Source organism: Achroia grisella, unplaced genomic scaffold, assembly GCF_030625045.1.
Source record: "Achroia grisella isolate CSIRO2021 unplaced genomic scaffold, CSIRO_AGI_Agris_v1 utg4223, whole genome shotgun sequence".
In the NCBI taxonomy this organism is placed as follows: domain Eukaryota; kingdom Metazoa; phylum Arthropoda; class Insecta; order Lepidoptera; family Pyralidae; genus Achroia; species Achroia grisella.
The window spans coordinates 57,690-201,868 of NW_026712852.1; the positions used below are offsets into that span (position 1 = coordinate 57,690).

A 144,179-nucleotide genomic window follows, 5' to 3' on the forward strand; every position below is an offset into this window, starting at 1 on the left:
CCGTTAGCGTATGCAGGTGCACCATTTTATTATCATCCATTAAATAAAACTATCTTTAGCTAGCCGACATATTCTATGTGAGTAGGCCTTCATGCATTACCTTTTGCTCCTGTTAACAACCTATTGCGTGATTGCAACGTTTGATGTGACCTGCAATTACGAGTATGAACAATGACGCAAACACGGCACGTAACTATTCATTCATGCTGGAAAAAATAAGATTGTTTTAATTTGTTGTCATCAGGATCTACTACATCCTGATAATTAGGAGTCTACGGTTCATTAATGATTTTGTCGCAGTAAAAAGTTTTCGGTAACACCCGGAACAGTTATTGGTCATTTACCCCCATTAATTAAGCGTGCAACGATTAAATCTTTGTGTTTAGATACTGTGAGAAAGCTATGTGCACACAATTGTATCATTGTCTGCTTTTTACATTCTGCCGACTTGATATATGGAGCCGAGATATGCAGAGTGTGGGAAAAGTTCAGCGCTGCTCATGTTTTCTAACATGTCATCTCCAGCCGTGGGAGCGAATGGTAAACTCTGCATGCAGATATATAACGATTTGCATGGTTCAAAGGAATTTATATACATACTCCTAAAAACTTATTATGAAAAAGCACCACCATCGAGCAATCCCTCACTCTGTAAAGAAAGTGACTGATAGAGAATGCAGTAGGCGGACTGAATGCTGTTAGTATACAAGATGTCAATAAAGTTTAAACAAGTTGAAACTCATAACTATTGCCTGTACATGAAAATTAATTACCACCCCTTGTTACCTCATGAGCTATTGCTAACAATATACAATATTACGTCAGGTCGAACTCCTTGTGAGAGTGTTTTCACTGCAGTAGACTGGCTGACCTGATGTCTTATTTATTAAAAGATACCGCAGGAAATTCTCATTCTTAGGCTGCAGAAATTGAGAAGGTTGCATTTCCTGAGGACTTCGTTGTTGTGCCAAAAGCCTGTAATTTTACTTGCATATCATGCGTTATATCAACATGGCATTATCGATGTAAATATCTAATCTAGCAGTAGATTATTATATCAAATCATGTTTTACTTCCTCTATCTGAATGAGAGATCGTTATTATACAAGTGATTATAGTGTCATGTGACGCAAATGTGTATTATACGAGACTAAAGGAAGTGGATACTTAGCTACCACCTTAATATTTGCTACTCATATGATTTTCCAAACAATGCAACACTGTAAGTAGCGGTAATATTTTCAATTCATAAATTTTTCATTAAACTAAATCATCGTTTTTAAAAATTGTATTACTTTCCAAAGTTCTGTTTGATTTTTCTATGTCACCAGATACCATACCTATAACAAAATAAATAAAATATACAAAATCTAATGTGCTTAAGTCATTGAATGATTCTGCGTAATAGTACCTACCTATCAACCGACGCAAGTCTCTTTTTAACCCCCGACTTAAAAAGAGATGTTGGTCTATGTTTTCGTGTTTCTGTATGTCTGTGGTATCGTAGGTCCTACTAGAATGGAATATGAAATACAATTGTGAAGTGGTTTTTTTTTTATTGCAATATGGTTATTAGTAACTATTTAATAGAGCTTTTATTTATTCAGCGATTGCCATAGATAGAAGGTAGTATCACTGCCATATATCAATGCGGCAGTGATACTACCTTGTCCATTATAAAATAAACAATTTTAGAAATGTATTCAAACCGACACAGCTTACAAAGCAAGTTGCTTAACGACAGCAATCTGTGAGACAGATATCCACGCAGACAACTTTGTACATAGACTTTAAGTAGATTCGGGTGACGTTTACCTCTCGGCAACTGACGAGTTACCAAGCACTGTGTCTAACTGTGTAAACCTAACCTAACCTGACCACGAAATGTAGTCCACATTTCGTGGTTAGATATATATGAAACAGTTACATATGTTTAAGAACATAAAGGAAGGAAATTGACGGCTTATATATATGAGCGAAGACAGTGCTTGGTAACTCGTCACTGATACTTGTGTAGGTATATTTGACTCCCAGTATGCTCGAAATAGAGTGATCTTTACCTGCTAAAAGTACCTAGGAAACCTTCGCTTTAGCATACTACAGAACTCTGGTCTCATATAATAATATCCTCTCAGTCAAAAGTTTTATAATTATGACTTATCAGGAAAATCTAAAAATACACGAGTAGGTAAATACTGTTTTTTATATATACAATGAACACTGAAGAAAGTTTAAAAAGTTTAATAGTATCTATTTATTGAAATATGCTGAAAGAAAAAAAAATATCAATTTAGTTAGCTCAATTTTGTAAATATAATAAACTGTGGAAATAAAACAATAAAATTGTTGATTATTACCAACATTTTATAGGATTATTTTAGAGTATCACAACTAATTTATGTTGATATTTTCTTACAGTGTAGTTTCTTTTTAAATAACCGAAGTTATTTTAGGAGATATTATTTTCTAAATTATGTGTAATTTTAAATTCATAATTGACATAGACAACTGTCGTTATAATCATTCCAAGAAAACAGTTTCTTTAATAATTGTTTGATTACTAAACTACGCGGCCATTGTTCTCTAGATTAAATAGAAATCGCCTAATTATTAACTACTGTATGTCATACAGTTTTTTTTATAGAGAAGTCATAAAGCATATTTGTAGAGTTTGTCAGTTAATGATCAACTTCATGTACTTCTTACCGTCTTTGTGCTATTAAATAATAATCCCAGCACTATTCACACAGTGTCATCTAGACCCAAGTTAACCTAGCTAAACCTTGTGTTATGTGTATACTAGATAACTGATACAAGTACATAGATATTTTCTTTTTGTAAATATATACATATTATACATAGAAAACACCCATACCGATACAAACAATCGCACTCATGATTAACTCATGATAAGGTGGTGTGGTAAACCACTAGACCACCGAGGCTGTCGACGGTTAATACAGTCGGATTACAACTAATATCCAAATGGACGACAATGGTAGATTTTTTAAAGGTGTTTTTATATTATGGTCTCATTTCAGTACAGCGGTTGCGCTATCTGTATACGCTCGTTAGTGAAGTGAAACACAATTTATTAATTTTGAATACACGTTTTTGCTAATCGTGGAGACAACATTTGGAAGGCCTGTTATTAAAATAACTCGGGCTGTCAGCAGGTAGCGCAATCGTACTTTGTTAATACAACTGTACAATCAACCACCGACTCAACCATAAGTCCGACACTAAACGTTGATTTATGCCTGAATAAAATGTTTTAGTACGCTGATAATATAATATATGTGACATAAACTTATATGTCGTATTTTCCTAAGTTTTTATTTTTTTTATATGACTAGGGATCTGTAATATTTAACAATCGGCATGCGCTTTCTGGATGGTTCACCAGCAGTGTACGAAGCAAATGGTTAAAAGGCCATATTCGGAAAATAGAGTATGTAATGTAATGTGATGGCGTTACATTGCATATTCTTTCATGGATTAATGACGATGGCCTGCAGGGGGACCGCGTGGACGAACCTACTAGTAGAATTGCAATGGGAATACTTATGTCCATTACGTACAATATCTTTTTCGGATATATAATGATTTTATCTCACTCTCCTACTGAATGAAGAAGGACTCTTTTTGCGGTAGTACTGAAGCATAACATCTTAGTCTTTCGAATAGCAACATATGAAAGGTTACTTTTATCGAGTACACACATGTATGGGAAAGAGATGGTGGAGCCAAAGTTGTGTGTACCTATATAGTATACGTATATACTTGGTGGTGAATCTTATTCTTATCCTATCAGTTTGACCTCCACGTGGTCATACTAGAAACTATCGTAGCATGGCATTTAAAGGGAGACACAGTATTAATAAAAATTAATATTAATAGCAAAACTATTTTTTGTATAGTACTACTGTAATAGGATGAATTTGGTCAGTACAGTATTACTTAAATGTCTATAGAGTTGGTTGACATTTTAAAACACCTATTCACCGTAAATAGGTATACCTACAAAGTCGCGTCACCCAAAATTGCACACTTTAGGATGAGAAATCAGACACGAAATTGCTCTAAACACTCATATTCTTGATGTTAGATAAATGACTTCCTGCTGGTTGCCACAATAGAGGCATCATTATTCCTCGCTCTACAAGAATAGGCCCCGCTACCGTGGGAGACTCTCACGACTTTATTACGGATATATTTTTATGTTTGTTAATAATTAACAGTTTTTCTAATAGTCTAGTCTGCTTTTACCTTAATTGTTCGCGTTTAATACCGCTACTCGAAATTATACTTGCCAAATATTAAGTTCCTCGGTAGGGCCATTATACATAATTTTTCACAAAATTAGAATGAAAGAAGGATAAATGTTTATTTGCCGAATACAGTTTACAAAATATAGACAACACATTAATTGATGTAAATGCACTTAAATTAATGAATTAATAATTACAGCTTCGACCAAATTAGTTTGTCTAGGCGCTGATTTTCAGTGGAACCAGTGGGAGTAATCAATGGCTTTATGAAATAAATGAAGAACGTGTATGTGCTCTAAGCGGTTATTGGGCTTCCTATAATATGGTCAAGCATACCTAGTGGCTGGTTGATTCGTCACATTCATAAACGAGTGCTGCTTTTAGCGACTGGTCTGCTCTAATCACTACGACTGATATAATCTAATTTAGTTACTTAACCTGTTGATCGTGTATTTTGAATCTATTGAATTAGTGTTAATTGGTAGTTTGTATTTACACATATTTCAACTTAAAACGATAAAGATACAACAATAATTTTAAAACGTTCTTCTTTTGATACAGTTTATGTGATGTTTCCGTGTCAAGTTTCCGTGATGCAAACTCTCTTCATGTGAAAATTAAAATCTGTTCAGCTGTTTAGTCGACTTCAAATATAAAATTATTATTTCATAAATTGACTATGTCAATTGCCAAGTCCGCGTCCCCGTTTTCGCAACATTTTTTAATGCAGATCTGCTTCTATTGGAAAATAATTTTCAAAATTACTTTTATCTCTCCCACCATAATCTCCTGAACTTTACCGCTTTATAATACTAGTACAGATAATTTTTTTTATATCCACAGATAAAAGGCGCCTTTTGTCTGTGGATATAAAACAATTTATTTTTTTCATACAAAATGTTCGATCCATCGAAATATGTGTAATAAAAAAAAATTCTTAACTTTTTAGTCGTTTCGAAGTTCACCGGGTCAACTAATCATTCATAAAAAAATACACCCAAATGATTATAGTCACGATTATACGCGCATTTGGACATTGCAAGAATTGGTTTTAGTATAAGCTGATTTTTTAAAAATATAAGTAGGTCTCCTCTCTTGTCTTATCATGCATATCTAGCTATAACATTAATATCCAAGTTTATATGAAAATTCAAGTAGCAGGAGTTCGTTTGGTCTACTTTTTTTACAAAAATACAATGATTTTTATAAACAAAAAAGCTTTAATAAATTTCAATGTAACCTAATCCTAAATTTTTAAACAACCCCTGAATTAAATAAATAACTATAATATAGGGTAACCAAGAACAATCGATCACGCATGTTTTCAAAGAAAAGAAAACCCAAGATAAAAAATAAATCATTTAGGATCTACGATACCACAGACACAGACTTAGAATATCACATTTTATTGTATCAGGGATTTAAAATGGGGAGCTGTAGAACAAAATAAAACACTGAACTCATTGTGACTCATGTTTATAACCACTCACAAATGCAACTTTTGACTTTAAAGCGAAGTAGATATAAAGATTAGATATTATCTATGGACTCATGGCATAACACAGATAAATCCGTATTATTTTTAGTTTGAGATAACTTTGTATAATAATAAATACATTTCTATATCTACTCATACATACAAATATCTGTTTCAAGTTAATATAGATAAGTAGGTACTTACACAATTCATAGTGTTAAAATTTTAATACAAAAATAATTCAACTTCTTCGATACATTAAATAGGTAGTAGCTACGTATTTTTTTATTGTATTCTTATTACTGTAAATTTATTTATTTATATTTTTATGATGCAAATAATTACGTAAGCTTTGCCGTGTGTACTTCTTTATTTGGAAGAAAATAGGTTTTTCAATTCCATTGTTACATTTCATACAGAACACGTCGTGGAATAACCATAATTAATTACGTAAAGCATTTAGGCACTTAAAGGCAACAAATAGCAAAAATAACAAAACATTATATATTTCTTTAATCTAGTCTTACCATTCACCTACATTAAATAATAACAGATCTTTAATATCAAGTTAGTACCTATAATGGACAGATTAAACACATATTACTCTACACTGAAGTCAGTTCAGTCCACGCTTCATACATCAGTACCACGTACTTATGAAAATAATATTCTATATTCAAAATATGATCATGACATAACTGTATTTTATCGGGCACTATATAAAAACGTGCCAGATAAATACATAAATTATCTTGTATACAAACCATCAAACCAGGATACCCTGTACTAAGAAACAAGACTACATAACATTTTGAAGTTATATGTATTTCATTGAACATCCAGATTCCAAACTCGTGTCACAGTAACATATCCAATTTGACTTTACCAATAACCGAACTTGGCACCGTTTTTATGCAAAACATGCTCAAATACTATGCTACCAAGACGGTGAGGCATAATAAGATAGTATATAATCTTATATTCTATTTAAATATGGATTACTAATTGTACTTATAATAAATAGTTTAACAACATGATTAAATACATCATATTCAGAAATTCAAACACTGAATGAATGAATATAGCGAAGATTGTTACCTACACGGAATATACAATGTATAGCTATTGTATTAATATTTTGTTGGACGGACACATTAATTATATTTTTTTTATCTCTTCAACTATTCTCTACAAATTTGGCCAACCCACAAAACATGGCCACTCTCACAAATTGTGCATTAATCTAATGTTATTTTTACACAAACATTTTACAACGAACTTGTGATGTACAAATATAAAATATCATGCAAAATAAATTCAAGCTATTAAATGTATGCGAATTAAATTAGCAACTTCATGCTTATTTCTTGTAACTAACTACTTACAAGTCTAGTTATAAGACAACCTTTAACCATGAAACATCTGTTGCACCAATTCAGTACTTAAATACTATGCACTAGTGTTTAAATTATATAATTAGTACAATAACAACCAAAAGAACATTGTCTATATGTTTAGAAACAGACCAAGCAGTTTATTATAAGCTTGGTGTTCACTTAACGCGCACCGATCGTTGTTTATTCATGTTGGTAAGCATCAGAGATATGTATGAAGTGAGAAGGTCGTCCATTTTGTAACCAAGCGATGTCTCGCAGAGAAGCTTCGAGCCGCGGACTAGGTTCCCAATCGTCATATGGAAGTATGTGTTACCGGATGACCAGTTTGATATTCTGGTAAATGGGTGCGTTACCAATATATCCTTGAAAGAAATAAAGATGACATTGTAGTTTATTGCTCTTATTTGAGAATCAGGAAAATAAGATTATGGACGTGAGTAGAATAAATAACCACGTTAAAATGTAGTAAATTGTTAAGAAGTAAAGAATAAAATAAAAAGACATAGCTAATTAATTAATATAAATAATTATTAAAAAGTAAAATATAAAAATTAAATACAATATAGTCTATCGTCAGTTATCATCGTGTTATGAGTGTGATTTTCTCTCTTCATAGACTTTTCTATGGAGAGAAAGAATTGAAAAAGAATCGTTTATATTTTTTTTTGCCAGAAGTTTAATGTCAACCTTGTTGTAAACTTTAATAGTGTTACACGGGTCAGATTATTAGAATAGTTATAATATAGACCAGTCAGAATCCGATAACAAACAAATCGTCAGTTTTAATTGACTATGTTAACTGATTGTTGTTACATTAAATGTAGTACGAATAAGATCATTGCGCACATTTCGCTATGCCTACCTAAGGAATTTTTGAAATAGTCATTTAATGCAATGAATAAAATATGTTCCTCATACCTTTGTCTGTGGATGAATCAAGCTGACTCCATGTTTGTTTATGGCTATTAACAATAGTTCCGGATAGTTCGGTTCCGTAGTCTGTTTAACTTCGAAGAAAGCCGATCCAAATGTGGGCCATCGGTATATTACTTTCAGGAAGGTTATCTTCGCATCTTCTGGAGTCATACCAGCGTCCTGATTATACGAGGCGACAATTGCTCGTTTCCAGTCTGCTGAACTTTGAAGTTTTATTAAATCCGCTGGTACAAGCTCTCGCAGCATTTGTCTGGAATGTAAAAAACATTTTTATAATAATTCGCAATTAACAGTGTCAGGAGCCTTGGCGAGGTAGTTAGTAGATGAATTAGTAAAATAATATATCAAATTTATTACAACACTCCATTGTCCCATCGCTGGTATTTAGCCATAATAAGATAATTGAGCCAAGTCTTGCCAAACTAGCCAGGCGGCTTGGAATACAGTGTAATATCGAGATTTCCTGTTCTAGACTGATGCACTTGCGCTTTACCAGTGACCATCTTATATGCAGCGAAAGATACAATAAAAAGTACAAATAACTACCTATAGTTTAGAAATTTATTACTAATATTATATTTGTACTCCATCACGACACGTATACTTAAATTTTCAATGCCTAAATACTTAAACTCCCACACACTCATTTTGACTAAGGTAGTAGTGTATAGTTACTTTTTTTAGCTCTAAAGAATAAGATTGAACTTGAAAATCTAAAATGAGATTATTACATGATTAGCGTTATAAATATTAATAATTATTTATTATATGAAACAGAATATTGGTTTTAAATTAATACTTACGGTATAGCTTGTAGTTCTTGTTTATTGTCTCCAAATCTGGCACGATAAGCTAGTGCGGCGAGTCGTGCGGCTTCTTCGCGCCCGCAACGATGGTACCCTCGCAGCAGCTTAGGAAGCTCCTGATGGAAGTGGAAGATCACGTCTGCAGCTCTATCTTTTCCCGGTACAGTGTTAGTCCATAATTTTTTCATGAAAAATACCTAAAAACAATTAGAAATATTAAACTTCATTGAAAGACTTATTATTATTATTCTAAATAAAGCAAAAAATAAAATTTATGTTGTGTATACCTCATAAAAATATAATATTCATATATTATAATGACGCATTCATACAGCTCCATATAATTCCAAACTAAGCTGAGCATGCGTTATGTGTAACAGAAAATAACTAATTAATAGACAACGTATAGAATAGGAATACTTATTTTTTTGGAAATACATAATATAAGTACTTATATAGGAAACACCTTGACTAACAGTCAATTTTAGTGGATCAAAATTGATTTGTCTAACAGTTACAGAGACTACAACATTATTACGATCTCAAGTATTTAGTAAAAGTACATAATAAGTAGTGAGATACATATCTATACTATTATCTAATCATAAGTACTCTGTTATTTTTTTTATAACGACGTAATTTTGTGTAGGTACGGACGCCGATATAAAACGGTAAGCATCACGTCATAGAAGTTTTGGGTTTGTATGATTTTATCAAACTACCCTAAGGGTAGGCAGAGAACACCGAATGACATACGTTTTTCTCCCTACATCATCTTTTGCTTCATCTCTTTTATAACGCACTCTCTTTTTTATACTCTTTATATGCACACAATCAAATTTCGGAGACAACTCCGCCATAAAACATACTATCTTATAGATATAGATTAGACCTTTCGGTTGATGTTTATTCTGATCCTCTATCTTTCGGCATCTACATATTTTATCACGATTTCGACATTCTTTTTTACACAAGAAATTTCAATAACCAGATATCTCGTTTAATCGATGTTCGTATAGAATTATAAAGAAAAAGCAAATTCATCTATCTATCTTAATACAATCTACATATTCTTCATACCAAATTTAATTAAATTACGTAAAGCCGTTTAGTACAAGGTTACCAGCAGACAGTCAGCCAAAATTTTTAATTAACAATGAATTAATATTTTATCGAATATTGAATACACCAAGTAACAATAAAAAAGTTTAAATAACGTACCTGATATGTAAATTGTGCTGTAACTCCGTCGCGAGTGGGTCGTGTTTTTTTTATCCAATCTGTTAAATGGCGAACAAAATCGAAAAAGAAATCGCCTTCAGGCACTGATATTACTCGATCAGCTATCTTAACAAATAAACTTAATCCTTCACTAGATCTGAGATTCAGTCTCTGTGCAATATTTTGACAAAAGTCTTTTGCTCTTGTAGAGGAATCGACTTCGAACGCTTCATCTGTGTCATCAGGGAAATACACTTTGTGAAATATTTGAGTTGTCTTATGTTGAATAGCTTCTACTTCAACTTGATGAGGGGGATACTTCCTTTGCCCGTTCCTCAAAGTCTTCTGAAGTCTCTGTAGAGAGTCTTGAGCAATTGGATATCTCCTAGTCCTTAAAAACAACGTTAATTCTCTAAGTAAACCTTGACTACAGGCAAACAAGCCGGTAGCTAACCACATCAGTTCCCAGCCTCTTTCTTCGGACATTCTATTTCTGTTTTCAGTCAATTGTTTCATAATTTGACAATATATTTCATCTCGTAATATTTCGTGTTTTAAGGGACCATCAAAAATGTGATCCGTATATTCGTTGCCTATCCGCGGTCGCTTTGAAGGTAAGTCGCCCATATACTTTAACATCGCTGTAAATGCGAAGCAAGCTTCATCAGCCAACTCTTCTTTAGTTTGCAACTTTTTTAATAAGGGTAATTTTATAGGTTCCCTAGCATGTCGCCATAACTCTTCTGCACCTCCACGTTTTGCTGTGGACAATGTGAGGGCTTTGGATACTGTTCGTTTAGGTGGTAGTCTGAAGTGGTCTAATGCATATTCGAGTAATGTATGTGGTTTATCTCTAGTCTCTGTTCCATTGAATGTAGTCGCTGGTATACGCCGACCATGCTGTGCACCTTCTTTACAGAATAAATTCAGTATGTCCGGGGGAGGTTTCGTTAATGCAGGTAAAACATATACTGTTTCCGCTGGGAAGTCACCTCGTTCCATTGTCCTCTCACAACGTCCAATGCACCAACCATTATTCAAAACAGATTCACCTGTACTATCTTCTTCTAAAATTATTAGATCTCCTTTTTGGAACGTCAAGAAACTGGAACCTTCTCCAGGTGCTTTATAATCTTGCAAAGCGATTACAAACTTTGATCGCTTCTTTAATCCTTCAAGGAAATATACTACAAGATCTCTTATATCTTCTGCATTTGGACTTTGGAATGTAAATTCTTCACCTCGAACTGTCGATAAGCTGAATGTCTGTGTAAATACTTTATTGGTTTTTTGACTTGATACTGTTGTGATTTCGGGGAATGAAAGTTCTAACAAAACTTGTTCTTGGTCATCTACAACATACACGCCAGTCCAGTTCACAGCAATAATTACATCATTTTTAGGTAAATTTGGACCTGAATTTCTATATGCTTCGTAAAATCTTGAGAACAATAACGGCCACTTAAATTTTGCGTAACTAACAACATCTTCTTTGACTCTGTATGCAGGAATTTTTTCTTTGACATAATAGCTTTTTTTATAAGCCTGCACCACCAACGAACCCCAACGATCTACGGCTTTTTCAACACCTGTTAAACAATAGTCTGGTATATAGTTGGGTAACAATGTATAAAGGCGTTCTGTGTTCATATCTTGTCCATACTCGATATAATATTGTTGGGCAGCAATCATAGCTAAATCTTCTTCTTTATCACATCTATATTCACCAAATTTGACTCCTCTGACAACTTGTTGATATATAAGATTTGTTGCAACTTGATCTTCAGTAGGGTCATGCCATGGAGCAAATATTTCTTTTCTAAAGAATAATCTCCACGGTGCATTTCTTTCCTGTGCTCCCTGTTCTTTAGCATATTGTTCGCATTGTGATATTGCGTCCATTACGTGATCACCACCGCTGCCCAATGAACTGACTTTGTCGAACAAAGCTATGTACAGTGAAAATCCAAACTGGTCACGTAATCCTATTTTATCGGACAATTGATTACACAACTCTCTAGCCGTTGTAGCCGAATCAGCTAGCAGCGTCTTAGTATTACCATCCATGAATGTAATCGGAAGCATTATAGGTTTCTTAGATTTTGTAGCTTGAAGTTCTAACCAAGATGGCGGCTGGTTTCTAGTTCCATTATTAAAAGTTCTTTTTAAACGGTCCTCACAGTATGGCGCATAACCAGGTGGACCTTCTCGTATGAAAGCTCTAAGATAATTTACAAATTTTTCACTAGGCGCAAAACACCCGACACATAACGAGAGTAAAATCCATCCTCTAGCATGAGATGATTTAGAAGGATTAGAAGACAATTGTTTACATATTTGGCAATATATTTCATCTCTTAATTCAGCCCGGAGAATTCCGTGTCCAATAATAAAATGTAGTTTCTCCAAATTAGAAGTAGGTCTTGATTCTAACCATGATTGGTAGCTATCAGCAGTATACTCTTCATCCTGAAAATAAAAAAAACATAAATATGAAAAAAATATTATAATTAATTAATAATAAATATAATTGGAATTAAAATAATTAATATAATTGGATTGAAACTTTCTGAAATATTCTATATAAAAGCTATTCTATATATTCTATATCTTATTCTATAGTAAAAGCAATTTCATTTTAAATATATCATAACTAACCTGTAGCTTCCTTCGAACATCTTCACCGAGTTTATTTTTCCTTTTCAACGTTAGTGACACGAGCTTATGTCTTATTGACCTCGGTTTTTGTTTATTCAAATAGGCATCCGGATCTACTCCCATCAACTGTGCCTCTTGAAATTCTTTGGATCTGATGAAATTTCTTCCAAGTGTCGCAGTGACCTTTGACATCACAGAGGTATTGTCTCGTTCCATAGTATGAAATCTTGGTTCTGGCAAATCTCCAGTGAAGCGTAGTATAGTGATCCATAGTGCTTGTGCAGCCTGCAACGGAAATGTTGTTTACATAATTAGAAAGATTTCACATATTATGCAGATAATATTTTATAACAGGGATTCTTTATATTAATCTCCACAATGTCTTGTTGCTATCGAGAATGTCATTGACGTACCAATTGATCGCCTTGGGTATGTAATGGCAGCAACGGGTGTTTTAGGGGCTTCTTGGAGTACTGATGAGTGACATTTCCTTGAAAATATGTGGCCGCAAACTTTTGGAATTTGAATTCTGACAGATCTTCCTCGTCCTCCGATGTTGTTTGCATAGGAGTTACCATCTGTTGAATCGCAATTTTTAATTAAAAACCATAAAACTTTCCAAATATATTTTTTTAATAACAGTTGATTGAAATAAATAATACCTACACACAGTTATTATACTGTTTTAGAAATTACAATTTGTAAAAATAGACACAACACAAATTATTTATTATGTTAGACCTCTTTTTATCAGGAGGACATTAGAGGTATAAAAATAATAACAAATTATATAAATAAATACTTACCTCTTGCTGGTCAGCTCTTGGCTGCGGCAAATCGCTAAACACGGATGTATCTTTAGGTGCCGGTGCCTCACTACTTGAGTCGGGTAGGAAATCAAACATAGCCTCCACCAATTTGCTGTCATCCACAGGCTCTTCCTGTTTCCGAGCAGCTTCTTGTAGCAATGTTCTCTTAACTTCTAGTTGACGCTTTTCTTCTAATATTAGCTCGGCCTCCCGCCGTTCTAGTTCGTACATACGTTCCTGGTAAAAAAAAACATAAAAAAGTTATATATCGTATTGTTTATTTTAATTAAAATATTATTTTAATTACTTTCAAATTTCAATAATATGCAAGTAATAGAATACAATATTAAGTTTAAGATATAAAAAGATCTTGATTTATACAAATTATTCATACGACAACTAATGCAAATAACAACTGACATAATAAATTCCTTTAGTTTCTTTATCATTAATGCAATATAACCAAGTATATATCATTGCTCTACTGTTTGGTCAGTAAATACGTTTACTTTAGCAGGCTTATTAATTTAGATTGAGTTGTATTTGGTCTGATTATGTATTCTGCCTGGCTAGACTAAACTTACTTGTGTATTACTCAAGCACCAAGCATGCTTGTGTAATGTTAACGTTTCTGCATGAGTGGATCGCTGAATGAGAACAAATTATATTACCTGAAGGATTGTAATGATGATTATATGCCATTATCGTGTCAGTTAGTTATGTTATGTATATATATGTAGTGCGAAACCACAATTATGCGGTAATTCCTTCATACTTAAACACTTGATTATACACGTACGGTAGATATAATTAATTTATATATAGAGATATAGCGGTTATATGCTCAATTGCCACGATGATTTGGGTGGTATAAAAAATAAATCTGGGAACTGTGATATGGTATCTAACAGAAAGACTGTCATACATTCATTTACTGCACTCCTTCTCTATATAATCTATAAGTGTGCGAAATTATAATAATAACATGAAGTAATAATAATAATATAAAATAATAACCTCCGTCCGCGCACTTTTGCCTAAATGGCGGTACAAAGTTTTTACTTCACGTATTAGGTATTATGATTGTAATACACACATGCAAAGATAGTTCTAACTACATGATGATGTAGTATCTTTTAAAAGTATGATAACACACAAAGAATTTTCTAAAGCTTAGGTGTTGCCTGAATTAGCTGATGATATTGAGAATTAGTACCGATTTTTTTTGTAAAACGAATGTCTACGCCATATAAATTTTACAGAGTACCTACTCTCTAAAACTTTAGTGTTGTCGTTGTATTCAGTTTTTATTAGACGAATTAATTTAATTTCATAGATAATATCTAAATAAACAATTTGTACATCTGTGAAATGCGTCGGGACTCTTTTGTATCTATGTAAACATATTACTTTATTATGTAGATAAGTCGATAATATAATAATTGTACTACATTATTGTCTTTTAACTTGATATCGACGTAGTATCAGATTATGAATAATTTTTTTTATTTATATATAGCTTTATTGAACATTTCTACATAGTTTTTTATATTTAATTGGATGGCAAACAAGTTGAACGGGCACAAGATAGGAAATGGTAACTTTCGTCAATAGGGGGAAGGGATAGTAATGTGGACAGATGATCCCATTGCTAGCAATGTGCCATTTTAGGTTGATCTCCACGCTTCCCCCTTGAAACCATCGTGATAAATTCCTAGTGAATTTACTACGATGGGCTAACTGGCCTGACCTCATGCTCATCCTATTATCCTCGACTGGTGCCCCGCCTGCACGGCCCGCCTGCGCTAACGGTTAGCGCTGGCGGGTGAATTATAACACTATCATCCATACATATAGGTATATACATCCATTAAAAAAAGAACTGTCGTCCATATGCACCACGGACATCACATTAACATGTATGTGGCGCGCCTTTTTGCCATTCCGAGTATGATACCTCCGTATTCTATAGTTTTACTGTCTTATCTTACACTACGATCGAAATACATTGTAAAAAGCAAGATGTTTGGCGGGTGAAAAGGGTATGTCAGGGGTATTCACGTGGACGTGATTTATATTACATTACAAACACTTTGCACACAATATATAAACGGATGTTTACCATGATAATATTATTAAAGAACTGCCGATATTTCGACGCTGTTACAAGTCTTGGTCACGGGTCGACTAAAATACCTACCTAGTTTATATAATGTACCTACCTAATATAACAATACCACAGAACGTTAAAGAACGTGTATTCTTGAAAAATTATTCAATTAATGAATTTCTTAATGACTAATGAACTAATAAACCAGTAATGTGATTGTGATGCATTTCAAAATGGTAACAATATTATCGTTTAGAATAATATCTAATATTGACATCTATTATATTCCATAATGTTTTTAAAATGACAAATTTGTATTATATAATGAATATTTGTACACTGGACGCAGCAGAATATGATGAAACCTATTTTTATATAATTACTACCATTGTTCATACCATATTCTGACAAATAAATAACAAAATAATAATAATGATTAAAAATATAAGCAAACGTGAAAAGTGTAGGTAGTACTAATACTTAGGTAAAATATTCGACTCCTAAAAAACCACATTTTCATTTAAATCTAGTATTTAACGTCACATCACATGCCTACAATTAAACAATTTTATACGTATGTATCTATTATCAATTTTATACATATAAATTTTTTTTCTTATACTTCTTATGCTAGGTAATTAGTTATTTATCATTATATATAGTCATTAGCAGGTTGTAAATAAGAGAGTTTTACTATTTAAAACATGGTACAAACAAGGTAAAATTAAGGTTGACCGATTTTATTTGTAACTATCCTTGTAATATTTGATCCTATATTTAGATATTTAAATAATCAAAACTAAGTACGTACCTATCTAAACAAATACAATAAATCTAAATACCTAGTTCCTTTTCGTTACATACTATCTAATCGCCTAATGGAATAGTCTAATAGTTTTTATTAATCTTAATTGTAGGTATATACCTACCTACTTAGATATACAGGTACATATGTATATTACATATATACGTACAAAAAATAAGTTTTATAGTAGAACAATGATTAATTTGTAAAAGTTACGGTTCCCTCCCAATAACAATTTTTATTAGAATTTTTAATCTGTTTTTGGTGGTGCTAAGCCTTAGAACTATTAATCGTAGTAGGTAGTAGGTGTTAGGTATACATAGTTCGTAGGCGGTTTACAATACTAGCTAATACACCCAACTTCGTCTGTTGTTTTCGAAGTAAAAAATAAGCAATGTCCATTCACATGAGACACATGTACCTATCTTCAAGCTGAAGATCATTTCAGCCATTAAGTCTTGAAAAGGTAATAAATAGACAAACAGACAGACACACTTTCCTTTTATAATATTTGTTTAGATTTGCAAATGTCTAAGAAATATTGGAATTATAACTTTGTAAAATAAATGTCCATGAGTACAGGTTTAGAAACAAAAATAATCGTATACAAACTCTTTTTTTACCTGTACAGCTTTTTTGTTTATTAATATGTACGTTTGCAAAAAACCTCATCGAAATCGGTCAAGCTATTTCCGAGATTACCGCTCACAAACGCTTCGACAAACAAACAAGAATTATAATGGTAATTGTTTTAGGTTCTATCACGTTATTGAAGTCACCCATTAACAGGTTTCATATATTTTCCATGTACAGACAACGAACAGTTACATTTTTATTATATGTAAAGATAACACAATGGCTGTTGTGTTGAAATTTGAAATGTTCGATATAAATTATGATTTTTACGTGTCCCTTAAAAAATTGTCGTTCTCGTTTAATAATAATTAAAAGTGAGAAAATAAATTATATGAACCTACATAGCTAATATATTTTAATGAAGAACAAGTATTATCAAGTTTCTATTAGGTATACTAGCTGTGCCCGCGACTTCGTTCGCACAGAGCACGCAACGGAAGCCCTCAAATATTAATAATTTTCCCCGTTTTTGCAACATTTTTCACTGATGCTTCGCTTCTGTTGGTCGTAACGTAATTTTATACAGCTTAAAGCCTTCCTCGACAAATGGACTATCCAACACAGAAGTATTTTTCAGTTCGAACCAGAAGTTGCTTAGATTAGCTCGTTAGTATAGACAGACAGCCTCATTACCATTTTTATATTTTTAACATTCAGAGACATTTGTCTTAGAAATATTATAGAATTTATAGGAATGTCAACCTATAACTATCATTAGTTATCTGATAAAATTTAGTATTTTAGATATATTACAGAGTTCATAGGCATGTGATCCTTAAGCTATCATGACGTATTTGAAAAAATCAGTTCTAGCAAAATATTGCTAGAACTGTATAAAATTCTCGTGATACAATGTTAGTTACCATACTCCTCTGAAACGGCTTGACCGATTTTTATGAAATTTTATATGCATATTCAGTAGGTCTGAGAATCGGCTACTAATTATTTTTCATACCCCTAAGTGATAAGGGTTATCCACCCCTAACATTATTTTTTTATTTTGTGGGCAAAATTTTTTATTTACATTTTTTATTAAGTGTCATTAAAAATACATACAACCTTAAATTTTCACCCTTCTATCACCAACCCCTATTTTTTATAGCGTTATTAGTTTACATTGCATAACAACGTTTGCCGGGACAGCTAGTACTACATAAATTATTGCGGGGGGAATGGGATTGTTAGTGTTAATGTGTGTAAATAATAAACCTATAGTTAGCAATATTCCATGTCAGGTAAACCTACACACAGTTTCTCTTGGAAATCATCATAAATTTGGAATGTTGGGCAAACTGACTGAGCTGACCTGTTCTGGCCTGAGCTCATCATATCTCCCCTGACCTCGCCAACGTAAACTGCGCTTACGGCAGGCGGGACACAATTCCATTATCATCCATTAAAATATGCTATTACCTACATAGTGAACCAAGTATTAAAGGTGCATAAATATCCAAATACAAAACAAACAAGTAAGTGAGTCTCACCTCATTGTCATTTAAAGAACGGCTTTCCATCAGTACTGTATAAATACAAATTTAATTTCCTTTGTTATGGCACTAAGTTGTATTGTCTGTTGCTATTATTACTACTAGAATTACTACTAATAGTCAAAACACAAAAATTTAAACTTAACTGATATAATTGTAACGCACATTGGAACATAAAATAATTAAATAATTACCGCGATTACAAATGCAAGAAGCATGTAACAAGCGCGCTACTGAATCGGTAAATTAAAAAAGAATTTCTTTTCGATAGAGATTTTATCGGGATGAGATAAGATTTCAGGTATGAACCTCATTTGGACTGTTATTATGTACATAGCCTGATAAGAAATCGCTTCAATCAGTGTCAATTATCGATTGATTTATTGCCGCCAATCTAAAAATACCTCATTCACGAAAAAATGTCTGCGTCTTTTATTGTAAAGCAGTAAGGATGGAATTACAAAAATGCATGTACAAAGCTAGAGATTGTTGTAGATAATTAATATAAGTTATTTAAGTACTTAAGATATAAATCACTAGAGAATAAAATAACTGAATTAACTTACTATCGTTTCCACTCAATATAATACTTACGCACCTAATTACTCGTAAATATGTGTAGTCGAAAATATACTTAAATGACGTGTAACAGATATCAGACAGTCATAATAAGAAACGAAATAATAGCAAATACAATCAGCTTCATATATCCTAGCGTCAGGACAATCAACAACGTCCTTAAAAATATTTAGACTAGTATCCGCCCCGGCTCCGCATGGGTGCCTTTATTATAGGGACCTCTATGTTTTACAATAAACCACATCCCTGTCAAAATACTGGATGCACTTACTTTACAGTCAATAAAAAAAATATCTATAGATCATATATATCATTACCGTCTTATGAGACAGTACAACTTTTTCTTTCGTATCATTTTAGAATTCCTACGTTTATCCATAACAAAAATTTAATCATATCCTTGAAATAGAATTTCAAGTTTTTTCTAAAATATTTTATATAGCTAATAGATGATTTTTGAGTCATGGAACTACTTTAAGATGATGGAAAACATTGTATAACGAAACAAACTGAACCAAAAGCCATTAAACTTGCTGCTTCTTATATATACTAAATACATGGCTGTCTACTTCAGTTTAAAGTGACAGAGAGAGAGAGAACATTCATATCTATACGTTTGAGAGCTAGTAATAACAACAATCAAATAATAAGGACTGACCGACCCATCTGAAATTAGTCTAGGGCATATTGTGTCTGATTTTTATCAATCACATGTCATTGTTATGATGATGTATTGATGATTACAGCACAGCGATTATTTTATACTACCAAAAGATAACTAACTGGTTGTCAGCAATAAAAATATACCTATCATGTGAATGATTACATTGACGAAATATAAACACTATTTAGTATAAAGTAAATTCATTGAATTATTAAATTGAATTAGCAAACCATATGTTTGGACATCTACGGGTCTTTAATATATCTCGTACATTATCACTAATTGATCCGAGAATTACCATTTATATATCATTGTAATAAGGTGTTTCAAAAGTATATAATTAGATAACAGCTTTATTTTATAGTAACTGTTATTGCAAAATCTAGGAGTAGTGAAACCTAAGCTTCACATGATCGGAGAGTATAGATTTATGGAACATTAAATCTTAGTAGAATTAACTCAGATAAATATTAAATTACTCACCCTGTAATTTTGTTCAGCAATTTCTTTGGCACGTGAATTGCCCTGGTGCTGTAGCCGCTGCTCTTCCTGTCGGCGCAAGCGTAGTGCTTCCGTGTGCGCTATTGCATCCTGCTTCATTCGCCGGTAACGCCGCATTGCGATCAAACGTCTCACATGGCTCTGAATCTTAACGATTGCCCACATCTTGTGTCCATATGAACGACGGACGAGATATCCACGTGCAGCCGCCTAGTGGTCAAAATTTGAAAGTTATTAGGAAGAACAAACAACCAAAGTAACAGTTGTGCACAGAAATAAATGACCAGAGGAAAATTCTGTAAAAAGTCGTCTGCATGAGAAGTACCTGTCTCCTCCAGTTCACCCCGTCACAAAGAAATTTCTTTATAAGCTGTGATTTGGTTGAAGGGTCAGACAGATCAGTGAAATAAAAAAGTACGGAGGCATAATATCTGAGTCCTCTGGAATGGCCACGTATTATAGGTACTTAGGGCGTTACATGATGCTGTGACATTCATGACGCTATTCATGAATATATGCCGCGGCTGCCACTTACTATCAGGTAGTCTGTTAGCTAATTTACGCTTCCAGTTACTTAAAACAATTGACAGCAGCAAAGATATTACATACAATATATAAAGATAAATATCATATGTCTACGACATGCAAGGGGAATTGAGAACTTATGTTCCGAGATTTCTGAGGATTATAGTATGACGACTCTCTACCCAATCATCATACTGCCATAATATCCTTCAAACGTTCAATGTTCAAAATGTTGTTATTTAGTCTTGCTTGAGACTAAATAACAACATTTTGACGGCTAAAATATCAGTTCGACAGATGTAATTAAACGGAGAAGATTTTCTATGAGTGAATGATTTCTCCTACTAAACTAACCAGTTATATTTAATTTATGTAAACGAAATATCTTCTACATGCTAATTACATAAATAGATACATACTTGTAAGGAAACTATATGTCCTCGCAAATGACGGAATCGATGAGCGAGCACTCTTGCTCGTATCAGTGCTTGTAATCTTGCATATCCCACTTTCATTCTGTTGTATCTAATCCTTTGTAATTTCCCTCGCCAGTGACGCTGAATTAAGACAGCGGCTGCTCTCATTTTCAAAAATCGTCTTCTATAAACCCAACCTCGTATAGATCTTTGCAAAATCAATATCTTTCTAGTCAACACTCTGTCTCTTTCTTGTTCAAGGAATAAATCGTGAGCATCCTTCAAAAATACTTTAGTATGACCCAATTGATAATCAGACTTTCCCAGAACATTCGCACATATCTTTGAAGTAGCTGCTCGACAATCAGTCTTGTGTGCTGGCGGAACACCCGATATCAAAAATCGATACCTTTCGACAAATTCTTTAAAACTGTGACGGATTGGATAGCCGGCTCTTCGGATTCTAATAGTTTCCATCATACCAGAATACCTAAGTTGCCTACAACAAAGTCCACGATCAAACATCATGGGTTTTTTAAACTCGTTTGGTTTTATACATCGAATAAAGAAGGGCTGACATGTGCCTAATGTTCTCATCAGTAAATCTAGAGACTTTTTAAATTGTGTCGAAAGTGTTGGTGTACGTTTCCGTGTTTCAGATCCCATTGCAATATCATCTTGAAATATGTGTTGTAAGAATTTATTCGTTGATATATGGATTAGTTGTAGCAAGTCGGCACTAAATGTATCTCTATTCTTTTCTAGAAAACCTCGTGTATCATAAAATACGATTCCAGCAAAATGATTGAGGCCGAAGCTAGTATTAATGTCTGATTTTGGTTTGAGATAGTTTCTATGAAGACCGTGTGTCTTGTGTAGTTTGGCTAACATTGTTTGATCAGTGCCTTTTGGAAATTTAGATTCCTCGTCTATTAAAGCCATAATATTTAATTGTTTTAGCGCAATTAAATCTAACGCATCTTGATTATCGACGAACTCTATATGTTGCCAATTAATTCCCTCGTGATTATATTCTTCCTGTTCCAGTTTGAAAATATGTCTAACAAAAAACTGCTGAAGGTTTTCATTAGCAAAATTAATACAAAATTGTTCGAAGCTATTGTGATCAAAGTTTTCAAAGCCGAAAATATCCAAAACGCCAATGGCTGTACGCGTAGTAGATTTAGGTTTATATATTGCAGCATTAATTTTCTTTACAATTGTGACGAACAAGCGTCCATAAATTCCCTTTACAAATGCATCACGAATGTCTACAGACTGATCTCTACTTAGAGTAGACACAACAGTTTCACCATGTGCGAACAATGTCTTTCTTGTTAGCGCATCAATTAACGATTGCATCGGTACACCTAATAGAGTGGCTACTCGTCTCACATTAGCCTGCTCTATTATTTCAGTTGCATCTAGATTGTCTACGACTGTCGCCTCATATTTAATATTTCCACAATGGAGGACAGCGGCTAGCAACTTTAAAATCTCCCATATTTCAGGTTCAGTAAATAATAATACTTTCATTGCTGACCGGATGTCAGCAAATTCAGCAGCATCGTCTCTGCCGTCGCATGTAAAAGTGTCACCCTGAAAAGTTATTATGAATAAATTAGTTCTACAATGCAACCTTTAACTAAATATTTTATAGTTTAAAAATAAATACGAGTAAAGCACTTAGTAGGTACCAAACGATACGATAACGTAGGTAAAAATGTTCTAAATACAATTTAAGAAATTTTTGGGACTCAACTGAGAGAGAGAATAAAATGCAAGCACTTGTTCCTCAAATAAGAGTAAAGAACATGCTAAAAAGAAATGCGATTTCTGGATTTATTTATATTTAAAAAAATTGCTGATGTAATAAAAGCTTACCGCAGTCAAATATCTATATTCTGATGGAGTTCCTAGTTCCAATTTCTTTTTTTCTTCTTTTGATAGACCGGCGAGTAGACAATAGAAAACATGATAGTTTCTCTCCTGTGTACCTTGAGAGACTATTCTAGACTTCTCTAATAAATACTGCTCAATTTTAGCGCCTTCTATAACACCATTATTGTTGAAATGTATGTCTATATATTTGCCAAACCGCGAAGAGTTGTCGTTCCGTACAGTTTTGGCATTACCAAAAGCTTCCAAGATTGGATTGGCTTCTAAGATCTGTTGAAAAAGAATTAAATTAAAGAAACTAAATATTTAATACCTACTGTAAAATTTTATTTGCGGTTATTGAAACCTTCCGTTTACACCGATATAGACTTGAAAGTCGTCTGTATGAACTTACTTGCTTCGTAAGTAGATTTTCTATGTATGGTGAGGGAAGGCAGTGCAATTACAAGATATGGAAAAAGAACATTTTATTGTTATTGTGGAATGGTAAACGCATGAATGGATTATGGGTGTCACTTGATGAAGTTATGTCCTTGGCGCTGTTCATGTATATAGGCTGATGTTACTACTACCACGTACCAACGGATGGACTTGACAATTACTATCAAATATATTTAATTAATTAATTGCAATATTTACTTTGACTATTCATTGTGCTCAACATATTATAAATACCTGTTGTTCTATCCACGAATGTTTCCCACTGATGGCTGCCAAATACTGCAGAATTAGCTTTGTGGATTCCGTTTTCCCTGCTCCTGATTCTCCACTGATTACGATGCACTGGTCCTGACTGTATCGCCGCATATGCGCGTACGCATTATCTCCTATTGCGAATATGTGAGGTGGCAATTCGCCGATCTTTCGCTCTTTATATAATTTGATCTGGTCTGCTGTATAAATTGGCAGTATCTGGTATGGATTCACGGCCACTAATATTGAACCAGTGTATGTCTGTAAATTAAGAGTACATAAATTTATTATTATTTGTATGCCAAAATGGAAAAAACTTCATAGATGAGTCGAGTCATCCTCTTAGTACTCGTAGCATCCGGCAGTATTACTTGTTATAGTTCTAAGACACATGCTGTAAAACTTTAATTTTAAAACCGAAGTTTTAACTCGTCTCCTTTTTCTATGACTATGATTTCTATTTCCTCAGATATAATCCTAATAAATAATTAGAATTTATTTTATTCTAATACCTACCTATAATTTATTCTTGATTATATTAATGGACGCATAGATTATGTCAAAAAATATATGATAAATCCATTTGTGTCTACTGAACGTGATTGAAATTCTTTTAATAATCAATCAAACTGTGCTAATTGACAGTAGGATAGGAATTAGAAGTGGCAACAGAGTAGGATAACAAGTTACTACTTACATAGATGAGATTCTCGTTGTATCTAATAAGGAGATTCCTCAATATGCCAGCCTCGTGTAGGTCTCCCAACGAGATCATGTCCTCGACGCCATGCACAGAGGTGGCGTGCATGGCTTTGATTCGCCTCTCCGGTGGTAGCCATTGTTCCTGACCGTCGTCGTCGCGGACCCTGATTCTACGACCCTCTGCAGCGAGTACGCGCGCTCCGATGGCCACATCGAATTCGCGCCCTGACACCGGTTCGATCCATATGTAATCGCCCTGCAATTTAAAACATAGCTAATAAGTAACAATCAAGAGGTAATTACAATGCTTGGAAACGTTTGGTGTTAATGAATGCATCATTAACACCAAAGAGTCTTTTGTCTTCCAGAAAATCAAATAAAACGTTTAAAAAATATAAAGGTTTAGTTAGATACTTGGTTCCCAGATTTTCTCCAGGATGAAATAACTATTCAATATAAATAAACAACTAGAAATTGAATAACAAGAAAAAGTTATGCGCAGTGAAATATAATTTTATTGGTCATTCTGTAATGAACTGATGAATTATGTTTCTACAAACTGTATCTTATACAGAAGTAGGTATGCAAGTATTCTAATAATATTACTGTAAGAAAGATTAAATTGGATGCTAGAGTGACTAATCGACATCGATCCGAAACCTCTATGGCTATTAGATTTGAAAAACTCGATTTCTTTAATGAAAACGTAGGCAAGTAATAAGAAGGTAGAATCTAGGTAAAACAATTTTTAAATTATAATTCTAATGGCAAAGAAAAGTACTGGTGCCGTGCCAGTAGCTTTATAAAAATAAAACTGCTAATTTAAGAACTAATCAATGATGATTTGCCGTAAAGTGACTACGTCTTTTAGAAAATAAGCTGCTAAGAATATATATTTATGACAAAGGTAATCGCAACAATCTTTTTAACAAAGAAAGGTAAATAAGATGCAAAATGTAAGCAGCGAGCAGCTGCATCCTTACAGATTCTTATCTGTCTATATCGTTAATTATCGGGGCTGACTAAGTGCTTAGAAGATACTCAAAAGAAAAATAAAATAATTATTAAATTCCGCTTTGCTTCATATCCACTTTATAGCACCTATGAGGATCTCATAAGACATGTGTACAGGTTGCCTCTTCATCTGCGCGATATTTATTCTGTACTTTGTTATACTTGTACTCACTTATCTGTACGTCCTTTTCTTTATTAATATGGTTGTCTGAAACCCTGGAACTTAAATATTTTTGTGCTATGGCGCAAATTTATCATAAAATTGTAAATAATTATTAATAATTTTGCCTATACTGTTAAAAAAGTGCCAGAACAAAATATGCATTAACTTTTCAGTCGCGTCGAAAATTACTTTCAAGTGAAAGTAATAAGTACATAAGCATGTACTGTTTTAGGTATGTATTGTTCTACATCGTTCATAAAACAAATAGGCATCTAGTGTCTTGCCTACCGAATGGAATAAACAATCAATATGGAGAAAGTAGTTTCGTCCTTGTTTGTCGATGCCGAACATTAATTCGTCTACCGGCATTCATACTGAGTGGCCATGTTATCTAATTTAAGTAGAAAGTAGACACTAAATGTGTCTATACATGGTTATTATTAGGTAGCTGTTACTTTTATACTATTTAATAACTTATTTTATTTTTGCGTGTGAGAACTCAGTTGAATGACAGATTTAAAAATAGATATCTATTTTCACAACAATATTGTACAGTTCGATTCTATTCACAGAATTAAATTTATACAATGTAGATTTCAAATAAAATTGTTGTAAAATAAATATACACGATAATACTGAATGTTAGAGTAGGGAAGAGGATTATTTATTTCTACTATTGCGGCAAATATTATAACCATAAAATTATTATATAAAATATTTGGTGTCGGTCAAATGTCATAGGAAGATTGGAGTATGCATGGCCCAACTAATGTATAGTATGCATGGCAAAACATAACTACATTTTTTATTATACCACTAACTAAAATTAAATATATATAATTATTTTAATAAAAAAGCCAGTTCTTCAGTAAATTATAGCACCTACCTCAAAAATTAAACCGGTTTCCATTTCACTTTATTACTATTAGTAATATTATTAACTAATATCCAAATATATCATAATTACACATAATTAATTTCATAGTAAGAATCTTGTCAGGGTTCAGACGTTACCTACACGTAAAAGGTAAAGTAGTCTAGTTTCTAAAGGGACATTAGCAAACTATTCGTGCACATTGTATGTCGACTGTTTGTATTAAAATACTAGTATCGGTGAATAATCGATAAGTTTATCACAATTAGACTGACCGCGGACCAACTGGGGTCGTATTGCGTACTAATACCTATTATAGATACTGTATGAATATTATTAAATTACGCTATTTATCTCATTTCATTCAGTATCTAATGTTAAGGCAAGGATCGATATTATGTGTTTGTCGCATGTTCATGTAGTTGATACAAAAGGAAGTTTTGCTAAATTAAAATTAACATTAAACCACTTTCACTATGACATCAGTTTGCTAGTAAAGTATACTAAATAGAAGTGAGAAACAACAATATATACAAAATATGTGTTGCTTTTTTTGCAAAATATAGATATAATGCGACCTAGAAACATAGAACTAAACAGACTGAAGGTAATATACAAAATATTAGTAAAATTACATGTTAAAAAGAAATCGAACTTTGGAATTGATATCCCAAAATATTCTGTGGATTCTCATAGTGATTCTAAGGACTTGTCATTCTACAAAAGTAAAATATGACTCATTAAACCGAAATATACTTTATATCTACATATATGCAATAAAGTAACAAACTTTAATCTTAAGCTGGTCTTAATTAACTTTCTAAATTATTTGTAATATCTCTTAAAATATGAAAGTATTACTAGTTATCTAATCATATCAATATAAATCAATTGACATATTAATATGCGAATGAATTATTGACATACCCAGGCAAGAGCATAAATATATTATATAATAGTATGATTTTTCTTAAACTATTTGTATACATTCACTTTCATTATAAACCTACTAGAGTATATAGCTTAAAAATATTATTATTTAAATTCATAGAGAGATGGCGCCACCTTATGATAAAAATTTTGATGTATAACTCTCAAAATATATAATTGTTTTAATCACCATGTCTGTTACTAATCATTCAAATGATATCATTTTAAATTAATTTAACAGGCTACTTTAATGCCACCTCATTTAATATTGTTTGTGACAAATTTGTTAGGTGTTCTGCAATAAAAATACGGTAATACACTAAGTAATACCATGAGGTAACTAATTAGTGTACTGCCGGATATTAAGGATTATACAAGCAAAATTATTCGAAGATATGACTATCTATTTGTCAGACTTTGAGTATTTAATGTAAGTAGTTGGAATAGCAAATCAGCTGACCGCCCACCTGATGGCAAGTGCTAACTAACAGCTTGGATATTCAGTACCTACACTAGTAGTACCACTCAGGCATTGGCTATTCCGGACTACTAACAGTTATTCCTTCGAACCAAATAGAAAACTATGTACAATATGTACCTACTATAATTCATAGAATTTATTTCAAGAAGATACAATAAACAGTACATATGCATATATAAAACTCCGCTTTGCAATCCAGTCTTTTAGTCTAGGTAGGTACTTGTTCTTTTTGTTGGGCAAATACGTAAACAAATGTGCATATCTTTTATTGCAGATGTTATATGACAAGTTGTCTAACACTAACCAACTCAAATATAACGAGTTTCCAAGTATTTGCAACAATGTAGAGAACAAATTTGCACTTGGCAGGTGACTCGTGATGAAGTTATTTGCACTCGATTCTATGAACTCTAGCAATCCGTCCTAGCTATACAAATGCAGTTATTGTAGGTAATTTAAAAAAAAAACTATAGCTAACATAAATAGGTTATAATGTACGTAAGACACTTTTTAAAATCGGTTATCCATTAAATAATGCAATAAAAAAAAATTCTTTATAATATTACTATAGCTCAGTTTCAAAATATACATTTCCAAAATTATATTTTTATAGTGTATAATTATACGTTACGGTATAGAAATGATGCTATCAGTATACTATGTTTGAAGTTACCATTAGGGTTCATTCACACAACACCGAGACGTCGGCGACGTCATAATTGATTATGTAGATATAGATTACTTTATTTGTTTGAATAATTAGTACGGGTACAATAGACAATTTACGAATACGTTAAAATACAATGTAGCTACAACAGAACTCACAAGAATCACGCAAGACTTTAAATATGATATGAAGATTTCTTGTGTTTTTAAGTAAAAGAGTGAGAACGAATGAAACTAATTCTTATCGTTAAACAGTTATTGTGATGTTTCTTTATTATGTTTTATTTCTTAAAGTCAACTAATAATAGAACATTATTAAGATTAAGACTATTTTGTTACCTTTTTTTAAGAAATCTGTATTAGGCTGCTTAAGTGGCGTCACGGAACTCGTATAGGTATAAATGTTCTTTTAGAATCCATTATCCCTGATGAATATAGGCGATAGTATATTTTAAAAAACGTTGGTATGAAATCTGTATGAAAAATTCGATAATTTAACAAAAAAATTATATCTCGTTCGCTGCGAGTAACTACTTATACTATAACTATTAACAATAGAGTGTGAAACAAAGTGAAATTTTATTGAGGACAGCAATGTAAGGGTTTTTTATATGTGCGTGCGTGTGTCTGTGTGTATTATAAATTTATAAGTTTTGAGGTTTTGGTTAAATTACCATGCGAATCCGGGGGAGCTACTGGGCTAATGGCGTTCATGACGAAACACAGATTGATAAACTGCTTTCGCCAGAATTTGGTGTAACAGAGGTACACAAATGTCTTTATATAAATTATAACTTTAAAGGATAAAATTTAAATAGAAATATTACTTACATAACGCCGCCGACATATCGTTTTATGTGTATTGTATTGTTGTGCACGCATCCTACTATACCATATATATCCTATTAAAAATATGTGATGACGTCAACGCTTAGTCCATAATTTTCAAGGCGAGTGTTACTTATAGGGTAATACAATCAACATTTCTCAAGATTATGTTACGGAACCCGATCGCTCCTAGTTTAGCTCCCACATAAACTTGAATTTACGATTCATTGTGTGCAAGCCCAACTACTCTCGCTCTCGTTTTGGTAATGCACACTGTTTCCCTTGTAAAGAAACTAACTTTAATTCGCGACTTTGCCTGCTTTTTTATTTAACATTTCCTTTCATTTTAATTTTGAAATGACTTTCGCATTTACATATTGTATTTGATATAATTAAAAAGTGATTGCTCGTGCCATTTAGATCGGAAAATATGCCAATCAAAATTAATCACATATTTTGCCATTTTTGTGTGATATGAAAAATATGAAGATAATGACACTGCCTATAAAGTAATCTTCTATTATATTATAAATAGGTACTGGGTAATAAGTACCTAATTTTCTATTTGTTTTGATTTAACAAATAAACGAGTTACTATATGTCTATATGTACGACTACAACGTCCATTGCAATTTTAAAAAAATCATCAAAATCAACCGATTTGAAGATACGATAACTTTTTACATACGATAACGTGTATCTGTGTCCATGTACCATGTCTGCTACCTCATCATCCTGGTAGCAGACGTGGTCACCAAATTAATTAAAAATCTTTTATCTTGGAGTTGATTAAGAGTACTTTAATAGCTAATAATATATTACCTAGAAATATTAAGTGTTTAACAGATTTACTGCGATAGTATGACATTGTGTGGGAAACTCTCACTCTCACTTATTTCAGCTGCCAACTACACATCAACAAAATAGCTTGTTTTGTAGCTAGATTGCGGTTTTATAGTTTATTGCGTGAGATATGCTAGGGAAATTAGTCCTTCAAGATGATAACGCATGAGTAGAATGACGACCTCGGTGGTCTAGCGGTCTAGCACACCGCTTTACGTCCGATTCCTCGCACGGCACAAACATTTGTATTCATGAGTATGATTGTTTGTATCGGTCTGGGTATTTTCTATGTGTAATATGTATGTATTTACGAAAAAAAATTATCTATGTATTTGTATCAGTTATCTAGTACCCATAACACAAGCTTTAGCTAGCTTAACTTGGGTCTAGATGGCGCTGTGTGAATTGTCCTGAGATTATTATTATTATTACTGTCTCATGACGACATGATGTTTGTGATACTGTTCATGTATATAGTTATAAGTGATGGATGGTCTTACCATCAGGTGCGACGTTAGTTTAATTATATTCTAAATACTTTAAAAAGATAATGCAGGTGTTACCAATTTGTGTGAGAACGATTTTAATCCACTTTTAAAATATTTCAACCTCGATACAAATATGTGAGATAAATATTTAATAATTGGTTTGCCACACTATTACAGTTAGGGTTGCCAACTGTTTGAATTAAACTGGGGTGTCCCGGGGGAAAGGTGACTGATGTTCCCATTGACCGTCAAGTTGACCTCCACACGGTTCCCCTTGGAAACCATCGTTATAAATTCTTGATGAATTTGTCACGATGGGCTAACCGACCAAACCTGATGCTCATCTTATTATACTCCATTGGTGACCCACCTGCATAAACCATTAGTAGTACCATTCCATTATTATCCATAAAAAACCAGGGTGTCCCGGTTTCAATTCCCATTACTCTGGTCCAACGAAGCGACTGGCATGATGCGATTAATGCTGGTTTTCAGCGAGTTTATGCGTAAATTTTACATTTCAGCAGGTATAGCGGCAGATGATCGGTTGGACATACTAAGAATAAAAGCGGGTATGCATGTACAATAGTTTTTTAGGTACCTATTATTATTTCAATTTGACAGTAATGTAGATCTTACTACTATGACACGGATGATCAGACGCCAGAAAGGCTAACTTTATTTTAATAGTAGTAATTATTTGTAATGTTAGTAGTAGTATAAATACCGATTTTGACTTTTTAGGTGAAGCATTATTAAAAACGTTTTTCTAGCATTCCGATATTTCTTTACTTACCATTTATTCCTGAAAAACTTATAATCAGAATTGGTCATCCTAGTTACAGCGTGTGTAACGTCAGTGCTGTGTATGGCCGGCGAGGTGAATGCCCTCTTGGGACTGGACGCAGAAGCAGACTGGCGGAATGTGCTCTTGCCAAACGCACCGATCGGAACTCGCCGAGAAAATGTGTCATTCCACTAAACGGGATGTTGATATCAAAAGAGTTGACACACTATCCTCCATTTTTTTACGTAAAACTAGTTGTTACTCGCGATTTTGTTTAGCTTTTATTTAGGTAAAATAGGACCTGTCCACTTGATCTGATCTATATTCACGACAAATTTCATTCAAATTATCATCAGTTTAGTCGTTCTTTTGTTTCGTCCTTGACAGAGTTTGTGATATCTACTGTTGGTAGTATTTCCAGATTATTAGAAATTATAAACGCTGACTAAATGTGTGAGAAAGTGACAAAGTGTTTGTATGTGTGTAACAGACACATTTTAGTTTACTTATGTATGCAAATATCTCTGTACCGCAAAGTAAACATCTTGGTTGTTGCGGCATCTTTGACAAGAATGCTTGTTGGCCGCTTATAAGACATATTACTACAGACAGAACTATTGACTATATACTGATACGACAATTACGACGTACGATTGGGAGGACTTTAGAAAATATATTTGATTATCAGACAATTCTCGTTTCAATACATACCGACGATAATCTTATGTTCATTGCTGAAGTCAGAAATTGTTATGTTGTTTTCTGATCTTATAATTGTAAAGTTTGTGGCGAAATAAATTCGATTTAGGAATAATCCGCCTCAGCTAAATATTTCTTTAAAAAATTTGTTACAAAAACACTGACTTTCTTCTTAACAAGCGAGCTTACAAAGGAATCTTAAGAATTCTATTGAAAGTACGTACCTACCTACTCACATACAACTATTGGTTAATAATTTTTCTATAAAAAATAATTTCAAAAGTCGCTTCAGATTTAAAGGTGATAATGCGAATTATCAAATTGAGAAGTTGAAGCATAATTGAGGTCAGTAAAACATTAAGTACGTAAGTATAATTTTTTATTTTAATCAACAACTGTGGAAACACAAGAAATTAAAATTCCCAAATAATAATGTCACCAGTTTAATTCCCATGTGCATTAGTGTCTGTTTTACTGTTATCACTTTGAAACAGTAGGCGCCTGTATGCTGTGAGAATATTAAAATTTCTACACTTTATTGTAACTTGCGCACGTTCAAAGTGAGAGTCTTCAAAATTTCACCTTCACCTTCGCCAAAAATTAGGGTGCGTTCAAATCGTATACGTTTGAGGCTGTGCATGTCAACGTGTTCGTATTATTATTATTTTAACACAACAGATTATATTCTAGCTTGTCTGTGACTCTAATAGGCATTCGATTAAATTGTAAATTAGTTTTAGATTTATATTATTCTAGAAGCAAACAACCTACATCGAACAGATCATATGCTATAGTTTGTCCAAAATTCTCATGAAATTGAATTCTTAACATTTCTTTAAAAGAGCAACACATGCAAGCTTTTTGTTCAAACTGCTTAATTTATTTGAATGAAGATTATTTCTATTAAAATCTTATAAAGGAGACCTAATATTATATCTCTATTTAAAAAAAAATCATAATATTAATTATATTAAATATACTCAATAAAAGTTTAATTTGATACTTTTATTTGAGAGGAAAACCACTGAATTTTTTGACGTTATTAAAACGACCCGAGTTAATAATTTTTCTATAAAAAATAATTGACCTTCAGATTTAAAGGTGATAATGCGATTTCACACTAAAACAACTTATATTGTAAAATGATTGTTATTCCGCCATTGTATTTGGTGATACTCTTATAATGAAATTAGGTATAGGATAAGAGACATGCCACTTAGTAGTCTGTAACAGCAGTATCGCGAGTATCACATGATACTCTGATGTCAGTATGGTTCTTTATTGCATATAGCATAAAAATATGATGAATTAAAATAAACTCAAGAAGCCACAGATAACAAAAAATTAAAGAACCAGAAATCCAACAAACTGCCACAAAATAGAAAAATAACGCTCCAATTGACCGACTTTTCAGTTCGAAACCCTAAGTATACGATGGCAGGTCGAAAAATTACGAAACCACTGTTTACATAATATTTCACGCCGAGTGCTTTCAAGATTCATTGTCTTAAGCGATAGACCTTGAACTTGTCACTATTATTATGTGGTGGCCACTTACCGACTATCATATGTGTAATTTTCATACGTTTTTTTATAATAGGCTTTAGGTTTAATAGGCTTTTCAAATGGATGAACGAACGAACGATTAATCGCAATATAGAAATCACAGTAAACAAAAATATTTCTATAGAGCTATTATTTTGTGGAACACTTAGAATATGGAATAAACTACCTGTTGAATGGAATGAACTACCTGCTGAAGTTTTGTCTTGACATTATGGAGGAATAAAAATAAATAAGGCAAAATTTGGTAGTCAATGAACACCAATCAGAAAACATTATGTCACGTTGGTCAAACACCATTATTGTTTGTTGACATTAAATCTCCTTCATTCAACCGGTGAAAGCTATGTGTTTTTATACTTTTTTATCTACATAGGCGGTTAAACAATAAACTTTAACAATAGATATAATAAAACCTAAACTTATTATTTTAATTTGTAGAATATAATTTTTTAAATAAATAGGTACATTTAACTCATAAGTGAAATATAAAGCAAAATGAAAATACGAGGAAAACGCTAATTTCCAAAGACTAGTGTTAGTAATGTACCAAATCAGGTTGACCTTATTACGGCCTCTCTGCAAAACCATCGTGGTGAATAGTTCACGAAGGACTAACTGATTTGATGTTCATTTTATCATCATCCACTGGTCATGTTAGCATATACCTTTACTATAGCTCAGAATATAGTACATTCTATAAACAAAAGGTATCCTTATTCACCCATAAAAAAATAGGTGAATACATTCAGTATTCATATAAAATAAAAATTTTTGTTATTGTACTTATATGTACCTTATACCGGTAACTATGTTCTAAGAGATAATATACGTAAATGTTATTCTGATTTCTTTTTATTTATACTAAATCAAATAAGCTGTCTTTGTACCACATACTATGTACGAATTTATAAAAATGAGGATTTTATTTTAATTATGATGCATTCACGTATCCTATTGAATTGGAGTCGCGTCGTATTAACAAATAAAGAGGATGATGGAAGATCTTGGAAGGTGGCAAGACCTCCACCAACAAGAGCATGGTTTCAAATTATGAATGATTCATTCACGTTACACTATGAAAATGTGTCTTAGTAATAGTGTAGTAGATGTTATTGTCTGTGGTTACACTCACCCTAGTAACGATCACCATGATGACGACGGCATGTGGACACCGACCCGATCTGTAACAAAGCATTATTATTTTATTTTGTTTCAAGGTTTCAGACACGGTAAGCTTAAGCCTGTTTAGGTACAGCTCACAGTACATAAAATTGTATTTAAATATAACTATGTAGAATCAATCAGTCAAGAAAACGGTGAACAAGTGACTTCATTTTATATCTATTATGCAAAGATTATGTCTTTTTTTTTTATAAATATGTTTTCTATCTATCGGTAGTTCCTCGAGTTAATGAATATTGCTCCTATCGGCATCTCTAGAAAGAAATTATTCTAGTAAGAGATCAGTTAAGAAATCTTATAGGGATGCAGTATTTATTGTTGTATTGCACATTTACTAAACGGCAGTGGTAGTAAGTTAGTAAGCAAATCAGTAGATTTCTTAACTCCCTATTGTTCATTAATGGCAGTCGTTTTCATTGTTCGTAATATGCATATTGGTTTCTTGAAAACAAGGTCATCATCATTGTTTAATTTACTTACAGCGTTCAATACAACGTTTAATTTTGTTCAGTAATAGAACCGCATTTATCTTATTAGTTACACAACTTAAAATTTACTTGGAGAAGACTTTCAATACAAAAAAAAATCTTATTGTATTTACGAGAATTGAGTACAGTTCTATTATAATAACATTGAAAAGAAATCTAAAAAGTGACTATCTGCACGAAAATACTAATTAATAATTGCTAAAAAATAAAAATTTTCATGAAACTAGACTAGAGTGTTAGTTCTTAATATTAATAACTTGATAATTTTGATGTTATTAGACATTTTTTTCCGTAAAGTCTCATCTTCATATTGAGTATTATTTAGATACTCTAGATGAACATAATAATTATATCCTAATACGTTAATTTATATATTTCATAACTACATTTTACAGTAGTCTACTAGACAGGTAAAACTAGTCTAATTTTATTACTATTTACCTTATCTGTGATAGTATTACTAGGTGGTAATATGTGGTAAATCTACTAAAGATCTTATTAAGTAATTCTTTGTCATATGTTTATTAAGATCTTTATAGCAATGTGAACACTAAATAAATAACAATATTCCGTTTAATACGACATGCTAGTCTCGTCGTTTTTTACCTAAAAGTATTTATAAGTACCTATATGCATTACACTTTGAAGAGCATCTTAGTTGTACGTGAAATATTAAAAAACCCGAAGTACAAACGTTGAGTGTAAAAAGAAAAACCCGACGAGAAACGTGAAACAAGTACCTATATGGTATACCTACGTAGTTCACATATGCATGTTGCCAAGTCGTGATCAAGTTGCTACGATATGGATTACGGCTTTTTCTCTCTGGATATGGAGAGCTGGGTTCCGTGACAGGGAAGTCAAACGTATTTTTTCTAAATAGTGCAAGACGTATGACGTAAAAATCAAACAAAAAGTAATAAATTATTTAGGTAACTATAATACAAAATAAAAATATTATAAATAAATCCATTATTAATAGTTGTTTAGTACCTACCCATAGGCTTTGGTTACTGCTGAGTTATGCCTTTTTATTTTTCTCGATAATATTCACATTTTATTATAATCAGATTAAATACTTAATAAATAGACGAAAATGAAATTATGACTTTTAAAATTTAAGTCGTGTACCTACATACATAATATAAGGTAGGTAAAGAATTTTAAGCTATTAATATTTAAGAATTGAGCTTATGAAGGATGTCACGATTACGGTTGACAGTAGATAACCCCAATTACTATATAAGTATACGTGCGCCTGCACATACATATTTCCAAATGACCACGTGTAAGTGAGCAGCGGAACTAATCACGACGGAAGTTCTTTATCCGCAGGCCGTTCATCTCCCGGTTGGGGTACTACGTTAGGTACTACGTACACAATGAATCACTTATGTACCTCTACAAAATATTCGATTCTCAACTTTATTGCTCAATAAACAAGTATTACACGATGGCTATAATCGCCCTCTTACGTGTTTTAAGGTATTATTTCAGCAAGCAACGTAATTTGATCAGTTTAGAACAACGTTTGGATTACACGGTCGTTGATGGATTAATGATGTGGTTATTTTGAGATTCCAGAGAAGATATTATGATGACAAGAAAAAGAAAATCACGATTAATATCCCGTTACATTATGTGTATTTTGGTATAATCATTTGTAAAACCGAATGTTATTTTAAATAGTTACTGGATTATTAACATTATTTAGTTTATTTATTAACTCTTTGTTGTACCGAGTATGTACTACAAGAATTATACTTAACAGAGTAATTAAGATACAAAACACAGTCTTGTCGCTAAAGCAATCTTTTTCCAGACAACCTTTTGGTTGGGGAAAAATATCAGAAAGTGGTACATTTTTAATAAATATAACTGATCCTGTTTATAGTAATGTATATACTCCCTAAGGTTGATTTCGATACAACTTCACGATTATTCGACACGTTATATATAACAAATTCCCAAATTATAATAACTTCCAATTGATCAATTGTGAATGTTAGGTAGATCTCCACGAACTCCATCTAGAAAACCATAGTGGTTAATTTCTAGCATATTCACAACAATGTTCCTACACTAATGTTCTGATAACAAATGCCGTTACCACAGGCGTATGACAGTTCCATATCCATCCATCAAAAATATGTTAAATATTCATAAAATTTAAGATTATAGTAGGTACTTACTACTACTTTCTACCTAATATATATTAAGGCTAAGCTCGTCATTGACAGCACCCCAGTTTATTCACAGATTATTAACAATTTATAGAAAGAAAACAATAAGTCACGATAATACTGAGACTATTATTTAATCTGTACAGTAGATAATTACGACCAAGGCTACAACTTATGAAAACATCATTGTCGTTCAAACGAAATCGTTTTCATAATAATTATTTTGTATTGTATGTACAGAGAAGAGAAAGCAACCAAAAACTAACATAAAAACTAACACGGCTTGTGATTATAGTGTCTGGGTTTCCTTATATTTTAAGATGTAATTGGGTAGCACGAAATGTATTTATAGTTCTATTAATTTTAATAGATTTTAAAAAGATGGATGTTCTCAATTAGACTGGATTTGAGTGTACGCGATATCTCTATCAATTCACATGATTTTTTATTAGTAATTTTGCATTTAAAAGAGTTTTCTACTATTGCCGTAGTTATTTCAATAAAAATATGCGATTAATATAAAAAAAACACAAACTATGGTTTATCTTGCCTGGCTTGTTCGCTGTGAAATTGAACAGATGCCAATCAAAATGCAGCTCAGGTGGCCAGTTCTCGACTACAAACCATAAATTGCTTTGCTATCGATCATTTCTCGGCTGAGCAACTGCCACCAATGACTTGTAAAGAAGATTATGTGATAGGTCTAAACGTCCATCTCGTTTAGTTATTCCGACGGCCTCGGTGGTCTAGCGATTTAGCACAACGCTCCATTTCCTATGGTCGTAGGTTCTATTCCTTACACGCTAGAAACATTTGTATTCATGTGTATGATTATTTGTATTGGTTTCGAAGTTTTCTGTTATTTTATGTATGTATTTAGAAAAAAAAATATGTACTTCTGTCAGTTGTCTAGTACCCATAACACAAGCTATGTTAGCTTGAGATATGATGGCGCTTCTGGCGCTGAAATTGTCCAAGCCTATTATTATTATAAAAGAAATTACTATATACTATTGTAAGAGAAAATATTGTTCCAAAAAGATTACTCGAAGACGTTCTATAGATATAGTCTTGCAACTGCGAGTGCAACTGCAGTCGGAAACAGCGGTAAGGAGTTCCGGTTCAGCGCAGATTGCGACACTTGCGACTTACTTAGCTGTCTGCGATGCTCCAGCTAACATATTTAATTATTTAGAAACCAACTACATGCACAATATATAAAAACAAGAATATATTGTGTATAGCTTCAATATCAAAGATTTTTGTAAGAAGGTCTGAATAAATAAATAATATTTCTCCTCATTTCTTAACGTTAAGTTTAAATATTTTATATATTTTTTCATGCTGCTTATGTCGAGTTATACGTGAAATAGTTTATAAGCGACTAGAATTTCTTACATTATTATTTTTTAGAATGTCTCCTTGTAATTTTACCACCGAACTACACGACGAACAATATAGGACTTCATCCGTACTTCGTGGAAATTCCACATATTCGCACTGAGCGGTTCGCGTCATCCTTTCTAATATGCACTGCCAAAGAGTGGAACACACTTCCAGCTTTTGTGATCCCGGAAAAATACAACGCCGAATTCTTCAAGTCTATGATGAATTGATTTCTTATGAGTAAGGGCGCTACATCCTAGATCTTACCATCATTTACCACCAGATGAGGTACGACCGAGCGTAAACCTATTTATAATAATAAAAAAATAAAAAGAACTTTGTTGACAACACTACACAATACGGCCGGTAGTACCGGCGGCGGAGCACCGTCCGTGACCCGCACCTGCGGTCACGGGTGAATGAAGCCATGCGAGCTGCCATACACCTTCCCTACACGCCTCTATTATCATTACATTGCACGATACCTACGTTATTGCTATAATAGGTACTCTTGGACTATATGTTTGCACTTTTGTTGCTAACAAATTTTGTATTCTTGAGTTTTAAATTTAGACCTAATTTCACTTAATTCTATTTGTTGTTTTTATATAGTTCTAGTTAACTATCAAATAGTGTGTAGTAGTTAAAGTTCTGTTTGTAAGTTAGAAAACTACATACAATTTATGTACATATTTTTCCGTTGACGCAACTCAATGTGTAATTAGGTAAGTAATTGTAGTTATTAACGATTAATTAAAAACGGATGACACATTTCGTCACAGTATCTATTTGGCAAACAAACATTTCCTGTGGGTGCATACACTTTACGGTGGTAACTCCATTAGGAAATAAATTATTTATTTATTTCCTAATGGAGTTCATCATGTATTAATCCTCATGTATTAATTTTTTCAAGCGTTTCGGTCAAATGGACACTGCCTGCTGTTTCAATAATTTTTTGAATCAGGAATAAATTCTATTACCTAATATTGTTAACGTAAAACTATTGTGAAGAAGGATGGATGAGCAGACAAGAAAATGAACAAACAAACTAGAAAAATTTCGCAATTCTTATTAAAAAAAATCTTACTCTTATTAGTCGCCAACAATAAGTACGTACCTAATTCTCGAATAACCAAACAAATATCAGATCGCAAAACAAAACCGGTATGTTATTCAATGTCTTCACCAATTCATTGGATCATTTCAATAGGACCTTCCAATACGGAAATGCTGTTTTCTCTTAATTTTATCATCATTGTAATCGGTTTTCAGTCCGAAATATTCTTTAGGTACGTAGATAGGCTTGCACATATAAAACTGGAGTTATATTGATTTTATATTAAATCACTTGTTATTTGTCAACAAGACACTAATGTCTGAATATCAAAATTATATAATATTCAACTTTTACTTTGTGACATTTTAGGATTTTATTGTAATAATCATGAAATTATCTAGACCAATACATACTAAGAAATAAACATGTTTGTATATAAACTTCTACATCATAGTTTCTAGAATTGGGCTAAATTTTTTTACGCGTCGTATCATCGCATCACATGATAATGATGTTTATGGAGGTACTCAACTCTTTATCAAGTCATGAGGTTAACATATACAACATTTTACAGAGCATAAGCCCGCATGAGGAGATAGATTGATAGTATTGTCTCCGAGGAAAGTATTTTATACGAGAAATGAGCGTCATACGCTACCTCGCTTGTGTCGTTTGACCTACATACAAATTACACACGTGCATTTAAAAAATAGACTCGCCTACTATGAATGATGAAAATACAAACAAGAAAGCAATACCACCATAATATTTAAATGTCAATGAAAGTTATATGCGGAAATATTCGTTACGAAATCAAGTATTATTAGGTAGTTTACTATGTAAACTTATACTACTCGTAAATAATATTGTTTTATCCCATCAAAACTAATAACAAGATTGGCGACCTTAAAATATTTAGGCCTTACGAGGCCTAAATATTTATATATAGGAAGAAATAAAGAAGTCGTATTTATGCTCAATTTGTCTCTATAACCTCATCATCGTATATACGAGAACGAAACATTTTTATTGATACGAATCTGTATGAGGACTTTTACTATTGGCACCCCTGCTTCACCCTTGAACCAAAACACATCTTATAAGCAGCTGAATTAGGTAGACAGAGGTAGTCACGTAGAAGACTTTGTATATAGTATGGATAATAAACAAAAACAATGTATATAAATACATTTTACTAAATAAGAAAATAATGATAAAATTAAACAAATACGTAATAATTTCTTGCAAGTTGCTTTCTCGAATCCTATACAAAAATACATAAAATATATTTTTATTCATATTAGTAAATAAGACAAAACAATAACTCCTATTCACAAAATTATAGCAACTCTATTCCTGTTTATATGTAGGTATATACTGTGCTTGCTCACAACGTGTAAAGCCTGATTGTATTTGCACAAGATACGTGATGATTATACAAGTATACAGAGATGTTGCGATGTCGGTTTATGTACACTAGGACCTGTTTGAGTTGAGTCACTTTTCACCTCTCTACGTTTGAAATGGATCTATTTCTTAAACAAAGGATTCCATACACTGTGTAATAAGTCCTCGCATATAATAGTAACAGGTCCATATCCAGAATGACTACTATTTACATTTCTTTAACGTTTCAACATTTTTTTTATTTCAAGTCTCATTAATATTTATATACCTACTATTTGATTGATGATACTAGATTAAATTGTAACACATTTTTGTATACCTAATATCTCGTAATAAAATTATTGTAATTATTGAATATTAGGCGTTAATTAGGTTTTGTAAAAAATAGTACCGAAAAATGCTCATATTAAATTAATAATTATTATTATTTCTATATCTGATGATAAATACACACATGTTCTATTTCAATACTACTGGTGACGGTTTTGCAAATGGAAAACCAAAAAAATGTAGACATTGACTTTTAATTGTAAAGAAAATACAGCCATATTAGGTACTCACTGATAAAGTAGCTTTCAGAAAGATTTTTAAATCAATCAAGTACCTATATTTTAGTATTTAGGCATTGGAAATAAAAATCAAATATTTCGTTTTAGGTATATACTTGTAGATATATAAACTCGTAAGTCCTGAAATAAATATACTTACATAGAAACGTCGGGACGTAAAATAGCATTACTACAGATCAGTGTTCAGTTATAAAACAGTTTCATGGCTTCCGAGATACAAACACACTTCGTAACGTATGTTTAATGTAAATAATATATAACGGTATGCATGACCAATATTTAAATACATGACAATATACAAGTTATGTTTTAGCAAGTTCTCTCTAAAGTAACTGTTTACTACTACTATTACTATTACCATAACTGCAGTAGAATCATCGAGGTTTGTTCAATTTACACGTAAAGAGTTAGCGTTTTATCTTCAATCGGTTGGAAATGGATTACAAAATAAAACAACATAAATGACAGCTTCTGGCTGGAAAGAAAAGATGAATATATATATATATTTATATATATATATATATATATATATATATATATATACATGACGACTTGACGACCTCGGTGGTCTAGCGGTCTAGCACATCGCTTTACGTCCGAATTCCTCGCACGGCACAAACATTTGTATTCATGAGTATGATTGTTTGTATCGGTCTGGGTGTTTTCTATGTATGATATGTATGTATTTACGAAAAAAAAATAATATCTATGTACTTGTATCAGTTATCTAGTACCCATAACACAAGCTTTAGATAGCTTAACTTGGGACTAGATGGCGCTGTGTGAATTGTCCTGAGATTATTATTATTATTATTATTATATTTATATATACATATGAAACAAAAAAAAAGCTTGTAAAAACTTGATAAATTTTAATTAATTTATTACACAAGTCACGTCTCATGGTCGCGTCGCGTGTCAGCGCGACCCTCTTCCAGTGAAAGTCGTGGCGTGCAAGCTATTATAAAACTAACAAAAACTGTTACAATTTTCAACGCTTCTCATACATTTGGCTGTATGATTACGGGTAAATATCACACAAGTGGTTACTATGGCAATTAATTGCTGCTGCAAACTATACTAAATGTCAGAGTTCTGTAAATAATAGGAAATCATTTTCTTATGGCATTATTTTTAACTATGTACAATAGAATGTGGTGGTAAAATAGAGTGCGTAGTAACGTTTTGAAGTTCGGTAATGTTTACCTAATTATGTAAACATTATTATATAAGTGACCAAAAATGAAATAATAATTCTTTAGTCGACGTTTCAGAATATATCTCTATAACTTTGATGTCACAATGTTACGCTTAGGTTGCATATTTACCGTCTGTTAAGATTAGATAGAAGAACAGTTATTAAAACATATACATGATGTGAATAGTAACGACTCGCTAGAATTTCACATTATATAGAGTACAAGAAAACAGAATTCAGTAACGAAAGAAAATTATTCCAATATTCCGTTAGTGTAAGTGCCTACACTCAACACATTAAGTACGAGTACATTCCATAACTGAATTATGTTTACAAAGCTGGCTTACACTTACATGTTATTAGCTGTCTGACATAGTACCTACATAGTTTTCTATCTCAGTACATATAAAGTAATAATGTAAAAATTTAACTGTTGCAATTAACAATTAATACGAAAAAACTATTAAATATAATAATATAAGTAGGTAGTTGATAAATACTTTTGAAAACTTAAATTTCAATATTTGTATAAAAATAGTAAATGGCAAAAGAAACAGGAAATCATCCCTAGTCCCGATCCCAGTCGTCGATCGTTGAAATCTTTTGTATGAACACACTAATAAGAATAAAGCCGATGATCGATCGCGCAGGAAAGAGTTCTTTAAATTGTGGCATAATGCTTTATAGTCTATTAAGATTGTGTTTTATTTACTTGCAACTTCATTTGAATAAAATTTGAATAATTGACTTTGGGATTTTTTTTATGATAACCATGATTTTTACATTCTCAAACTGGTGTGAATTAGTCGACGCGCAAATTTAGTTTGTTTAGAGATTTTAAATGTCATTCTTTTTCTTAACTTATCATACAGAGAAAAGATTTTAGTTTTGTATGTAAAGTATACTAAAAATAGTTTTTTTCCATTTGTAGTAAATTACGTTATCTACTAGAAACAAGGACTTTTTCTCGCGGGCAGACACGTGGAATCAGGTTGTATAGTATATAGATTAATAGTAGTCAATGTGTACATATAAATATTCAACAACCAGTCGATGAGTAGGTACGGACCCAACACCTCTCGAACTATCTCTCAAACCTCAAGAACATTATACACTTATATTTGAGAATTTGTTTGAGCGAAGGTGCTAAGTCTGAATTTTACTACTACTGTTCTTATAACAACTGAATCCTGAAATTATGTTCCTATTTAACCATTTATGGTGGTTATATGGTAATAAAGGCTATAATTTAGGTAGGTATATATATTATATGTATATTTATCTATATTGAAAAGTTGTCAGTTAACTTTTTATTTTACATTATACTACCTATCAAATTACATAAGCAAAAAACACAAACTAGAATTCATAATCAGCCGAACTAGTTCTTGTAAACATCTGCAAGTTTAATTCATTTCGTGACATTTCTTATCATTTTGACGTAATGTTCCGACATCCGTGTGTGTCTACACATTATTTATGTAGTCTAGTAAGCTATTTTATTCCAAACTTATTCCACACCATAAACAAATATTTTCCACCATAAGTTAATGGCACATACATTATTTTTTGCCCAAAGGTTGTTTTATAATTTTCTAACTGTGCCCGCGGTTTCACCCGCGTGAAATTTACAGCCTATATGTTATTCTGATGTATAAAGCATGTAGGTACATACTGTAAACTTTCATTAAAATCCATTCATTAGTTTTTGAGTGATAGAGTAACAAATATCCATCCAACTACACTCACAAACTTCCGCATTTCTAATATTATTAAGATATAATTTTCAGCAATTCCATCAGTATGATAGAAAGTCGTTATTCTGAATCGAATAAAGCATACTTCAGTTATGTATTGTAAAATACTATTTAAATATTTGAAATGTAGGTAGGTATGTATACAGTTTATAAGTAAACATTCTCTGTACCATGTCAATCTTAATTTAATCAAACTTTATATGAATGAAAATCTGTCTTAATTTTTAAAATAGACGCTGTTCTAAAACCCATGACACTTGTTTATTTATCTGTTGCTGTAGTATTTGTCAAGAAACCCACTAAACATGAAATCATTATTATATATGGAACGGATCCTTACCACATAAGTAAGTTCAGTGTTATTATTTAGTTTTGATTTATAAATCCTTTTTACTATACTACCCGCAATATAAAATAAACATTTCCAGTCAAAAACATATATATATAGTTATTAGTTATACCTCTTCGTTTTGACGACATTAATGGTATAGTGGTTGAACACATCGCCTTCGATTAATCGCCCGATACAAATATTTGTATTCACGAGTAATTCTTTGCATCTATCTGATTGTTTCTTAATATATATTATCTAAGCATTTACAACAAAATTAATTTAAGTATTTCTAACAGTTATCTAGTACCCATAACACAAACTCTGTTTGACCTGGGGCTTGCTGGCGTTATTTGAATTGCTTTAAATAATTAATTCCATTAATATATCTAAAATGTAGATTTAGAGAAATGATTAAAGATATTTGCTAATGAATTTTAGTTAAATACACACTTTAAATGAAATCTTTTAACATATAGTCATGTAGGTACATGGGTGCTTTACGTAATAGGAGTTGACATTTTCTATATTGCACAAACATGTTTTGAATGGATATGTGTACGATTCGAACGGATGTGTACACACATATATTCGCTATGTGTAACTTACTATATGCAGGCTTAGACAATCCTTAATTCTAAATGAGTTAGAAGACACGATTTATTACTTACTTCATATTTATGAAGATGTAATTATCTATGAAACTGATCTTTTTCTCTGACGAATGGAAATCAAACTCTAACATGTCACTTTTGTGATAAATGAGAAAATTTAATTAAAATATTTAATTAGTTTAAAATATTTGGATGTTTGTTATGCTACTGTATCAATTTTAATTACTCTAAATTATTGATGGGTCTTTAATCATATTTTACATTCATATTTAGTCTGAAATGACATGGGATTCATTTTATCCCAACTTGCAAAGCAACGGATTACAGTTCAGATGATAATAGATTTTGAACAGTCTACCCTGGTGTATTTTTTATTACTCTTTAAACAATTGTCTTTAAAGAAATTTCAATATAGGTAAGAATTAATACACTACATGTGTCTGTTAAGCAGATGTAGTTATAAGCCAGATAGTAATAACGCTAGCTGATATGCAAGCAGGTACATACTCGTGTAATGCTTACCTATTGGAAATCACACCACTTTGTAAACATTATATTTCAAGTGATTAGGGTTATGAGTATTGTGATTTTGTAAATAAACATTCATGTTTCCAAGTTTAATATAAGCATTAACAGCGTTACGGGGACAATCGTTGTTTACAACTTTCTATGGGAACAAGATGCTATTGTTTGCGCCGAGAGAATGCTTATTAAGCCGATAACAGAGAAAACCACATCAATAGATTTACTCAAATACTAACAGCTGACAAAAATTTTAAAGGAAATCGATCGATTTTATTACAAGAAAGTTGAACAGCCTGATGTAGTATTATTATAAATATAGGTAGAAATAAATTAAAAACATCATAGTAAAAGATTACAATTTCCAACAAAATAATCAATTAGATCCAATAAGATTCTTAAGCGATACAAACGATTTAGAATGTAAAGAACCTACATACTTGCGATCTCTAACTTTCTTCTGCAACGGTACAATCTGACGCCTAAATCCATAAAATTTTAGTTAACTCGACAAAACTAATACGACTTTCTTTAAAGAAAACTGCGAGATTCCAAATACTGAGAGCTTCGTGTGATGCACAAGGATGCATGAGATACATAAATGTGTCATAATTCACGGGTAAACACCGCAAGAGGCTACGTGGAACAAAAATATCGAGCTCTCGCTATCGGATGTGGAGCGATGCGCGTGCGACTAAGTATCGATTTAATGAATACCGTGGAAACCGTTAAACAATTGATGATGAATTAAATCACCTGACCAGGCGGTAAACAGGCGGGTCACAGTGTCATGTTAGATGAAATTTACCGTTAAGATCCGCTATGGACGGTGGCTCGTTCAGTCAGTGGTGCTCCTAATCATATCACAAACACAGACACATGCAACGATCACTAAATAATCACTTCACTATTCCACCGATAACAGAAACTCGTGCATTTCGTCCGCCGCGTTTAGTATGGTGTACGGGAGGGCCGCGTCGACTGCGCATAGAAGCAGCAAATGCGGTGGACCGTGAATCTTAACCTACCTGTGTCGAAGCGATTGCGTGTGGCAGTCGGCGGATCAGCAGACCGGTGCGATCGCTTTACCGACAGCGAACACCGCCATGTTTTATAAACACTTACCTGGAAATACTACGTCAACATAATCCACTTGTAAATATTTAAACACCTTTACTTGAGTTTACAAAAGTCGTGCAGAAAATAAATTAACTAAAATTACTGTTTTTAAAAAACAGGACCAAACAATGTATATTTCGGAAATAATATATTGCGTCAAAGCCTTAATCTGTTTTATCAAGCCCACTACTGCCATCTACCGATAACTTGACTTAACTACTTTTTAAAACCATTAAGTTAACAATAAGCTGTGTTTGTAACTACATCAATTTACGTAATTAATCATTATATTTCGAAAGATATTGTTTGTTCAGTAATTCTTTTATATCCTCAAATGTCTTGCAGTGTATTTTTATAATTTAACAGTGAATATTGTTGCTTATAAGCAAAACCGATTGCTAAGCTAATAGCAAACAAAGTTACGATACAATGAATAAGCAGCCAGGTAGATCTAACTAACTCGTATAGATGGCAATGGTTGACATATTTGCAGCCTCATATCAAGAGATGGTGTTTACTTTGTTTCATATCAGGTCCTTCGTCATTCACAGATTAAAAACTAAACCGTTATTAGCTTAGCGTAGTTACAGGCGGTACCGCATCGATCTGAAGTCAATGATCGAAGAAAGCCTGTTGGATGACCTTTTGCGGGACTTCTTTATACTTATTACTAATTACTCGGTAATTCTATTTGGCTTTAACTAACGGTCGTTGCCAGATATGTCCAAGACTCCAAGAGGAGTCTGGTAACCGTTGCTTTTCGACACAAATATATTATTAAGTAAAAGAAATGAAACACGTTAACTATTAATACTCTGAGTTCCCAATCTAAAAATTATACATAAATTTCTAATTCGAACGTCGTCTTATAATATATATATATTTTTAGCTAATATATTACACATATTTCAACGTAATGATATTAGGAGAGCTAGGATTTTTATTAACGGTCAGATTGACCTTCACGCGATTTCCTCTGGAAACCATCGTAGTGATAGTGGTAAAATTTCGATTATGAGTTACAAATACGACTTAAATCTCACCTATCTCCTGGTTCCCCGTCAGCGTATCCCATTAGCATAGGCGTGTACGTCATTCCATTATCATTCATTAATGTTATATTAATATACTTAATTTAATTATCGCACTTCTAGTGTAATAATATGTCTGTTATCCCTACTACCTAATATTTAAATAAAAATACTAATCTTTGACAGGTACAATAATAAAATAGACGTAACTGTCATTTTTATTATATTATAATGTGAAATATTACAACGATATGAATGACGTATTCTACTGAAATACATTTTTATACAACGCTGTAGATACACGTGCACATACATGCACAGTTCATCTTTATAGTGCTATTTAAAACTTCTTTACTAAACACTTAACCAAATTTCGCCTAGTATGTGTTATATACACATGCCAGGCGAAATTTGGTTTGTTATAATTTCTATTAAACATCATATGATATTAGAGTGGAATATATTTTTTATACAAGGAATACGTATATCAATAATATTATAATTTTATAGTCGACTACTATTATAATATGATATTTATTATTCCACGGGAATTATTATTAATGTTTTATTTAATCTCGTTGCCAAACACCTGTGCGGAAATTTGCATAAACCACAACTTTTTTCTAGAACGCTAGGTCATTATATTATATGTAACTGTCTAAGAATAATATTATGAAAAAAATTAGCAAGCTACTAAATTATTATGGAAATTGGATTGATTAGCTATCTGTGTAACACACGGGTTTGAAAGGAAATTGTGGCCTTGTATTCTCAAAATGTTTTTATATAATACGTCAGAAATGGCAAACAACGTCCTAATAATAGAAGGTAAAAACAATTTGATGACGGCCGTGGTTTAGCACACTGCTTTACTTCCGATGGTCGCGGGTTCGATTCCTCGCAAGGTGCAAACATGTGTATTCATGAGCACGATTATTTGTATCGGTCTGGGGATATTCTAAAGCATGTATATTATGTATGTATTTACAAAAAAAACTAAATATTTATATCAGTAGTCTAGTAGGTACCCATAACAAACTCTTACCGTGAGACTAGATGGCGTTGTGTTAATTGTCCAGGATTACTTATTTATTTATTATTACTTCCTATATACGTTATCACTTTCTATCGTCAACTTCATTCGTCAAATGTCGTCGCCAAAAGCGCATTCAAACTATTTAGAAAAAATAAACACTTATCTATAAATAAAAATATTTATGTAGTAGGTACATATTTTCCTATATCCAAGAACGAGTACGTATGGGAATTTAAAGAATATACTAGGATGTCGTCTTTGCCAACAATTCTTTTGATTTCATCTCAGTGCGAGTGCGATGTCGTCGCCAAAAGCGCAGAGACTTTTCGCCTCATCTTAGGATTTCATCATCAGTTGTTAAATGGTTTGCATTCGTGTTGTCCCGAAAAACTTACCATTTGTACGCGGATGATCTTCAGTTATAGCTGTTTTACCTCCTGAATAGTTCATTAACATCTAGTTATAAAAATATTTATGTAGTAGATACATATTATGTGTTCAACATAGCTATACACTATTACTTAATGCTATGCACACTATATTCAATTCTATACGATCCTAATTATCCTGAATACATTAGTAATAAATTTCATTGGGGACAACACCTCATTTCCAACCAAAATCCTCCTTGTCCAATCCTTAGTCCTCCCCACCCTTGATTATGCTGATGTGTGCTGTTCTGACATGAACGTTGATCTTCTAAATAAATTGGATCGTCTTCTGAATAATTCTATCCGTTTCATCTTTAATTTGCGTAAATTCGATCATGTCTCTTCTTTTCGTTCTCAGCTTAAATGGCTCCCTATCCGGAATCTGAATACATTAGTAATAAATTTCATTTCCATGGGGACAACACCAATCGCTCTCTACGAACTTCCAGAAAATTCTTACTTCATACCTTGATATGCAGGAAAAGTAGGTAAGCTCTCTCTCTCTATATTTATATATATATATATATTTTCTTACTTTCAACTTGAGGCTCTACTTATAATTTGATTATCAGATAATTATGTATTTATTTATATATAATATTTATATATTTATGTTTATATTTATACATTTATTTATGTATGTTTATTATTATTATTAATTTTTATTGAAATTTATATTTAAAATATTTTTCTTTGTTCCTGACGGAAGCAGATGTAGAATTGTTCTTTCATTAAAGTTAAATAAATAAAATAAAAAAATGTGTTCAACATGTATGGTGTTGGTTAACATATTAGAAAATGTTGTTGCATATTAGAAAATGTTGTTGCATAAAGTCAATTGGTAATGTATCATGATCAACCGTGTCGTAGTTAATAGGTCCACCACGGTGGTATAGCAGTTTACTTTTCTTCTGATGGTCGCGAGTTCGATTCCTCGCATGGTACAAACATTTTAATGCATGAGTGTGATAGTTTGTATCGGTCTGGGTTTTTTATATATTAGGTATGTATTTGCAAAAAAATCCAAGTATTTGTATTAGTTATCTAGTACCCCAAACCCAAGCTCTGCGTACTTTGGGGTTAGGTAACGTTGTGTGAATTGTCCAGTGGAAAAAAATGTATATAACGAAACAATGCAAACGTAAAGAGCTAGTTTATAATTATTGCTGCGATAAAAATTACTACTGAAGCGGTGGTATCTGTAGTAGTAGATACTGATAAGGGAGAGATATCGAAGGTTTTTGTGAGGAAAACTACAAAGATAATTAAAATGTAACTTGTACGACAGCGATGTTATAATAGATTGTTAGAAAAAAGAATATGTCAAATAAATATGATTACAAAATTTAAAAAATATATAAAATCCATCAAGCAACTCGTTCCAACAACGATGAATAAGAACTATAAAAAATACACATTTTTTTATATTTAGAGGACTATGTAGAAACAAAACAAGATGCAAAAAGGATTTTATCTATATTTTTTCTCTGAAACCCAATAGATTTGAAATATGTTTTAGTAGGTATAGAATGTGGTCTATATATCATTGATGACCCTTGTTAGAAAGAAGTGTGAAACCTAGATTAGGTTTAATAAAAGAGTTTTCTGAAATATGTAGTAAAATTAGTATATACATATTATGCGAATTGTTCGCTGATTATGATTATTCTTTTTGTAGTCTACTCGTTATTTATATCATAATCTAAACACTTTATTTATTTATTAAAACTAATCTTGTAATCAACACCCAACGATAATTAAAGTAAATCAGGTTGGATTTTATTCGAAACTCACCAAACAAGAACTGACCGGACTTAGCAAAGATGTATTTAAATTAACATCTTTACAAAAGTAAACATTAAAGTTTGCCAGTAAATAATGATTAGTGATCATGTTTTGAATATTACCATCACAAGGAAGGTAGGTAGGTACATAAATTAAACATAATATGACTGAAATTTTGTACTGTGACAAAGTTTTTGTGTAGACGAATAAACATTATTATTATTTATATACAGCATACATTAATATCTACTATAGATGAATATATGGTGTGACAAAAAGTTGATGAACAAAAGATGATAGTAGCATAATTATATTACTTATTTTATTCGAACTTTTAGATTTGAGACCCTAAAATTTAAAACAATTCAGCTGGACTGAATAACAAGCCGATATATTCCCATTTAATGCTAACGTGACCTCGCGACTTCAACAAGGTGCCGCAGGGTACATTATATGGTTTTTATGATTATAAAGAATCCTCATTCTCATGTAGAACACCCGAGCCCGCCCGATGCCCTCCGCGGGTGAGGATCATTGCACAAATTTGTCACGGGTTGAAAACCCCTTTTTGTCGAGTACCTGACTCGACAATTCAGATAGAGTTCGCTGTAGAAAATGTCAGGTGGCTCTGAAAAATTGGTTTAAGGAAACGGACTAGTCACACTTGCTAATTAGTAGGTATCAGCAACTATTTCTTAGTAGCGACCCGGTTTTGCACGAATGTATTACTAAATCTTTTAAAGCTTGGTTTTTCTGAACTATAACATACCTGTATTATACATATACACCATCCTCTTGAATCATTCTATCTATTGCTGGAAAATGCATTACAATCCGTTGCGTAATTTAAAAGATACGAGTATAAGCGAACAGACAGGTGATTTTGTTTTATACTATGTAAAGATAGGGATTATTTACATATTAAACTAGCTGAAACAATGTTTAGTCCTAGCGTCTCGGGTTCATATTTTATTTTTTAAATAAGTACTAGATGCAGCGGACTTTCTACTGACCAAACATTAGCTACACCTACAGGATCCAATTCTGAACCTAAAATAACCAACCTAATCCTGTCAAACGTAAAAAAAAACTAATTCGGTCCTGCCGTTTATCAGAAAATCAGTCACATACACAAGGGTAGAAGAAATATATGACAATAAAGCTAAATAAATTATGACGGTGATATCGCTTGCAGGTAGACTGCTGCCCACTCGTGATCGTCATTTGAACAGGCGTACCATCTCCTTCGATGAGTAGATCGGTCAATGACCAATGGCCTTTCGACAAATGACAAACCCTGCCAGTTTTGTTACTCTTTGCTATAAACAAACAACCATGACTTTGCTCTCTTTGCTTTTTACAGTTTCTTATCTCCATAAACCATTCATTTAGTGATTCTCATATCATACTAGAAATATACCAAGATTATCAAGTTCGTTCCGAAGGTTTTGTGATGATTTCGTGGCTCAGTGTTTGTTATAGAAGCTTGCTCAATCGTTAGTTTTTATCAAACTGATGTAATTACGCATAGAATTAAATATACTTATAAGTTCCTGATTATATCGCACAGTTCTTTATTTGGTGACGGAGGAAGTATAGTCGAATAGATGCGTTTATATCTCCTTTTTGTGTCTAGGAAATTCGAAGTTGATGATTAAGGAAACGAATCGCAGTAAACTAGTGCAAGAGAAGGAAAACAAAAAAAACCCAACACCAAAGTTAGAGGATCAACATCACTTTGTTGCTTATGTATTTACCTATTTAGGTCGTGTCTCTTAATTAATACTCCTCTAAAAAATACATATATACGGATGTACAGATACGTGAACTTTATATTTACTTATGAATTTTATATTTTAGGTATGTATTCATACACATCTATTAATATTCTATTTGATGTTACATCCGCAATGAGCGTCGCTTTCTGAAATAGTGTCCAATTAATACTGTAATCAAAAAAATATCCAATATACGAATCATTATATAATATCGTTTCCTTGATTTTTTTTATTTGATTAACGATAAAAAAGTAGGTAAGTATTAAAAATAATGTTAAACAAAATTTACTAACTAGGTATCTACCTCTGTAACATCTTAAAAGTCATCTGGTTCTTAATCACATACCTTATATTTTGAAGACAGCATATTAGGTATAGTCCATTACTCATTTAAACTTCGAAAGGGTATGATATTAAGAGGATTTTTCCAACCCACCTTGGGTTGGAAAAATCCTCTTAATATCATACGTAAGTTTAATGAAAGTCACGTATATTCGTTTTTTTCATTGAATACACAATTTCTTTTCTATAACCGGTGGTGACATTTATTCTAAGATTGTTGTTTGAAATTACTACAACGCCTCATGCGTTGAGATAATTTAAATCTATAATTGTAATTTTTAAATATTTGTCATATTATTGTACGACCTGTATCGCCCTAGCCTGAAGAATATAGTAGTATTCAACAGCTTCTGGGAAGAAAAGTCCTAGACATAAATGTCAATTTGGACATTTTATCTTAGTATCGTGGCACTTAATTCAAAACCATAGTCGTAATACAATTGTGTTTCAACATTAAAAAACATTAATAAAAATTATATATAGTTAAAAGTCTAATTAATTTTTGTTGTGCTACCATAGCAATGATTTATTTTTAAATATCGAAACGCTGCTCCTTTAAGATTACACCGCCTTTTGTTCATCATTTTCTATTCATTGTTTTTTTCTTATTGTATTTCTTCTATGTACACAATAAAGAGTTTATTATTATTATTATTATATTCGTTTTTCGGTTAAAAAATTTAAAAAATATTTATAAAAGTTTGCAATAAATTCTACACTACTTCGTATCTATGTGTAGAATTTAATACAAAAATTTCTATCTTATCATCTAGTAATGTACGCATAAGTCACGAAAACTTAAAATGACCTATGCAGATGTAAGCAATAAATATTAAACGATGAAGTTATATCGTGGACTGTATCACAAGCTGAGGCCACACAATAGTGTCAAGAGCAAATATCTAGGTACATTTATCTGCCGCAGTTGCCGTTTTGTAGTTTGATTTTACATCTATTTCTATACAAAAATATTTGTAAGCTAATTGTAGTGTATGTGGAAACACTAGCAGTTTATTATCTATCGTCTCGAGTAAAGACGTGGAGCTATGGCTAACGAGCCGATATTACGTCGATAACAACTTACATACAAGAAGACATAAATAACAAATAAGTGAACACTATACTAATGTAATAATAATATGATTTTATCCAGTAGTCCAAACTGGACTCTCACAACTCATAATGTAGTTATTAGTAGGTATAAGATAATAATGATCAATGGCTCGCTTCGGAATATTTTAGTTTTCATATTCCATTATAACTTTCTATTGTATTCTACTACTTACAAAGAAAACTGAATTAAATATAATATAAGCTTTAATAATTGAAAATAGTAAATTAAGAAAATTGTAACTATCTATAGTTTAAAATATTATATGTATTCTTATAATATCTTAGTAGAGTAGTAAAATCAAATCAAATAAAAATAATTTATTCATGTAGTTACATTTTAGCCGCTTATTAACGTCAATTTTTTTGATTCATTCAAGTAATCCTTTAGGATGTAATAATAGGCTTTGCTCAATAACTGGTAGATAACACAGCTCCCAGCAGCAGTAGTATCGTGTTATCAATGACTAGTTGTAAGAATTATTCAACGCCATAAATAGCTAAATGGCGGATCTTACAATAGGTTAATTACATACCGCGTGCGTGCAATGCATGCAATCCGGAAACGCTGTGCTTTTCACACGTTTAGGTAGTTCCCGCATAAACTACGTCACATAATTAAATGTTACCGATATTTATAAACAATAATAACTGTTAGGTATGTACATAGAGGTACCTATTAAATAGTATCGTACATTTAGTCACAGTACGTAGGTAAGTGGCTTATAGATTCAATCAAAATATTGATTGAATCTATAAGCCACTTTGGCAAATGGCCCCATTAGTATACCAATGTATCCTATTAGGTCGAGGCCAGTGGTCACTCCTCGTTATTTCCTGGCAGTTGAATGGAGTTAGCTTATAATTAACCCTAATAATTCAAATTCATTCATATTTTTTATTTCAATTCTCATTCAGAATAAGCCGAGACACAGTTTACAGGTTGTAATTATATAAATACTTAAAATAAGTAATGTATACATGTAATATTAGTTAGGCGTAATACAACAACATTTTATTTTATCTTATATACAAATCAATAATGTTATATACGTCATATATGTTACAAGTTATAAAGTTAAATTATGTAAAGAGAATAGTTATTCTCTTTACATAACAGTAGAGTCAATATATATATAATAGTTATTATATATATATATATTGACTCTACTGTTATTATGCAATGAACCCGCTTACTTATTACTTATATTTGTACCCTAAATAAATAAATAACAATTTGAACACACTGCGTTTCTGTGTGTACACATCTTTAACGGCGCCGTGTCCTCATGGAGTTAAAGTTCCGGCTAGCGTCGCGGTGGCGTCGCACGTTTGTGATAAATCTATGAAAATGCTCAATGATATCTAAAAATTAATATGCCTTTATGACCACGTGACTGCGATAGAGAAGCGCGCTCCGCGCCGTCATCAACATTGACCGTCATTTTTATTGTTTACCAAATTAACATGTGCTGATAAACATCCGGCTTCAAAATTCGGAAATGATAACATTTCCTAGATTCAATTCAGATTGGTTTTTACTAATGCATGTGGGTATTTTTAACGTACATTTATCGTCTAGTTGTATACGACTAGTAGATTAGCATACGTTTAATGACTTCTTTTAAGCCATATTTTATGTTAGCTGTGGCCATATCATCATCAATAATAACTATAGCTAGCATATTAAACATAAAACTCACCCCTTATCTTACATAAAAATAAAAGACACCTTCGTTTCCAGTGATTCCAAGTCAAATATCCTTTTTTTAAAGAGTAGAAAATCTTATATCTTACAAATATCGTACAAGCTTTCATCCCCCGTTTTATGTAAAGTGAGTGTATTAAACAGACATACATTTTCAATTAATTATTAATCAGTATGGCTATTTTGAACTAACAATGAATATGATTTAGTTAAGTTAATTAGTGTGAGTTAATTATTATAACAATCGATTACACGGCCGCATATTACGGTAATATTTACAGACTCTTGCATATAAATAACATACGAGATCGCATATTTATTAACTGCAGACACGTGTCAGCAGTAGTTATTATATGTATACCTGCCTACATGTTGCTCATAATAATTAAGCCGCAAACCTTTATGAATTAAAAATTATTGGCCCCGCGACTAACCATAAAATATTCCGCGAATGCTTTGAGTAAACAAAAACAACTAATAAAGACCTAATCAATTTTATAGTTTTGTAGGAAATTCCAGGCTGGGGAATTTTGATGTGTAACCACTCATTGGGTCCAAAATAACAGTAGAAACATCCTGCAAGTTGTCTTACATTTACTGTCGAACTAGAACTGAGCAAGATCATTCACCTGTGAAAAAACAAACTCATTAATTCTAAAGAAAGCTATGGCATTTTTTAAAAATAAGTACATATAGGTACAACTGATACGAATATGTCATTCTACAAACTATCACCGTCATAGATAATGTTATCTATAATAGGATAATAATAATGTAGGAAATAGGTACAATATACAAATATGAGAAACCTAAATTTTCTTGAACATTTCAAGTTTTATATAATTAATTGTTCTGATTTGACTCTTGATAGAGATCTTATATCAATTTATGTGAATCAATTTATCTCGCCTCATTTGGAGCGATAAGCGAACAACGGCTTTACCTTGTGTTACAGAGGGCGATACGTATCCCAGTTATCCTGTCATATTACGCGGAAATAAAACTCACATTAAATATTTAATATATTTAGTAATAGTAATATATATCATTTTAATAATCATAATATTTGAAAAATCCTAAGAACATATTTTATCTGATATTACCTATTTATATAATAATAATATTACCTACATACATATTTATTTAAATAATTCGAATTTATAACTAATAATCATAGTTATCTACCTCTGATAAATAAATTTATAACATAACAACAAAAATAACAAAAAAAAAAGAAAAGTAAATATAAATAAGTTACTATAAATTTTGTTTCTAAATTATTTTAGTTTAACACATTGCCTATTTTTTTAACTACATTTGTAATTTCCTCGTTGACTTAACCAAGCAATATAATCTTTGACAGATTTTTTTCAGCCGAAATTACTGTGTTAATAGCGAAATACCTATAAACTTTTCTTTAATATGACGGATATAATTATTATCTACGGCATTTAGAAGGAGTAAATTCAGTGGTTTACTTTCTCTTGGTCTATTTGATATATTCTTAAATAAGTTTAGAATCGATAACTTTAAAAAAAAGAACTAGAGCTAATGGCAACACAAATCGGAGCCAAGCGAAAAGAAAAAAAAAGTTCGACAGCGAAATACCGTCAAATTAAGAACTCCCGTTTGGCAGTAAATTGAAAACAAGATTACACATAGTGTATGATAGCGGCACCGCACGCATATCGTCAGTCAAATTGACGGCAAATGATCGTAGATGCGGAACTAAGCATACTCGAGGCTATATTTATTATAATTGGTTAATGATTTGAGATAATCATCGAATAGTAATCGATTATTACTACGGATTCTTTAAAAGAAAATGTAGGTAAAGCGTAAAACAAGTTTAAATGGAGTTCGGATTTTTAGAATTATATGCGACATAGGTATTTGTATATTACGTCCAGTTGGTTCTACTGAAGATCAGAGAAGAAACATATTGCAACGCATTTGTACAACAATAAGGAACTATTTACTTCTATTCTATTATTAATATTATTCTACTGCTGGGGAAAGCTTTACCCATTTTTTTTCTTTTTCTCTGTTCACATCGAAGTAGCCATGTGTCCACGGCTTATTAAACCGTCTTCGGTGTTCGCTATACCTATCTTGAGGCACGCATATCATTAAGATTTGTCCCTTCTTTATTTAAATTACAATATTTAATTATTATATATATATAAATATGTTACTTATCAAAATCCATAGATTTCATGATGTGCTTGTGTATGGTATTGTTGCTCATAAAATGTACGCAAGGATTTCGAAACGTTACTTAGATCTCACTTATACTTATTTAGAAAATATGATTGCCATGTATCAAGGCTGTTCAACTTGCAAGAATGTGTGGAATGAAGTCATATGGGCGATCGTCGATTATGTGCGGTGATGGTTAAACAACGCAATGAGGGGCATTTACTCGAATGTTCCGCTTCTTAAGGGAATGTGAAACGCATTTCCTTTTTTTAACGATACTCGCTATCATATGCATGCAGTCTGCATAACTGGTTCAAAAAAGTTTCCACAAGCTAAAGCCAATGTTCGCATCGTTCTCATCTGGATTAAAATAAAACAATATACAAAACTGAAAATAGATTTTTGCGAATATAAATTGATTTTGAATATCAAAAATAATCTTGTTCTACTGTATCATATATGATATTGTATTTGTGAGAATAATTCTTGTGGAAGCTATACCTATACTCGTCACACATTCTCTATAAAGCTGATAGTAGGATGTTGTCTGAAAATGTCCAATAGTTATCATATTATTTGCCTCTAGTTATGTTAATGTTTAGAAGATACCTTGAAACTTAATAACAATGATAATGAAACTGTGTTGCACATAAACAATGGTACAAAAAAATAAACAGTTAATGGACCGCTGTAAACTGCGATGGCGAAGCTGTGACGTTACAAATATGAAGCAGCCTCAATGTCAAATGCCAACATCGTGTACGATTACCTTACATTACGTAAAATGTAGGCAATTACCCAATGCATATCAATATAGAGCCATTGTAAACCTTTGCGGATTCGCAGAGATTCCGGCTCAGTCTTATGGCATTTACTATGAGCTGTACCCGTGGATTCGTACACATGGTAGTTGGAATAGCAAAAGGTTAACTTCGCCTGGTATATAAACAGCTGAAAATGCTACGCACGAGTGGTATGAAGAGACCACTACTCATTTTTATTTCAAACGTCTAAGATGTCACGCTCCCTATCCTGTAAATTTATGAGAAAACGTATCAAATCAAATCAAATACAAATGTTACCTAAGTCGTATCATAGATTAACGTGTAATAAAATTCTAAAATTTATTTTTTAATCTCGATTACGCAAATACCATTTAAAAATTGTAATTTTGAAAACATATTTAATGTACAGACACGGCTCGTTTACGATTTTATTATATGTTACATTGCGCCGACGCGATACAAGTTTTTTATTTACATTTTTTTATTAAAATTTCCCACGGGTACGACAGTGGAATAGTTAATTGGGCGTATTCGTATTCAAAGTATAAAAATAAAAAATATGGTATGTTGGGTGCCATGTGAACATGCCATCTTCGCTCGAGACTGGTAAGACTACCCTACCAAGGTCTTACAAAGAATTCCAAAGTAGTGTTATTTATCAAATGTTATGTATGTATGTATGATTAGGTTACTCGTAAAGGGGTTCTTGTTTCAAACTATTCCAACTACTGGAGAACGTAGCTGGCCTTTACACTTTTAACGGACAAAAGTAAAGAATAGACATAGGTATAAACCGAAATACAATGATAGTGTTAATTAAAACGGATTTTTACAAGAAATAAAGTGGACAATAATTATTAAAATCTTCATACAAACTGCACTGTCGCGTGATCATAGAGTAACGAAGTTCTAAATTTATTTTCATACTAACTCGTAAAAATGTTTCAGTTTAATGAGTAGTTTACATGTACCTGTTTTTTTCAGAGTATATTTACTTTCTTTTTATCGAAATTTATGACCTGACTTTATGTACTGGGAGTACATAAATCCATGTACTATAATATATTCTGATAAAATAAAAGTCACCAGAAAAAACTAGGTTTAGTTGTGGAGTGGGTTAACTCAGTGCCTCACTAATTAGTTACGGGTTCGATTCCCACATAATAAATATCTGTAATCATGTGTATGGCAGTATTGGTTGTGGGGTTTACTATGTTTATTTCGAATATTTAAAAAAATATTTCAATTTTCAGTATATTTACTTGTTGGTTAGTAACCACAGTACCTACTATAATACCACTATTTACAAATTTGGGAGCAGGCGACGCTGTGTGATATTATTATGGTATACTAGCGTACCCGACAGACGCGGAGACGTCCCGCTCGGAAGAAACATTTAACTAATAAACACGCGCACAGAAGAAAAAGTGCTTTAACCCCGACTAACATTTTGGTGATTCTTTATCTGATTAATTGTGTTAGGTCTAGTATGACTAATCAAGCCTACACAAAAAAATATTTATATTTCTAATTGACTCTCCGGGGTAATGATAAACACGTTCACCACTATAGTTTCTAACACAGAACTTATTTTTCTGTTCTATGGTTTCTAATTATCAAAATATAGGTGTACCAATATACACTAAGTACATCTGAACCTACAGTACCTACCTGTACTTGATTGTAAATATACCAATACGAATGTTGACTCTCTTTGGGGCCAATGATACCGAGTCTCGGTCAAAATATTTGTCATATCCGTATATTACGAAAACATAGCCATTGTCGATAAATAGGTAACTATTTAAACAAATCGCTACCAGTCTCCGGCATTTAACTGAGTAACTGCTCTACCGGATCTTGATATTATTTAATCGTATTAAAAAACCAAAGTATCTATTCGAGACTAAAGTTTCTAAAATAAAACGCGTTAACAGAATCTCGTTTCATTCATCGCGTATGCCTGATTGATGTTACGTAACTAAGAAGATGATAAAGTTCATGGTCAGCAAGTTACCAGCAAACTAAACTGTCGGTCATTTTTACTCGAGCAACCAGCAGTCGCTCGATAAACAAGGCGTGTCTAGATTCCTAATGCGAAGGCTGCATCCGGGCCACCGCAGGGATCAGATAGCGGCGGGGGCGTGCGAATGTCAAGGAACCCTGGCATCCACTCGGTGTGAACCGCGGGCGAGGGCCTGCGTCACAGTCGCCGCGCGCCTTCATCACCATCAGTAGAAGCCGACATGTCTGCGCGGGCGCGTGCTTCGCTACGCGCGTTAGCGGCACTCGTAGCCGTCGCACAAATCACTAGTGAGTATCGAGATTTTTATTATACTTGAAATAGAAGACATCACATGATATATGTTACAAGTTATTATTTATATTAAATCAAGTTTTATTTAAACTCATACTTATTTTTTATTATTATTTTATATCTTAGATCTATAATTTAAAATAACTCAAATTATTAATAATATACACTGCGAATAGTCTTCGTAAGTATAGTCCATTTGCGTAATAATTAAATTAATCATAGTCATTATCATAATAATTTGGTTTTTAATGTGTTCTAAAAAAAGAAATATCTAATTGCAGATGCTGAAATAATACCTTGCCATAAAGACGGACTCTATGCAGATTACGATAAAAACTGTCGCGAATATGTAAGATGTACTGGAGGTATTTTAAAAGGACGTTATACATGTGGTCCTGATCGTGCGTTCAGCGAGATAGCTGGCGCGTGCGTACCCCGCCGACGACAGCCATGCATCCGACGTGTATGTGCACCCAGAGACACGTATGCCTACGCGACGCCCGGAACTGCATGCAGGCATTACTACCGCTGCGATAATGGTACAGCAATCGACCACTCCTGTCCTTCTGGTGCATGGTTTGACCTCGAATTACAAGCCTGTACTCGTGGTGCCGGTACTTGTTATGAACCTTTATGTGCTGGACTAATTGACGGTGAATATCCGGATTCGTCGCACGAGTGTCGCCGTATGATTTTGTGTCGCGGTGCTGAATTGCATGGTGTTTTTTCGTGTGCGGGTGGTGCGTGTGTGGATTCCTGCCCGGCGCCACGCTCTGCTGCTATACCTTTGCCGGCCGGAGACGCAGAGTTCTGTTCAGACGAAGCATGTTCATCATTATGTCACCAGGCAGAAGACGGCGCGTATGCAGACCGTGCGACTGGTTGCCGCGAGTATTTTGTGTGTGAGGCTAAACGAGTTATAAGACGAGGCGTGTGTGAACCTGGTTTACTATTTTCGGGTAACGGCTGCGAACCAGCAGCTCGAACAACATGTCCACCACCAGCTCGGAGTCCTTGTTACAACTGGGCTGACGGTTTGTACCGTGATTGGCGCGACTGTTCATCGTGGTTCGAATGCCGCCGGGAGAGAGTGGTCGCCCGGGGATTTTGTGAACTGGGACTAGTATTTAATGGGTCTAATTGTGTGCCGTCAAACGCATTCGTGTGTGAAGGTCCGGAACATCGATTAGAGTGTCAAGGGCTTCCAAGCGGTACATACCAAGATTTGGAGTCGAATTGCACTCGCTATTTTCATTGTGAAGGATCCATGCGCACCACGCTCGCTTGTGAACCCGGATATGTTTTTGATGGCGTAAAATGTACACCAGTGGATAATTATCTATGTCCTAGTCTGGGTGAAGATTCATGTTACGGTCGACCGGACGGTCGGTACCGTGGACAGCATACACAAGGATGCCGTGGATACTACACTTGTGCGGCTGGAGAGAAAGCAATATATGCGTGTGCGAGCGGTCGCGTATTCGACGGTGAGGCCTGTGTGCCGGCCCGGCCGGGCGTTTGCCCCATGGACGATTACTCGTGCTCGGGACTGTCTGATGGTTATCACGCTGAAATCAAAACCGGATGTCAAAGGTATGTGTTAATAGCTTGTAGTTCTGAGTTATAAAAAAACACTTCTTATATAAACGTACCTAGATTGTCTCTAGTAAAATATATGGTGAAGATAAATAAATATATATTAATTTTTATATCTCTAATGATGAATCAAAACTTTCAGATATTTCTACTGCGAGGGTGGCGATCGACTAGCTACATTCTCATGTCTTGGCGGCAAGATATTCGATGGCCACGCGTGTGTCAGTACCTCAACCCATAAATGCGGGGCCCCGCCGCGTGAGAGCGTCGAGAATGGCGGAAAATACTGCGAGCACAATGGTTTCTTCGTCCAACTGGGTTCAGGATGTCAACGGTACTATTTTTGTGTGAAAGGAATGAGAACATTCCTAACATGTCCCTCAGACAACCTTTTCAACGGTCAAGTGTGTGTTCCTAAGAGCCAATATACATGTCCTGGTTGAGGCAACGGCAGTGCGTAGCATACACTGATCTGAGGCCCGTCGGGCCACGCTGGGTACGAAACGACAAAAGAAGACGATAGCCTGGAGTTACACACGATGTACCTGAATAACTATTGTTTATGGCTGTGAATATCTAATAGTAACGAAACATTGCCCAATTATTATAAACACTATTCCCAATAATCTACCTCTGCTTTATAATATTGTAATAATACTACCTAGTTTTTTTTCTTATATTTTTATTGGCATAGAAACCTTTAAGCAATCTATGTTGTACAATATTAATCGCTAGTAATTATACAGTGACTATATTTTACATTTTTTTACTTACAAACTCAAAATTAGTAAGAGCTATATATTAGTAAAAAAATAAATTATCTTTTAATGACTTTCAAAGTATATTAAAACATAGTAATTAATAAGCAATTGATATATAATACATGAATCAACGAATTATATAATATGTTTTATTAATTAAGTTTCATTTTATACAAATTCAAGGAAAAAGTAGGTAACGTGTACGTAATAGAGAAAGCACAAAGGGGAATTCCATAAAATATTCCTTTCCAGATTCATACCTAACATAAAGTGAATTCGTATTTATAGGAACGCATATAATTATGAAAAATTGTTCCTTTAATTAATTATTACGTATGATATCTCCTACAAATACAATATATTTGTCTTTTTACTATATAAATTTATACATTTCTATACATCCATTTTAAGGTACAAACTATACGATGTTTACAACTTGTGTGAATACATGATAAATACAGTATGATACTTTATACATATTTGCGTTTCACTTGGTCCACGCAGAAAATCTCTCACATTCAACAACAGTGATGGACATGTCCATAATTTTTTTAAGTATATAAAATATAGGCGTGACTTTTATAATTACAATAGACTGTATTTCTTGCACTCAGTTTACTGTTAGGAACTTAACATTACAGCCCTGAAACATTACCATAAACTTGAGTGCGGGTTGGTATTGAGAACTCGATCTACCATTTTCATTACCTCATTATATGTGTAAGAGAGTACATAACTTTTTGGATGACACAGGCAATCTGACTTTATCTTAGGAGAAGTGACAACCATCGCCTATATGCATGAAATAAACATGTTTTAGGTTTCATAATATTTGTATTGAATAAAAATTACTAATAAAAATAATGTCATAACTGCCAAATCATTGTTACTAACAAATCTCATTGACAATACACAGATTTGCAATGATGTATTTGTTAATTCCAAGCCGAATAGAAATTGTAACTTACAAATTGTGCCTGCATAATAGCAATACTCACAATTTCAATCTCTTTCAAATAAGAACTATCGGCTACTGTGTTCACGATCCGTTGTTGATAACATAGTTTAGATAATAGTAAAAAAGATTATAGTACGCTAACTTAAAACTATAGCTGCATAATATTGCATGAAGTTTATTCTGATTAAATATGATGAAACATTTCGTTTTTAAGTGGCATATTTAATATATTACAATATTTATATGATTAAGAACGACACAATCTAGGTCTTTTTTATAGCTGTAACGGCATATACAACTCCAGAATATAAAATTTAATATTTATTATGTACGATTTTCTTATTTTTGCCTTACTTTTAAAATGTTAATTTCCAAAAGAAAACTAATACAAATCGAGATTTAGCATAAGCTAAATGCTTATAATCTGAAATATTAGTATATGATTGACAGTTTTCTCAATTAAATCAAATTTAGATCAATATATAAATAATAATACTTGTAAGTAGAAAATTCACATATAAAATATATATCGCAACATTTTCGTAATACATCACTGCTTCGCTTCACAATATTATAAAAAACTAAGCTATGCTAATGGATCTTTAAAAACAAACTATAGGTATTCTTCTCATATTACAACATTAATTACAATAGCTCGTTTGAAACTTTATAACGTATTGTAACCATTACAACAATGCTATTAATAGGTTATACTGAAAACATAATAAGGCTTATAAATTCCTTTATACAAATCCGTCCTGAAGTTTTAAAATTATTTGTTCTTATGAGATTCTGACAATTATTTATTTCAATCATAATCTTGGACTTGTTAAACAAGTTTATACAACGAAAGGCCCTGTAGAACGTATTTGATACTCTGTTAGCCCTTAGACATAAATGTTGCAAGGAGATAAAAATTTACTTCCTTTTAAAATTGACATTGTTGTATTGTATTTTTAGGAAAATTATTATGATTTTAAAAAGAGAGCAAAAATATTTAAGCTTATAAAAGTAAAATTACTAAATTTTTGATGTCGGTGGTTTCCTTTTTTTACCTTTTAAACTTAGCACCACTAACGCCAAATATGTTACACGGAACGCAGGAGAACGGCTACACAATCAATGCTTTGATCTCATTTTGTAATATAGTCGTGAGCATATATTGTATGTCCCTTAACTATCATAATTGTGTGTGAGTGAGTTTATAGAAAAAAAATCACTAATATGTTTTAATTTATACAAAGAAACATATTATTTTTAAATCAAATGTTAGCAATATATAAATAATTTAGTAATATAAAATTAATATTATTTTAAAACTCATGTTTTTTTGCAGCAATATTTTATAACTATGTAAATTAATCGAATGAACTTACTAGGTTAATTAACAATAATAATTACTTATACAAAAACTGCATTAGCATAACATTCAAATATTCAGCTCCTTAAGTATGTACAGTTAAATTTTCACAGCTTTATTGATTACTAAGAAAATTAAACTTTTATTTTGGAAATTTCACATAATTGTATAAGTATTATAGTTAATAGTTTTACCTACTTACATAAATAATGTTAGCCAAAATCAATTTATAATATATTTCAAAAATTATGTATAGAGCATTAAATTTATGATTTGATCGTTTATTTCGTTGTTGTACAAATGAGGTAACTCGAACCACATTCTACATCTATGAATCATGTGAATATTTCGAAAATGTTAAGATAACGATGCAACCATAGGTGTGGTGGTACATCAAAACTAGAAATATTTTAAGTTAAATAATAGACTAACATTTAAATATCAAGGACGATATTCTAAGACATACCGACTTTCTGTTCTTTGTTTATATTTTATATAGAAATTGATATCATGTTATGTAATAGGACATCAGATTTAAACATTAGGATCTTAAATACCTTCTTTTAAAACACAGTAAGACGAATACTGATAATATAATTTCTATTCGGGTGTATAATACATTTTATTACATTTCATATTACGTAAGAAAGTGCTGAATCTTCTCTATTTTGCTATAAGTTTAAGAATAGATGACTACATATATACAGAGATACATACATTTTATTATATATATAGGTACTGTTCTTGTGAAATAACTAATGTAAAAAGTGATATTAGTCAAACAATATGAGACCTATTGAGAACTTCGCCATTTCATGGTTATCATAGTGTTAAGGATAGTTTCATTCTTAGCAATTGTTGCAATTACAAGTTGACAATATACTAAAATGAACATAGACTATAAAGCTAACTCTGTATACTTAATTCTCGTAATCTGCCTAGCTTACCTGCGTATATTTTAGTAAATAGGTCGCTAAATTAGGCTTCAAATCGTGTCAAAGTAACAGGCAGCTCTCACTAAAAAAGAATAATAACTGTTATATATATACCTAGTACGACACTGTAAATCAAAAAAACTATTATATGCGCAACATGTTTTAAGATAACAACTTCAAACTGTTATTTAACACAATAGAGGATAAATATAAATATATTTATCCCATAAATTAAAATAAAAAACATTTTAATAGCAGAGATCTTGTATTAATAACTCGTATAAATATAATTTCAATTACTATAATTACTGTTGGAATATCTTATATTACACCCATTGAAGATAATAATGATTTTGGGTTAAAATTATCACTTTATTAGAATTATATTATGATTCATGCTGTATACCGCGCCCAATTTGACAAACATATCGCGTTGAAGTAATGTTTACAGACTAGTAACATTACATCGTTATAATACATAACAAAATTAAACATAATACAATTACTATAAAATGTCAATTTTAACCCCCTCTAATTAACACTAATAATATATATCATGAATGGGAAAGTTTCAGTCTTAGTTTACGACAACTGATGACACATACATGTTCAACAATAAACGTGTAGCACTAAATAATAACGAACAAATTTTAATATCGAATATTAACTTTGCATATATCAAATACCTACACATATACTTTATATGACTCAAGCAATGTTTAAATATAAAAAAATAAGTCGCCGTAAATTTTTCGTGACCTGCTTTTTGCTATAAAGCGGTAAAAATGATATTAATTCTATTGTAGCAATAATTTTTTAATTTTCATGTACATTTAACATCTGTATGAGATGACTAATGAGCATAAATAAATTTATAATTTTGTTAAAAACTAGATACACAGTGATATATGGAAAACGTCTTTATGCTATATATTTTTACCCACATAATTAACTAGTGTATTCATTTAATGTGCACATTGATAAGGACTCATTTAGCTTTATTTAAATTTATTTCGATAAGACTTTGTCCAAACGTAACGGCCTAATTTGGTATAGATAATTATTTTAAAGCAGCATTAAATTTAGGTCTCGGAAATAAATTTAAATAATTTATAAATTACTCAAAACACAATTAAATGATTCCCTTTGTTAATTTATTTATTTTTATATTACATCCTCATTTAGAGTACATGAAACATAGATGTCGTCGACATGTTTTATCAAATCGAGTAACTGACCTGTAAGGCATTTATCAGCACGAATTATGAGCTCAATTTTAATACAAGTACCAGTATTAACTAGATTACTTACATAAGGACTACTATACACGGGTGACAATTATAAATATGACTATTACCTTATTAAGTTCACGAACCTATCCAACTGCATATAGGTTACAACTCGTTACAATATCACAAAGGAAACAACCACAGACTTAATAAATGTGATAGAATTGTAACAGTGATAAAATGTCACATTTATTTCTAACTGTAAGTTAAACAGTAACACAAATTTTTAAGTCAAGCGTTTGTATTAAATGGCTAATAATGTATAACCATATGTAACAATAATTGTCCATTGAACTTTTTTAAAAAGACCTAAAAGACATTTACTGTATTTTAGTAAATAATGAGTTTTCATAAGTTTGCCAAAATGTTGCAAATGGTCAGTAAACATCAAATATTTAGACGATCTTTCATTTGCTGCTTAATATAATTATGGTCATTGCGTGACATATATTTATTTATATATTATATATATACGTGATATATACTCTTTAAAATATTCGCATCTTCAATACACTTCGCGTCTGATTTACATTTTCCAATAACAATGAAATCAGTAACATGATTTGATAGAACATGCGACGATATCGACTTATACTTCGAGAAGTAGTCATTCTGTCTACGTAAGACGAGATCTCTAATATTGTGTCACTCTTATGTTAATGTAGTGACCTTTCGTATAAGGAATTCACACTGAGTCATCACCAGTTGTTTCATTTCTAGTATAAAATAGAAATAAACAGGTAACAATAGCAAATAAACGGCGACTTAACACGTCGGTTTTTGGCTCGACTGCCATATACGGTCGCTATGGCTTGAATTAGAACCACGGAATTACAGGGAAACGGTCGCTTGTGGTCTTTTAAAAATATTATAGGTACTGTGTTTGAAGTCTATTTCATAATATAATTATTGACCGTTGATGAAATAACTTATTTATCGCAGTCAAATTACTAGGCAGATTGAAATATTTTTAATAAAAAAAATTACGTTAAATCATATGCATATTTTCTTAGCGCTTATATTATAGCGAATTGCATTATTTTCTGATGAAATAATATGCGAATTTATTATCTAGTATACAGAAACAAAAATAAAAACTTAAACTAATAGTTCTTTAGTGTAGAACCGCATTTTTACTACTCTGCTTTTTAAATGTATTGGCCGGTTTTAGATTTTTTTACTGTTATCTATAGATGAATAAAGAAAGTATGCGTAAAATTTTATTACCAATAATTTAATATTTAATAGATAGCACATTTCTTTAACAAATTTAAATTTTTAATCAATTAAATTAATAAAAAGTTTAATAACATATTTGGTATTTCGCATAGTTTGAAATATATGTTTTTCTCTAAATAATTAATATTAGTTTCATATTCACACGATAAATATTTTAAATATTTTTCTTGTATTTTTTTTTGTATTACAAAATTATTAATTTTTTTACACGCAAGACACATTAAAATACTTGAATTCATTCATTAATGCAATGCAATCACAGTACACTAATAACAATTTTACAAAATTCAACCTGACCTTCGTTAATTTAACCCTATGCCGTCTGCATCTGACCACAACCGACCACTCCCGATATTGTATTCGTACCGCCTAGTTTAAGCGCAAGCGACGTTCGTTAGAGGCGTGACAGCGTGCGGCCACAGTGGCTATTGGTCGCTTGTTCCTTGACGCGGCGCGGACGAGGACGCGGGAGCGGAACCGGAACCAGAGGCGGTAGCGGCGGGCGACAGCAGCATACTGACATCCCACACCTTGATGACGCGGTCTTTCCCGGCCGTACACATGCGACCCGTCGCCTCGTCGACGTACAGCGACGACACCGCGTGCTTCATGTCGTGGAACGAGGCAAGCGACTCGCGACTGTGAACGTGCACCGATTTTTAGTTGGGGACTTTGATATATTTAAAGATTTCAATAAACAACTCCCTACAATAGACATGATCATATATGACTAACTATTCTTTATAGTATTTATAGGCCTACTTTACTTTTACTTAAATACATTAAAATGTACATTTAAATGTAAATTGGACTCCAGTCTTCGCAATTAGCCTCTCAACTTAAATATATTTAAAGATTTCGCTGAAAACATACCTACAATAGACATACAAATTTACCATCGCCTTAAAACTATATTAATTATACAATAGACATGTTGCTAAATGACAATTTGTTCTAAATAGCATTTACGAGACTGGTATTTTTATATGTATATGTATGACTGTAATCGCAAACTAATTTTACGGCCTCCTACTGTCATGCCAATCGACGCCATGAAAAGCACGCAGGCAACACGTCATCATGTAACAGATACAGCTCTTCCGGAGCAATACGAGATAGAACACTATGAGATCGTATCCTGTAATTTGAATGCCTTATCTCACTCTTCATTCCAAACACATCTTACGATGCAAGATTCTAGGCAGCTAAAATAGAATTTGTGAAATAGTAATTGAAAATTGTTTTATACTATGTAATGATATATGCTAAAATATTGAAATATTATGTAATCCTGTATTATATTCATCAGCGTCAGCGTCGTGATCAAAATTGTGATTATAATCATATTATGTAACAGTACTTAATGACTTTAATTTTGCCAGTAGAACGAGAATACTATGTTACGCAGGCATGACGTTAATCTCTACGATGTATATCACTAGGATACTTATAATCAATATCATACTATATATCATATTTTATATAATTAATTTGTAACAACTATCTTTTATAGGAATTTATATCCTATGACGGCAATTAGTATACGTAATAAAGATACTTACGGCTCATGCCTGAGCGTTTCATAACAGAGCGTGCAGACACGCTGTGGGAACTCGAAGCCCATGATTGGCAGCGGCAGTCTGTGTGGAGAACACGTCGCGCAAACTGCCGCACCGCACCACCGGCAGTGGTGTTGCCGCAACCCTACATTTTTACATATACAAACGTTGTATTACTGTTATTATTATTTAATCATTAATTTTCGAAACAAAAATATTGAAGCTTTTTAAATAGGAAAAGTATAAATATTTTACTTTTTTTCAGCATAATAAGTAAAATATTGGTCCTTTATGAGCTTATAAAATTTTAATGTGTTGCTTATTATTTCTATTTCTTTTTTCATATTTATTTCATTTTTAATACTTTAAAATCATGCATTTAGGACAAATTTATATTTAAAGAAAATGAAATACATTCAAGTAGGTTTGTGGTTTAGTATCCATAGTACAGGCTCTGTTTAGCTTGGGACTAGATAGCCGTTTATGACGTACACATTGTGTACAATGTTTACATTAATTTTATAAAGAGAAGAGATTGTTTTTGATTTAGTATATTCATAATGAATAAACACAAAAAGTACAATACCGATATTAAAATTTATTTCACCAATATTCTTTTGCTTCATTGTCTCTGACTATAAGACTATATTTATTTCTAGAATAAAATATGGATCCCTATTAAAACTTTAATAATACAACCCTTTATTTATAAAGATAATAATTGTTATTATACTTTCAATGGTCGCGGGGTCGATTCCTCCCAAGGTGGAAATATTTGTATTCATTGTGTGATTCTTTGTATCGGTCTGGGTGTTTTCTATGTTATTTTAGTATTTATATCTGTTGTCTAGAACTCATAACACAAGCTCTGCATGTATTAATAAAGTCTATTTGAATAAAGATTATATTAGATTATATTTATTTCCATTTCGTGGGACTAGATGGCACTGTGTTAATTGTCCAGCGTTATTTATTAATGTAATAAAAGTAATACCTAATTGTTTCATCTCCATCATGGCCCGCACGTTCCATATGAACGGCGCGTTACATATCTGGCAGAGGTCGGCCTCCTTCCATGCGGGAGTCTCCCGGCGCGGGACGCCCATCTCCCAGACGCCGAGGGCTCCGTCCTCGCCGGCCGACACCAGCCGCTCGCACCCACTCACGTACCACAGGCCCGTCACTTTGTTACTGGAATGACATGCTACATTATTAGGAGCATTCACTACCAGATATGCGCATGGCGATAAGCGATGTAAAACATTTTTTATGGTGTTTTATGTCTGCGCAATAAAGTATTAGTATTATTATTAAAGTCTGGTAACCTTATCTGCCAATTTTCTGAAATCATTGTCAATATTTCCTAACGATTACTTAAATATGCACTTAAAATAATATGTCAACAGTGAACCACGGTTGAGTTATATATCAGCGATAATCGACATTTATTCATATATATATAGTTAGAGACATGCATATAAACTTTTTATCTTCTAACATAAATATTCTTTATTTGGAAAAACGCACATGTAGTGGTTCCACAGTTATATAAAAGGTCTGGTCGTTCGTACGAATAACGATCCGAAGGACTCCGATTGGCTATCTCCAAAGAGAGCGGAACGTATCAAACAAATTAAATATTAGGAGCCTACCAAACCAAATAAAATTAAATCCAAATTGTAAAGAAAGCCGTCCTACAAGGATACATAAACACAAGACAAGCATATGACGTCAGTACTTACGCCAAATAAGAAAACTAAATTTCCATAATATTACATACCTATGTCCTTGTAATTCATATGCCGTGCCTTTTTGTCCACCAATATCCCATACAATAATTGTTTGATCGAATGAACCGCTGAACAATAATTGGCGTATTGGAGCCCAATTCAGTACTCTTACTGATCTGAAACATTAATCAACAGTAACTCACAATTCAATCTATGAAAATAAGTGTTTTTGAGACTTCCACGCGGTTCCCCCTGGAAATCATCAAGATAATTTCTTGGTGAATTTACCATGATGAGCTAACTGACCTGACCTTATTTTTATCTTATCATTCACCACTGGTGCCTTCCAGCGTAAATCGTTAGCGCAGACGAGTGCACCATTTCATTATCATCGTTTAAAAAACTGATTATACTGTTTAGATGCCAAAAGGTAACAAATAACAAACGTGATACCTACTTAGGCAAAATTAACTTCATTTGAAAAAACATGTGATAAATTAACACCATGTACAATCGTAAACATCACTGTCCAATGAACAAAGACCTCTATGTTCTATGCGAATTCATACAGCGGAAGGATCAGGTTGAGTCTCATTATTTGCATGACTGAGTCTGTTAAAACGTACATACATTTTTAAGGTAAGGATAATACAAAAAAAAATATTGGGTAGTAATGTGACAATTTTAGTTGTGTTTTAACACGTCTTAAAAAGCAGTCTGTCAGACTTCCGATTGAACCGGGTTCGATAGCCACATAATATAATCGTTTATACACGAGTAATAGTGCTTATAAGACTGCTTGAGTGATTTTTGTCTAGTTACCTTTATAACTTAGTTATTTTTAATAAACAACTACAGATAGTATGCGATATTTCAGTCATTTGTATATTAAAAATATAGATATCTTTACATAATATACTTACCCAGTGTGCCCTTTTAATGTAGTGACTAGAGTAGCACCATTATTGTCCAATTTTAACATGGTTATCTGTCCACTGTAATCGCCCACAAACGCATATTTAGATTGTGAGTCGAACCTGACATTATTTATTTAGGAAATAATGTTGGATAACAACAATATTATAGCAACTTTTAATGAACTCTTATCAACTGTACAGTTAAATTTATTCCATGATAAACACGAGTATATAAATGAGAATGCACTTAGTTTGACTTTAAATATATTTTATCTATATAGGTCTATTATTTATTATTGAATATTTTTTTGACAATATACTTTAAAATGCATATACATACATACATATATAACATAGAATCATATCTCTGGATCTATAATTTGTCTCATTACAAGATACTCTTTTTGTAAAAAAATTCCGGACTATAAGGGACATCCCTTAAGATAAAATGATAAGATAAGGGATAACCCTTAGGCAGCACTCTATAATCCAACAAATTCGATGGTCTGACACTGCCCTGCAAAAAGTTTGTCAGATAATCGAGGGTCCACTGTATTACCATATTTAATATAATATGTCAGCCTATGTGACATATAAAATAATCTGTTCTCATTCTTTATGCTATTTCGATTTGATAGACTTAGAAAAATAATACATAATACTAGAAAAGGATACTGTAAAGCTGTGCACCACGCCTCGAAAGAGTACCCGCCAATCCTACGGCCTGTCTCACTGCAGTGATATGAAAACAATTTGTCTCTGCTCACTGACAGCACCCATTCACAACTTAAGGAGAACACAACTGCTGTTACTCTTGCTGTGTGCGCCAGATATTCCCTTGTCTACGAAATAATAACAAATTTAATATTTGTGTTTCATAAATACAAACTTCATTTCTAAGAAACAGACCTATGGACCGCTAAGAAATCACAGCATTGGAAAAATACAATTGAATTGAATAGAAAACAATTTATTCAAATAAACTTAATTTAAGCACATTTGAATAGTCATAACAATTTTTTTTAATCAAGAAGAAGGAGCATGAAACTTTTGTGTTACCCTAAATATAAAAACAAAATAAGCTTAAATCAGTCTTATTGATAAGAGTACAACACTCGTTCACAAGTATGACAGAATGGAAAACATTCTTTCTAAAAATAGCTCAGGGAGGGACTCCTGTCTTGACAAAATTTGTATAGATATAAAATAATAAAATTAATAGTTAAGACTTAAGTTAAATTCAGATCTTCCTTCTTGTCAAATTGATATGAGTGCATTTAATCCCAGCTCCCATTACATAACATAAAAAATAAAAAGGCGGTTTTTAATGGTAGATTGTTTTTTTACCCCTACCAGTTTTTATTATGCAATTTGGATGGCAAACAAGATTATGGCAGAAGGTAAGTATCACCAAAGCTTATATAAATAAACAGCATGGACATCACATCATTTGATACATTGCCATTGTCATTCTGGTGAACCAAAGAGTCAAGCTTCCATATCCTGTAATTTCACTGCCAAATGTCAATCATCGACTGAAACACAGCTTACAAAACAAACTGGTAGATTTTAGATGTGTCAGAGGCAGCCATGCAGATGATTATACAATGTCTACCTAAAGTTAATAATGGCAAGCATTCAATATATATTTATTAAGAAAAAATTAAGAACAAACAGAGCATATATACTAGTAGCATAAAGAGGTAAAGTTTGTGAGATTTTAGGGGTAATTGCTATACATATTGAACCAATTTTGAAAATTGTTATAGTGTTAGACAGCCCCATTATTGTGAAATGCTATAAGCTATGTAACATCACACTACATGTGGTGTTGCAATGAAAAATGTTGCAGAAACAGATAAATAGTGAAACAAAATAAGTATATTATAAATCGTAAATTACAACAGTAACAGATCACATACAGCATTTATCCTATTGCAATCCATTGCCAGTGTGAATTCTGAAATAGTTCCATTCTCTTGTCCGATGAATAATTGGCGGGTTTCTGGAGTGTAGAACATGGAGGTACAACCTGATGGCATATACTGACAGATACTAGGCCAATACTGGCCCGAGTCACGTTTCAGCCATACTCTTACTGTTCTGAAAATTAGAATTAAAACATTATAAATATACTGCTTTTTTAAAATGCAATAATTAATAAACAATCTAGGTATTAATATAAAATTAGTAATAAAAATACTGATGGACATTTCATTTCAAAACAGGCATGTAAAGATTTTTGTCAATGTTTTGGCAATAAAAAGTCTTTACATGCCTGTTATTTCAAAATAACATATGATATAGTTTATTTATTAAATATCATTACATAAAGAAAAACAAAATGTATATCATTCACAATGTTTCATGAAAACTAATAAGAATCAAAGACAATGTTGGACAAATATAGGAGTGTCCATTAAAATGAGTCATCAAAATTAGTGTAGAATTGGTATTTGGTAACTGGTCATTGAGTAACTGATACAACTTCTGAATTTGCTGCATAAATTTTTATGTGAACTTTGAACAATTTTAAATTTACATATGTTAAAAACTTTTTACTAAAGACAAAATTAATGTAATTGTTTGTAAATTTAGAAACTATTTGACTAGATAGAGAAAGAAAGAAAGTTATCCTATGTATTAAAATGTACAGTTTGACAGGGCACCATCATTATTAGTTCATACAAATGACAATATTCCTAATCTAGCAGGAGCATTAAATAGTTAGAAGATGTATTTGTGATTTAGAGCAGAAAGGAATACTGGAAGGTTAATCCATTTAATTAATTTAAAGGTTAGTGTAAATGGTTGCATCATCCGTATGTTTATGATCACCAGTATATTTATACAGATATACATCATCATCAACCAAGTATATGAAACGCTGAAAACAACTGTGCCCAGTTGTGCCCTGCTGGGCAGCAACTTGTATCTTCAATTTATGAATGTGTGAATGACAGTTTCGAATAACAGATTACGTATTGTGAATGGTTATCCCAATTAAGGTCAGTTTAAGTGTTATTTTTGATAGTACAGTATAATATAAAAATAAACAAAAAGTACGCAATTATGAATATTTACGTATAATGGAGGGTATATAACGTCAAGCAAATTTAACGGTTTCATTTTTACAGCATAGTTCCGTAGTAACGCTAATGTAGAAGTCAACATAATAAAATCCTTTCGTAAATACAAATCGGAACACTTACTTATCATCGCAAACGCTAATTACACCATCCTCCCCAGGTATCACTACAGCGGCGTTTACGTCGTCAGTACAACCTTCCAATTTGTTTAATAGCGCTGGTTTCTTTGTAGTGGAAAATCTATCATTAGGTGTTCTAGGTGCAGGCTTAATTTCAGCAGCCATTATTGTAGTTTTTCAAAGCAAATAAACGAGGATTTATAGAATATTAAACACTTCTTTCAATTAAATAATCCAACAGACAGAATTACGAACAAACTCAGACACGAAATTGACTGTCATTGAAGTGACATTGACATAGACAGCTGACACACAAAGTGACAAGTTTGACAGTCAGCCCTAGGGGGGGTAACGGTTGAGGTCTCGGGACGAGCATGTTTGCTCCGACATCAACTTCCGAGGTAACAATCCCCGGGTAACCAGATTGGCAGATTCTTGGGTTACTTAAATATTTTCGGACTAACTAATAAAATAAAAAATATCCATGTATCAAAAAATTAAGATTAAGATAAGTTAATATTTTAAAATGTTGGTTTTAATAACAGGGTTACTAAAATCAACATTTTAAAATATCGGGCAGGTAATTCGCGCACGCAGACTCAATCTAGTTATCCGGGGGTTGGTAGCCCGGAATTTATAAAGGTTGCCCCTCGAGCCAAATGAGCTCGCCCCGATGTTCTGTGCCCCGAAGCCACTTCCTAGAGGGGTCTTTCGAAAGAAACATTGCGTTGATGGAAGAGTATAAAATTTTACACACTTAGTTTATACCGAGAAGTGCCTGCGTTGCACACATGTTCGTCAATGTATTTATATAAACACATTGTATACAAAAACCTGTGCTGCGTGTACGGCCTGCATTCCGTATAATATTAATTAAGCTTATTCTTCTTTATAAATATTTATCTACTAAGCAAATAATCACTTTACAATTTTTCTCAAAAGTAACAATGATAACTGACGTGACAACTGAGTGAAATGTCAGTAATATCATAGTCGTATTCACCTGTCATTATTCGACAATTTACGTTAAAACTTTTTTTAGTACTTCTTCAACCCTTGTACTATTTATATATTCTTAAATCGTTATTTATTTAATTTTTATTAGTTTGTATTTGTGTTCCACACGTGGCGGCCGGTTGCTTGTAGTAAAATGGCTCAGGCATTAAAGAAATTAACTGTTCAAGTGCTTAAAAATAATAATGTAGAAAATATCATCGGTTCCACAGCTGTTAGAACGAACAGGTATGCCGGTAGAAGTAAGAAAATTTACGTAATAAATACCTATATGCAGCTATTGTCTACAATGTAAACGATCATAAAATAACCATAAATTATTTGGACTCGAATTTATATGTGGCAAAAAAAAATTTTTAAGATGCTTGCATTATAATTTTTTTTAACAGTGTTATAACCACCTTAGCTTTATATTTTGATGATGTATCATGTTTTGCTTTCGTAATGGTTTCTAATTTAACCACTGTCCTTTAATAGCTAATTAGCTATCCACTGCATAATATAATATGTACTGCATATTAGCTAGGCTAATTAATGGCGACCATTTTCCTTAATTAAAGCACAGGAAGGTGGGTAAATTAACAATTCATGACCAAAGTAATTTGTTATATTGTTAGTATTATTTCATAATATAATATAATATTTCATCACTGTGTCTGTGACATAATATATTTAGGTTAATATTATATTCAGTTCTTTGAATCAAAATAATAAAAATATAATGTCACAATTTATTACTATAATTTTATTAATTTGTATGATGGTGGTATGTTTGAAACCCTTTATTATATGATATTTATAATCAAGCAAAATTTATAGCAATTATCTGTTACCCAGAACTTCATATCTTTTTTATTTAGATAGAATATGATTTGATATAATTTATTCTTTTAGTACATTTTAGTAACTTATGTCAGTAAAGTTATGTATTCCTTTCATTTTTTTTTCCTACCATCTTTTTGTATCATATAAAAAATGCTTGAATAATAGTATCATTGCTAGCTAGAATTATGGATATCATGGTAAATCAAAAAATGAATTCTCAATGGCAACATGTATTAACTAAATTGTTGCCTCATACAGTACATGGTGGAACAATGTGCAGATGGGTCCACCAGATGTGATCCTTGGCATCACAGAAGCATTCAAAAGAGACACAGACCCTAAGAAGGTCAACTTAGGAGTGGGAGCTTATAGAGATGATGAAGGGAAACCCTTTGTGTTGCCATCTGTTAGAAAGGTGTGTATTACCTGGTTTTGATATGGATTAAAATGTATTAAATATATTATTTTCATCTAAGTTTCTTCAGCTATTTACTGTTACTTCTTGTAAAACTGAAAAGCAAGTGAAAAATACATATTTTTTCATGAATAGTGTTTATTATGTACATGATAATTTAAATAGTTTTCTTCAGCTCTAAAATTACTGTAATTTAATAAATTATTATATGTATTTATATTAATTCTTAGTTATGTAGGTACTAATGAAATAATAAAATCAATAACTAACTAAATAACTCTTTTACTAACTTATTTAAACAGAAACTCATATCATATTTTTGTTGCTTGTATTATGTTTACCAAAATATTTACAAACCATTATGGTTTGTAAATATACTACTATAATATATGTACTAGTAAGACAGTGCTGCTTGTATGTGTGGTCATAAGTCCTTAACCTTTCCAATAAATATTGTGAATAAGACTCATACTGTGTAAACCCATTGTAATTTTCTAAGTGCTATTCTACTGAAGAGTATAGTTTGAAAATCCCATATTGCTCAGATTCCTATGTTATTGATATATTTAGTATTTATGATCAGTCAAATTATTTTCCTATGCCAATTGACCACAAGTCTTATTTTTATTTAGGCAGAAGAAATCCTTCACAGCAGGTACCTAAATCACGAATATGCACCCATCGGCGGCGAGGCCGCGTATACTGATGCTGTTGCTAAGCTCGCGTTTGGTGCAGACAGTCCAGTTCTCAAGGAAAAGTCCAACTGCACGGTGCAAGTAAGTGACGTCAAATCTACATAAAAATATCTTATCTGATACATAACATTTTAAGGCCATATATATATATATTGTTTTTTTTAATAAATAAATAAAAATATGCTGTTGAAATATGTATAAGAAAGAATAATTTACGTCACGTACTTCTATTCTCCACACAGACAAAGCCAAAGAGACATATAAACGACCCAGAAACCGTATAGTATAACACTTCGGGGCACGCACATTTATATTTATATACTACTGTGTCACTCTGCACTACCCACATTTTTGCTAAAATATTGTAAGTGGTTACTTGCGATTTGTGTAGTTTGCGTTGGCATTTAAGTTGCCAAGCAGTTTGCTTTGTGTGCTTTGTTTCAGTTGTAGTATGAAGTAAGGCAGTGAAATTAGAGGATAAGTGGCATGATAAGATGTCATTCTGGTGTTCTTTGGAATGGCAACGCATGATATCACGAGCATCAAATGTAAACATGATATCCATGGTTCATGTATGGTATATAGGCGACGATTACAACTTACCATCACGTGCGCCATTAATTTGTTTACCATTTCTATTACATGAAAAAAAGATTTATCTATGCACCTACGAATTTTCATTCGAATCCGTCTAGTGAATGAAAGAAACATTAATTCTATCAAACATAGGCTTTAATTTTCTTTCTATTATTAAATTTGCAATTTCTTGTTTTGATCATATCTAGACACGCGGTAGCGTGTCAAGCCGAGTTTCATGTAAACTGGCAAGCAGCACCGTGTGTATATTTACACGAACCATTTGGAGCCACTTTTGACCCCCTCATAACTCAAAAACTCTTTCACACAAACCTGTCAAATTTGTTCATATATTGAGACTTGCGAGATAAATATGTGTTCCAAATTTCATAAACATATCTCAAACGGTTATTTAGATATTAATGTCCAAAAATCGTCATTTTTATCACTGATCAACTATAGATCAAAATTATAACCCATTTCCAGATGACCTAGGAAGTTCAAATTTGGCATGCAGATAGTTAATTAGGTGAATATAAAGGAAAAAATCTGAAACTGGTAAATTGTTATCATTTTACTACAATTTTTCACTTTAATTGATTCTATTTCAACTTATACTGGACGAATACTAAAATTCTATGAAAACGTCGATAGCCACCAATTGACATTGATCCCTGGCGAAATATCTCATCTTGTACTGGACGGAAAGTAATATTGTATGAAAACGTCGATCATTACCAATTTACGTTGACCCCTTCACATCAGTGTCGATAACTAGCAAACTTCAAATATTGCATTGAGCGGTAAACACTAGTTGCTATAATTTAGATTCTGTCTAAAATATACTCGTACTTATAACTAGGAGTATAGTCGAATTTCGTATTTATTATGTTATTAACTGAGATTTGGTATTAATTATTGTTTCAATATTTAGCGCACATCGATAGTGTAAGATCATTATTTTTATAAATAATTATTAAATAATAGGCATATCGGTATAGGGCGCCGCCGCGCCGCGGCGCCGTGTGGGAGCGGTGCGATAAAACGTTGAACTAACCTATAAGGTTGGTATTTATGCTACGAAATTCATAGTTTTCTTAAATTATACTTATATATTTGTGGTTATATTATTATTACATTATTTTAGTAAATACGTATGGTATAGACAATAGTTTAAACCAAAAATTAATAACAATTTTAGTATAGTTATAAGTAGGAATGTATAGTTAACTCGAGAATGAGAACTCATTGGTAACAAATTGTTTTCTTGAGAATTCAATAGATAACAGTCAATTTGTTACATAATCGTCTTTACGAACTATAACATGTCAATACGAAGTTTCAGATATTAAATAATGTATATGTTGAAAGAGAACAATTCCGTATTTGCTTAACATATGCTATTACTATCCACAAATCACAAGGCCTTAGTTTTGGCAGTCCTCTTCTCAACATAGGCTCCTCTATATTTAATAAAGGGCAGGTTTACGTTGGACTCTCCAGAGTTAAAACCTTAGATGGAGTACGTCTTAACAATTTAGATCCAAGTCACGAGAGATTGTAGAGTACAACCATCTGTGGACGTTATACCGCCCCGATTTGCCCAAAAATTCCTGATACTGAATTGGCATTGCACTTGAACATTTAAAAGTTACAAGAAAATATAGAAAATAACACAAAAAAAAAGACAATTATACCCCGTAAATATACGAAAATACAGTAATTTATCAAAAATAATTTGGTATTAATTTAGTTATAAATAAGTACCTCGTATAATTTATGTACAAAAAGTAATGATATCCCATCAAAAACATAAATGTGAAATGATAGCCGAGTTTAATATTATGATATATACCTTGATTGTTGACTTCTACGACAAAAGAGATGAGATCTAAATGGGTGCCAAGTTCAATGGTCTGTCCTGAAATGTATTTATAACAATATAAAATATAATTTCTTCTTATAACTTAGGATAATATACTGTAGCCTAAGGTCTAACTTGGCTAGTTTTCATATACGAAATATACTGTAGCCTTCGCAAGTTCTAAACATGTTACTTGTCGGTTCCTATTTTAATATTAGTAGTAACTAGCAATCGAAAGTAATAATTGGTATATGAGAACTGGCCAAGTCAGACCTTAGGCTACAGTATATTATCCTAAGTTATAAGAAGAAATTATATTTTATATTGTTATAAATACATTTCAGGACAGACCATTGAACTTGGCACCCATTTAGATCTCATCTCTTTTGTCGTAGAAGTCAACAATCAAGGTATATATCATAATATTAAACTCGGCTATCATTTCACATTTATGTTTTTGATGGGATTTTTTATATTTCGAAATTCATTTATTTACCATCTACTATGAATTCATTTATCTAAGAAAAAATGAATCAAATAATAATCACTAAATACCTACATTTTTATCTATATCGATATGCTCTATGTGATTGATCACACTGTTTGTTGGTATGTTGTCGTCAACCAACCAGTCTGCCTAACATGAAAATATTTTCATACGAAAATTCACACTACTTCGAAATAGTCCGACTAATATTGAAAATTAAAAATTTTTTTTTGAGGTTTTGATCGCAAGTAAAGTTATTACACCATCGAAAGCAAGACTACCACCACCAAGGTACATATACTGATAGACACGTTGCTTTGCGTATATGGTTTGTGGTAGTCGACAAACCACTGGCATTGGCTTTACCGAAAATCTAATAGATTTTCAGTAAAGCCAATTTAAATTTCTAAATTAGTTTAGCGCTTAAGGATTCAATTAGTACTGTTATGATTGATGGGGGATTGCCTCTACATCAATCATAAATAGATTAATTTGATATAACCCGTTGATGGAGCTATACTAGCTCATTATTATTACGCCTTTTACGCGAATTAATAAATCCTATTGGTTGTACCCATAAAATGATTTTTCATATTACTTGAATGGAAAACTGACGATCTCATCAACCGTCGCATATGTACATCAACATAATATAATACCATCAAAAATGTACTACTTGAGTTCCTAGCCATTTCTTCTCAACTCGAATTGGATGGTAGGGACAGTGATAAATAATACAACGTGCAGATGAGGCCGTAAGGTCCTATGTGACTAAATTATTCTGAATTTGAAAATTTGAAACATCTCCACGGATCACGATGTCATGAAACTCTCAGGATATCAGTGATGCGTTACTAATTCTGAGGAATATGTCATGCTTCAAATCGCACCCTGTAATGTGACTATCATGTATCAACCTTCTAACCGGAACAGCTTACACAACAAGCTGCTTAGCGATGGAAATAAGTAACACTGCTATACTTTGGTAAAAAAAAATAATTCGTGCAAAAATTCTTCTTCTTCTTTTAATATTCTGGGATGTGTACCTAGATGTTTATTGCTTATGTTCTCAAGATACCGAGTAATCTAGTACGTAGACTAGACAATCGATGCTTGCGTGTCATATGACCTGAATTAATACCATAATTAAATTATTTGCTTACCTACCACACTGCTATTTAGCAGTAACCTTATACATTCGAGTAAGGTTATTTTTTGTATATTATATTTAATGTAAAGTTTTGAAAGTGATAAGATATATTTGCGAAATTTAGTGGACATTGCACAGATTCAATCTTATCAGTCGCCTCATAATATTGTGCTATCAATATCAGGAGGGTAGTGACCAGCAAGGAGTTTCGTGCTCCTAAAGGTTTCATATCTACATAAACGAAAGGTATCCTGATTGTAGGTGAAATACAGATATCTACATCTATATTATTTGGTAATATGAATGTATTTCTTATGTATGTTAGTCTATAAGGTATTTGTAATATGGGCCATGTAGCCTGAATTAAATAAATAAATATATTCATGAAAGAAGCTTGATGGGAAGGGAGCTATTAGAAATGGGGTCATTGACCCATTGTTACTGATTTACCATGTCAAGTCGCCTTAAAACCGATCGCCCCTGGAAACCATCGTGGTTAATTCCTGGTGAATGCAATATGGTGGGCTAAATGACCTGATTTTATTACTCGTTGTATGAACCTCCAGTAGTACCTACATACTTGCGTATATCGTTACCACAGGCGGGTCCACCATTTTATGTTCTTGCAATACTGACTTCAAAAAAACAACTAATCAATAACTACCTTATCTTTTATAGAATCACAGATAATAAAAGAATAATTTATTTTTTTGTTTATTGCACATGTAATAGGTACATCATTATGATATATTATTTATAGATAATAAGATTGTATGTTATTTGTACAGAAAAATATATTTTTATTACTAAATTAAAAAAAAAAGCATTCACATATTACAAAAGTCATAAGTACTTGGCCTATGAAGTTGCAATTGTTCAAGTACTCCTCATGACGTACAGATATCCTCACAGGTTCTAAAACTATCTTATTGCCAATTAATGGATCGTTGATACAAATTTTATAATGTTGTTGAAATAACAAAAAAATTGTTAGCACAAGTGCACAACGTTGTCCTTGAATGTTGTAAAATATTATTAATCAACCTATTACTGCTACTTTTTAACCGACTCCAAAAGGAGCCTGTATTTTTTCATTTCGGCTGTATTTTTTTAATGATTGTACTTCTTAACCCCGTCATTTATAAACCAATTTGAAAAACATTTTTTATATGGAAGTAGGTATACTTTCTGATTTGCCATTTATTTTTGGAGTCCGGATAAAAAATCATTGTCGTTTTTAAAACATTTAGCTTTAAGATACAAGATTTAAAAAATCTTGTATCTTTAATTCAAGATTTTTTAAATCTTGAATCTTAAAACTAAATGTTTTAAATTATGTTAGGCAAAATAACGCCTAAAAATAAATAAAATAGAAGTTATTCAGTGAAATTCGTGTCTTATTGTCATTCTCTTGGGATTGACTTTTTATTTTTATATATTTATATGCAGTCCAATAAGGTCAATTGTATGATTTATATACTTGCACGGCTGGTCGAATGTTTATAATATGCATCACATTAGTTTCAATGAGTTGTATTTATCTAGAAAGAAATTGCTTTTGTCATATACATTGAAGTACTTGCTTCATGTAACTTTAAATTCGAGCACAAATCACTCACTTCGGAGAATTTGTTCTCTAAATTCACCCGACCAAAGATTTTACGCGGTTCCATTTGCAAAATCAGTATACCTACTTTATCTACCACTACGCTAAATAGGTATTCAAAATATATTAATATATACCTAGGTATAATTATTATGAAACTGGTGTATGTTTTTGTTAATGTTATAATGATAAATCTGCAGACGATATCCGGAACCGGTGCCTTACGTCTTGGTTTTGAATTCATCTCAAAACATTACGCCAAGAATAAAGAAATCTGGTTGCCGAGTCCTACATGGGGGAACCACCCCCAGATATGCAACACTCTCGACATATCACACAATAAGTACCGCTATTATGACCCGAAGACCCACGGTTTTGACCTGCAGGGTGCCATCGAAGACATCCGAGTAAGTATACATTAATATAAATATTGTATTACTCAAAACTTTAATTAAATCCATCTAAAAAGTGTTTTTCAAGATATCGTATCGTCAAGCATATAACGTGGCACATGAGTTCCATTCCCTGTTTTGTAAGATTATTTTCTGTTAATTATATTTACCATCACCGGCGAGTACGTCAGATATTTAAAGAACACAGAATATTTTTGATGTTTAAATTTTAACTCACAGTCTTTGCTACCTGTAAGTGGAAATTATGAACACAAAGTTTACTATGGCATAATTTGATTTAATAATACATTTTAACATACAATTTAAGTTTATATTGTATATGAACAAACGTATAATTGTGATTTTATAACTCTTATCATGAAGGCCTAATGTCATTAAATTGTCACCATTAACAATGACGTACACCAAATTTAATGACATACACCTAGTAATTCATGATTAATAAATTATAGCGAAATAGTCGGCCTTTGTTTTTCCTCAGGATACAATTTATTTTCACGTCAAAATGAGTTATTTAGTGGTGAAAAGGTAACAAACACGACACTTTCCGCATTTATAATCTTAGTATCAATTATAGAATAGTAGCTAAGTTGAATGTATATGTAATATGCTGCTCAGAGAACAAACCATAGATAGACATATTTAGCATTTAGCTGGCATCCATTGCTATGCCGCAGTATTCCCGCAATTCTTATTGAATAAAGTATATAATATAGATAAATAGTATGTAGATAACGCCGTATGGTGTTAAGTCCGCCATATGTGCTTTAAAATTATGTGCATTAAAGTTTAAATATATAACATGCACCCTTTGACTCTTACTTAATATTTCTTAATACATTATTATTGTAATTGTAATTATACGTATAATAAATATAACAAACAAACAAATGCTTTATCTGTCTATCTAAAAATCTGATTAAATAGTTAAGCTGTCTTAAAAAACAAATTTAATGAATTGCAATGTGTTTGTGTTTCTATATTTAATGTAGAGTTCACAGGGGTGTGTAGATATAAAAGATAATGTAAAGCGATTAAAGTCCACGCGTCCGGCGCATGTACACAAGACATATAGATAACCATGGATTTCATCACTACGTGTCGTGACGTCAGAACTAACTGATTATCATGTTTGACCTTTTATTGCTGGCCATCCGAATATGAAGAGAAACAATGTTGTTTATTCATATGTTGTCAAACACTTCAAAAATAGATAATGTTATTTTAAAATAAATTTAATTATGTACAAGATTCGCTTCTCTATATACAAATAAGAGATTGTTTGTTACGCTATCATTACCTACATCGATGCTGTGTCATGTGTTGGCAACTGATAAATTCGATTTAAAAGTGAAAAAAAAAAATGTATTACCAACTGAATCAATACACATATATACATATAATATTTATACATATTGTATATGTAGTTTATTATTTAGTAGCCGTTATTTGTAAAACTACAGTAAGGAATCATAGTACAATCCATTCTGGGTTCAAATTTAGAATCTTTTATAATTCACAGTCAGAGATACCAAGATATATGTATACAGTCAACCCTCCTATAACGCGGTGAGTGCGTACCGCGTTGTATGGAAACCGCGCTATAAGAAACTCGGATTTAACCATACAAACCAGGCTAATTCGTAGCGCGTTCTATGGAAACCGTCTACCGCGTTGTATGGAAACCGCGCTATAAGAGACTCAGAATAAGTACAAATCACATCATTCGTACCGCGTTATATGGAGACCAATAAATACAAAAGACAAGATAAATTATAAATTATTTTTATTGAATTGAAGAGTATGAACTCTTCAATTCAATAAAAATAAGGAAATGATGAAAAAAATGAAACAAAAACTAAACTAAAAAACTGTTTTCCAACAAAAACAAAAGAAAGACTTTTGTAAAATGATGTAATCTTTCAACACTCATCCTCACTGTCAGATATGAGTCGCCTAACTCGCCTTCTTTTAATGGGCAAAATGTCTTCCTCACTTGGTTGATCTTCACATTGGTTTTAAGCGGCTAAGACATAAGCAGAACGTAGTTTTTCTATAGTTCACGCGACAATGTAGTCAAAAGATCACATATATATCTTTCATGTTACAGTTTCGTTAGACACACACACGCATGGCGCGCTGTCGATGCGAAACTATTTAGTTAATAGAGTGGAAGATAGCGCATGAGGAGCCCCACCCGTGAACCACGCTGATATAAACATATCCAGTTAAAACCATTCATTGAAACCGCGCTGTAAGAGTACCGCGTTATAGGAGGGCTGTCGCAATTTCAGCTCCGCGTTATATGGAAACCGCGTTCTGAGAGTACCGCGTTATAGGAGGGTTGACTGTAATACAGAATGGGTTGAGTTTACTGAAGATGATTTTCTATAACTACATCTGAGTTTGTATTTGTACGGGTTTCTTTTTGTTAATGCGGCACATGGTGTCAATGTACTAACGAAATTAAATAATATTAAAGTATAGATAAAAGTACGTGTGCGGTAGAGCGGTAGTTGTTACTTTTCTGTTAATATTAAAATCTTATGTTTGAAGAGTAAATTTCCTGTAACACTTAATTTACCTCTCAATCTACTGTATTATGTTTTTTAAAGGAAATGTCATACGTTTAATAATCTTGTAATTTCCGTATCACCAATCACATTGTAAAATAAACAAACACATTGAGATATTAATAATAATTCTATATTTTATTCGTTGTATTTGTGTTTCTATATATTAAAATTTTGGTTATTATGTGACTTCAACAAAAATTTATAATAGCTATTAATGTGCAGAACATAGAACTTAGCCCACTTTTAAGTGTTGCTATTTTTTGTTCACAGAAAATTCCTGAGGGGTCTATAATACTTCTACACGCATGCGCCCATAATCCAACCGGCGTGGACCCCAGGCCTAATGAGTGGCAGCAGTTATCCCAGGTAAATAGAAATATAATATATTTTTTAACACAAATGGTGACAATCAAGCATATGGCTCATTTAATTATTAATATTAGTTCAATAATGCAACTTGTATCCATTTTTGTCTGTAGGTAATCAAAGAAAAGAAACTGTTCCCGTTCTTCGATATGGCTTACCAGGGATTTGCGACTGGCAATGTAGACAATGACGCATTCGCTGTCCGTCTGTTCGTGAAGGAAGGCCATCAGGTCACACTTACCCAGAGTTTCGCCAAGAATATGGGTATGGATAATAATATCTACTGATCCACTTTATATATAGGTACATTATATGTATCTATATATATATATATATATATATATATATATATATGCATATTTTGTACTTAATATGTACCTATATGCAAGTAGCATTCCATGAATAAGTCTGACAATTGTACCTCAAACGAACAAACATAGCATTATCAATATGTGTATTTGATAACGAAATTTTGTTAATCGTTTGAATAACAAAATTTCTGTAAGGCTATAAATTATTTTAACGATGAGTTATAGCTTTCTAATTACGATTACCACTATCCGTCAGGCATGACATCCTTATATTTTTGAAAGTGTAAATGATTTTTATCCTTTGTGCAGAACAGTTCTAAGGTACATTCATATTAAATGTAATCAAAATCTGTTTAACTAAGTCTCAACGAGATACAACTATAAAATAACTTTTATTATTTTACTATGGATTTAATATTTGTACAATTATTCATATGACTTCTTTTGTACAGCAGATATCATAACTTGTTATGAAACAGTTTTATCATGATAAAATGTATAAGATAAGATTAAGTTTTATTTTTAATAATAACAGTATAATATCAATATTATTTATATATATTTAATAGTTTTATCAGAGACACACCTGCCCGTTGTTTATATAACTCTGTTGCTAGCATGTCTCATTCATAATAATCTTAATGTTAAATTTTATACACTGACTATTTTTCTTGTTATTGTAAAGAAACAGTAGATTATAGGTAGTAGATTACTCTTGAGTCTATGTAAGTCTAGGGATTAGTCCCATTTTCAATCCAATCCAATTTTGTATTTCGAAAACATTCCAATGTTCTTAAGCAATCATTCCCGATCTTCCGATGATCGGAAATGTCTCGCCTATATTTTTTCTGTTGCATCCTTTGAGATAAAATGAATATCTGACTGGTATAATTTTGTAAAAATGTACAAGCTCAGTTGAAAAGAATAAGCGCTGAATTTTTTGTCAGTTCGTCTTAGCTCGAAAGTACTCCGAACTGATGGTAGATTTGACATATCATAAGTCTGTAATAGACCTGAATGAATGAATGAATAGTTATTTTGATAAAATGAATGATGAAACTACTAGTCGATGGACATGAATTGGCACCAAAGACTTCATATAATATGTTGTGAGGTGTATGTGGTACCTTTCATGCATATTGAATTTCCTGTAGATTAAGACGTCATTTCATAGTTCATACCATAAGACGACTTGCATAACAAGCTATAAGAAATAGATAAAACATATTATAAACAATTTTGTACTCAGTTTTCCCTCTCTGAATTGGACCGGTAGTTCTATAGTGTTTAGTAATTTTGGCATTCATATTTTATGCAAATTTTTATTTAATTGGCCTTTTATACTGGTTTTAGGCCTTTACGGAGAGAGAGCAGGTGCCCTCACATTCCTGTGTGGTGATGAGGAATCGGCTGCAAAGGTGCTGTCCCAGGTCAAGATTATGGTCCGCACCATGTACTCCAACCCGCCTTTGTTCGGCTCCCGTATTGTACAAGAAATCCTAACCAATCCAGAGCTTGAAAAGCAGTGGTGTGTATAATTATATTAAGTATAAGTTCTAGAGCCATTCTCTAAAATGTCTAGTATTATAAGAAATATACTTCGATATTGTAGGAAAACTATCTCATAGATTGATTTTAAAATTTAATATATGACACATTTAATTATAGACTCCTCATCCAATATTATCTATATGACTGCCATATGTACATTACATAGCTCATGTTATTTATTGACAATGTAGTTTTCTATGTGTGAAAGAATGTTTATGTTAGCATATAGGTATGTATTTTTTTATTATATATTTGGAAATAAAAAAGAGATAACCGTTGTATTATCAAGTAATTAAAAATAGGCCAAGCATAATGATAGGTAAAATAGATTTATTAGAGATTTGCCATTTTTATAAATACTTATGGCGGTAAAAGTTTAATTACGTTTCTGTATTTTTTATGCCTACTATAATGCTGATATATTTTAACGTCTTTTTGAATTAGAGACGATGGTGTCAATTCAGACTGCGTTTGTATACAGGCTGGTGGACGTGAAGCAAATGGCCGACCGCATCATCTCGATGCGAACCCAGCTCCGCGCCGGTATCGAGGGCGCCGGCAACAAGCGGTCATGGCAACACGTGACCGACCAGATCGGCATGTTCTGCTTCACCGGACTCAAGCCCGAAGAGGTAAAGATATATTGATGTATTATTTATAATTAGATAAAATGTATATCTTAAGTATAGGTATACTTATCGTAACCGGCGTTTTATAGGTATTATTTAAAAATAACCAAATAGTTTGTTGAAAACTGGCCTTCGTCTAACTTCGACATGGACAAACCAATTACTAAGCTACGAATGTAAAATACACTAGTGTAAGAAGTGGTTCTTTTTTTTTTTTAATTATAGCGCCATCTGCGGTTATCTGCTTTAAATAAACAACTACATCATTTGATCGATTTGGTCAATAAATCGTAGATGGCGCTATACTTGAGAGAAATATATTGACCTTTAATCTTTTCATTTTCAACCGTTTTAAAAAACATTAAATCTACTATTTTGTGTTAATGTTACGAATTGCTAGTTTTATAGGGGTTTTTGCAGGTATTTGTTTGGAACTAAAACCTAAATTATCTTATGTATCTTTAATAATGTAGCAGAACGTTCGTTATTGTTGATGTTTCAAAGATTTAAGTAATCGTCATGAAAATTTACATATATTTATGGGTAAATGTTATAACGATTGTATTTGTGATAAGGGACATTTTTTTTTGCGGTCTGTGTTCCGGTCATGAAAGCTACGGATTAAGGCTAGTTCATACATAAACATATTTTGACAATTTCTGTTATCTTCCTCTTGCCGTTTATTTACAGTATACGGTATATCTAATGCAAATAACTAATATCTGTAATTTCCAGGTGGATAGGCTATCCAAGGAGTTCCATATTTACTTGACCAAAGACGGGCGCATCTCAGTCGCCGGTATATCTTCTAAGAACGTCAACTATGTCGCCGAGTCTATCCACAAAGTCACCTCATAAAACTTATCGATTGCACACTTAATTGTTATAAGAACATGTATTGCCACACTACACAACGCCAGTACAGAACACAGTATTTATTTGAAACTTTTTTATGTACATTTATAAAAATTTATATAATTATAATGTTATAAACATTATTCGTAGGTATCGTAAGGAAAATGTGATTATGATTATAAAAAACATGCTTTTAAGAAAATAAATATATACTGTTGATTTTTATGTTATATGTATTTTTTTTACTCGTCTTATTTAAGTAATTTTATTTATTATATTGTATGTGTACCATTAAGAAAAAAAGTATATTTTACGATTAAACTTTTATTGTTAAAATAAGTAGATAAAATAAACTTGATGCCAAAAACACAGAAATTCTATTAACATGTTTGCAGTGATTCTAATACTATTACTACGCAAAATATTTACAGCCGACAAACAAATGAAATCCTTATCTAAAAAAACTGATGCAGGTCAATCGTTAACATTGCATATAAAATTTAAACAATAATTTGTATACTTTATACAAGAGTAGAATAGAGTCCTTACAGGACATACTTATATATAATGGGAACACATTATTCACAATACGATTGCGAGCGCATTAACAATCTTAAACATATTCACCTGCATCCACATCAAAAATCGATGTAAACAGTAACATTACACTAAAATCAGTTTATTGTAGGACAATTACACACCTAAAATGCGCGTTTCATACAATTTTTATTATGATACAAAATATACTAAGTAGACAATTGTCAATGATATTTCAATAGTATAATAATATGTACAAATTTTCCATAGAGTAGACTACATGGCACTATTTCTTTAGAATGCAATATGTCATTCGTTTTAAAGCAAGAAATATGTACCATTAATATACATGTGGGATTTGGTATAATATAACAATAAATATATAATGCAAAATTACACATTTTGTAATACATCCTCTGTACTTGAATTGAACTAGACTGAACGATCGGCATATCGCCGTGTTCAATTTAAAAGTGCATACATAGCTAACATGTAGCCATGTAATGTATGTATTAAATGCTTTTGTAACAAGAAAATAGTAAGGCATCGACATTTGCTAATTAATGTACTACATATTATTAAGATTAACTAATTGCAGGATAGTTTATCTATTTGGGGGCTATGTTCTATATTACATAAATAAATTAATATAACAGATTTACATTGTGAACGTTGGCATTATCAAACTAGTGGGAATTGTCAGCGTGAAATGCAAAGAAATGGAATTGAATGCTATAACATAAACGGTATGCGACTATATAGCTATAACAGAGGAAAAGTTTGCTCTCCGTGAACAACAATAAAATCTCTCATCTTGGAGGCTATAATAATCAACAATATTATAACTAGTTACTTGTCTCTGTGGCTTGTCCACTGTTTAATAACATATTTGTAATGTATATTTAACTAGATATATACAAATAACTCATAAGAGTATATTAAAACAAGGTAACGTCACGTCACAGCATATTTAATGAAAAAAGTAAACTGTCAACTAGTTGGTTGAGTCTCAATGGAGCGTAATGTCTCGAATCAAAATTCATTTCAAGCTGCTTGGCAGTTTACAATGCAAACAGTATAGATTTGAACTGATTTAAAACATTTCTTCCTTCAAGTTTTATGTACATGGATAAAGAAATTTAACTGCTTTAAAACATTTCTTTATCAAAGTATTATGAACCTTGAGCTGATTTAAAACATTTCATTGAGGTTTTATGAACCTTGAGCTGATTTAGAACATTTCTTCATTGAGGTTTACGTACATTGATGAAGAAATTTAATTCAGTAAATTGTTTGTATCCTAGTCAGAACACTTAACCAATTAACTTAATTGTTTGTTTGTCACGACCTTTACTATAAAAAACTCAACCAATTTATTATTAAAAGTGTTAGATTTAACAATATAATAATTGTGACGTTTCGTACCATTTTGCACTCTTGAATTGCACAGTGATATCAGTTTCATATTGCGTGATCATTAAAACAACTAAACAAAATTGTACTCGGGTCCACAGTGTATGCTTCACAGGCAAAGACTTAGGCGTCCCATACACCTACAAACTGTGCAATATTTCATACTAATATTATAAATGCGAAAAGGCACTGGTCTCTCTGTTTGTTAGCTTTTCATACTAAACGGCAAGCCATATCGTAATGAAACTTGATTGTATCACTAAGATGATAGGCTATCTTTTATTATAGCTGGTATTGAAGAACCTCTTGTATCCAAACGTATGCAATAAAATTGACAAGGTATTCATGTCAATATTATGTTCTATAAAGAGTTGATTATGTTAAAAATAATAATAATAGTTCACACAGCACAATCTAGTCCCAAGCTAAGCAGAGCTTTTGTTATAGGTACTAGACAACCGATAGATATACTTACATTTATTCTTTTCATACATAATATACATAGATAACACTCAGCCCAATACAAACATTCATACTCGTGAATACAAATGTTTGTACCGTGCGAGGAATCGAACCTGGGGCCATCAGAAGCAAAGCGCTATGTTAAACGTCCACCAAGACCGTCCTAAAATATATATATATATATATTTTTTAATTTAAATACTATCACTACCCGTTAAATAATATTGCACATTCGTCTATATTGTAGGCCTATGAGGCGCCTAAGAACACGGCCCATGAATGAAGTTATTACCAATAACTATAACTGATGGTTTGACGCATGCAAATTCCGACCGTCTAGTATACTTTGAAGCGTGTCGCTTTTGATTACTTAATCAACCGCCAACTTAAAACACGCGTTTCAATACATATAGAGAAAATATAGGTACTCGAGTTAAATGTACGATTTTACTATTCCTTTTACTTTAAATGAATTATTGCTATATTAATATTGCAGGATAAAAACGGTTACGGTATAAATATTCCTGAATCCCACAATTGTAGCAAACTGCCTATAGACAGACAGATATGTTAATTGAAAGGCTCGAAAACGTAGACATTTTGCTTATAAGTAAATTTAGAATACTAACAGGTTTGTACATTCGTTACAATATCTTATATACACATTTTCTATCTGTATATATATATTTATCTTCTTCAAAATACAATAGATATAAATCTATAATATTTTGTTGTACTTTTGTATAATTAAGCGCTAAGTAATCTAATGAATATGACGAATAAATATACTTAGCTGGCATATAAATTCTACATTTATTCAAAGTAAATAATTACCGGGAAAAGTGACCATTTAAATTACAGCCATATTTTAAGTTCAAATCTACCAAATATCGAAAATTTCATCACAAATATTTACAATTTAAGTAAACTAAAATTATTTTAACAAACTATTGTTAAACTTGTGCATAGCAGCGAAAATATACATAATGAGTTCATTCATTACTTAAAACAATTATAACTAGGTTTGTTACCGGTGTGTTGACACACCCGGTCACATGTAGAGCGGAGCGCGTATATTATTAAAAACTCGACCTCGACCAATCGAATTATTTTTGAGTGATGGAAGCCCGAAGGTCGACCGTCGGTGAAATTTGGTCTCGATTGGTCAAGCCGTTTCGGAGAAGTATCATTACAAAGAGTGCAAATCTGATCTCTAAGATCGCTCCGAAGCTTCGCGCTCCGCTCAATTATTAAGAACAGCATTGACTACCTACAACAGCATTAATAAACATAGTTTTTAACCTGTAATAATTTCAGTCATGTTATGATTATTGTATTTAAAATGTACAATAATAACATTATAATTACAATAAATAAGAATAGTCAGTTAAGAGTATAATTAAAGTAAAACAAACCCGCATAAATAAATAAGTCCAGCATAATCATGATATAATAATAATTTATCATATTTGACACAAAAGAGACTATTTCAATTTAGTTTAAGATCTTATAATAAATATATAGAAAAAGTGTTTGATAATCGGCGAAGATGGTAATATACGTACTAAGAAATATTGTCGAACTGTATAACTTCTTGTCCCTTCTACATATAGTATGTAGGCATGGGTGTTATTTGAGCAGTCGGAGATTTTCTAATGTCGATGTATTAGCGTAATAGAGCACTCGGTGTGTACATGTTGTGTACCGAATGAGGATATATTTGAATACGACGTGGCAGAGGACAAGTCTATCGCCATATCTCAGATAAGTTTGAGGGTTTGTTATCAGTGTTTCCATATTCTGACAGTAACTCAGAAATGTAAATTGACATTTAAGGTTTTTTGTGTCCGTCAGACTTGAAGTCGATAACTTTTTATTCTAAGTTTGGGTAGTAAACTACTAGGCCATGACTCTGGTGTATGTACTCGGTTAATTATAAATATTATATGCTTAGTAGCTACTGTATAGTATTGATTGCCCATTGTACGGATGTCTAACACCACTCTAATTCTGTTGGGTTCTTTAAAGTAAATATAGATGTAGTAAATGTACACATCAATCTCGACTATTTGATTTATGTAACAAGTTTTATCCATTTGGCAGAAAATATTCAACCTGGCAACACTGTTTATGAGTGAGAGACAGGACTGTGCAAAATAAGTCGATGTAAATTGTAATTACTCTGTATTCTATTGTGACTGTATATTATTTATTCTGTATATTATAATAACTAGTTTTTTATAACAAAAAGAACGAAAATAGAAACACGATATATAACATTTCAGTTATTGCAACGTCTCGATTTCTTTGATATGACAAAACTATATGAGTATATCTTTCTCTTTTTCGCACAGTCATCGATAATATGCGCCTGAAATCTGTTTGATAATTATAACTTTAGTGTAAAGTTCTGATATTTTTAAATATAATAAAACTAGCTCTATTAACCGACATAAAGAAATGAAAATCAGTTGAAAATTTCTGTCTATCATACTATTACTTCTCACTTACTGGATAACAAAACAGAAATCTAACATAGGTATATTTATAATAATGTCGTTTTATATTAACTCTTCCACGCGTACATAACACGAACACGGACATCATTAACTTTAGATTTTACGTCAAATAATTCAATATACTTACACCTTTATCTAAATATATTTGTAAATTATTGCAATAAGAATTGAAGAGCTATATAACAATTTAATAAAATATATTCCTTTATAAATTCTTAAGTGATGTTATTTATAAATTACTAGATACTAATGAATTCTGACAATGTAAAATTTATAGATTTATTTACTATTATTTAGTTTACGTTTCTAGATTATATCTATAAATATAAGGTCAATCTATTTATATAAGTACTTCTCAGTCGGTATGGTTGCATTAGTCTCGACAATTGTAATGGAATTGGAAATTTGGAAGATGCATGTCGTTTGCATACGTAACTTAACAATACTAATATTATAAAAAGGTAAAGTTTGTGAGTTTGGATCTTCGGAGTAATCTCTGGTCTTACTGATACGATTTTGACAATTTATTTAGTATAGGATAGTCCATTAATCCAGAACTACAACCAATAGGAGTGGAGCGGTAATGAAAAATGTTGGAAAGACGGGGGAAAAATTTAACACTGACGAAGTTGCACGGGCCAACTAGTATGTAATATAATATATGTACTAGTTGGCCCGCAAACGAACGAACGAATCGATAGAAGCCTGGGAAATGTACTTCCCATCGATATTATTTTGTTCAGATAATATGCAGTAAAGTAAGAAGAGTTATTGCGCATAGTGAGACGTCATCATATCGCATTAGATTTTTTTATATTATCATATAATGTAGTGACATCAGACATCCCGCAATTGACGTTAGATATTAAAAAATGTATTATATTATCTAAACATTACAGACGCTTTGCTAAAATCAACAATTTATAACTGAATCAGTTACATTAATTATGTAATTGATCCTCTTGTAAATATTAGCAAAGTTTTTGCAGATGCAGTACCTAGGTACCGCATCTCAAGGCAGAACTATTGGAAAAGAAGATTACCTCAAGATTGGATATATTTATCTTAATCTATTTATCGTAATAAGTTTAAGTTTGAAAAATATTGATATATGCCTTTACATAACTGGACATTTTATACAGCGTTTATACTACTGATACAGAGACAACTATTTGTTCATGTGTACATACACACATTTCTAGTAGTACACATTAAATTTCTTAAGAGCCTCTACTTTACAAAAACTAAAGATATTGTAGAGTACAAACATATCTGTCTGTCTTCGCGCGATTATAAACAAAAAAATAAAATAATTGAGATTACCGTCGTTCTTCACTTTATACACTTCAGATTAGATTCATGTTGGATTAAGTGGTATTACATTTTAAAGAAACATTTTACCATTCTCATATTAAAACTACTTTATTGCTCATTTACTTAAAGGCAAACTTTCACTTACAGTTTGTGAATCTGTGGAGTTAGCGGAGTCTTCCCCAAGTAACCTACTAAGTTGATCATCAATGTTGTCATTGCGTCGCGACTCTCGCGCCTTTGACTCCTCACTAGCAAACACATCGTCACCCACCATCATACCTTCGTCTAGATACGAAAACGACTCTAAATTGATGTCAGACGAACTGATTGCCGTACTGTAGACGTCTATCCTTTTCTGCTGTGACTTTGCCTCAGCAACTTTTTCTGATAGCTTCTCTTTTGCTTTCGTCAAAGCATCCGATTCGGATTTATCTATTTTCGAGTCAATTTCTTTTATTTTCTCGATCGACTTTGACTTTAGCGCGAAAGACGAATCGTTACTGGAGGAGCCATCATCTTGTAGTTGACTCAATAAAGTCCGCGTGGCGAGAGATAATCCACTAGTACTACTATACATTTCACTGCTCTCACCTAAAAGAATGGAACCAGTTAGAAAATTAAGAAATTAAAGTCAAATTTGTCTTTAATCATGTTAATGTCTTACCACTAGGAGTTCCACGTTGCATGCTATCTTGTACTGAGTGCTTGCTTTTCTGCTTATGACTATCCACCATAAAATCATTTTCACTATCACTAGACATACCCAGATCTAAATGCAATGAATTTAATTTATCATCATCATCTTTCCCTTTCCTTGAAACAGTGTCTAATTCCATCTCCCAGTCAGTGACACTAGACGAGTCTTTACCACCTTCGGAGTCTTTAGTAAAACTTGCTTTAGCCTCTTCATCTTTTTCTATAAGAGGTAGACCACTTTCTTCGATCGGCACGATGCCACCTATACTTTCTGTTGTGGAATCTAAACTACTAGGATTGCAAGTGTCGTCATTTAATTGGGTGTCAAATAGTACTGGTGTATCTTGTGTTATTGGAGTTATAGTTTTATCGTCGGGAACCCGCGCTACATTAGATCCTCTGCTGTCTAGGATTTCTGACATAGTAGTCGCTCGACCTGTTTGTTCATTGTTAAGTTCCAAAACTATTACATTTCCTGCACATTTAGCTGCCTCTGCTTGTTCCGATTTCGATGCTTGTAACAACTGATTGACATTCTTTCCCATGATAATTTTTGACATATCGTTACCATTTTTTGTAAATGTTAAAGCTTTGCCGATAGCAGCACCTTTTTGTACTACTATTAAGCCTTTACTGCTAGTCGGTCGTACTATTGGGTTGGTGAGTTTAGGTGTAGTGATTGGAGTCATGCCTTTTACTGGTACTATGTCAGCCAAATTGGCGGTTTTTATGGGTTCCACACCAAGAATCTTTGTACTTGATGACATAGCACTGACAACTGTAGGTTTCGAAACAACAGTCATTGATGACGACTTTGTAACTTGGGTAATACTTTGAGAACTAACAGGAACTAATTTCATAGCAGTAGAGATATTTTTAAACTGCAATAATGGCATTTGACCGTCTGGTCCAGGTTTCGTTCGAGCTTTGGCTGGCAACACGAGCATTTTTTGACCTGACCTTGGATTTAATACAACAGTTTTTGCAGAGACTTTCAAATCAGTTGCAGGTATACCTTTCGGTGTTAGAGTCTCTGTAATTTTAGGTGACATATTGCTGCTTGGTGTACCATCTTTCGCTGGTGTGCTAACCCCGGATGTTAGTATTATTTTAGAACTAGTCATTTTTGTTTCAGGCGAAGACTTAGACACTACGATCATTTTATCAGTGAAAACTGACGGGGTTGACGGAGTTGAAGTGCGACTTTTGGGTATCGAGCCGATAACTTTGGTAGTAACTAGTTTACCTGCTGTAGACAAAGCTTTCTGTGCAGAACTTGGCGCTACAACCAATTGCCTATTTGATAGCAACTTCATTCCTTCTGCTGGTTTTTGCAGTATCTTTAGCTCTGACATTTGTACTTTTTTATCAGCAGTTACTTCTCCACGTTTCTTTATTATAAGGTGGCAGGGTTTGTTAGTCATTGTTTTAACGGGTGGTGTACCTTGCGCCTGGAGTGTGCTGGGATCGTCGGGGTGAGCATTCTCCGGCACGGCCAGCTCATGAGGCACGGTCGCCGGCTGCGTTAGAAGTTGCATGGTGGGCGAGTCAGTTACCATGCCTGGTGATGACAAAACTTTCGGTTTTATTTCGTTCAAGTAGTCAGGTTTGTTTTTGTTACCTAAAATGGATTGCGCGTAACTGGCCTGGAATGTGTTTGGTGGACCAGAATATTCAACTTGTAGTGATGTGGGATTGTACTGTTTACTGGGTGACATTGGTAGCTCTTGTTTTTTCGTTTGTGCTTTGTGTGAAGCATTTTTGGAAGATTTGTTGTGTGATCTATTTTTAATTTGTGGACCCCGTGGTGTGTGGACCTGGCTAGTTTTACTTGTGGATACTTTGCTTACTTGATTATATGAATGTTTTGACTGGCCTGATGGTTTACCTGTATGAGCAAAGACATGTTTAATAAAAAGTAAGATAATATATGTTAAGCAAAGTAACATACATTGACAGAATCAACATACTATGTCTTTTTATAGATTGTAGGAAAATAAAATGTACTGCAGCATCATGCAGTACGGTAACTTCAAGTGCAGCTACTATATGTATGACCTAATGGTATAATATATCAATTGATAAAGGCAGAAATTATGATCATAAAGTATTTATGTAAGGATAATTTATTTTTCTTTATATAAACTTCTCTTGACTTTTACGCATTTTTAATAGGTATTTATCATTGAATGACAAAATATTCTATTATTCCTTTTTATTATTAGAAATAAAAATTAAGCTTACTTGTTGGAGGTTGGGAGAATTTAGAATATATTTGTGATAAATTCAAATGTTTCTGATTGGTATTTGCCGGTATATTTCTCATGTTTTTAACTGGTGTGGTGCCATCATCTGGAATTGCACTACCTTCAGCATTTTTTCTTTTACGACTGGAAAGTTCTGTTTCCCATATCTGTAAAAAATATTATAGGTTTACAGAAAAAATATACATCATTTAATGAGGTTTGTAATAACAAGTATAAAGTTTAGAACATTTATTTGTATTTGAGATATTAATATTGAGAAGGTGCTCTGTACAATTATACAGCATGATTTCCCAGGTTCTTCTTGATTATATTATTTCATAATCTATATTACAACAAATATTAACATATCTTTCTTGGTCTTATGCATCATGACATATGAAAAAAAAATTTAAGTATATTTACCAGTTATTAGACTTTGGGACTCACCTATGTGTGATATATGTCTGATGCTATTTAATATTTCTTATTATTTTATTAAATAAAACAATTTCCATAATTAATTATTTATACAAAAAATATATATACTAACTTTGGTAGTTTGGTCCTCCATTGCAATAGGGGGGAATATAATTTCATCCATATTGTCATTTGACTGGAGAGCACTCTCAGCAGTTTCACCTTCTGCATCTTGTAACTCATCCTCATTGGACTTTGGGGCTATAAGTTTCTCAGCTTCCAGATTTTTCTGAAGTTCTTTGTTTTTGGCTATATTGATTTCTGCAGCTTTGTCTGCTATTTCTGTGTACATTGTTTGCGGGATTCCGCGTGGTAGCAGCGGCACCCGCCGGCGGCCTTCGCATATCCATGCTAAACCTGTATTGGGACCTGCCAATCTAAGCATAACATATAATTTGATTTATTATTCTGCATTTTATCTATATTGAAGAAAAAAATGTAGCAAATTACATACTAATGGAGGCAAATTTATATTATATATATAATATAAATTTGCCTCCATTATATAGTAATATTTAGGCTGAAAAAAAATATATAAGTATTTGTAATAAATTAGTCATTAAAAGTAATGTCATAAATAGTAATCAGTATCCATACTTTAGATAAAATGAAGTTATAAATACATATGTTTGTGAAGCAAGTGTGTCAATTTCACAAAAGCAGTTAGAAGATAGAAAACTTTTTAAAACTATATATTATCAATTTAATAATTTATATCTGAAATTTTAAATCTGCAGACAAAAATGTCACTATAACATAACAACATAACTGAAAATTCTAGAATAACATAATTCAACATAACTGAAAATTCAATTTAAAATCTGCTCACAATGTTTTTTTTTTCAGTAAAATCATTATCTATAACTATGCCACATTAGAAGTATTCTGAAATATAGCACTGTGACAAAGCATCTATTTATTAGCAAAATTATAATCTCAACAATTATTAATTATAATATTGATAATTACATTGTATAAATGTCAGCAAATATAGGTCAATCAAAAGCATTAAATAGTAGGATTTTTTTTACTTTAGTCTTAAAAGTTTTATATGTACTTATTTAAAATTAAAAATAGTACAATTAAAAAACTGCCCTTATATATCATATGAAACAACATACCTATGAAATAACCACTATTAAATATATTAAAAAAAGTTTTCATTACCAAAAGCTAATAGGTTATCTGTCAAATGCAAACAAGGCACAAAAGCTCAAATTTCAATTAAATTTTAAAATCAAGCAATTAATAAAAAAAAATAATGTTTCTTTCATAACCATCATCTTTATCTACAGGGCTAAGACATCAATAACAATAATAACATTAATAAACAAGTTTTTAAATTGCACATATAGTAAATTTATTAATTAAGGTAATATTAAAACTAATATAATGCCATGTTAAATATTGCAATGGCTGTGATTTGTGATTCTCAGCCATCTTTGACTCTGTACTTTAATGTATAAAAATAAATCAACAACCCTAAAAAGAAAATTAAAATATATTCTTACTGGTCTGCTATTGTAGCTAATAATTCATCATTGGATACGCGGCGCGCCTCGGCACTATGCCGATCATGGCTTATGTGTAAAACAGCGCGCAATTCCTCAAGCAACTTTTTTCTTTTCTCTTCCAATGGCCCTTGTGCTCTAAGCACACTGATCATATTCGAGTAGGCTTCCAATTCTATAAACAAACATGTAAGCCATGAATTAGTATTGGTCTTGTAAAGATAAATAGCAATGTAATCGTTTTAATAATAAGAGCATAATATGAAGAAAATCATAGGAGGGAAATGAATGCCATCAAGATCACTAAATATATACCGAGTCTACGAAGCGTACGGCGACATTCGTCGCGCGTCATGTTTAGAAGCATGGGCCACATTTTAACGGCGTTTATTATAAACACTGATAAAACACTCTTTAATTATAATAATTTAACCATATTTTATAAATTATCCAATTGGCAAATATCCATACTGTTTACTTCAAACGACAATTTCGTTCACTTTTTGACACTTCGAAAAATAAGACGGCTTGTATCTTGTTTATGGTTTCTGGGATACCATTCAAAATTATAAACTACGTTTAAGGAAGAAATAAATCTAAAACAATAATAGGCCTATACGACTACGCCCAGATTAAAAAAAAAATCCTCATTGTTTTAAAAGTTTTTAGATAGAATTCATGTTATATATAGTAAAATATGTATTCTATCTAAAAAGTTTTTTTCAAATAGATAACAACCTTGTAATGTATGTACATTACAAATAAGTCAATTTAGCTAAAGTTAATATGCAAATTACATGAATTTCAACATCATTGCCCTGCCTTCATAGGCAAAAAAAAAGGGTTTTTGGGGCAAATATGTTATTCTCTTCCACCGATTCCTAATAAATATTTATTATATATTTGTAATAATGAAAAGATTGTCAGTGTAATCTATATAAGTTAAGAAAAACAAAATATTGATACAGCTAAATACTAATTATTACATTCTAAATATATTATTTTCAATAACTCGTATAGAGGGTTGATTTCTCATGATTCTAAATTTAATGTGATCTTTATATGACACACATTGTTTTTAATTTTACTTGCTTTTGAGACTACTACTTACGACTAGTATTACTTATTAAGAACTTATTGATTATGTTTCTGTAGTTAAGAGAACTTTTACTTTTCTCTCTATTTTAGGTGCATTGAACATATTCGCTTATATAACAATTAATAATATTATTGCTTTTACTTTATTGACCAATAAATACCAAGGAATTCTAAAATACCTAAGTTCATCACATACGAAATAAATACAACATTACGGTAAATTATATAAGTTTGCAACATTACTTATAATTGAACCATAGACTGAAAACATGTTTGACACAAAGCGTGTTTGTGAAGTTACTTTTGAAGATGTAATAATCGTATACAAAATATTTAATAATAAATTTGAAAATTAGTACAAAATAATACATCTATTTTAAAAATATTTTTCCCTTGATTACAAGTGTTGCTTTGAATCAATAAATATAGTTCTATAGGGTATGGTTCTACATTTCACAAGTAACGTATTTGAAGTGAGTGATTTAGTCTCGCTACCAAATATAATTTCAACGGTACCGGCCACCGATTCTGATCAGTTTTTTTTGCACTGTATATTTTTATTTTGTAAAATCTACTTCATATTAATTCGAAATAATAGCTTGTCTCGTAAATATTTCAAATATAAATGGGTCATTACATTATTAAATTATAGGGTCCCCTGCGGATCCCAATTACATGAAAGTCATTATAAAATTTAATGTTACTAAAAACTTAATTTTCATTGCATCATATTTACTCTGCTAGTGTAGGTATATATATTTTATGTATGTTAATTATTTGATTTAATCAATTTAAGAAGGTCCTATATCTTGCAGCATAATAAATGTCACTGTCAGTGTGGTTACAGTTCTGTAAATAATCTGTGTCTGTGGAACTCTGTGGACTTCCGTTTGTTTTGTAGTACGAACCAAATAACGTATTTTAATTTTTGAATTTTTTATTCATTGTGAATAAATAAATTTGTTTTTTGAATTGAATATTTTAGATTTTGCGGTTTAATGATGACAGACGTAGATGAGATAATTGATTACATAAAATCTCTTCGAAAGGGTTTTGACAAGGACTTGTTTCAAAGTAAAATCGAGGATTTGGCGTACATTGTTGATACAACTGGCTTGGATTACGACGATTTCCATGCTTTGTTTAAAATTTGGTTAAACTTGAGTATACGTGAGTAATTAACATATATTTATACTAACAAAAATATGGGTATTGGATATAGGAATATAATGCTAACTATATGTGTACTGTTATTGAATTTCAGCTATATCGAAATGGATTAGCTTAGGCGTAAGTTTAGTACCTCCAGACAGAGTCGAGGACCGAACTGTTGAATATTCCTTTCGTTGGCTTCTTGCTAATTATGAAAACCACACAAGTTTCTCCAGGATGGGATTTTTACTTGACTGGTTAACAGGTAATTTTAAAACTATTATTTCTTCCAGTAATATACAGGACTTAGCACCAAAGTGTACTACTATAGAATTTAATCAAAATGCGTGTTAATTATTAAACAAAAGTTTATCTGTATGCTTGCTGTTTATGCTATTGGTGTTTATAGTACTGATAGGTACTCTTAAAACTTAACTTGAAATAAAATATAAAACTTGTTTATATTTCAGTTGCAATGGACTGCAATTATATTGATATGACTGCTTTGGATTCAGGATATGAATTATTTTATACTCTGTGTACATTTGAAGTACTGGTGAGTGTATAATTTATTCTATACAGCTATTATATTAGAGTAACAAATCATGAATGTATCTGTGCAAAAGAAGGGAAAGTTGTAATGAAACTTTATTGTATAATTTTATATTAAGTCTTTATACTAACTTGTTGGTCACTGCTACCGTAACGAGGATTGTAATGTGAATCATCAGGCATGGTAATACCACAGATAATATAATATTACATACAGATACCCCATCCCATACAAGAAAATGGTTCCTTCCTAACTCGGGCTATTCTTCGGGCTATTTTATTTCGCCGCCGTAGGCGCTAGATGTCGCTATATCTGAAGCAGTTCTGATTACTAGTGGGTGATTAGTAATAAAGCATGAAAATAGATGGCAGAGAATTGTCTACATGACATCTGTTTTATATTAATAGATATATAACTGTATCGAACTCCTGATTGGGTACAATCGAAAATTCAATGTAGGTATAATATTGTTCGCTGACAGTCTCCAGACACGGCTAATGTACCTATGTATCTATGTACTATGTTACAGTTACTTTTTTACATGCCTACTTTTTTTCTCCCGACGAAGATAATAATATGTCGTAATGCGTCTGCACTAAAATCGGGCTATCGGTGAAGGAGCAATAGCTCCTTAACGAATAGCCCGATTTTAATACGGTTTTTTTTATTTAAATTGTTATGTGATAGTGATAGATTTTAGCTGTAATCAATTGATGTGCATATGGGTACCTCATATAATTTTCAGTGTATAATTATTTCTCAATATATAGTTAATTATGGTAAACTGGCAATTTATAAAACTGAAAATAATATCTGCAAACCATCAATCTGTTATATGTATAGGTTCTTTCAGGGATACTACATCGGTGCTAATGACATGTAGGTACTTATTTTGATGTTATACCTATTTGTAGAACCTTCGGTATATACAAACTACGCCTTTACTGCTAGTTTTTTGGTATTTATGTAAGTTGTTATTCAGTTGAAATTAAGCTGCGAAATTACAGGATATTTGGACATAACATCTATGTTCTCCGGAATGATAACGTATGCGGGATATAGCGGGCACGACATGATGACGTAATGCTGCTTAATAATATATGTGTATGTATGTACGTCGGATAGCGTCGTGGTTGGATGGATCGTCAGCTTATTTACCATTTCAGTTAATAATAGTAGGTAGTAACTTTTGACAATATGGATGAGGGAGGGTAACGGTGATGATGATGAGATCAATAATGACTGTTGACGATAGTGACGGTGGTATTTATATATATTCATCATTGGCAGTATTCTCAACATTATCATCATTGTTCATCATGATGATTGAGATCAAATTAATTAATTGATTAAAAAAGTAGCAAGTATTAGGTAGGTACTAAGTCCTTATATGACTTAAATACAAGGTTCTGGGATGCTGTGATATACTACAGTCTCTAGATTTAGTTTCTTATTAGTATTCCACGACCAAAGTCTATAGACAGAGAAATATAGATTTACACAAAGTTTTTTGATGTAAATGGGAATTATTATACACATTGCTTTAAAAAATATATATGATTACCATCTAATACAAAATCATTATGTAGTAAATAATTCCTGACATTTTAAATCGAATGAGGTGAAACTAACATTGCATGAACACAACACTTGAAGATCATAAAATTTTTATTTCAGGTAACAAAACACTTTTAAATAATTTATTAATCACAGAATAAACAATTGTTAATAATTTACAATAATATTTCTTTCACTGCTTGTCTGTTATACCACTAAAACTTCAAACACTTCTGTTATTTTTATATTATATTCCAATCATTTCATAATTAATTCCTGGTACACAAAATATTCCTGGATTTGTTGATGAAGCAATATAATAATAATCATGTGTTTAAATCATAAACTTATTTGCAGTCGGTTACACATAATATAATTACTTGGAATTTCTTCTCATCACTAGTCCATTGCTTTCTTACTTATTTAATTATATTATTAATTGCATTGTGATTAATAATTTACAGATTTTTCTTCTGCTTTTTTCTTATTTTTACTTGCATTATTATTTTATACAGTAAAATGTTCATATATATATACATATATATTTCTTATTCTTTTGAACTCCTGTTCTTCACAGTAAAAATGTTATTTATCTTCATCTGAATGACTAGGAGATTTAAAATATCATCTCTTATTTGTTTAAACTTTGTTCAGTATTAAGTTGTTGATGTCAGGAAAATCTGAAAACAATATCATATACCTATGTTACATTTTCATGAACTTACATGAATGAATTTACATGAAAGTAACTAAACTGTAACCTTATTAGCACAATAAACATATTATTCATACATCATATTCATTCAGTTCTAATAAAATATAAAAATAATACTACTGTTTAGTACTTTATTTTGATTAATAATTTTCAGTATTTTCTCAATCAATCAAAAATTATAAAATCAGTGTTAGTTTTTTGAAGTTACATTCATAACAATAATAAAAACATAATAATACCACATTAAAGCGGTCACCAAGTACCTATGTTTATTATATTTTAATATGAAAGATACACACATACATATGCAAGTTTTTAACAACTTATAGTTATACCTGGTATAAGATAATCCTCAAAGACACGATAGTTTACTAAATATTTGTAGTATTTCTTAGACACATTTAAATTATTGAGTTTGACAAAAAAATAAGAAGTTCAATGAACTCTGAACAGGAACAATTCAAAAGTTGAATTGAAGTACCTACTTAACTTAAATGATGAAAAAAGAGAAAAAATCCAATGCTAGTGAAAATATGTTGTAAGCATTTGACTTAAAGTCGTTTATCCTATTCCTTTATTCCTATATTTTATATTTTTAACCTTTCATTTATGTTGCCAGTACTCGTTGTCATTTCGATATAATAAAAAAATATGGACCAACCTACGATTTTAAATCGATATTTTTATTTGTGATGAAATCTAATAATATAAATTACGAATAACCTACCCTCGAATGGAGATATTAAAAAACTAATTATCATGAATAGTAGGTATTAGGATAAGTAATATATCATAGTATTATGAATGATTATCGTTTCAAAACCTTGTACAATTTAGTAAGGTTGAAAATATCCTTCTACAAAAGCTAAATTCGAGTATTTGTAAAGTTTCTTATGAGTATTTGTAAAAATTCGAGGATCCTCATATTTAGCTATCAATGTCAGTAATTTAGATACCATATAACACTTGTTTATTGAGGTTTCATAAAGGTATAGCTGACCTTATATACTCTATACCACATTCAATTCTCATTCATTAAATTACAATAAGTAGGTATTTATTTTTTTAATAGAAAAACAATGTCACTAATGTCATTAATTGCTATAATTACCAGGGTGACCGCGTGGAGGTTGATATAATAGAGTACACTTGTATCAGATCAATCTAATTAATATTTCCCTCTTCAAGTTTTGAAGTTATGAGCGAACAGATAAATATATAGTACTTGCATACCTGTCAAAATCTCTCTATTTTGCCGTCGTCGAGTAAAAATTATGCATTGCAATTCGTTCCAAATAAGAGTATAATACAAAATGATGAAATTTTACTGTTTGCAAAGACTAATTAAAAGCACCATCGAATAATGCGTTGTAATATCCTGTTATCGATTATTCGAAAAAATCGGTAATCTATGCATTTATTTTTGATATGGCAACACTTTCTATTATATTATATAAGTATTACTGGCATAATATGGTTTTCTTGTTTAGCTGTTTTATATTTACTTAAACTTTTTTTATGTTTAATTTATCATAATAATATAGTAAGTACTTATTATTTGAAAATATAAAATAAACATTTAAAATACGGTGATACAAATGAAAACAGCGCCATCTATGAAAGTCTTTTGGAAACAATAAGCCCCAATTAGCAATGATTAAATTGTAAACAAATACAGGGCAACAACAAAATGAGTAAATATATGAAAATTACTTTTCAAAACGCATTATTTCATTTTAACATCTATATATGACTTTTTAAAAATATATTAAACCTTTTTAAAAACATAGTTTTGGGTTTTAAACGATTACAAAACAATGTTGAATTCCATTCGATACCAATGACGCCATCTAAATCCGTTTTTCGAACTAAAAATGGCTACTATGCCATTGTTCCCCACTGGTAATACCATTAGGGTTACTGTCGTAGTTTACATCTAATAATTATTTACTTATTACTTCCCATCAGGTGGCCCATTATCATGATTAACAACTATTTACTGATATAATGTAAGAAATACAGACTATAAACTATTCTTTATGGTATCTTTAACATAAATAAAATTAGTTTTCAATTGAACTTCTTTACTTTGTAGTAAAAATATATATATATTCTTCATGTCCTTTTTTTTTCTACTATTAATTATTTCAGACTGCACATGTTATAAAACTGATATATACATTGACAAAACCAGTTGATGTAACAAGAAGAAGAGTTCTTGAAATAATTGACTATGGCAAAAAACAGGCTAAAAAGGTTTGATCCATACTTTGAATTACTAATTTTAATAATATCTACTCAAATGAATATTCTCTCTTTTGACATAACATCTTTTATACCTTAAGAATATACTTAAATTCTTATATAAGATTTTGTAAATTCTTTTATGACTATGTAAGAACCTACTAAAACTATAAATCATTGTGTTATAAACACAATGATTTATAGTTTTATATTGTTGTATTTTGTTTTATATAAAGTATATGCATGTTGAATAACAAGTATGCTATATCACATGTTTTTTTTTTCTTTTTAATGGCTGGTCACTTTGGTGCTTTTGCCAAATACAATTTGGGAAATGGAAGGTGTTAATGAAAAATATATGTTTTTTACAGAATGTATACAGACAATTGCAAGTTTTATTGGGTTTATTTAAGTCCTATAGACCCGAATGTGTCCCAGAGGATGTACCAGCTATGTCCATACATACAGCTTTCAGAAAAATAAATGTAACTCTTCATACAAGATTCAAGAGATGTCAGGTGTATATTTATTTATTGTATTATTATATTATATTATATATCTTGTTGTATTATTAAATTATTTGGACTTTATTTATTTATTTAAGTACTTGGTTTTTCAGGAGCGCAGAAATCATTTGAGTGAAGAGAGATACCATTTATTGTGGACAAATCCATTAAGTTTGGTAAATATAATTTTAAATAAATTACAGCAAAGTACCTAATTAAGATTTTTTTTATAACATAGGTGACAAACAATCTTACAGTTAAGCGGCCCACATGATAGTAAGTGATTACCACCACCCATGATCACTTTCAATACGAGGGGAAGTAAGGGGAATAAGAGTTTTGCTTGAAGGTTGCAATATCGTGTCAAATTAGTAAATCAAATTTCATTGTAATGAAAATTTTTGCTTCCAGGAACGTGCTAGAAATAAGAAGGCCGAACCGTTAGTGCCAAATATGGAGTTTCTAAATGTTAGCTCGAAACAATATTCAGACAAAGAACAAATTAAAAATTATCTTGACTTTACAGAGTAAGTATCAATATTGTAAATCTTAAATGCCATTGAAATCATTTACGGGATCAAATAGCCTTAAACTAGACATTGTCAACTAAATTCATAAATTGTAAGGCACTAATGGAAATTAGGCAGGTAGCAGGGAAAGTTTGGACTCAGAGTGCAAGGGACCGAATGCTATGGAAATACTTGGAGGAGGCCTATGTCACATCATGACATACTGTTGATATTCAGATGTGGAGAATTTTTTTTTTAATAAATATAGACTAATATGACCACAGTTACTGCCTAAACTCTTGTATAAATTTGTAAAGTTAACAGTAAATAAAGGCTTTTATTATTATTATTAATGGGAAGTGATACAATTAAAAGTGAACTTAGTGCACTTATGCTATGGCCTAATGAATTAATCACGATAATTCTGTGTAGTGTAGGTTCGCATGACAGGTTGCTTTATTAGAAATGGAACCACCAATTTCCATTACTGGGTATGGGTAAATTAAGGGGTAAAGTATTTATTAAATATTTAATGCACAAACAGCAATAATGGTGTATATAAATACAAATAAATATATAAATAAGGTGGACTTACCACTGAGGCATTTTCACCTGACGATAGCTCAAAACGCTCACTAATTATCAGCTCTGGAACTCACTCTCTGAACGCATTCAAACTATCTGCAATAAATATATTAAAAAAAAATGTTCATCGCAATTTTTTTAGTTTACTATCGTTTACTAAAAGTATGTGTATATATATTACGTATTGTGGGTACATGTTATATTATTAATGTGTATTCTATTTTAGATCAGTCTAATATTTGTATAAACTTAATTGATACAATCAATCTAAAGCCACCGTCGAGTACTTCTGCACTTCCGAAGGTCGACTGGTAGCGAAGGCGTAGCGATAAGTCCGCCTATCGTATGGTCAATAAAGTGTTAAATAAGTATGATAATGAAACCACCCCAGGGCGGGTGCAGTGGTGCGGCACCGGGTGGCGCGGCGCGGGCGGCGGCCGGCGCGGCTGCGGGCGCTGCTGCGGCGCGCGGCGGCGGGCGCGGCGCTGCTGGCGCTCGAGCCGCTCCACCACCGCGCCTTCTTCGCCCACGACCTGCACCACGTGCTCTCCGCCTGTGAGTTACGTTCAGATGACATTTATTTAGAAATGAAAACGGTAACCGCTTACGTAATAATTATATATAGAATATACTTTATTATTATTACACGATGTTTACTCAGTTCTTACTTATGTTACGATTAATAATAACTAGTAACTGAGTACAAATTGTGGTACTCATATAAAGAATTTTATCGATCATTGAAGAATGTATATAATAACGATAATAGGCCTCATCGCTGAGAGCGATCTTTTCTAGGCGACGAGACAGATTTAAATATAGAACATGTAGGTGATATGCAAAAAGGTGTGTAATGCAAAAATTATAAGTATAATATTTCAATTAAAATTTATGTAAATAATAATAATTACATATGAAACTAAATACACTTACATAAACTACATATATATTATAAACTAAATTATTATGGTAAGATATAGACAATGGCAATGGGCAGGGCACATAGCTCGTAGGACAGATGGCCGTTGGGGCAGTAAAGTCCTCGAGTGGCGACCACGGACCGGAAGACGCAGCGTGGGAAGGCCTCCAGCTACGTGGACCGACGATCTGGTCAAGATCCCTGGAAGGCATTGGATGCGAGCAGCGCAGGACCGATCGTCGTGGAGATCATTGGGGGAGGCCTATGTCCAGCAGTGGACGTCTTCTGGGCTGCGATGATGATGATGATGATAGACAATTTGCACATATCACATCTACATATATCTTAACATAAATCTGTGTGTTTAGATCCTTTTCATGTTCATATTTAGAATGAAATACTTTAAGGCCTTTATTAACTTTTAACAAATAAAAATCAAGTAAGTCAGTAAATGTTAGTACATGGTTCATAACACCATCTAAACACATATTGAAATAATTTCAAAAGGACACTAGTTTTATATTTTAGCAGTCACAAATGTCCTTTATCAATCAACAATATCAACAATCACCTACTTTATTATAAAGTTGGTTATGTTGGCATCCAATAAGTTGATTCATAAATAATGCCATATACTGCGCTTTAAATCTTGTTAAAAGTGGTTGCTTTTATCTTTACAGGTTTCTTAGATGGCTCTCCTCATAGTTATGCAGAGAAGCAGGATCTCCTTCACAGGATAGCAGTTCTACAACATACAATGCTGCAGGGCATACCTGTTATCACCAGGTTTCTTGCGCAGTTCTTGCCTTTGTGGAATGAAAAGGATTACTTTCCAGAGGTTAGTTACTTTTAGTAGTAGTAGATAGTTACTTAGATATTAATTTGTGTGAGTACCTTATTCTCACCTATTTCAGTTACCAATCAGCTTGCTTTGTAACCTGTAGTATATAAAGGGTAAGGCAGCAAAATTACAGGCACGACGTCTTTTATATTATATTTTATTCCACTTCGTCCACTTGGAAAATAACATTTATTAATGTCATATATAAAATTTCTAAATATTACTCCTTATAAATTAGTTGAAATTAGGTGAAAGTCCTGTCAAAATCAGTGCAGCAGGTTAAAAGATTAGCAAGAACAAAGGGACAGATAGACAAAAAGTTTTTAAATATAATTTGCTAATGTACTTCATATCCATTTAGAGAAGAAATTTTAATTTAAAATATCAAACAAATACTGGAATTTTATATATTTGTATAGATATATTATTATACATCTGGAATGACACTGCATGAGTGATTGGTGTCAGTGGTGCTGTTTATGTACATATATAGGAAACGGTTACCACTTACTGTAAGTTTATTTGCCATTAAAATCATTAAAAATATATATATATAAATTAAGTGTGAAATAATATAATATAATCTTCCATGTTTTAAACATTATAGTTTTAATTTCTTTCAGATCATGGAGCTTGTAGAATGGGTCAGTGTAGACAGCCCAGCTCAGGTGTTGTCAATTGTGAATATCTTCACTAAGATATATTTGCGTGCGGACCCAATGGAGCAGTGTGCAGTACTGAACACCCTTTCTAATATGTATGTCAATATGGTAAGTCTCAACGTGAAATGCAGGTTTAATAAAAAGTTAGTTTTTATTATTTATACATTTTTCAGTTATTCAATACAATGTGAAAGGATTTTTCAATAAGTTTATATGAAGTAAATTTAATAAACCTCTTGTACATACAAATTATTAAAATGATTTCAAGTATTGTAAATCGTAATTTAAGGATATTTTATTTTTTAAACATAATATTTTTTTCATTTCTTATTACAGGTTTATGCAAGCACGAAAAGTCGTTACCATTTTATGAGTTTGGAGTCGTTTGAAGAAAATTATTCAACAGTACTACCTCATGTTGCTGAAAGCATCAGTGATATGTGTAACAAAGCACTACAAATAAATCCTGGTATGTGTTCTTTTTCAATGACCATATAGGTTTATAATAATGAAACCATATAGGTTTATAATAATGAAAATAAAACCATAAAAATATGGAGAATGATCAATACATCAGTGGTATTGTTGTACTGGTGAATTATTTGTCTTCTTACATTGTTATTGATTAAGGATTAATGACGCTCTAGTCATGATTATGAAAGAAACTTACTATCACATTTGAAGAGAACATGTTTCCCTGTCCTCCCTGTCCCTGTCTCAAAAATAATTGTCATATTGATAATGTTCAAGACTGCAAGAATGCAAGGTGATAAATATTGTATCACCTTGCATTTCGCAGCACTCAATGGTTCTTAGTAACGTAACTATATGTCGTTTGCAGAAGATATATGTGCAGCATACAGCGGCGCTCAGGCCTTCGAGCGGGCTGCCCGCGCACACGTTCGCCGCGCCGCCGCCGCTCGGCGCCCGCTGTCGCGCCGCAACGGAGCCGCCGAACCCCCGCCCGCCTGCCGCTCGGCCGTCGCTCCGCCGCCGCGCCGCTTGTCGCTGGCGCTAGCATTGCTGAGTCCGTCGGCCGCGTTGCTCGACAAGTTTGCCGGGCTCATAGTCCTGTAAGTAGTGATGTCTCTTATATTGCGGTTTGTTGTAGGTGAGGTATAATGATAATAATGAAAGAAGGATAGAAACGCGTTTCAATTAAGAGCACGAGTAGACGTATGTGACAGAGGTCAGACAGGTAGAAGAGAACTCAATATCCATGTATTATTATTATACATATAAGTTTTCTTGTCTTCCAGATTATTTGAAATGATAGTGAAAACATATTAAAATCCATTGGTATAGAAGACGCTGATATACATCAATCAAAATTATTTTCAATTTTCACATTCCAGGTACAAGCAAATCTTCAAAGCCATGAAAGCTACAATTAATATGCGGAAAGATGACATTTACTTAAACCAAATGCAGACATTGGGTGGTTATACCTTTGACTTGATTCACTGCCTGTACAGCGAGGAAGCCCTCAGTAGCCGTGACTCGGGAATTGTGTTCAACGACTTGAATCCACAGATAGTTGAAAAACTTGAGTCTCTTATGTCTGATGTTAACTCAATGTTGAGTCTGAGAAATCATATAGCTCTGGCGCCATACACGTATATACAGCTGGAGGCCATAGATCATAGAGATGCCGACAATAAACTATGGTTTGACGCTATTATTGACCATGAGTTCAGTGGTCTGAGCGAACTATTAAAAAAGTCAGGTGTACTTGACTGATTTTGAATGTAAACACTTTTTAAATATAACTTTATTTTTAATTTCTATGTAGTATAGAATTAAAAAATAATTCATACTCATAATAATAATAACTATTAGTTGTTAAATAAATAGTTGGAATAACCTTTCATGTTTTGCTCTAAATTAAATTATAAATTTCATTTTAAGGGAACTTTCGATTTTTTTTTTAATATAACGGAATGTTTTTACTAAACACGCTAGCGGCATGTTTTGTGAAATTACTACCATTTTTTTTTTTATTAGGTAATTAATATTGATATTCAATCATACATTCTATTAAACAACAATTGTTTAGTATCTTTGTGCTAGAAGTTGTAAAACAGAAGACAATGTTTATTCAATTTCTGTCAATGTAAAGAGCTTTTGAGAGAATTTGACCTATGAGTTCAATTATTTACCTATAATTATTATACACTATTTGGAATGGTTTTGCAGGGGCAAACTAGTGTTTTCAAATTCTGTTGTGAATATCCTTTATGTATGATGTTTTTAATTATTGAGTAAATAATTTTCATAATAGAATTTACTTCTTATTTCTCTGAATACCATTACTATATATATACACCATTATTATAGAATTTTGTGAACCGTTCCGTTAGAATCTGTACAATCATGACGCTATTAAAAGTTATTTTTTACTACTTTTTTTGCTCACTAATGAGTTTTCATATTCAATTATCATGTTTATACTGTACGATTTTATTCAATAAGATGTATTATAAATAGAATTGTAATTGACTTCTGTTTGTGGACGACAATAAACCGCCTCCTAATATTATTAATTTCTTAATAAACAATACAAACGTAATTGAATCATTTTCATTTTACTACCTACTACTTTTAAGAGCCCTTGCGTCACATAGAACGGTTGATTTGCAGATTGCAATTGTAAGGTTAACAAAAAATCGGAAATTTTTAATGCTCGTTTCGATCAAAATATGGTGTACGGAACAAGAATAGTTAAAATTTTTTTGTTCATAAATAGATTGTAAGGAAACAACGTTTTAGGTGGACCTTACCTAAAGACTAGCATAGACAAAAATTTTAATAATCTATATTTGTGTAGTACTAAGATGATATTTGATAGTTTCTCTTATAGACCTTCCACGTACAGGGATCAATTTATATATATAACACAAACTGTTCCCGCGACATCGTCCGCGTGGAATTTAACTTTATTTCTCATAAATAAAAGTAGCCTAAGTTACTCCTTATTACATCAGCTACATGCCAAAAAGATTCCGTCAAAAATCGGTTCAGCCATATCAGAGATTAGCCGGAACAAACAGACGGACAAAAATTGTAAAAAAAAATATTTTTGTGTGTACCGTATTTATAGGCATATGCATGTAGTACAAAAGGTTATTTCAATATTACAGACACTCCAATTTTATTTATACGTACAGATGTATAGATATGTATTTCTAATATGGCAAGGCAAGGTGTAAGAACTCCCGATAATGAAATTTGTCTGCATAAAATATAAGTTGCACCGACGGAGCACTTATCCGTGGAGGATAAAAGTCTGTCGTTTCGTATGTAAGTGCAATTCAATTTTTGTTCCTATTTTGATAGAGAAGTACCTGCAGCGAGAATTGTCCCTCAGTCATTAGAGCCCTTATTGCTTTTACGTTTTCTTCTTTTGTTTTAATTTTACAGTTTATTCCAAATAATAGATCCAACCTTTCGTCCCTAATTATAATCAATTATTTATATAGAAAATGGAGTGTCTATTACGTGCCAAATTAACAAATAGGTATAGACGTAGGCACTGTAATTGAATTTGACGGCAATTTTCCATAGCGTCTGTTAGGAAAATATATATTATTAGGGTATTGGGAGGGTAGAATAAAAAAATATCAAACTACATAATCGTGTTTACTAATTTACTACAGCTTTCACCCTGTCCATCGCTTCTCGATAATAATATTGAATCAAAAATAAGCAGAGAGCTCGGAACCCCATTAATTAATTCCTAAAAAAGAGATAGGGTATCTGTGCTGTGAGAGGGGCTACACAAAGTAGCTAGCCGTATAGGTATGTAGCTAAATAAATACAATATCCATGATGTTAGTATGTACCGTATCGTACATGCGTTGATCTACTCTAGCCTTACTTAGGGTGACTATAAAGCTGATGTTATCAAATATTCTTTATCAATAATAAATTGCTCTAGACATACTACATAGCGCCACCAAAGCTTATACCTTGGGCATTTGACAAGGGATAAAAATACTTATATATATTTATGTGAAAATATATTTCAAAGACAACATTCAGTCCAAAATAAACAGATATACCTAATCAGCAATATAAACGTTGGTATTGTGCATGAGATGTGGGAGTGAGCGTTTATAACGAAAACAAGCATTTATAACGAAATTGAGCATGTCAAGCACTTCGGTATGGCGATCTATAAAATATAAACGACCGAGAGGAATAAAACTCGAGTATCGACTGGAATACGTTCTTGTACATAAGAACTTTAGTGTTCCAATCTAATCATTACTGTATCTATACGAAATAACGAACATAAGGGCACTAAAAAAACAATCATGGTTTTAGTTTGGTTGAGTACTTGTTGCTTACAATTTTTGTTATATGTTATTTGCATAATATATAATATAGGTATAGGTCAGGTAATACAGATAATACTACTTATTCTAAATAAGGTATTGGTTCTATTAAGCTTTCGTCTCATAATAATATATTTCCAGACTCGAATATTAGATTCACACATCTCTATTCATGGAGGTAACTTACTTTTCCATTTCTTCCTATTATGGGAGCTCGTTTATTTTTTGTGGTCCATTCGAAAGCTTAAATTATGGACACCGTGGCTGGAGACTGCCTCGTACCTACCGGGGTGTCACGCTGTAGCGTGGGGTGGTAGCGCCCCATACCCGCTCACCGCCCTCAGCCTCAATGAGAAATGTTTCAGGGCCTTTTGTCCCCTTACGCCCCTTTTTGCAAGCGACATCTTCAAGGATACTGTGTTAATCGGACCCAGCGATACTTTTTGCGAATTCGACTACAGAATTCGACTGGAAAAACTGTTTTTTTTTTTATCCCTATTCCCTCGACCTCATTTACTTTTGATTGTTGTTCGACTGTCGGAAATTTCCATCTGGAATTTTATTATATTTGGATAAGTATTTTCTTATTAAGATGTCTATTGTCCTACTTATGGGATTACTCTTTATTAATAAATCTTATAAGGTTTCTTGAGAATAATTTTTATCATATAGTACATGATACATACGTTGCGTATACTGACTGACTTAATGGATATTAGCTAACGCCGTAAAAACTAAGAATAATATGTTTTTGTCGGTGATGACTAAATAGGTAAGGTTGAAGTAACAGGAAGATGTTAGTTCAGAGTATTTAGTTGTGCTATTAATCCTAATCATTAACTATCCTCTCCATATATCATTAATCATTGACCGACATTAAAATTATGTGTTCAACTCTTGAAAAACAACTTGTAAAGAAATTCAACAATTATATAATTTATCGTCATTATTATGTAATTGCGAAAGAGTTAAGGTTGAGACCTATTCACACTGACAGCATATCTATATATCATTTATAGGTACCTAATTATATTGTAGTTGCATACCGTTACTAAGAAACTTTAATAACATTCTCGATAATGTTGAAAATGTGTATTGTATAATTTTGTTTGTGACTTGGTTATGAATATAAGTATTATCACAATTTTTAAACATTAGTCTCGTACTTTAGGCAAATAAATTTATGATATCTGTGCATACTTCTAAAATATTATCGTGAGGTTAACACGAAACGTGGCACGGTCTCACGGCTCCCGGCAGGTTGTTTTTGCGGATAAAAATATGCGCAACTGGTAACAATTGATAGGGGAGGTGTGTGGGGTGCACTAGTTCAAATCTCGTGTCGAGAACCCTTTGCGACCCCACTTTATCCCTACTTTCATAACACTCCGAGTTGTTATTTCTCTAAGTTAACTATTGCTCCCATTTTTGTCAAATTATAGTTTAGGGGTAGTAAGAATTCACGTAATGTTTTTGTATTTTTACTGGTTTATGCGGATTAGATGCACTCACTCGAAAATTAGTGCATATAACGTCACGGTTTGTTTTTTTTTATAGTTTAGGGACAAGAAAATGGGATTCTGTGGTTGTGATGCGTATTTAAACATAGTAGCAGTATTAAACATAGTAGCTACAGAATAAATACTTTTTTCGTCTAGCCTCAACTCTTTAAAAAGAAAAGCAAAATTTCAAGGAATAAGCTAATTAATTGCTTTCAAACATATGATTTGATAGTAATGAAGTAATTATTATTTAAAGAAAGTTATTATTCATAAATTATAATCATGTATACAGATTTACGCAAATATAAGAGCTTAAATTTGCGTAAATCAACCATGCAATTTTTTAATTCCGAATTGGAGAACGTGCTGAATTCAGCACGAATTGACCACTCCTACTGATGGATAGGGTTGCTTAGTTGGTCCCACAATAATTTTATCTAATTTGTTTAAGTTTTTTTAGACAATGTTAATTGATCCCAATATGTTATTATTCATTTTCATATAATACATACCTAGGTAGGTATTATATATTATTATAATAATGTTATGAGTTTGTCTGTTAATGTTGTTACCTTTTACCACTAAGAACTTAATGAAATTAAAAGTTATATATTTATCGTTTTCAATGTCTTTATTCTTCTCACTTATGCAATATACAATAGCTTCTATTAAAGAATATTATCTAAGTACCTATTTCGTAAAATATATACCATAAATTTTGGTGGCGGCTGTCACTATTTTTCTCTCTTCATGCCTACGCAATTCGCTATGGTAGAACGCGACCCATTGTGAGTTGAAGTTCAAATTGCTTACTACCATGGAAGTTACGTATACCCGACCTTGACTTACAATAACTGTCAGTGAAATAATAACAATAAATGCTAAGAATTGTCTTATACGACATAAGTAAGTAACAATTTATACATTATATTAGCATGTGGGTAGTAGATCCACCTATGACCAAATATATATATTTTAAAATGTTATAATAAATACTAATTTATGATACAAAATTAATATCAGATACCGTAATATATCTACCAACTGTGAGACAGACATTGAAATACCCATCATATGTTTTCAAATGTCAAAGCCCTTATAAACCTCAGAGATCTACAAACATGGGCGATGAATCGTGTTACTGTAGGCGAAAGCTCGCCTGGCTGCTGTCTGTACCCGAATCGATAAAATTCGGGTCCGCGCCCCCGTACGTTGTCATGACAACCCGCCCCGAGTTTCCACCCGCCACCACCCCGTCGCTTCTCTGAGAACACCGATGTTGACTTAGACGGATAGGGTAAGAGGCTTATTAATGGTTTTATGTTACTTTACCGTCACCTATAAAACGAGCTTCATTTAAAATAATTCAGCTTATTTTTTTAAATGTTCCATTTTAGATATAAATGATCGGTAATTACAAAAAGCATAAAACGAGAACAAAGCTTTATTAACGCAACAGATGCCGGAATATTTTTTTTGATGTTGAAGGTCGGCTGAAACTGGGAAACGAGGGTCTGCAAATAATAGAACGTTTTCGCGCTTCGAGCGCCGCCGCCGCCGCCATCTTGCCAGACCGCGTGACGCCATTTCAAATAAATTGTGAACGTTCGTTCATTGTCACGGCGAGCTCGTCAACATTGTTATCAACATGATAATTCTCTAGAGGGCTAGGGGATTCTCTTAGTAGAGAGTTCGTATTTCGAAAACTTAGAACATTTTAGAACTAAAATCAAAGTTTTTATTACTTATAGTTGAGAAGATTTTACGTTCCCAAGTTCGACTTTACTAGCATGTATCTATATTGGTATATTACCTATATATCTATTAAATATTTCGTCGATTATTAGTAGGTGTTCTATTTTGTTCGCCGTTGTTTGTACGCGCTTTGTTGCAGATGAGCATATTTGTATATGCAATGTAGAAGTATGTCATATCTCCAGGGGCGTTCGAAGCACTCGGTATTATAGAGTGGGTGCTGGCTCCCGGGAGTTTGTCCAGAGAGGGGGTGCAAACTTTGCCCTATCGGTAAACTGTTTACTCGCTTAAACATTTCTTTGCGGTTCTGGATTACTTAGCGATGAATAAGTAAATTTCATTTCAAGTGAAATCGATTTTTGTTTTGTATGTTCAATATCTAGTCCTGCAGCATATGATTCGTAGCTTTATGAATGTTAACTCAAAGACAGACATAATGCGGAAAAACGGAAGCACGAGATAAATTCTTATTAATATTCCTGAAGCACAGTTTTAGTTCTTTTGTCTTGCATAGCGAGCAAGCAATAAAGAGGTAGACGCTTGGAAATGTGCTGCATTTATACAGGTTTTAGACACCGGCTCCCGTCCTCGTGCTTTATTTTGCTCGCTCGACGCTCCTTTGCCAGGCGCTCTTATTGCTTTGAGCTAACACTAACAAGGTTTTTAATTATTTCCTTTTATGCCACTTTCAGGAGTAACACACGACGCTTTCTTGTTTTAGATCTCAAAGGCAACGTAGCTAATAACGCCACTTTGAATGCCATTTCGCAGCAAATATATATTGACAGTTTTTAGCGTCTATTTTAAAGGTTAAATGAAACAGTATGCAATTATACATATAGAGGGGTTCAGAACTATATTTAAGTGTGTGATATATGTAATAATGAGATTAATTTATCTACCTATGCTGTTTTAACTTGCGTGAGGTCGTGGGGTAAACTAGTTTTTTGTAGTAGATAGTTGGATAGTGTATATGTTTCTTAATTAATATATCATTAGTGTATGTCATGACTGTTTCTATTAATTAATATATATAATTATTAATAATAATAAATGTTAGCTATATTATATTATTAGGGATAGATATAATAAATAGATCCGTATTTATTATTACAAAATACTTAATACAAACTCTATTGAATGTCTTACTGAATACTGAAGAAATAAAAAGTAATATTTTTAGGTCATACAAAAAAAGTAATACATGATAGCGGTTTGTCGTAGTAAGAAGCCATGAATCTTATAGGTGATTTATTGAGGTTTGTCCCTTTGCAGGGACTGCTGGGCTGAGAGCTGATATGTAGGATTCGACGATGATGGACGTCCCTGGGATTACAACTGGCGGATGTTACATAGAAACATTTTTTATTACTAATAATTAGATATGTATTACCGAAATTAGTAAGAGGTATTATAAAGTCGTAGACTACTTTGTGATGATACTTTCAATGTTAATTTGAGAACATAAAACCAAGTCTCTATTTGTAAACGCAGTTGAAAATTTATATTATTTGTCAATTATTATATTCCCAAAGTATTGCGGATGTTACCTATAATGTTATAGGCTGAACGCTCTAAATGTCGGCTTTGGTGTACTTACTCGCGATTTTGTTTCATAACCAATTTCCTTGTTTTCTTTATATTTACAGTGCTGTCACCTGTATTCCCCACATAATCTGTTTCGAGCCAAAGAAATGTTTACGAAGGCGAGTGTCGAAGGTGGAAATATTTTCTTTGGAAATTGATCAAATGAGGCCGAATGTGTGTGTCGACATTTTCACACATCGCTAAACAAATACCGCTCTAATGGCTTATGTCGAAAAAAGACGTTTCATTAAATGAAATCATTTACTTGAACGTTTGTCAATATTATAGATACCTACTGAAATACATTATATACATACAAGAAATAACATAACAAATTCTACGTAAGAATATTGGTAATCTGCTTATTAATGAGCCTAATGTTTGAATGATATTCGAACAAACTATCAAATTTCTTTGTCTACTAAAATTATTAGTTAGTGTGAGTATAATAAAAACAGTTTGGTTGGACCATATAAAAACGTCCCTACCGACCTAATCGAATGATCTTTGTAGAAGAATTTATACAGAATTTTCAGTCAAAACTTTGGACTTATGAAAAGTAAAATGTAAATATTGTTAAAGTTTAGGTGGCCTAGTTTTCGTAAAAAACATTTAATCGTTTTTTTCTACTTAAGTGGCGTTTAATAAGAAAAATCGCCCGTCATCATACACCACAATACGGGTATGAATCTTAGCGAAGATTTATTGCGCACCCGGGCGGCCCCGCTAGATTACGCTGAAACGGGTATCTGCCTGACAAAGCTTCCAAAAACGTTCCTTTATTCCGGCACCCCTTTGCTTATCTTGAGAGCATTTCATTTTATTTGGAAGACTGTTCTACAGTTACGCTGAAGCATAACCAGCGGTAGACCACCATTATATTAAATTGTCACCATGATAAAACATGATGCTTCTTAAAAAAACAGATGTCTTCGATTACCTTCGAATTTGATCTCTCAAAGAAAATCAAAGAACAGCCCCGTACTTAAAATATTTAAGATTTAAAGATAACTGCGTACATGCGTATGACTGGTTAATATTTTTTTGTTTTAGAATATCAGATTCGAGATCATAAAACTATTGAGTTTAGTTAGAGAAAAACTAAATAAAAATTCAATAGGTACTTCACACATATTGAATAGAATAAGAGAATATGAAATGTGGTCGTACTACAAGTTAAATGTAAAGATTTAACTTGTAGCACGACTAAGTTTAATCCCTAATTTCCTAACTCTTAACTTAGACTAACTCTATATATTTATGTGTTTTCTCGGAAAGTGACTACCTATTAGAACGATGATTTTATAAAAAAATAATTAAAAAGAAAAAAGTAACACCATTTTTTAATATAACTATTAGAATAAATTTATATTATTAATATATAAGGCGAGAAAAAAATTATTGTGCACGTTTGCACGAATCGCTAAAATCTTTCTTTCGATTTACACCCACGTCTAATTGGGAAGAATTTCGCTCTAATGCTATTTCAATACAAATAATTGAGCCAATTACTAATATGTGGGTACGAATTCATCAACTTCTAATACTCCTTACGTTACGTACTAACAAAATGTATCGAAATTTGTATGTTTCTATTTACTCAGTAACGTTAAAACATCTTAAGAGATTTATGAAACGACTAGAAGAACCATGCTCTATTTATATTTAACACCTGTATTATTTAATCGGATAAAGCCGCGTGATGTTCTTCATGATAAATCTCTTTCATAAAAACTAGGCGTGTAACATTCGAAAGAAAATATTCAATCAAGTTTATAGCTTCAATTCTTCCCGGCTCAGTACCAAGCGGTGTTTTATCTCGACCAACGGCTTCAAGGCTCATTTGAGGGGTCGTAATGGCTTGGATACGTTCGGTAAGCGACTTCGGTTGAAATATCCTAATGTTGGATAACTCTCGTTATTGACGTGTTATTTAGGTCTTGTGACCTTTTTTCGCCTGAATCTTAATGATTGAGCTTTATTGACATGGAAAAATGATTATTTAATTTTATTTATTGCAACAAATTCAAATTCAAATTCAAAAATCATTTATTCATGTAGGACATTTTAGCCGTTTATGAATGTCAAGTTTTTACATTATAATTTTTTTCCCTACCGTCCGAAGGACTCCGCCTACAGATGCGCTTCCATGGATGTCCATATATAATTACATAGTCATATAGTTTTATGCATAACAAAGAAATCAAAAAGATACTAAGATTGGTACACTTTGTAAAAAATCGTATGCGCTCATATTACGTATCTATTTTAGTCGCCAGACAGCTTGTTTTGTAAGACGTGTTTCAGAAGTTAAAGGATGTGTGTGATGAGATAAGCTAGTGAAATTACAGGATAACAGGTTTATCATTTTAATCCTCCGGAACGGCAAGACATGAGTGCTATCGTAGGCGTCATGTGATACCGTAATGTTTGTAGCACTGTTAATGCTAACTAGGAAAATAGGCGAATGTTACCATTTACCATCAGGTGGACCGTTAACATTTCAATTCAACATCTTACAACATTTAAATAAATCTTTGTTAGTAAAAAGAAAATGAGCTGATGGTACCATTGAAAATCATCTGTAGTATATCTATTCTATATATAGTCTATACATATACTACGGATGATGAAAGGGACCAAAGTTTAATATTATTAAAATCAATAAGTAATCGAAAATTGTAAAAGACAACGCCCATAACTAATTTTCACACAATACTGAAATCTCAAAAGATAAAAACCTAGAAATATATAGATTTATTAGTTATTCAAGAACAAAGGAGTCAAAGAAGAGAATAAATAACTATGCCTATTCAGGCCCAAATCAGAAATCTAATTTAACAATAATTGTCGCTAACATCATTGTAATATGTATCCAATACGCAACTTTAATTATACAAAGATACTATTCAATATCGTTCGAAGAAAAGGCAAATCATTTTCATGTTACCTGCTGGTAGATATTATTGATTACGTCGGGCCCGGGAATTGCTGGAGCTAGCTCGTAGCTACGATATATAAATAGGTCTCTGAATATCCCTAGTCAAATATTAACTCTATATAGAGCATGCACCGAGCTCGACGGGAGGCCCGGCCGCCAGGATGTAACCATTGGCAACCATGCCCCGGCCCTGGCGTTTGCAGCTAGCTGCCATAGCAGCCGGCCGGGCTAGGAGAACTCAGCGACCCAATTTAACTATAAACTGAATGGGAATACGGCCTGAAATTGCATGTAGAACATCTATTTGTAGGTGAATTGCATCACCTCCACTGCCACCTAATTCACCCGATCCCGGGAGGGTGTTGCTGTTCAACAGTCTCTCTTTTGCTTTGTACTAACTATGTTCCCTGTGTATGACAGCGACGACGTTCGATAATTACGTTTAAATTAGTTTTGTGTAATATACGTCGTCTATCAAATAAACCAATATATTACCTATTCTTTGTTTTATTATGCTAAATAAATATCACATAATACCTAATCATTAACTTAATAGTTAAGTAATATTATTAGACAATGAAAGTATGTATTTTTTAAGTGGAATGATATACAAGTTATAGACTTATTTTATAGAGATTAGTCCCCGTTTCCTATACCTATACATGACTAGTAAACAGTAAATTATGTTCAAATTTAAAATTTAAATCATCACGTATTCTCTCATATAAGTCTATTGTTGTTAATATAAATTTCGTCTTAGGTATTTATACAAAACATGTTATAAACAAAATTTCACTAATATTTTTATTGCCATATATTACTAAAGAGCTAGACTAAAAAGCTACCTTTTAATTAATAATCAATTAAATGTACTCGGAACAGTTTTCTTTTAAGATAATTATAGGCAACGTAGAGCTGGGATAAATTGTCTACGGAACAAAGGCTTGTAACTAGTGATATTATAATGTGAAGTATAAGTAAATTATGGCAGATGGAATTACAATAGAGCGCTGCAATACGGAATCATGAGAAATAAATGAGATATTTGCATGCGGCTGTGTCTTTTGTGCGACTGAAGTGTTCAACCTCGCGAATTTAAATTTTACTTTTATACTATCCTTTCATAACATGAAATCAGTTCATTAAAACGGTAACGAATGTCTTTATTGTTTTGACATATTATTTTATCAAATAAGTTTTTTATAATGTGAAAGTTTGTCCCTCAGGAATATTAGTTATACGTATGTAACTAATAGTTAATTACATCTTCGTGTGCTTTGGAATAAATGGAGCCATGTCAGTCAAATTGAGACACCTTCTCATTTATATTAAGAGTATGTATTACGTATACATTTTTTTTGTTTTTTGTATATCCGCCATCAGTAAGTGTACTATAATCAGATTGGTTGGTAAATAACATCTAACATTGTATTATTGACCTTTATTATATACCTAACATTGTATAATTAACATCTTGACCATGTTTACATTTTTATATTTCTTACAGAAATATAGTAGCACATGTTAAAGGAAACGGTAATGTAATAACCACTAATATATATATATATATATATATATATATGCTTTGCAGGGAAGTAAGGTTATATTTCACATATGTTGGGTGATGATGGCCGTATATTTTATGGCCTATAATATCTCATGCCGGGACACGACATGACTCTACCCAACTATAACAGACGAGCGCTACGAAAATGAAATACGGGACAATACCAGCTGTAGATAGGTATTTAGGGGTACCCTCAATATGAATATTGCGAAAGCACAGCAAATTTGATACAGGCATAATATGAAGCCATAGCTATATATACTAACCTACTGTACCTAAATTGTGTCATCAAAAATTCTTGCAAGATTTCTTTTGTCTAGTACATAATTTTTTATGAAACACCGATTGAAATGACATTATTCTAAAATACGATAGTAGACTCACCTACTGTCACTTTGGATTTAAACTACTACTATTTTATTTGAGGATATAGTCGTGAAAGAATTTTCATATTCTATTTTATAATGTTTTAGATTACTTTTTAGTCACTCACTCACTGCAGTTTCACTCCCAATCATACTCATATTAGGTGTATGTAATTTTTATTTAACATCTCCAATTTTAATTAAATTACCATCCAATGTTGTATATATGTATATAATAACTAGGTTATGATAATATGCTTTCAATTTTATAAGTAACAGGATTTTGTAGGCGACTATTATATTAAATTTTACTTGGCAGTTTGCCGAGGCAAACAATTGTAAGGTACATGCTGTAAAGATTATATAGCATGTTTGTAGTTTTGTTGCCTTTTAAAAGATTTTTACACTTAGGACATAATGGAATATCAACAACTACACATTTCTTATTTCCTTATTAATATTTTTTATATATTAGTATGTTTATAGATGTTTGTTCTAAAAAATTAGATATGGCGGCCTAGGTGGTCTAGCGGTTAGACACACCGCTTTACTTCCTATAATTGCGGGTTCGTTTCGTCGCACGGTGCAAACATTTGAATTGAGTATGGTTGTATGTATCGGTCTGGGTGTTTTCTATGTACATTATGTATGTATTTACGAAAAAAATATCTATGTATTTATATCAGTTGTCTAGTACCTATAACACAAGCTCTGCTTACCGTGGGACTAGATGGCGCTTGATTAATTGTCCAGGGTTATTTATATATTAATAATTTATCTGCGGTGCTTGAGTATAAAATGCTAACAGTAAATGTCATAGGTTATAAAAATATACAACATTAATTTTAAAAACATTTGCGGGTTATGTAAAGCTCGCGAGCAATTAATCTAACTCTTTGTCAGACGAGTGGCTTGCGACAGGTTAACATTAGCTCGTGTCAACCCTATTCTCTCGGTGACAGCTACGAAATGAGAGCACGGAATATACATAGACAGACAAATATATAATAAAGGGATATAGGGTGATGTGCCAATAAAGTACCACCAGGAATGTTGTATGACATTAATTTTATGTACTTTTAAATAATACAAAAAATCAGCATAGACGAAAATTTTTGAATCAGTACTTTAAAAACATGTTAATTTGTCGATCCGCTGAAAGGCTGCGTATTTTTTTTTCTTAAATTAAGAGCATATTAAGGCGTAGAATTGCATTTTTAGTATTATTCGTACTATATATTAGTATTATTAGTAGTTATTCATCGCAGCGCAGGATTACTAGCGTTGTCATCGATGCTTGTTGTAAGAAGATTGTTAGCGACAGTAATTTCGCTGCTTCCAAGCTCTTGATGGTAGAATTAATTTATTGTGCTATATGTAGTATAGTCATCTACCTACAATTCTATCAAAGACTTATTCTTTGAGGGTAGATTCAAAACTGAGCTTTTACATTTTGGCATTACTAGCGAATGCACTAACCATTATTTCATTATCCCTTCGTATTCACTTTATTTTGTTCTCAATATATATCATCATCATCATCATCAATCTCAATACATATATATATTGTTATTTGTATACTGAATGCTTAATGAATTTATAAATCTTTTATCTACTCGGATATGTACCTATATGCTCTATGTACGTATTACAACAGTAGTTCATATTGCTATATCCTCCCCGTTACGCCCCATGTACCACCAAATGTACAACATTCCGGATTAGTTTTGATGTTTTCCAACAGTATTAGGATTGTAGCAATATAAAACCGTACGGACAAAATAACGAGGTACTCATAATAAGTACCTTAAAGGGATAGGAACTAGGGCAACATAAAACGTAATGGTTTTCCTGTCGCCTCAGGTAAAGTAGGTATTATAGAACGTTCTAAAAATTTTCAGTTTTGCAAGTGTGTTTTCAACAAAAATGTCGCTATGCTGACGCTATGTGAGCTAGTGAATAATGCAGATGAAGTACGAGTATTACGAGTAAGTGTTTAAGCGTATGTTGTCAATAAAATAACATATTGTAGCATTTATCAAATAATTGTCAAAACATAACCAAATATAGGTACCACATTTATATATAACAGGGTAATATTTTACATCATTAATTAAAATTGGCATATAAGTGATGTGAACGTAAATCATTGTCGATAGATGGTAACAATAGTTTGGTTATTCTAATATTGTACTATACATATAATTGATTTATATCGCCTGACGTAATATTGAATGTTCTAGATTTTTCTAATATATAAAGAAGAGTATAGTATATTTCGTGCATAATAGTCAGTGGCAACACATATTCAAGTTTCTTTTTATACTATTGGGAATGGAAAATAACCTGGTACTCAGTCTGTTGGAAGAATTCCGTGGTACCACTCATGTACTTATGTAGTGACGATGAATTCAAATGGAAATCGTCCACGTGAATTATGACGAAATGCTTTTTCATAGTTGTCTATTCTGGCGATTCTTTTTAAGAAGACCTAAAGTGAACTACTGAATATAACTTTTGACACAAATTTCGACATTTTTTCAAATATATTTTATCACGAGTTAATATCAGTTACTGCCGTAAACTTTAGGTTTTTCAAATAATATGTTCGTGTTTGGAAAACATCTAAAGCTATTTTTTAAAATAATTTGGATTATGCAGTACTGGATTAAATAATTATAACATTGGACTGTTATTGTAGAAGTATTTGAAACGCAACACTATGTCTAGACAACAATAAAAAGTAGACAGTATTAATACATTTTTTACTCAATATTTCCAAATTTATTATAATATGATACTCTATATAAAAGCACTCAATTCAGAACAGTAAAGCCTAATGTTTAGCATAATATAATATGAATTTCCGTAAATCCCAAATATCCTTAATAACAACACGATGGGAAAACAACCGGCAGAGTGGAGTCGTGCCCCGCGGCGAACGCCTGGGATGAGCCCCAGATATGTACCTACTTAAATACGCCTCTAATTATGTTTACTCTTTCTGCCTCTTTATTATATACAATATTATCTACAAGGACATGTTTTTTATGTATGTGGCCTAAATGTAAGTAGGAAGAGTCGGCTATAGATATAAGAGCGTCATCATTCTTTCGTAAACTGTAATTTTACTGGCATATCTCACCCTGTACTCTCTGAAATACAGCTTCAAATAAAGCTTCTAAAGCAATTGAGTTAACAACGTGAGTTAGTGGTATCTATATAGACATATTGTACAAGAGTCTACCTCGATAGAATATGTTTTATTAGTGAGTCCATTAAAACTTACAAGGGAGCATATTACAAATTCAAATTAAGAACACGGAGAGTCCGTATAAAACACCCCACGACTACACTAATAGCATCATAAGCTCCGAACGTGGTGGTCTCGAATTGAATCATCTCTTCAGATTACATCAAAACGGACTCACCTAGAGCGAGCTCGAACAAAAAACCCGCCGGTGCGAGGGCAGCGAGGCACGGGCGGTGCTGCCATCTCGCGCGTTGCTAGGAGACGCGCGGATCAATACAGCCTCCGCCGGGCTGCCTAATTACCCCTTCGTCCCGCATCTCACCCCCTGGGAACTCCCGCCCGCCCGACCGCACCGCCCTGCCACCTTTAAATATCGAATGATAGAATTCACATTCAAATACTTTTTTTTTGTTTTAGTTTTCTTTGTTCGATTGTTTATTTTGACGGATGTGTTTATTGGCATACTGCTTTGTTTATCTTCATTATTAGGGCCTGGATAAACACTTTTGTATACTTATATTGGTTTACATTGAAGTCAATTGATGTGATACAATTTGTTGTAATATCGTGTTATAATTTTTTAACTTAATTTTTTATAATTTTATATAACCTGTGTAGCGAATAAACAAACTTATATTTTTTACTGTTATAGACATTTTTATTGTTATATTTCTCCTTATTTTGCGTGCAAACAGAATCCATAATGACCTAAATGTATCGAATATACCTATAATTTAAGCATCATGAAATGCAATAAAAATATTCAGTATTTTGTATATACTTTCTCATTTCGAGATTTTTTACAGTTTGAATAGTTGAATTATTATTAATAATACAAATTATAAGTATTTATTTAGGTACTGCATTATTAAATAACATTGAAAACACATTAATGGCACCACCATCGCATCCGAAGATTGCCACGCTCGTTACAAACCGAGTATGGTAATCTCGCGCCCATAATGGTTCTTTGATATCTTCACATATGCAATATTATGAATATTAAAACAAGTATTTAGAATTAAAAGTAGGACAACCATACGTATTTATATAGCTACAGACAGGTACTGCGTAAGTGTAACATTGGCAGCTTATTAGTAGCATTATCAACTCATCCAAAGATTACCATGCTTGGTAGAAAGCAGGTGTGGTAATTTCATCATCGATAATGTACCTATACGCGCTCTATAATATGATGTTATATAGCGGTCCACCATTATGATAAGTCATATGCTATATTGTCCAGAGAAATAAAACTAGTAAAATCCTATATATTGTAGTTACAATTGTGATATAAAGCATCAGAACGCATTATCGAATTACGTAATATTGGCAACACATTATGGCATTATCAAAGACAAAAAATAAATCAAAGTTAAAATAATTTATTCATTTAGGACACCTTCTGTCGCTGGTAAACGAAACTATCATCTCATTCAATGATTGCCATGCTTGTTATGAACCAAATGTGGTAATTCTGCGATAATAAAATATGCGGTTCGGCATTCTAATATCTATACATATATAATATTATCCAAGGAAATAATATGAGGTAGTAGAACCATGCATTGTATTAACGGCCTCGGTGGTCTAGCGGTTTAGCACAGCGCTTTTGATGGCCGGGGTTCGATTCGTACGGTGGTTCGGTTCGTATTGGTCTGGGTACTAAATTAAAAATTATGTATATATTTATATCAGTTGTCTTATGTCTAGTACCCATAACGTAAGCTATGCTTATAGAGAGAGTAGATGGCGCTGTGTTAATTGTTCAGGGTTATTTATATTGTTAGATAGAAGTATTGCATTATAGAATATGTAACATCGGCAACACATTAATGGCATCGTCATGACGTCATCTCATTCGAAGATTGCCACGCTCGTTACAAAGCAGGTGTGGTAATCCCGCGTCGATAATGTATGCGGCCATAGCGCTCCGCCACTCTGATATATTGGAATATGATGCCCAGATGCCGCATCTGCGCCGACACTCGGGATTCGACCGAATAAACTTTTCTTCTTTTATTCAATTTCTTACTGGCAGTTTTAGTACAACATAACCGGTTTATACATATTATTATACCTTTAGGAGCATTTATTCACCAAGGTCTGAAGGTATCTTAAATATGTAATTCTGAACAACTTTTATTGAAAGCAACACGCAACTTTCTCTCTCATAGTTCTTGTAATGAATCTGCGTTCCGAATGAGTGGTAGAATAAAAAATATAATATAATGTAAGAATAGTTAATTAAAATTTGCTTGTGGTTTATTTGTATAAAGATTATTTCCATTTCTCTTTCTACCCTGCATGTACCATTTTAATGAGTCTATTTAAAACTGTCGAATATGATAAAGTACCTATTACATGTTTGTGCAGTAGAAGAAATTCGAAAGAAAACATTATACTAAGACGTCTGGTATATAATATAAATATATGACACCATAATAGACATAAAATGTTATAAAACGTATAGAAATAGTATAACAGTTGGCTTAATACTGCGTATATACATAATAATCTTTAATAAGTCGGTATGGGCCATATAAAAGTACTTATTTGACATTTCAGCTGTGAATAAGAATTCTTATGAGTCTCTAAAATACGAAGACTGAAAATTAAATTGTTGTGAAAAAAAAAATATTCCAGCTTCGGGTGAATCTTTGAACATAGTGCAGTTTGAAAAATTTTTTTTTATACTGTTGACAAGTACGAGTAGGTATAAAATGTTTCTTTTTAACTTCAAAGCATTTCATTCTTTCGGTATTACGTATATTTTATATAAATAAATATCACAACTTTTGATTTTACACAATATTCATAACATTCTTTAAAATTCATCAAATTATAGTATTGATTTATTGGAGTATATAATCAACTTTACGATTAGTAAGTATCAATAGGAGTCATGGAAGTATTGGCAATGAGATTTATAGCGACTGGTACCTACTTCTCTTTTATTACCGGTAATCAATCCCCTGGAGTAACGTCTGAAGTTCGCAGTACATTTTATATATCCTAAAGCGAAACAAATATTTATATAATATTACATAATGTCCTATAATATGCTAGAAAAATGAATATAATTACTGAATTTTAATGGACTAAATCGAGGGTAAACTCAGATGATTGCAAAGATAATAAAAATCTTTAATTCGGACAAGGATATCAAGTAAAAGGCAAAATGTCTAGAACATGAGAATCAAATGTTCTAATTAGAGACAAAGATTTTATTTACTGATAAACTTAAAACCTCATTCATAGTACGAAGTTTTACATTAATGTAGAGTATAAATTGTTATCAACGTTTATAAAACACATTTTGTTACGTATACATAAATGTCCCATTCTTTTTTTAAAATATATATATATATATATAAAAAGAATAATTCAAGTTGTAGAAATAAGGCTAAAGCCGATTTGCGATGTATAATGGGCGAGGCGTGATGTTTCTTTAAAGAAGTTTATTTTTCAATACACCTACACGCGTTCGTTTGTTACAGTGGGGTCTTTAACAAAACAGATTATCTAAAAACACCACTTAAATTTGTATTAAATAGAAATTGTATTTTTACTTTTAAAAGGGTCTCCACCAAGGGTAAAAATAAACTGTTATGATTAAACATTGCAACATTAAAATCAATACATACAATGAGTATATCCGACCGTATTTTTCATCACCTACTAAACGTTAGTACAATTTTATTCAATAGCAGTAAAAATGTAAACGAATATTGTAACAAAAGAATATTCTGTGTAGTTTTATATACGAAAGGGATACATCGGAAGAGGTAAAGGAGTTCGAAAAACAGTTAATATCACGAAATGTTCCAAATTTTGTTTAATTTTCGGTTATTGCGATCTGGAAAGTTGTTGAAATTCGTAAATATCTATTACTATTGAATTTCCGCTTCAAATACTCCTTCCGGTGAACCCTTTCTATTACAAAGGGTGTAAAGCAGAATGATTGAAGAAGAATTGTTAATTAAAGGTAATTTTAAATTAAAATTAATGGATTACCTAATTTATAAATTACCTTTTGGTGTATTATGGAATGTTATGAATTAATAAATGCATTACTTAGTGTTTGTCTAAACTTTGTAAACAATTGATAGAATAACTAACATAAAATATCAATATACACAGTTATTCTAATGTATACAAATGGTTGTATTATAAGGTGTGAGTATAGTAACCATAATGATCGCAGTGAAGTACCTACGTGTGGTGTGCGAACTGCTATACCACTAAAATTTGAGAGTTAAACGCCTGTAAAATTATTAAACATACTTAAAATTTTGTATAGAGATTCCATTCCACATATTATGACGTAGTTGCCGTAGGCAATCGGTATGAAAGGATTATTGGAAATTTGCTCAGGAATGAACAGGGGTTCTGTGTCGAGATTCCGTGAAATTTTCCTGATTACATTAACAACCCCGTACATTAATTCAGACAAGTTTTCATTGAAGTATAAGTGCTGAACGTGATTTGGAATTTTATGTTCGAATATTGGAATGGGCATTATCTGGTTTTAATGCGAAAGCTTGGGTGCAGAACTTCTACTGCGAAATATTTGCAAATGCATCACACCCGTCGACTCTAAACTTGTTTTAATGAGAGTGCGACCGAGCACCGTACAAACTGTTACGTTGGACTTAATTTTGTAAACCAGAATATAGTATTTTATACAGAGGTGTTAATGATCACCCAATAATTACATTTATTAAACATATTTTAGAATCGCAACTTTCTTATTTACATAATATTCAAGTTTTTTTTATTTACCTGTACCTACATGTAGATATATTGTTATAGAACTACCTATTAAAATCAGAAAAAAATGATTTATATTACAAAGAAATGTTTCTTTTACTTCGCAAAACAAGCTAAAACAAGGCTAAAAGGATGTAATGGAAGCTAAATCAGCAATTATTTTTTTAGAAGTTTTGGTCACCTATTTAAATTCCTCTGAGAAATGATTTTTAGCAATATATTATAATCAAATATTTGTTAGCCCAGGTTTAAAGCTGGTATATATTTTATCAGATTCAGTCAAGCGAATCATAAAGTACAATATGACCCTTTCATAGTGTGAAGTCACGTAGAACAAAAATAATTATAATTTTATCTACACTGTGGTTATGTGTAAGAGGATTATGGCTCAAATTAATATTATAGCATAATAATATACAACATTATTAGCCTCGAGTATTCAACATGCACGAAATATTACAGTATCAGATATTTCGAGCATGTTGAATATTCACGTCGGTGTTCAGTAAAATGCAATATAATCAAATTGGTTTCGTGTATACTTTGTATGCTCTGAAATAGTTTGCGAGACATTCCCTAACGTTGGTATTCGAGAGTTTATACTCATGTGTGCTTTGAAGAGCTTTCTAAACTAACCCAAAGCGTAGTTCGCATCAGCGTTTATTTGCAAATCTATTTCGTTGCCTTTGACGCGAGCGAAAGGTCTAGCTTTACATTTGAGTTGCAGTCGCAATAAAGTGTAACATAAATAAAAAGTTGCGGTTCTTGTTAGCTTGGAGCGGGTAGACCTCTCGAACCTTCTAGAGCGCAGCGAGGCGGAAGTGGCCCGTGTGCCTTCGGGCTCTTGACTCCTTTGAGGGAGAGCAAACGTCGATATAATTGGATTGGCCTGTAATTATGCGAGTAAGTACAACAAGAGAATAGTAACTGGAAAGCTTTGAGGAAGGAAATGAGAATACTTTTAATTTATACCTTGTGCCGTATTATTTTATACCTACATATATAACATTTTAAGATTAAGTTTCTTCCACAAATTTCCACTACACGTCTTATATATAATACAAAATATATATTTCATAAACGTCATATCCATCAACTTTGAAAACATAAATATTTGCAAAACTGGCACCAGAAATAGATAAGGGAGAGTCTTCTATTATAATATTACGTGGTATTACTGTTGTTGATATTAATAATTAATGAAATATCTAGCGAAAAATATATTCTCATGTACCTATTTGTCATATTATAATATAAAATATATTATTACAAGAATATAATAATGTAAAGGAAGGAGACATTTCTAACTTATATATTCTCCTTTCATCTTTACTTTTCGGGGCATGCGACTGACTGAACAAGGGGCACACGCCCTTCGCAAGTCCTATGGGAGGAACCGTGATAACTTGTAAAGAGGCTCAATTTACTTTCCCCCACTATTTGAAATGCGTAACAGTAGAATCACTCTAACCGTTGAAGGTAATGGCATAAGTACGTAGCTACAATAGAGCACTAGTTGTGATTACATATATTTCTTAAAAGAAATGCCGGCCACACTTGTCTCCTCACCAAGTGCAAGACGGGATGCGACAATTGCCCGCCCAGGCTATCACATATTTTTTATAGGATGATAATGGAATTACTCACCTGCCGGCGCTAACGTTATACGTCGACGGGGCATCAGTGGAGGATAAGATGAGTATGAGGTTAGGTTAGTTAGCCTGTTGTGGCCCCTTACCCCGCTTCATATTTGCTTAGAATATTCATTCTGGCATTTTTTTTCAGGTCGCCACTTATAGCCTCTAACTTTTCTCAAGAAGTCGGTTATTTCTAAGTAAAAGATGTTTTCAAACCTAACACGTAGTTCTGGATATCATAGCATTAAAACAAAAAAATCCTCCAATAATATACCTATTAAAAAATATACGTTAAATGTAACGTCGCGTACTAATTATAATTAGTACTGTCTTAATATTAATGCCATATCGATATATAATTACTTTTATTTTACTTGTACTATATGAAGAATAGGTTAAACACAATTTTACTTACAAGTAGGTCATTGGATTAGCAAACAACCTAACGCCTAACCTTATGGTTAATGGTAATGCCGCGTATATACCTACCTATATGAATTAGTGATGGTTATGTTCGTTAATATGGGAGGACCATTAGCTGACATAACCTTTTTCCTTATCTATCTATCTCTGTCTCTTGCTTTTTATAGATACTATTGCATCTATAGTACCTAAAATTCAGTAAGTTATAACATCATCGAAATATTATATAATTTCACATTCTTTAGAAATACCTACAGACATTGTTGATATTGTTTTCCTATAAGAAATTCCAAGTCATATTGGAACATTTTAAGAAAATGTGACAGGAGGGAGTAGCGATTTTTCTCGTAGTCGCCGTAGCAATAAAGATCTTTATTTTTCACGCTCAGTACTCCGTCTAATGGTTAAGTTGAAAGGATATTTTTCTTAGAACCAAACAATATTTACGTTTTCTACGCATCGACGTCTTGGCATCGTAAATTGACTTTCGAAAGAATAAATGGATAAACAGAAATATATATAGATATGCAATAAATTCGACGTACACCCACAATAAAGTTGCCATGTCTGCTGTATATTCCAATGTACTGAGCATTGGAAACATTTTCCAAACTTCACCACGTCCTCGTTGTGACATACGTTTTTAGATGATCTATTTCTTTCTGGTTTATGTTATAAACAAACATCAAGTTGTATAGATATATTTAAACTTCATATACAATTAAGCTTATAATAATTTTATAAGCAGACCGCTCAGGTCTAATTTTACAATATTTGTTTTTCTTTATTGGTTACACTGAAACAACCACACAATCTCTTATAAGAAAAGTTACGTGCCTTTCATTCTGCTACGGAGATCAATAATGTTTCAGATGATCCCATCATGGATTAGTCTTTTAGTGGCGAGAGATTCAGTTATTGATTAGTTGTTCCTTATAATATAATATGTTGGTATATCAACAGTGAAATAGTATATTTTGGCGGTGTTATAACATTTTAATTATTTTCTCTATGTTAAATGTAGGGGTAACCGAAATTTAACCTTTATTTGCACTATTTTTTCGTGTAAATTGTGTTTTGACTGTTAAAATTTCACTGTTGAGGTCTATCTTTACTACTGGTTTAGATATCACAATGTAAATTAACATGCTTAGCATAGAAAGAAAGATTTATATAGAATGAAATTTTTTTTTACAAAATCTTTAATATGGTTTTGTATAATGATTTTTTGTTCTACCGACTCTTCAGAATGCAGATTCGGTCATGAAGAATGGACAAGAAACTTAATTATTGCACTTTTATTGTCAAATTTGTTATAAGTGGTTATTATATGAAACTTCATCACATTTAATTTTTTTTATAGTATATCTGAACAATGCCGGAAAAGCCCAGTAGCAAGAGTAGCAAATGCTACAGGCCCATGCATTTGATTTTTTTTTAAGATTTAATATTTTTTCTTGATTGTTGGTTGTAAGTCGAAACCAAATAAAAGATCGGTCGTTTGTTTTGATCTTAATAGAATTTGCTAATGTCCCTGCTGTGACTAAATCCGGCCTTGTATCTGAATGATGTTTGCAATGGCACGTGTAGGCGATTGCCACAAAAATCCATGTACCGAGGTATTGATGGAGATATTCAGTGGATATTCAGCAGTAAATACGATTTATTCTCGCATTTATCAAAGCATAGTAAGACATAACGGTTACCTACTTAGCAACAACAATACTCATTTTAAATGTGATTGATGGATTATACTCTTTATTCCACAACTAATGTAAATAAGTATATTAGAAGTATTAATTTTATTGTATTTCTCAACTGGATGACAATAATACTGAAGATTGTCTATCAACTTCCATTATATAGATTATAAATCTTTATGTGTGACTCATGTCAGGCGTCAATAAATAAATACACGGCCAGGATAACTTCTGCTACGTTTTATTAGTCTTACATGAAACGATAATGATAATGTAATCTATTTTCCAAACACCTACATACTTTATAAGTGATGTAAGTAATCATTGTAAAGGGTATTTTTTTGCAAAATTCCACAGAAGCAGGAAATTAACGATAGGTATATCTTTCCTTGTGCGTGTTATAAGTGAAATAAAAGATATAGATTTAATTATTAAATTTGTTTATTGGACACAATTTAAATTAAGTACTTAGAATTTAGGTAAATTATCCCCCTTACTAATTATTAAATATGACTATATAATATTTCAAATGTAATAATTATACTCTATCTGCATAAAGTTGTTTAGGACCATATATAAAAAAGTTGTAGTTGTAGCGACACTCAGTTACAGATGTTGATGCGGCAAACAGCGATGTCGACCGGACGGGTGTTGCCACTCACACTGACTTCATTAGTAAGGAGGAAAATAAATCTCAGTATAATAACATAGTTTGGCATAAGGTATATTATTTCAAAATATAATTAAACTTTTAATATCCAACAAGTTATAATATAGGTATAGTGTTCTTGAAACTAAATAAATAATAATATTTTCCTATAGACTAAATTAATAGAGATCAAACATAAATCAGGTAACAAAATATTTTAGGTCTAATCCGTTACATTTTCTATTCATAATGTAAAATAGATATTATCTGCTTCATTGACAAGTTATAAAATTTCCTAGACCAATTATAAACTTTATAAAGACTAAAACAGCTTAAATAACCTTTCCCCACTAATATCACCGAACACCGTATCACATGCTTGGGTTGTATGACGTAAGCTTCTGACGTCATCACCCTCAGTCCATCCCCAACTTGTGCTAGGCACAGTTATTTTCAAAATAATCTTGGCCATTAGTATATAAATTAATTGTGTTTGGACCAAGTGATTGGTATAAAATTCTTAAAATAGTGTGTAATATGAATAACTTTAACCTTAAGAGTCATCAGTATTCTAGATTAATTTCGGAGTTTATTTTAAGTACATTTAACGCATTAAAATATATTTTTACTACATTTTTTCGTAAAGCGAGTCTCTGGTAGTCTGACAACACCAAAATTCAATATTGTGTTACAGAAAAAGAACGAAAACATATTTTTCGTATCAATTTGATATAATAATAATGACCCATTTCCTGTTTATATTTACCTGCTTGTACTTTAATCATACAATGATTTACAATTTTGAAGATATTTACAGTTCGAAACACATAAATTGTAATATAGTAGTTAAGTAGATACTATTAAGTTTGCAAGCAAATGAATTTAAATTATCCAACATTTCATTATTACACATTAATCCAGTCTTCTTCTTTCATCATAGATGTAATAAAAAGTACTTACGACCCTTACAGCATTAAATCTTGTTAAGAATATATCTTATTGAATGAAAACACCTTTATATATAAAACTTAAAAATTAGAATAATACGTGAAACGAAAAGAACAAACCAGTACACGAGTTGAAATAATTTCTTACAAGTTTGATGTTTTTATTCAAAATTCAAATTCAAAATTCAAAAATTCTTTATTTAGATAACACCATTTTACAATTACATTCTACAGTTGTTGAAGACTCCTTTTAAGCATAAAGATGCCTGTGCCAGGAGGCTCCGCTCTTCCATACCTTATATCACCACTTTTGTAACTGTTTTTTGTTTTATAAATAAGGAAATAGTATAATAATATATTCATTGATAAAATATTTCAATTTTTGTCCTTTCATAGTGAGAATGAATTTTTAACTCAGAAATTATAGCATTACCGAACAAATTTTGTTAATAATGATCTTATAGAGTTTGATCACTTAGTACAGAAATTAACGAATCAAGTAAAAATATAGGTAACTCTAAGTATTATGTACCAGTGTTTATGACGATTTTACTGGCCGACGTGAGATCCTCCCAGAGCAAACTTCGAAACGTAAATACAGGCTTAAAATTTTTGATTCTATTCTACTTATGTAGAAATTACCTAAAAGTAAAACGTTACAATCGAAATAAAAAGGGCTACTTTTTATTTTGATTGTAACGTTTTACTTGTGCCAGTATAATTATGTAGTTACTAAATTAATTGTAAGTTAAAATTTTTACCGACAGCAGTCCTATCAGAATACGTTCCTTGAAAAAAAAGATACGAGTTAATTTTAAAATATTGGAATGTTTTTTTATTTTTATTAATTAATTTTATGTCAATGTAGACCAAGTAACGTTTTCAAAAAAGGAAGAACGGATCCAGAAATATAAACTTAAATATTGAATATTGGGTAAAATTATTATGTGATTGTAATTTAATCGTCTTAGTTAGCAAAAATCCGAAAACAAATGTTATAATAGCTAGCGTTCTCGTATTAGCTATGATACGCTATAATTATTCTATTTGACTAAAGTACTTACAACAAACAT

General features: G+C 32.1%; 7 protein-coding genes across 8 annotated transcripts in view; 3 read left to right on the forward strand and 4 right to left on the reverse strand.

Annotated features, from left to right (window-relative positions):
- Positions 1–7,209: 7,209 nt before the first annotated feature.
- LOC131844874 (myosin-VIIa) lies at positions 7,210–47,638 on the reverse strand. The gene is made up of 14 exons (XM_059193856.1): positions 47,437–47,638; positions 35,064–35,112; positions 24,588–24,848; positions 23,873–24,151; positions 23,183–23,467; positions 21,302–22,897; positions 20,340–20,567; positions 13,573–13,812; positions 13,180–13,344; positions 12,767–13,051; positions 10,109–12,577; positions 8,885–9,084; positions 8,064–8,331; positions 7,210–7,507 (listed from the first exon to the last, which is right to left on the reverse strand). The coding sequence occupies exons 2-14, from the start codon at positions 35,079–35,081 to the stop codon at positions 7,301–7,303; spliced, it is 6,501 nt and encodes a 2,166-aa protein (XP_059049839.1). The 5' UTR covers positions 35,082–35,112; positions 47,437–47,638; the 3' UTR covers positions 7,210–7,300.
- A 13,629-nt stretch (positions 47,639–61,267) lies between these two features.
- Positions 61,268–66,290, forward strand: LOC131844868 (multiple epidermal growth factor-like domains protein 6). The gene is made up of 3 exons (XM_059193847.1): positions 61,268–62,265; positions 62,551–63,862; positions 64,008–66,290. Exons 1-3 carry the CDS (start codon positions 62,199–62,201, stop codon positions 64,306–64,308), a joined length of 1,680 nt encoding a protein of 559 aa, XP_059049830.1. The 5' UTR covers positions 61,268–62,198; the 3' UTR covers positions 64,309–66,290.
- A 3,499-nt stretch (positions 66,291–69,789) lies between these two features.
- LOC131844869 (WD repeat and FYVE domain-containing protein 2) lies at positions 69,790–78,074 on the reverse strand. Its single transcript, XM_059193848.1, has 8 exons — positions 77,826–78,074; positions 76,536–76,716; positions 75,289–75,455; positions 74,620–74,733; positions 73,747–73,872; positions 72,961–73,157; positions 71,970–72,111; positions 69,790–71,046 (listed from the first exon to the last, which is right to left on the reverse strand). Exons 1-8 carry the CDS (start codon positions 77,984–77,986, stop codon positions 70,833–70,835), a joined length of 1,302 nt encoding a protein of 433 aa, XP_059049831.1. The 5' UTR covers positions 77,987–78,074; the 3' UTR covers positions 69,790–70,832.
- A 785-nt stretch (positions 78,075–78,859) lies between these two features.
- On the forward strand, positions 78,860–93,366 carry LOC131844856 (aspartate aminotransferase, mitochondrial). The gene is made up of 9 exons (XM_059193834.1): positions 78,860–79,063; positions 79,919–80,075; positions 80,708–80,851; positions 86,654–86,860; positions 89,713–89,808; positions 89,922–90,072; positions 91,473–91,647; positions 92,152–92,302; positions 93,035–93,366. Exons 1-9 carry the CDS (start codon positions 78,972–78,974, stop codon positions 93,155–93,157), a joined length of 1,296 nt encoding a protein of 431 aa, XP_059049817.1. The 5' UTR covers positions 78,860–78,971; the 3' UTR covers positions 93,158–93,366.
- A 4,696-nt stretch (positions 93,367–98,062) lies between these two features.
- On the reverse strand, positions 98,063–104,821 carry LOC131844886 (BRCA2-interacting transcriptional repressor EMSY). Its single transcript, XM_059193872.1, has 6 exons — positions 104,645–104,821; positions 104,330–104,504; positions 102,892–103,195; positions 102,340–102,508; positions 100,064–101,983; positions 98,063–99,990 (listed from the first exon to the last, which is right to left on the reverse strand). The coding sequence occupies exons 1-6, from the start codon at positions 104,703–104,705 to the stop codon at positions 99,515–99,517; spliced, it is 3,105 nt and encodes a 1,034-aa protein (XP_059049855.1). The 5' UTR covers positions 104,706–104,821; the 3' UTR covers positions 98,063–99,514.
- A 1,486-nt stretch (positions 104,822–106,307) lies between these two features.
- On the forward strand, positions 106,308–118,229 carry LOC131844880 (uncharacterized). Its single transcript, XM_059193861.1, has 13 exons — positions 106,308–106,597; positions 106,692–106,844; positions 107,050–107,135; positions 111,556–111,660; positions 112,020–112,166; positions 112,268–112,330; positions 112,566–112,681; positions 113,640–113,803; positions 114,848–115,005; positions 115,632–115,778; positions 116,007–116,139; positions 116,512–116,743; positions 117,026–118,229. The coding sequence occupies exons 1-13, from the start codon at positions 106,426–106,428 to the stop codon at positions 117,408–117,410; spliced, it is 2,061 nt and encodes a 686-aa protein (XP_059049844.1). The 5' UTR covers positions 106,308–106,425; the 3' UTR covers positions 117,411–118,229.
- Positions 118,230–141,959: 23,730 nt separating this feature from the next.
- Positions 141,960–144,179, reverse strand: part of LOC131844870 (uncharacterized) — a 6,819-nt gene continuing 4,599 nt past the window's right edge. For both annotated transcript variants that reach the window (XM_059193850.1, XM_059193849.1), the window contains exon 2: positions 141,960–144,179. This exon is cut by the window's right edge and continues 1,604 nt beyond it. The gene's annotated coding sequence lies outside the window, so the exon portion shown is untranslated.

What these genes read in the sequence shown, in the direction of transcription:
- LOC131844874 (XM_059193856.1), bottom strand. An exon ending in ACAACGAGAATCTCATCTAT is followed by an intron (nt 24,152 to 24,587) that starts GTAAGTAGTAAC and finishes CTTAATTTACAG; the next exon opens with ACATACACTGGTTCAATATT. An exon ending in GACATATAGTTTCCTTACAA is followed by an intron (nt 20,568 to 21,301) that starts GTATGTATCTAT and finishes TTTGACCACTAG; the next exon opens with GCGGCTGCACGTGGATATCT.
- LOC131844868 (XM_059193847.1), top strand. Translation starts at nt 62,199, where the DNA reads ATGTCTGCGCGGGCGCGTGCTTCGCTACGCGCGTTAGCGGCACTCGTA. An exon ending in AGCCGTCGCACAAATCACTA is followed by an intron (nt 62,266 to 62,550) that starts GTGAGTATCGAG and finishes ATCTAATTGCAG; the next exon opens with ATGCTGAAATAATACCTTGC. An exon ending in ATCAAAACCGGATGTCAAAG is followed by an intron (nt 63,863 to 64,007) that starts GTATGTGTTAAT and finishes CAAAACTTTCAG; the next exon opens with ATATTTCTACTGCGAGGGTG.
- LOC131844869 (XM_059193848.1), bottom strand. Translation starts at nt 77,986, where the DNA reads ATGGCTGCTGAAATTAAGCCTGCACCTAGAACACCTAATGATAGATTT. An exon ending in GCGTGGTGCACAGCTTTACA is followed by an intron (nt 74,734 to 75,288) that starts GTATCCTTTTCT and finishes AAATAATGTCAG; the next exon opens with GTTCGACTCACAATCTAAAT. An exon ending in TATGAATTACAAGGACATAG is followed by an intron (nt 73,158 to 73,746) that starts GTATGTAATATT and finishes ATGTCATTCCAG; the next exon opens with TAACAAAGTGACGGGCCTGT.
- LOC131844856 (XM_059193834.1), top strand. Translation starts at nt 78,972, where the DNA reads ATGGCTCAGGCATTAAAGAAATTAACTGTTCAAGTGCTTAAAAATAAT. An exon ending in GTGCCATCGAAGACATCCGA is followed by an intron (nt 86,861 to 89,712) that starts GTAAGTATACAT and finishes TTTTGTTCACAG; the next exon opens with AAAATTCCTGAGGGGTCTAT. An exon ending in CCGGACTCAAGCCCGAAGAG is followed by an intron (nt 92,303 to 93,034) that starts GTAAAGATATAT and finishes TGTAATTTCCAG; the next exon opens with GTGGATAGGCTATCCAAGGA.
- LOC131844886 (XM_059193872.1), bottom strand. Translation starts at nt 104,705, where the DNA reads ATGTGGCCCATGCTTCTAAACATGACGCGCGACGAATGTCGCCGTACG. An exon ending in TTAGCTACAATAGCAGACCA is followed by an intron (nt 103,196 to 104,329) that starts GTAAGAATATAT and finishes TGTTATGCTTAG; the next exon opens with ATTGGCAGGTCCCAATACAG. An exon ending in GCAACGTGGAACTCCTAGTG is followed by an intron (nt 99,991 to 100,063) that starts GTAAGACATTAA and finishes CCATTCTTTTAG; the next exon opens with GTGAGAGCAGTGAAATGTAT.
- LOC131844880 (XM_059193861.1), top strand. Translation starts at nt 106,426, where the DNA reads ATGATGACAGACGTAGATGAGATAATTGATTACATAAAATCTCTTCGA. An exon ending in GCAAAAAACAGGCTAAAAAG is followed by an intron (nt 111,661 to 112,019) that starts GTTTGATCCATA and finishes TGTTTTTTACAG; the next exon opens with AATGTATACAGACAATTGCA. An exon ending in AATTATCTTGACTTTACAGA is followed by an intron (nt 112,682 to 113,639) that starts GTAAGTATCAAT and finishes AAACCACCCCAG; the next exon opens with GGCGGGTGCAGTGGTGCGGC.